Source organism: Anomaloglossus baeobatrachus, chromosome 4, assembly GCF_048569485.1.
Source record: "Anomaloglossus baeobatrachus isolate aAnoBae1 chromosome 4, aAnoBae1.hap1, whole genome shotgun sequence".
NCBI classification, from domain to species: Eukaryota; Metazoa; Chordata; class Amphibia; order Anura; family Aromobatidae; genus Anomaloglossus; species Anomaloglossus baeobatrachus.
Window position 1 is genome coordinate 558,574,352 of NC_134356.1, and position 144,179 is coordinate 558,718,530.

General features: G+C 44.8%; 3 protein-coding genes across 5 annotated transcripts in view; 1 reads left to right on the forward strand and 2 right to left on the reverse strand.

Annotated features, from left to right (window-relative positions):
* Positions 1 to 12,354: 12,354 nt before the first annotated feature.
* On the reverse strand, positions 12,355 to 62,828 carry LOC142304019 (protein FAM169B-like). Its single transcript, XM_075345983.1, has 8 exons — positions 62,756 to 62,828; positions 35,966 to 36,102; positions 27,455 to 27,554; positions 27,010 to 27,095; positions 25,247 to 25,424; positions 17,844 to 18,023; positions 17,408 to 17,532; positions 12,355 to 14,368 (listed from the first exon to the last, which is right to left on the reverse strand). Exons 1-8 carry the CDS (start codon positions 62,799 to 62,801, stop codon positions 14,168 to 14,170), a joined length of 1,053 nt encoding a protein of 350 aa, XP_075202098.1. The 5' UTR covers positions 62,802 to 62,828; the 3' UTR covers positions 12,355 to 14,167.
* Positions 59,059 to 97,649, forward strand: PGPEP1L (pyroglutamyl-peptidase I like). 2 transcript variants are annotated; one of them, XM_075345985.1, is made up of 6 exons: positions 59,059 to 59,151; positions 86,693 to 86,777; positions 88,129 to 88,181; positions 90,065 to 90,181; positions 92,167 to 92,393; positions 97,185 to 97,649. In XM_075345985.1, the coding sequence occupies exons 2-6, from the start codon at positions 86,735 to 86,737 to the stop codon at positions 97,351 to 97,353; spliced, it is 609 nt and encodes a 202-aa protein (XP_075202100.1). In that variant the 5' UTR covers positions 59,059 to 59,151; positions 86,693 to 86,734; the 3' UTR covers positions 97,354 to 97,649. The 2 variants fall into 2 exon arrangements, with proteins under 2 accessions (XP_075202100.1, XP_075202099.1); XM_075345984.1 differs by lacking the exon at positions 59,059 to 59,151 and adding an exon at positions 62,821 to 62,915.
* A 5,198-nt stretch (positions 97,650 to 102,847) lies between these two features.
* The window catches only part of IGF1R (insulin like growth factor 1 receptor), a 209,270-nt gene continuing 167,938 nt past the window's right edge, over positions 102,848 to 144,179 (reverse strand). For both annotated transcript variants that reach the window (XM_075345987.1, XM_075345986.1), the window contains exons 14-21: positions 144,045 to 144,150; positions 134,529 to 134,599; positions 130,059 to 130,288; positions 129,858 to 129,968; positions 126,962 to 127,121; positions 123,881 to 124,010; positions 123,577 to 123,711; positions 102,848 to 114,803 (exon numbers count right to left, since the gene is read on the reverse strand). In XM_075345987.1, the coding sequence (XP_075202102.1) occupies positions 114,437 to 114,803; positions 123,577 to 123,711; positions 123,881 to 124,010; positions 126,962 to 127,121; positions 129,858 to 129,968; positions 130,059 to 130,288; positions 134,529 to 134,599; positions 144,045 to 144,150 (1,310 nt within the window). In that variant the 3' untranslated portion in view covers positions 102,848 to 114,436. The remainder of the gene's footprint in view (positions 114,804 to 123,576; positions 123,712 to 123,880; positions 124,011 to 126,961; positions 127,122 to 129,857; positions 129,969 to 130,058; positions 130,289 to 134,528; positions 134,600 to 144,044; positions 144,151 to 144,179) is intronic.

Sequence of the window (144,179 nt, forward strand, 5' to 3'; positions counted from 1 at the left end):
GCATTCCCGTCGCCTTGCACCTCTATTTTCCCGTCAACCTTGGTTTTTCTCACCACTCTCTCGCGGGACTGGAGCACTACAGGAGCTTTCGGGTCAGGTCACTGCCAACTTACGCCCATGCTTGCCGGAGTCGTGGGCGGGATTCCCTTTCGCGCCTTTTTCACCACTATTGTGGTGCAGTCAATTTTTACACCAAAATGAAGGCGGTTTCACAAGAAATACACAGTCCATAAGGCGCACGTCACCCGGTATAAACGGGTCTAGTACAATCCTGTTCGTGATGCCAGGTAAGCTGACTACTAGGATGATTAGCGCTGACAATGACGTCAACAGTATAGCTATCCCGATTCTCTCTATGCTGGAACACACTTTGAATAGTGTATGGGAGAAGGTGGTGGTCCCAGTGGAAGAGGAGGAAGCAGAGGAGGATGCAGAAGGGTGACCAATATCTGTAAATTCCGGACTGTTGTAGCACAGGCGGGTGGCATGGGAGGGTGGAGTACAGCGCTCAAGTTGTGCTCTTGGTACCATAGAAACTGTTAGTGAAGGTGCAGGAGCCAAGGAGGACAAGGAGGAAGAGGTGATGGGAACGCAACAGTCAGGAGATGAAGAATATATTGATCCCCTCTCTGTTGTCCGTGGTTGGTGGGAGGGGACGGAGGAAGCAAGCTTGAATGTTAACCACTCACACTCCATGGACTTGGACCTCATGGAAGCTCCAGACACATGAGTACGTTCTTGCTGCACTATCTGCAACATGATTCCTGAATTGTTAGGATTAGAACTAGTGCTGAATACTGGGTTGCTACTCTGTTAGATCCACGGTACAAGAGTACATTTTTCCAAATGCTCCACTACTTGGAAAGGGACGCGCACATGCTGAAGTATCAAAACCAACTTGTACACAATATTAAGAGTAGTTGTCTCCTAGACAGTAATGAGGCACACAGTGTGCATCACTGGTCTAGACTTCCAACCCTGGGAACGTCGAGTCATCATTGCAGGATCATTAGCAGCAGCGGTTTAGGTGGCGCATCACGTGCACCAGTAGAACAGAGTACAAGTCTGACACATAGTGAACTACTGGAGATGATGAAGCAAGAGTATCTAGAGCTCAGTATTGATGCCAGACAGCCTAAATTTCATCAAGATGAACAAGTCATGGATCTCTAATGACTTTTCCTCCCCAGTCGCAGACAGTGAAGACTAGGCGATGGTGTAGTCTTCAGTATGCTGCATTGAACTCACATTTTTGCAGTCTGTGACACCTTTGTCATGGCTTGTGTGGCTGCTGATGTTACTAACAAGTGCTTTGGTGGCACAAAATGACATTTTTGTGTACTCACCGTAAAATGTCTTCCTTGGAGCCTTTCATTGGGGGACACAGACAGTGGGTATTATGATGTCTCCAGGGGAGGCGTGACACTAGATTTGAAAGTGTTAGCTCCTCCTCCCACAGCATATACCCTAGCTAGGCAGGAAACTTGCTCAGTTTAGTGTAAAAGCAGTAGGAGAAGGACAACCAAAACCACAAGGGTGGGAGCTGTGTCCCCCAATGAAAGGCTCCAAGGAAGACATTTTACGGTGAGTACACAAAAATGTAATTTCCTTTCTCGCCTTTTCATTGGGGGACACAGACAGTGGGACGTCCCAAAGCAGTCCCTGGGTGGGAACTGAACTATTAACAGTGTATAACATCAGACTAAGGGGTACTTTGCACGCAGAGACATTGCAAGCCGATGCTGCGATGCCGAGCGCGATAGTCCCCGCCCCCGTCGCAGCTGTGATATCCTTGTGATAGCTGCTGTAGCGAACATTATCGCTACGGAAGCTTCACATGGACTCACCTGTCCTAGGACGTCGCTCTGGCCAGCGACCCGCCTCCTTATTAAGGGGGCGGGTCGTGCGGCGTCACAGCGACGTCACACGGCAGGCAGCCAATAGGAGCGGAGGGGCGGAGATGAGCGGGATGTAAACATCCCGCCCACCTCCTTCCTTCCGCATATCCTACGAAAGCCGCAGTGACGCCGGTAGATGTTCCTCGCTCCTGCGACTTCACACACAGCGATGTGTGCTGCCGCAGGAGCGAGGAACAACATCGGACCGTCGCGTCAGCGTAATTATGGATTACGCCGACGCTGCACCGATGATACGATTACGACGCTTTTGCGCTCGTTAATCGTATCATCGAACCTTTACACACTACGATGTCGCATGCGATGCCGGAAGTACGTCATTTTCAATTTGAACCCACCGACATCGCACCTGCGATGTCGTAGTGTGCAAAGCCCGCCTTAGAGCTGACTAACAACTGCAACTGCAGTGAACACATATCAAAACACTGTAAAAAAAAAACGAGCAGTGGCCACTTATAAATGGGCCACTGCCGCCTGAATGACTTGTCTTCCAAGAGCAGCATCCGCGGAGGCATGCGTATGCACTCTGTAGAATTTTGTAAACGTGTGCACACTGGACCAGGTAGCGGCCTTGCAAAGTTGGGCAGCCGAAGCCTGATGGCGGATAGCCCAGGAAGCACCCACTGCTTACGTAGAGTGGGCCCGCACAGATTGAGGGGGAACAAAACCTCGTGCTTTGTATACCTCACAGATGTCAGTCCTGATCTATCGAGAAATCGTGGATTTAGAAACCTGGTTGCCCTTTTTGTGTCCTTCTGAGAGGACGAAGAGGGCATCAGACTTGCGCAACGGCGCTGTTCTGGAGATGTAGATCCGCAGAGCCCTGACGAGATCTAGAGTGTGAAGGGCTTTTTCAAAGGAGTGGACTGGGACCGGGCAGAATGACGGCAACACAATGTCCTCGTTTAAGTGGAAAGAAGATACGTCCTTCGGAAGAAAGGCTGGGGAAGGCCGAAGGACCACCTTATCATGATGGAATATCAGGTAAGGTGAGCGACAGGAAAGGGCTGCCAGTTCGGACACTCGCCTGATAGAGGTAATAGCGACTAAAAAGGCAACTTTCCAAGACAGTCGTTGAAGAGAGATTTCTCTCAGAGGTCCGAAAGGAGGAAGCTGAAGAGCTCCAAGAATCAGATTCAGATCTCAGGGATCTAAGGGGTGGCGATAAGGAGGGACCAAATGCGCTACCCCTTGAAGAAAGGTACGGGCCTGAGGGCGAGAAGCCAGCTGCTTCTGGAAAAAAATTGACAAGGCAGAAACTTGTCCTTTAAGGGTACTGAGAGCTAGTCCTGAGTCCAGACCGTCTTGCAGAAAGGCAAGAACATTAGGGATTGAAAAGGTAAGGGGCAACTGATTATGACGGTCACACCAGGTAAGATAGGTCTTCCAGGTCCTGTGATAAATACTGGCGGAGGAGGGCTTCCGAGCATTAAGCATGGTATGAACTACCCTAGAAGAAAGACTCGACTTCAATCAATCAATGATTCAAGCGCCACGCCGTCAAATGCAGCTGTGCTGTATTCTGGTGGAATATTGGACCTTGCGACAGAAGATCCATTCCGAAGGGATGTGTAACGGCGGGAGCGGAGGGATTGGGCGGCCTGGATCAGGGAAGACCTCTTGTCTTCTGGAAGAAAAACACGGGACTGAGCCGTGTCTATCAGCATACCTAAAAAGGTGATGCACTGATGAGGAATGAGGGATGACTTGTTTAAGTTGATAAGCCACCCTAGCCTTGACAGTGTGTCTAGGCAAATCTGCACGCTTTCTAAGCAAACTTGAAGAGAGCTCCCCTTGACAAGTAGCTCGTCCAAATAGGGAACGACCAGGACGTCTCTGGGGTGTAAAATGGACATGACGACCGCCATGACCTTTGTGAAGACCCAAGGCGCAGTGGCCAGTCCAAAGGGGAGGGCCCTGAATTGGAAATGACGGTGTCCTACGGCAAAACGAAGTAACCGTTGATGAGATACACATATGGGAATGTGTAAATAAGCATCTTGAATGTCTATGGAAGCTAGGAATTCTCCCGTTTCCATGGCAGCTAGTACTGCTCTCAACGATTCCATTCGGAAGGTCCGAATCCATACGCGGATCTGTTCAGCCTTCTGAGCTCCAAGATAGGGTGGATAGAGCCATCTTTTTTGGGAACGACAAAAAGGTTTGAATAGAAACCTTTGCCGCGCTGTTCCAGGGGCACTGGAATGATAACGTTTGCTTTCTGTAAGGAGGCTATGGCCTGAAATAAGGCCTGGCTTTGCGTTTTGGACTTTGGAAGACGAGAACGCAGAAACCTGTTGGCCAGGAGGGAATGGAAATCGATCTTGTAACCTGATGTGACGATTTCTTGAACCCAAGCATCGTGAGTGTGGTCTAGCCAGATATCCCGAAAAAGCAGAAGCCGCCCTCCAACAGGAGTCGGATCTGAGGGATACCTGGCGTCATGCTGAGGGGGCCTGTACAGGGCGAGGTCCCTTAGGTTTAGATTGATTGGCGTGGGAACGCCAGGAAGAGCCCCTTGTGGGACCGAATCCTCGATCTGAGCGTTGGGACGATCCTTGTGCTGATGGATTTTGGGGAGCGGGCCGAAAGGACTGCCTGCGCCAAGAAGATTTTTTAAAATTCCTGGATACAGGCCACTTTTGTGGTAGAATGGTACTTTTACCACCCGTCGTCTCAGATATGAGTTTGTCCAGGGATTCTCCAAACAGATGAAGGCCATGGAAGGGGAGTGTGGACAGGGATTTCTTGGAGGCACTGTCCACATTCCATATCTTTAGCCACAGGACTCTGCGCGCAAAGACAGCATTGGCTGCCGTTAGGGCTGACAAACTAGCTGCATCTAGGGAACCGTGAAGAAAATAATTAGAGGCTAGAGAGAACAAATCAAGGATCTCAAAAGCCTCCGGAGGAATATTACAAGAGCGAAGCATCCTGCGCAGGTTCCTACTCCACACAACCACAGCTCTCGCGACCCATGTCAAGGCAAACAGGGGGCGAAGAGAGGAGCCCGAGGCCTGGAAAATAGATTTGACCGCAGCATCAACTGCGCGGTCGGACGAGTCCTTGAGAGACGCGTTGTCTGAAAGAGACATAACCGTGTGTTTAGCCAGCCTGGATACTGGCAAATCCACAGGGGGGGGTACTGACCAGTTCTTAACCATTTCAGATGGAAAGGAGTAAGCGAATGAAGTGAAAGGTTTTTTATTAAACCTTCTATCAGGGTGATCCCACCATTTAGATATGATTTGACGAAAAACCGGATCCTGGGCAAAGGACTTAGGAGGCTTCTTGGTCTGCTTGATTGCCGACTGAGAAGTTGGGTGCGGAGGCTGATCAGAAATCCACAGAGAGTGATTGACAGCCGAAATTAGTGTGTCTTTTATATGCCTAGACTCAGAAGGGACATCTGAATCAGAGTCAGAGTCTTGGGAATCGTGACTACTAAAAGTCACGGAGCCTGGGTCAAACTGATCATTGTCTGAGTCGGATGAGGCGTAGCGGTCGCAATGGCACCTTTTGGAAATAGCCTTTTTACGTTCTGGGGAAGAGAGACCAGACGAAGCAGGCGGGCTCCTCTGAGGGAGCTGAGCCGGGGGGAGGCTGTGGGAGCCTGTGGAACGCTGGGATATCTGAGCGGCAAGGTCATCTAACCTTTTAGACATTAGAAGAGCCCATGCAGGAATAACGTCATCAGACGGGGGTGCCTGCAGGCAGAGCCAGTATATACCGCTAATAGCTGATATACACCGCTAGCCAGCAGGCACACACCGCTAGAGAGACAGCGATATACCGCTGTGCAGAGCGGTATATAGCGCTGTAGAAGTGCAGAGCAAAGGAGGCGATCTCACCCGTGTCTGCTCCCCACGTGAAAAATGGTGTCCAGCATTCCTGGCAGCATGGAGGGGAGAGACGGCCCCCGGATGCTGATTTGCTGACTAAGGGAGCGGCTTCCAGAGCAGTGAGAGGGGCGTTGCTAGACTGCAGGCCAACGCCGGGGGCTAAATTAATGAGTCTCCCCGGGATCACGGCCTGCATCGCCCCACCGGCGCCTTATTAGGCGGCGGTTTGGATGCAGGGGACAGAGAATTCGTCGTCTCCCTACCTGCTCCTGGCTCCGTCTAAAGACGCGTCGGTCCGGGGATGCGGGGATCTCAGGGACGCATCTTCGGCTCAAGGCTGAAGCAGGTCCTCGGCTCTGCTTAGCCCTCTGGAGCTACCTTGGTGTGAGGTGCTTCCAGGGAGCCTGGAGGGGTACGCAGACCCGACCACTTGGGCGCGCGGGAAGACTGACGGCATGTGCACGCCAGGTTTCCTCTGCCCATAAGCGGGGGGGAACGAGGGGGGCAGGCACCCTGGTATTGCCCCATAATCAAAAATAGGAAAAAACAAAATAAAAAATAAGCTGGCCTGGGGCTCAGGCCAGACATGTCAACCTCCCTGCTGACACTAGAAAAAAAACTGAGCTAGTTTCCTGCCTAGCTAGGGTTTATGCTCTGGGAGGAGGAGCTAACACTTTTTCAAATCTAGTGTCACGCCTCCCCTGGAGACATCATAATACCCACTGTCTGTGTCCCCCAATGAAAAGGCGAGAAAGGAAGATCAATCGGTGTGTCAACTGCTGTTACCTATACAATTGATCTTTGTGAGTATATATATATATATATATATATATACACACAGTCATATGAAAAAGTTTGGGCACCCCCATTAATGTTAACCTTTTTCCTTTATAACAATTTGGGTTTTTGCAACAGCTATTTCAGTTTCATATATCTAATAACTGATGGACTGAGTAATATTTCTGGATTGAAATGAGGTTTATTGTACTAACAGAAAATGTGCAATCCGCATTTAAACAAAATTTGACCGGTGCAAAAGTATAGACACCTCAACATAAAAGTGACATTAATATTTTGTAGATCCTCCTTTTGCAAAAATAACAGCCTCTAGTCGCTTCCTGTAGCTTTTAATGAGTTTCTGGATCCTGGATGAAGGTATATTTGACCATTCCTGTTTACAAAACAATTCCAGTTCAGTTAAATTTGATGGTCGCCGAGCATGGACAGCATGCTTCGAATCATCCCACAGATTTTCAATGATATTCAGGTCTGGGGACTGGGATGGCCATTCCAGAATATTGTAATTGTTCCTCTGCATGAATGCTTGAGTAGATTTGGAGCGGTGTTTTGGATCATTGTCTTGCTGAAATATCCATCCCCTGTGTAACTTCAACTTCGTCACTGATTCTTGCACATTATTGTCAATAATCTGCCGATACTGAGTTGAATCCATGCAACCCTCAACTTTAACATGATTCCCGCTGCTGGCATTGGCCACACAGCCCCAAAGCATGATGGAACCTCAACAAAATTTTACTGTGGGTAGCAAGTGCTTTTCTTGGAATGCCGTGTTTTTTTGCCTCCATGTATAACGCCTTTTTGTATGACCAAACAACTCAATCTTTGTTTCATCAGTCCAAAGGACCTTCTTCCAAAATGTAACTGGCTTGTCCAAATGTGCTTTTGCATACCTCAGGCGACTCTGTTTGTGGCGTGCTTGCAGAAACGGCTTCTTTCGCATCACTCTCCCATACAGCTTTTCCTTGTGCAAAGTGCACTGAATTGTTGACCGATGCACATTGACACCATCTGCAGCAAGATGAAGCTGCAGGTCTTTGGAGGTGGTCTGTGGATTGTCCTTGACTGTTCTCACCATTCGTCTTCTCTGCCTTTCTGATATTTTTCTTGGCCTGCCACTTCTGGGCTTAACAAGAACTGTACCTGTGTTCTTCCATTTCCTTACTATGTTCCTCACAGTGGAAACTGACAGTTTAAATCTCTGAGACAACTTTTAGTATCCTTCCCCTGAACAACTATGTTGAATAATCTTTGTTTTCAGATCATTTGAGAGTTGTTTTGAGGAGCCCATGATGCCACTCTTCATAGGACATTCAAATAGGAGAACTACTTGCAAGTGGCCACCTTAAATACCTTTTCTCATGATTGGATACACCTGCCTATGAAGTTCAAAGCTCAATGAGGTTACAAAACCAATCTAGTGCTTTAGTAAGTCAGTAAAAAGTAGTTAGGAGTGTTCAAATCAAGAAATTGATAAGGGTGCCCATACTTTTGCACCGGTCAAATTTTGTTTAAATGCGAATTGCACATTTTCTGTTAGTACAATAAACCTCATTTCAATCCAGAAATATTACTGAGTCCATCAGTTATTAGATATATGAAACTGAAATAGCTGTTGCAAAAACCCAAAATTGTTATAAAGAAAAAAGGTTAACACTAATAGGGGTGCCCAAACTTTTTCATATGACTGTATATATATATATATATATATATATATATAATACATCCGCAGTGCATAATATTCCTCCTATTTCTCCTCCTCTTGCTTCATCCTGAGTCATGACAAGCCAAATTTTTTGGAAATGTGGAGACTCCAATTTGAGTCCCCAAGTTGTATGTAGTGGCAGGAGTCTCAGAGCACCAGGCCTACACCTGTCACTCATCCACATCAATATTTATGTTAATTGTCTAGGAAGCTAATGGCTGTGCCACAACAGTGTAGATCAGAGGTCTCAAACACGTGGCCTGCGGGCCGCATGCGTCCCCTGAGGCTGCTTTTTGCAAACCCCGTGACGATCGCAGCTCTATGCCAGGAGCTGGTGCCAGCAGGCAGGGTTTTGTAGTATAGTTGAATCATTTGCGGTGCCGCGCAGAGGAGCTGTCTGCACTACACCAATGGATGACGCAGCCAATCAGATGCAAGGAGGTGATGTCACCTCCTTGCATTTGATTGGCCGGCGGCAGCCATTAGTATAGTGCTCAGAACTCCTCTGAGCGGCACCGCAAATGATTCAACTGTACTATAAAACCCTGCCTGCCGGCGCTGGCTCCCGGCATAGAGCTGCGATCGTCAGCCGCAAACAGCAGGTATGTGCCCACGGTCCTGACTGCGGGGCCGCGAGTCTCCTATGCAGGAGACTACAGGAGACCGCAGCTGCTCATACCCACTATCAGGGTTCGGGCAGCTGCGGTCTCCTCGCTGTATTCTTAGTACGGAGGATACTTGCGACCCTGAAAGCCGCACCGCAGGTCAGTGTTTGCTGTAGAAATCCCATCCACTCTGCTTGTACTGTACAACCCAGCGCTCTGGACGCAGCTGAAACACGCAACATCCAAAACACTGCAAACACTGATCAGCACGCAGCCTTGTGGGAACAGGAAAGGTGAGAAGAATTATTTTTTTTTGCGTTTGTGAAGAGCGGCATAATAGGGGACAAGGATGAGGGCACAAGGATTGACAGAATACTGCAAGGATGGGCACAATACTACAAGGATGAGCAGAATATTAAAAGGATGGGCAGAATATTGCAAGGATGGGCACAATACTACAAGGATGAGCAGAATATTAAAAGGATGGGCAGAATATTATAAGGATGGGCAGAATATTGCAAGGATGGGCAGAATATTGCAAGGATGGGCAGAATATTGCAAGGATGGGCAGAATATTGCAAGGATGGGCAGAATATTGCAAGGATGGGCAGAATATTGCAAGGATGGGCTGAATATTGCAAGGATGGGCAGAATATTGCATAGATGGGCAGAATATTGCATAGATGGGCAGAATATTGCATAGATGGGCAGAATATTGCATAGATGGGCAGAATATTGCATAGATGGGCAGAATACTGCAAGGATGGGCAGAGTACTGCAAGGATGGGCAGAGTACTGCAAGGATGGGCAGAGTACTGCAAGGATGGGCAGAGTACTGCAAGGATGGGCAGAGTACTGCAAGGATGGGCAGAGTACTGCAAGAATGGGCAGAGTACTGCAAGGATGGGCAGAGTACTGCAAGGATGGGCAGAGTACTGCAAGGATGGGCAGAGTACTGCAAGGATGGGCAGGGTACTGCAAGGATGGGCAGAATATTACAAGGATGGGCAGAATATTACAAGGATGGGCAGAATACTACAAGGATGGGCACAATACTAAAAGGATGGGCACAATACTAAAAGGATGGGCACAATACTAAAAGGATGGGCACAATACTACAGGGCACAAAGATGAGCAAAATACTACAGGGCACAAATATGGACAATACTACAAGGATGGGCACAATACTACAGGGCACAAGGATGCGAGACATTACTACAGAGTACAAGGATGGGCACATTACTCAGGGTACAAAGAAGGGGCACATTAGTATAGGGCACAAGGATGGGAAACATTACTACAGGAGACAAGATGGGGGCATTACTACAGAGGACAAGGATGGGGGACATTACTACAGGGCACACGGATGGGGACATTGCTACAGTATGGGGGACATAACTACAGGACACAAGGATGTGCATATTATACATTACTCCAGGATGGGGGACATTACTACAGGATGTTGGCTAAGATAACTGCATGATTGTCAGGGCCGGGAGGACTGCTAGGCCCAGGAGGTGGATCCACTGGACCATGCACCCCACCAGGAGGGCTGGGTACACGGTAGCCAGAGCACAGGCGTGGCAGGGACAGGTATAATCAGGTCACCAGGGTCACGGAGTTCTTTAGGACAGTAAAGGAAACAGGCACAGCTACCAGGGAGCAAAGACAAGAAGTCTACAGGACACAGCACCAGGGGGCCTGAGCACCTAGCTCATAAGACTATGCTACAAGACACGTTGATCAGGCCCCGCCCATATGGCAAGGCCAGTCTTATATACCCAGCACAGCCTCATGTCATTTCCTGCTGCAGGTGTGCTGGGCCTATAAGACCAGGAGAGTGGGCACGGCCCGGTCCTATACAGAAACATGTGGCTAAGACTCAGAGTCAGACTCATAAGACCAGGAGCACGAGCGGGAGCGGCAGCCATGACCGGTGGACACGTGGACTGTGCCAGTGGTTAAGGAGCGGTGCCGGGATGGTGCGACCGGATCAGTGGGTAAGGATTGGTGCAGGGACACCGGGAGCGTGACAATGATGCTGCCAATTGTAAAACAATAGAAGAAGGGGAAAAAATGTAAAAAAAATATTCAAAATAAAGCATGACTTTTTTGCCATTAAAAAGGCACAGGTTTGTTATAATCAAGCCAAAAAATGTTCAAAATAGTGATCCAAAAGGTGTATAGAAAAAAAACATGGAATCATTAAAAATGTTACTTTGTCCTGCAAAGAATGCGGCCCCCCTCAATTTTTTTTTCTATGTGCAGCCCATTCCCTCAGCTGAGTTTGAGACCCCTGGTGTAGATGCACTGTAAATCAGTTTGAGCTGTTTTGGCAGCTTTTGGGCTTTAAATTCAATGGTGTTCGAATACGTTCGTTGAATGTTTGGCAAACACAGGTGAAGCCGGTGAACACGAACTGAATTGAATCTTGTGAGGTTCTCTTATCTCTAGAAATGACATCAGCGGAAGTCACTAAATCTCCGGCAGGAGCAGTCTATGACGACTCTGTGCCTGTATAGATTGGTGTCAGGCAGAACAGGCAGGTAGTAATCAACTACTTGCCTGTTAGTGTTTAGGCACTTTGTATAAAAATAAAAAAATCCCTGATAACCTTTTTAAATGGAAACATACAGGAAACCTCAACTTATATCCAACATATTTTTCAGTAATATCACAAACATATTTTAAGAGGGTCCCACTAACTGTGTGATAGGCTAATTCTATGGTGAACAGGGTAAAATTTGGCTTGTTTCTGGTCTTTCCTGTTATTTTGATAAAGTGTATTCTGTCATTTCACCACTAGAGGTCAGCATGCATTCACAATAAGGCTGGAATCATCCCACTTCTCTGTATCATGGTCTGAGTGCAGACCGCAATGAACATCCTGGCCCGAACCTGACAGCCTCATATATGCAGATGTGTGAATTCAGCCAAATGATAATAGTCAGAGCATAAGTAATCTGGGTGATTTTAATACTTTATTAGCAGGTTCCTATCCACCCATAAATTGGAGATTTTTTTTTATCTCAAAGAGGCATTTGGGTAGATAGGGACCCAACATAAGAGATACGCCTTGGCGTTGGGTTCACATAAAACTGGCCTTTTTTATATGCAAAGTAACTCAATTTTTATATGTATTTCTTAGCAGTTAGCATGTTCATATTCCTATATTCATTGTTAACGTATCTTAGCATTTCAGAGTGCAACTATCTCTTTATTTGTTATAACATATCACATGTTCAGTATGAACCTATTCACACTTTGTGTGAGGAAGTGCCATCAGTCTTTTTACTTATTTTAATCTGTTATGTATCCAAACAATTAACCTGCACATATAGGGTTAATCTGCAGGCTAATAGTGTTTCAATGCAGTCTGGCCATCTCCAGCTGCCATTAGTCTCCAACAACAAAGGTGACAATTATGACAACAGGACGACGTTTCTGTATAAAATGAGCTACTAAAATGAACACACAGCATTGTGTGAGAGCGTTAAAGGTTTATTGTTACTATGATTGCAAGAGAAAAATCCGCACACTATAAATCTGACCATTAAGAAGGCAATCATGTGAAATTAAATTATGTACAAAAAAATCAATACAAATTATAGTGCAATATATTAGAGTGTAGCAGCATCCCACAGTGAGCCCAAGGTATACAAACCACGCAAGGCACACACAGGCTGTATCAGATCTCACTTTTCTAATGTAACTTGTAATGCTAAATCTACTAATCTGAATGTTTTCTACAGCTAAGCTCCCCAGAAAGATGACCTCATAGGGGTACTTTGCACACTACAATATCACAGGTGCGATGTCGGTGGGGTCCAATCGAAAGTGACGCTCATCCGGCGTCGCTCTCGACATCGGAGTATGTGAATCCTTTTTACTACGATTAACGAGCGCAAAAGCGTTGAAATCGTATGATCGGTGTAGCGTCGGTCATTTCCATAATTTTGGAAGAACCGATGTCACTCCTCGTTCCTGCGGCAGCACACATCGCTGTGTGTGAAGCCGCAGGAGCGAGGAACATCGCCTTAACTGCGTCCCGGCTGCAATGAGGAAGGAAGGAGGTGGCCGCACGACCCCCCCCTTAGGAAGGAGGCGGTTCGCCGGCCAGAGCGACGCAGGGCAGGTAAGTGCATATGAAGCTGCCATAGCGATAATGTTCGCTACGGCAGCTATCACAAGAGATCGCAGCTGCGACGGGGCGGGGACTATCGTGCTCGGCATCGCTATCATCGGCTTGCGATGTCGTAGTGTGCAAAGTACCCCTTAGTGTATTTAGCAGTTATATGTAAATCTACTGCAATTATCTCATTACTGCAAACAATGCATTATTTAAATAACATTTCTTTTAAAAAGTTTAAAACACAAAATGAATCCTTAATATAAAAATATAGTTTTCCTCTTATATCAAGTCTACAGTTCTATTCAGCTATTTTTCTTTAAAAGCCGAGTAAAAATCAATGTAGCAGCATGTAGAAGCTTATCACTCAGCTTTCCAAGAGCCCTGAGTGACATATCTGTGTGATTATGCCACTAAAAGGCGATGTAGATTTCAATGCATAATTATACTATATATATAATTTATTGGGGATTTTTTACATTTCATATAACAGGAAATGTGATAGAATACAAAATAACCATCCCTGTCTCTCCAGCTCCGGTGCTATGGTGGCCCCATAGCTCGTCACATTTCCTGCTATTTGTCATTCAGGATTCTGGATAAACTGGTTAAAATCTTAAGTAGACTGCAATAGTAACTATGATTTTAATAACCTAGCAGTAGAAAAGGACTTAAGATCAATTCTCTCATACTGGGTTATTTTCACCTAAATAGACTTGATCCAAGTGTCTGTAATTGTCTCCTGCATTATATATTAAAATAAAAGGCACAGTTAATGCACAATTTCAGTAGTCCTCCATCTACACTTTTTCATTTATATACCACATACCAGTGGATGTGTGCAAAAAAAATCAGACGGTGACTCCCTGCAGCAACGCAATGCTAACCATAGATGGCAGCAATAATTTAGCTTTAGTTTTGCATTAAAAACACCTGTCTGGTTTCCTGTGGTTTCCCTCTATATTGTATCCTAAGTAATGTACCGTTTGTAATCAGAGTTCATGCATAGGAATTATTCTCCAGTGCAATGTAAACCATGGCTTATTTCACTCTTCACTGCATATCAATACATCATATAGTGTGCCTGAATTCAGACTGGCCGGTTATAATTCATTATTCACCCTCTGTCCAGCTAAAAAGATGGACTTCGTACAAAGTGAACCGCAGGGTCATCAGCATATTTTCCTTTGCTTTGATTCGTAGACGCTCTCTACTTGAGTCTTCCTCTTCTTGCCGAGATGCTGAGTTGAGTATCCAGTGTTCCGGTCATCCTCACAGACTGTATTTCCTCTGTCACGTTCCCTCCGGCTCTCTGGTATGGAAATCTCTGTTTCTGCGGGCTCAGATAATGTCTTTGCAAGACGATTCTCTCTCTACAATAAGAAGCAGAATGGAGAATTTACCCGAATTTCCCATGTCAGCATTTAACCACATCCAGGGCAGAAAAACTGCAGCCTCCGTGGATCTTTAAAGGAACTGAACTGTCTGCTTCCAACGACAAGAGTCTGTGAGCAGAATATAAGCAGCTTTTGGTCTTTATGATGGCAATTTACATCTCAGCGTTATAATATGCAGGTAATAGAGTTGATATCAACCATAACTGTACATCTCCATCTCACTGGCGGACACAGACAGAACAGGGCCTCGTACAAGAACAATATATGGAAGAGTTCATCAAAATGCATAATTCCTTCTGCTTTGGAAGTAGAAGTGGGCCCCCAACCCCTCGGACCCTTGTGTGGCCGCACAGGCTGCACCAATGATATGTCCACCCCTGTCTCCATTGACACATTGTGCCAGTTTCACACCCATGAAAAAACTGACCGTGTTCGGATGACATTGCACAGCCGTACCGCTGCATCTTCGGACCTGAGCTTACTGCTTCATACAGTAGGTATAGAGGAGGAAGGGATCTCAGGTCAGTCGGGCCTGGTACCGTGATCTAAGTATGTTCAGTGTTTCACAGACGTGTGAAACTGGCGGCAAGCAATGTTCAGATGAGCGCATAAATAATCCAAACAAAAGGTACTATGCATTATGTGTTTTTTTTTCCTCACATGGGGCACTCAGTCCATGTGCTTGCTATCTAGAGTTGAGCAAGTACCTAACTATTCGTACTCGCTATACTCATAACCAGTACTGTCTAATACTCATGTATGAATTCTGAATAGCATGTGCAATGCAAGTCAATGGGGGAAAACTCGCAAAGTTAAAATAACCCGAATGCCATACTATTCGTGCAAGTAGCGAATAGTGCAGAATTCAGGTTACTCGTTACATTGCGAGTTTTCCCCATTGACTTGCACTGGTCATGCTATTCGGAATGAATACGCGAGTATTAATTAGACAGTACTCGTTATGAGTATAGCGAGTACGAATAGTTAAATACTCGCTCAACTCTAGTGCTATCCTTTCTGCAGATGGACAGAAAAGGGATGAAAACTAGCCTCATCTGAACAAGGCTTTATGCAGGATCGTAAACATCAAATATTCTGAAATGGTTGCAATTTGAATTCTATGTCATGTATTTGTGCAGCACTGTCGGGCTGGAGGTTGAACTGTAAAAGTGTTTCTTTATGAGATTACTGACAGTGAATCCAGAAATATGACCTGCACCCATTTTCATTTCACATTACATTCAGGATGAACTTGTCTATTAAACTTAGTTCTATTTATTATCTTCGTACTAAGCCACAAACATACAAATTCAGAACTTGTATACTTGTAAGAATAAGCATTAGGTCTATGGCACGCAACAATTTTGCCTTTGAGTAATGGTATCCTGCTCCATCGATTACTACTTATTTGTGGTGACTGCAATGACTGTATCATTTACTGTGGTCAGAGAAACACTACACTTTCGGGAAATTAAAATACATTTTCCATAATATATTTTCAATAAATAAAATTGTTAATATTATGGGAAATCCCTCTTTCCTGTCAAGCATTTAGATCTGGAAAAACGAATATGCATTTTTAGTTATAGTTAGATTATAGTTAGATTCTGAGAAAAATGCAAAAAAGTGGCAGAAGATAAAATTATTACACTTTTCTCAAATATTTGTAATTAGCAAATCAGATGATTTCCATCAGTATTAAATGGACAAAATGTTTTATTTTCACTTTACCAGACTGAGCACTGAATCTGGGGGGATTGTTTTTTTTCTGGGAAAACCAAGTATGGGGGGAGATAGGGTATGACACTATACAGCATCTGAATTTCACAGTTTTGTTAGTGGTCCATAGAATATAGTCGGTAAATTACTTCACATATGCATCTCACTGGGCAGCTATTCAGTAAAACACAAATAAGTTGATCATTTTTCTTGCCTCTACTGTCAGTAGCCTGAACTTTATTGCATATAGAATTTTTCTATATTTTAATTAGATATATTTTGAGCTCTGCACAAATGTTTTTGTCTACCTCTGCCTGTTTCTTTTCCCTGCTCTGCAATTGTTATCCTCCTCCCTTCTCCATAAAGCATAATGGGGATGCCACATGACACCTGCAGTCAGCCTTGTCAGAGCAACATGTATTTGAGCTGGTTTTTCTTTCTGATAAGTGGAAAAGCAAGTAGATTTCTCTAATAAGTTATCACAGAAATATTCTTATATTTGCCAGTACTATTGATTTTTGCAAAAATTGTTGAGCTCCATTATCATCAGAATTGACTACAAGCCAACAATGAAACCTTTAGACTTCTTGAGAAGATTTTTACAAGTCTCTCAGTGTTTAGGCCCCCAAAACTGTCACCGGCAGATAAAATGCATAAAGTGTGTATTTCCAAAGGCCGCTTTCTACTTAAGATCATTTGTAAGGGCTCTTTCACACTGCGTTTTCTCCCACATTCAGTGGTCCCGCAAAACGGGATTCGTATGTATGCACCAACGGGGGCCATTAATTATAATGCTGCACACGGATTCACCGTGTGGTCTGTTGTGCACCATTTTGGGGCATTTATACCTACTGGAGGTGACCACCTAGACAAAGTAGACTTGGTCTGGGTTTCCGGCTCTAGTAGGCGTTTACACTTGGAAATGGTGCACAAGAGAGTAAACAGTGACTACATACATGTGCACCATTATTACTAATGGCCCCGTCAATGCATACATCCGAATCCCGTTTTGTGTGGGGTTCAGACGTAAGCCCCAAAAGGACCCCTTAATGGGGGACAAAACACAATGTGAAAGGGCCCTAAGATTTCCAATACAGACAGTGGTGGCCAAATGGTTTAAAAAAATATATTCATGTTGCACGCTTATGTAAACACATGGGTCTTATGTGTGATTTTTAAAGGATGGTGAGATAGCCGAAGACTTTTCAACAGCAACAATTTTGAAATTTTAGCTTCAGATTCCTATACAGTTCATGCCTTGCGATCTTTAGATTACAATACCATCTAAAAACTTACCACTGGGGTCTCACCAAGCAGAATCTGGAACCATATATTAGTGCGCTGGCTCCAGTCCCCTGGAGGATCCACTTCCCAAAGACGATCTTGTTCCTTGTGGTTGTCTGCTAGAAATCTGCCACAGACTAAGAATAGAAGAACATTATGCTAGACCCATTTGTGAGGAGCCATGATAAAGTATGACCTGACTGCATAAGAATACAGATGTAATTTTTTTAAATAAAATGTTAATACATTTTGATCATGTTGTGGCATTAGATTCATTAATATTCGTGGGAATACCCAAACAAGAGTGTAGTTATGACCCCTTACATACGTAGAGAACCAATGATCAAGAGTTTCATATTCCCTTAGCTAAAGAAATTATATTTTTGCACAATGAGTGTGCAGTATCCAACCAAGAAAATATCATGTTCCTACATTAGGATTTTCTTACCATGATACATTTCTGGAGAAATGGGAGAGCTGACACCCAAGGCAACTTCTTGTACAAAAGTCTGACAAAAGTCTTGCAGCATCGCAATCCCAAAACCATGCCGCCGCCATTTCTGACGTACATAAATGGTGTCCAGAACTGGTAGCACGTAACACTCACTGCTCCGGTCACACAGGCTGCCTGGTTCACAAGAAATCCATTAGCACGAAAAGAAATTTTGGGAATTCTTGAATTAACATGTTACTGAACAGCGCACTGGACATAAAGACTATACATGTGTAGTAGGTAGTCGAGCCCCTGTAACGGAAATATTGGTATTGTCTTGTATTTTATGTTTGTGTGATAAAGCAATGCGAATGTATGTATAAATTATAAGTAACAGCTAGACAGGTTTAACATGAGGTAGAGTTTAGAATGTATTTTTTGATAAGAAATGTTGCCGTCTAGTGGCTCTATTAGGTAATGCAAATGTCAGACACAATAAGGTTGTAGCTATGATTTTTAGATAAGATAGCGTTAATAATAGTGAGAGGAGGGGGTAGATAATTGAAAGCCATTTTAGGGTTGAGAGGCAGAGTGGGTTTGAACAGGAACAGGAGAGGACATGGGTGTAGGTGCGAGGGCCAACTCTACAGCTCCGGAACCTACGGCTCACCGCGGCAGGCTCAATTAAGCCATCTGGGGTGGAATGGACAAGGAGTGGGAAATGGGACAAGGAGACGGTTCCAGAGTACCAAGGACTATATCAGAACGGTGAGGGAAGCTGAAAAAGAATATCAGGCAGTGGCCGCTATACCCATATTGGGAAGCTTAGGTAAAGAGAAAAAGAGTATGTCCCCCAATTCCCCAATTAGAGTGAAAGAATGTCAGTTACCATGTCTGCCATGAAGGTGTTAAGAACAAGAATAACGAGTATGGTTAAGAAATCCCTTGTGTGGTTCCTTTACAGCGGTCTCTGCTTCTGAGAGCAGGAAGGTGAATGGAAGTGAGTGCCAAGCACCACACACAGAGATGTACCCACACACAAGGATCCCTAAGAATAGGGGTGCAGTGACCGAGCTGCCCGGCGCTGCCTTCCCACACATGGTGCACACAGAGTCCCTATAGTCACATATTACTCGGTCGTAGGAGCTGTGTGCACCCCAATGACTGCACCTAAATTGGAACTAACGTAAAAAGGAATTTGTCACCAGATTTTTGCTACCTCATATGAACACAATATAATGCAGGAAAAGAGATCCTTATTCCAACAGTGTATCACTTAAAGGGGTTGTCCGGAACTTTAACATTGAGGACCTATCATTATGGTCATCAATTTCTGATTGGTGGGGATGTTGACATCCCTCACACCTGCCGATCAGCTGTTCTCGATGCCATCGCTAGCCTTAACTACTCAGTTTCAGAGCTATACAGCAAAGCTCTACCAACTGTATATTGGCCACAGCTGGATACTGCATATCCGTCCCCTATTCAAATTGCACCCTCACCAATCAGATTAGGTCATCGATGTTAGCGTCCCAAACAAACCCTTTACTGGATGCAGTAGTTGTGACAGAGTTTTTAGATGTAGCAGATATCAGAAAGCTAACCTCGCCCAAACCACAGCTTTCTATGTGCACTGTATATTGACAGTGAGCTATTACTCAGTGCTGGGGGTGTGGTTGGACCAGGATTCACGCAGACACCTACTTTGGCAATGATAATTTCCTGCCAATAAAACACTCATTATATTGAAACTACAACACATAAGTAACATATCCCTTAAATCAGTGTCTCAACCCCTACCTCATGATGTCCTCAGATTCCTTTGAAGACACTTGATATTTGTCAAAGGTTAAACAATTGATTATTACCGGCAGATTTTCAACATCCTGGAGAACTGGTCTTGTGGATACTCAGCTCCTCCTAATCCATATAGCTAGTGGGTTTGGTAGTATATCACAAAGACCTGCCTGAAGCAGCTGGCAAAAGCCAATAGGTGATGGGTGTTCTGCTTTAAAGGGTCTAATCCTGATGACCTTTAATTGGTGATGATCCACTGCTGATTTTGGAACAGTGTTTCATTTTTCTTTCGTACTCCTCCTCTCCAAAGTTATGCCACCTGGCAATAAAAATGCACATTTTCCCCTCACCTAACTAGGCATTTAACACATACCTTTTCTGTGGAAATGGCCATGTTTTGATTAGCCAATGGCAGAGAAAAAAACAAAGACCCACAGAGAAGCTTTATATTACAGTTAGGTCCAGAAATATTTGGACAGTGACACAATTTTCGCGAGTTGGGCTCTGCATGCCACCACATTGGATTTGAAATGAAACCTCTACAACAGAATTCAAGTGCAGATTGTAACGTTTAATTTGAAGGTTTGAACAAAAATATCTGATAGAAATTGTAGGAATTGTACATATTTCTTTACAAACACTCCACATTTTAGGAGGTCAAAAGTAATTGGACAAATAAACCAAACCCAAACAAAATATTTTTATTTTCAATATTTTGTTGCGAATCCTTTGGAGGCAATCACTGCCTTAAGTCTGGAACCCATGGACATCACCAAACGCTGGGTTTCCTCCTTCTTAATGCTTTGCCAGGCCTTTACAGCCGCAGCCTTCAGGTCTTGCTTGTTTGTGGGTCTTTCCGTCTTAAGTCTGAATTTGAGCAAATGAAATGCATGCTCAATTGGGTTAAGATCTGGTGATTGACTTGGCCATTGCAGAATGTTCCACTTTTTTGCACTCATGAACTCCTGGGTAGCTTTGGCTGTATGCTTGGGGTCATTGTCCATCTGTACTATGAAGCGCTGTCCGATCAACTTTGCGCCATTTGGCTGAATCTGGGCTGAAAGTATATCCTGGTACACTTCAGAATTCATCCGGCTACTCTTGTCTGCTGTTATGTCATCAATAAACACAAGTGACCGAGTGCCATTGAAAGCCATGCATGCCCATGCCATCACGTTGCCTCCACCATGTTTTACAGAGGATGTGGTGTGCCTTGGATCATGTGCCGTTCCCTTTCTTCTCCAAACTTTTTTCTTCCCATCATTCTGGTACAGGTTGATCTTTGTCTCATCTGTCCATAGAATACTTTTCCAGAACTGAGCTGGCTTCATGAGGTGTTTTTCAGCAAATTTAACTCTGGCCTGTCTATTTTTGGAATTGATGAATGGTTTGCATCTAGATGTGAACCCTTTGTATTTACTTTCATGGAGTCTTCTCTTTACTGTTGACTTAGAGACAGATACACCTACTTCACTGAGTGTTCTGGACTTCAGTTGATGTTGTGAACGGGTTCTTCTTCACCAAAGAAAGTATGCGGCGATCATCCACCACTGTTGTCATCCGTGGACGCCCAGGCCTTTTTGAGTTCCCAAGCTCACCAGTCAATTCCTTTTTTCTCAGAATGTACCCGACTGTTGATTTTGCTACTCCAAGCATGTATGCTATCTCTCTGATGGATTTTTTCTTTTTTTTCAGCCTCAGGATGTTCTGCTTTACCTCAATTGAGAGTTCCTTAGACCGCATGTTGTCTGGTCACATCAACAACTTCCAAATGCAAAACCACACACCTGTAATCAACCCCAGACCGTTTAACTACTTCACTGATTACAGGTTAACGAGGGAGACGCCTTCAGAGTTAATTGCAACCCTTAGAGTCCCTTGTCCAATTACTTTTGGTCCCTTGAAAAAGAGGAGGCTATGCATTACAGAGCTATGATTCCTAAACCCTTTCTCCGATTTGGATGTGAAAACTCTCATATTGCAGCTGGGAGTGTGCACTTTCAGCCCATATTATATATATAATTGTATTTCTGAACATGTTTTTTGTAAACAGCTAAAATAACAAAACTTGTGTCACTGTCCAAATATTTCTGGCCCTGACTGTATATGCCCGGTTGATCAAAGAGAAAATTTGCACCATTAGTCTTGGGGGGTTATAACTTTTTAACTCAGGGGCACAGAAAAAAAAGAACTGTTAAAGAATCATTAGAATAAGGGCAATTGGACAAGGCACTCAGATTAAAACAAAAAATCCAATGAAAGATCATCTTTGTATGTTTTCATGATGATTTCATTGGTTGTCTACTGGAGTGATGGGCTCCACCAATACCCAAAAGTATGATAATAATTTGAAGGGAACCCAATGTGTGCATGACATAGGAAGATTAGACTGTAAGCATGAGAAAATACTAAGAACTAATACAATTTGTGTACAGATATGCAGAATATGTAGGTGCTAAATTAATAAAGACATAAAAATAGAGAGAAATAAAAACATCTAGTAAAATAAACCTTGCAGTACAACGACCCTTATCAATACAAGCTTCCGTATTAATGTGCATATAACAGGCATGTGTAATTGTACTAGAATGCATGTTCACACTAGTACAAGTTCTGTGACTGTGTAAATCTGATTACACATATTTGATGAAAGTTAAGGATAGGGTTAATTGTGATGTATCTGGCTAGCAGGTCATGTTCTCTATGGTTGAACAAGTCAGCAGACTGAGTATATTGTCAAAACACACAGTGGATATTGTCACTTCGGTCTGATGAGACAGTCAACAGGAGGTAATTATTTCTGCTGCTTTAATGCTGGCCTTGGCACTAGGGAGGCCAGAGGAGACCTCGCTGCCAAAAAATGACCCTGTTTGTTAAAAACACTGACACCACCAAGAAAGAATGCAGCACAGGCAGCTCACAAACAATGTTCTGCAAGCTGACATCTCACTCCAGGCTCAGGGTAAACATGTCATTACCGGACAACAGGGGTCACTTAAGCATCATTAAGTCCTGGCACTGCTAAATCCCGTCCATTGGCTCAAGGAAAAGATGAGAATTTCTTCCCTTACAGTATTTGTAAATTACTGCAATATAGAAATCAACATACTGTCTCACATACGCAAACAGAATTTGCTGTCCATGGCATGTTTCTGGTGGAGTTTTCCAACTTAATGAGTAAAATGGAGCAAAAATATTTTATTCCAAAGACTCAATTCAATGCATGTTCCCTATAAAATGGCGTTGACGTTTGCATGTTTTAGGCCAGATTCAGAAATGGTGCCTCAGATTGGGGTGTTTAAATCCCCATATTTACGTCACGGGAAAACACACGATATATAAGCGTAATCCTGATTATCTAATTTGTAGCATGCTCATTATGTTGCAGAAAACTGAATGTCAAACACCGAAGAATTTCAAACAGCACATTTCATCTTTTGCGTCCTGCGTCATTCACACACAGGCCTCCATTGTGCTTATGCGCATGCGCACTTTGATCTGCCCGGCTGAGGGCAGCGCAAGGTACTGTAGTGCGCAGGCGCGAACGGTGTTTGACTTTTCCTCGTGCCTGCCCATTACAGTAGCTTGCGCTGCCCTCAGCAGTGCAGATCAAAGTGCGCATGCGCAGGAGTGCAATGGTGGCATCTATGTGGATGACGCAGGACACTTCATGTACACGGGGCTGGGAAGGAGGATGGCAACTGCACAAGATGGAGGAGGAACCGGACCGAGAGCAGCACCACCCATTGGACCAGACCATCCCCTAGGTGAGTATAATAAAGATGTTTTTTATGTCATACAGACTGGCCTGGGCTCTTAGACAGCATTCTGGAAAGCTGTATATAAGGGCTCACTGGTGGTGGCCGCAGCTCATAAGGGAAACACCTGGTGACAGGTTCTCTTTAATGAAGTTCTGTTATTACTAGTGATGAGAGAACCAAACTGTAAAGTTCGGCATCCGTACTGAACAGCAGGTGTTCGGGTCCCAGACCCGGACACAGACGTCTCAGGGAAGTCTGTTACAGTTTTGGTTCGGCCACCTGGATAATAAAAAAAAAGAAACAAACAAAAGTGTTAAAGCAAGAGAATATGTTTACCGAGCCTCCTGCGCGGCTGTAACACTACTTCCAAGTCCGCTCATCAGTCCTCATACATATTCACTGGCTCTGATTGGCTGCTGGTAAACCATGCCCCCACCGTCTCTAATAGCACCTGTGATTGGTTGGAATTACAGGCGCTGTCTGCACTTTCTCTTTTTTTTGATACACAGCCAAGATAAGCCCATGGCTGGAGGTGGCAGCCTGTAGCTGTGGCTTTATCTATGCTGATATCACTTAGGGGGGACCATATGCCATTGCTTACATTTATTTATTTTACACTTCACTATAAGCACACAGACAGCGCCTGTGATTCCAACCAATCACAGGCGCTGTTAGACAGGGTGGGGGTGTGGTCTACGAGCAGCCAATCAGAGCCACTAGTGGGAGGGGAAAGCAGTGAATATGTATGAGGACTGATGATCGGACCCCTAAGTAGCATTACAACCGCATGGTAGGCTTGGTAAGTATATTCTCCTGCTTTAACCCTATTATTTTACAGGTAATGTTCAGCTTCCCATAGGCTTATATGGGGATCGGTGTCCGGGCAGATGTTCGGCTTCAAGTCTGCACCCGAATTGGACTTTTTTTTTTTTTTTTTTAAATCCGGCTGGACCCACCGGACGCGAACATCTGGGGGTTTACTCATCTCTAGTCATTACAGTAGCATCAGTCTAACAGTGTGTATGGTAGGAGCATACTAAAAATTGAAGGGAAAAAAATTGCCTTACAGATACAGTGACTGGTGACCGGGCTGCATCTCCACTGTGCCCGTAACTCAACCGACAATGATGATAGCTAAGAAGGGTAACGAAACATACTGCGTATAGGGATCTAAGAGCACTGTTAAGTTTTACTTTTCACCAGAAGTCTGCCTTAATACCCAGGCAATTTTCATGTTGCCTATTTAGGTCTCCCATCCTTCTGTTCTAGAATAGCATGACTGCTGCAGCCAATCGCTATGGCCACTCATCATCTCTACAGCAGCTGATCACACCAGAAGAGGAAAATAGCAGAGACCACGGCCAGGGTCTGCGAAGGAGCAGCAGCGCATCAACAGGTGAATATATGCTATTTTCTTTATTTTAGCACACATATGCCATTTGACAAGTTAAATAAAAGGGCAGAATACCCCTTTAAATGAACAAAAAAACCAACTAGTAAACTGTTAAGTCAGCTGAGGGGAAACGGTTAGGGATTTATGAAATAAGAGATGCAGTTTATGTCATTGACAAATATTAATTTTCATTTCCTTAAGACAATTAAAACCATATGACAATTAGCAACCAGAGTCTGCAGCACAATGTCATCGATGCATTGAAAACGTGGTTCCAATTTCATATTGTTATGAGAAAACCAGAAAACTCTTCTTCCTTTCTCCTTGTAAGATTACACTTGGTTTTTAACCTTATATTAACAGTAACAGCTAACAGAAATACAAAATTGTAACTGAATATTCACAATACTTCTCATTTGATTGCAAGGACAATAAAATACAGATAGAGTGACATTTTGGGCATTCACCTTTGTTTTTGTACGTGTAGAATGCCACAGCCTCTCCGCGGTGCCAGTATATCTTGGCCAGCTCCCCTGCAGAGTGTGGAAGGAAGCAAACCCCATTCTCTGAATCGCCGCCCTCCACAAAGCCACACACCAGGCAGTTCAGAACAAAGAGGGCAATCCTTTCTCCACATGTCTGAACCTGAGGAATGACAAACTTGATTACTCAAGGGAAGTACCAATTCTCAAAGAATCACAAACTGCTGACAAGATCACTTCTCAGTCCGGCTACATGAGTAATAAAGAGATCGATCTGTGCTTCAGGCCCCGAAAACTGTGACATGATGCGAGAAAAATAACATTAGGAAAACCTAATCTGTCACGGTGAGTCCCAGCCGGACCGAGGGCAAAGCGGCTGCAAAGCTCAGAAATAATAAAGATAATATTATTGGAAATCTACCGTTTTCCTGCACCGACGGTTCAGCCTCACCGAGACATATACTTACATTTAAAGGGAAGCAAAATTATGTTACACTGTAAACATATTTACTGTGTTTTTCCAAAAATAAGCCCAAACAGGAATTTTCAGCATTTTCGGCGTAAGGCTTAAATATAAGCCCTAGCCCGATAATGAGCCCTAATCATGGTTCAATAATGAAGTGTCCATGCAGTTAAAAAGTTAAAGAAGACTGCAGGACACTTCATCATAGAAAGCGGACACCCCCAAAGAGAGAAGACAGAGGACCCCGCAACCATACTCATCAAATGTCAAACGGGAAGACCTGCAGTGGAGCGCACATCCATACACATCAGATCGCACACACACATGCACACACACACACACACCAGATCACACACACATTCATCAGATCGCACACATTCATCAGATCACACACACATCAGATCACTCACAGAATCACACAACAGGTCGCACACACACACACTCACCACATTGGATGATACTGATTGTTTCTCGCCGGTAGAGAATCCTGGGGAGCAGTGTGCTGGAACGTATACAGGGCCTGCATTTCATCACAGGTTCTCACACTCCACTGCACTGCGTCCCATCTTCCTCTGCTGGCCGGAAGCAATAAGTCTCGCCAGATGTGGTGAGTGTGTGATTGCGTGTGCGACCTGATGTGTGTATGAGTATGAGTGATCTGATGTATGTGAGTGTGTCAGACAAATGCAGGGGATGGTAGCATGGAGCATACGCCGGAGGACCTGGGAGCCACACAGATGTCCGGGGTCTGGTAAGTATGATTCTCCTTGGAAGGGGGGTTTGCTTTTGGGGGGGGTAAACATACCCCCTCCAACCGTGTTTCCCCAAAAATAAGACCTACCTGAAAAAAAGCCCTAGCACTTTTTTCAGAGCAAAAAAAGTATAAGACAGTGTCTTATTTTTGGAAAAACACAGTATGTTTAACAAAGCTTTACTTGAGAATAAGTATACTTGTAGTTCCAAAAGCCATTGGTTATGCAAGAAAATAATTAAAAAATAAATTAGTTGCTCAATCCACTATGGATGGTCCGGCGGCCCATCCCTCCTTCAATATGGCTGCTCAGTGCCTTCATTAATTAACAGTAATATCTTTCCTTGTGCCAGCAATGCAGTGTCAACCCCTGTCCCTCTTGTACACATTTATCTGTATGGTCAGCATAGAACATCATATTTCCCTTCAATGGCCATTACAGAGAGAATGTCTGACCAGCTGATCACTGCAGAGCTGAATGGAGTTATCTATAATAAGAAAAGACCATTCAATTTAAAAAAAAATATCACTCACCCTTTTCAGACCTTGTTGGAATGGATCGCATGACTGTAAGACGTCATCTACACCCCACCACTTGTCATTCATATACACAGCTAGAACTGAGATGACACACAAATAAAGCGTATTAAAAATAATAAAAACATCCAACAAAGGCAGGAAAATATAATAGAATTGAGCCCGTCTGCTGATAATATAGCGGTATTACTGGTAAGCACACTGTCAGGCTCTACACGGCAATAGCCTAAGATACCACGTGGATCATCCTGTAATGCGCATCCTGTGAGGACACAGGATCAGTGACGCCGGATCTACTGATCTGACTCCTATACAACACTCAGATCAGCGTTCAGTACATTAATTCATGGTTTAATCACCTAATGTCACCATCTGACGTCTCCGATATACGTATGGACCTAAAGGCCGTTATCCACACTTAATAGCCAAAACTATTTCACACCTGAGTCTCTTTTCTTTGGGTTTACTAAGAGCAGCATTTTCTGAGAATCCTCATCACGGAACAAAGGTGCATGGAGAACACAGTTTCCATCTACTTTTATCTGCAAAAGGAACAGTATTTAATGAATCTGTTAAGGGTCCAAATATTACAAGAGATGTTTATCCAGATGCTCAGTTTTCAGGTGAAATATGTAGTAATCTCTCCTAAGGAGTTTCTTCTTGTAAAGACGTACGGTACCTGGTGATGGGAATCTTACAGGCAAATGAGCCTAAACCAGATTTCTTCTCTTCTCAATGGCCAGAGATCAGGCTTACAATAATAATTCAGAGATAATATGCTTTTGTCATTAAGATTAACCTTCCTTTTAAAAGGTATTGATAGTGAAGGCATCCCCTGCTCACAGGATATACATGCGTCTTCCACAAGCTCATACATGTCATGTAATAGTTTCAAGTAATTTTTTTATTTTTTTTTTTTACACAATTTCCACTGTTTACAACATTTCTTAACAAGGTAAGTAACTCTTTAAAGGTAACTTTTCAATAGATCCATGGTGCCTGAACCACACGCAGCATGAATCAGAGCGTGGATGTGCAATTGTCGCCCAGTATGTTAATTCTGAAACAATGCAATGATGCAATGAGTCCAGATCTACACTGAACAAAAATATAATTGCAACAATTTTATTTTTGCTCCCTTTTTCATGAGCACATAACCACAGTTAACGTACAAAAAGGAGAGATCCTTAAAAGTCAGACTTTTTACATAGTCACTATATGCCTCCAAAAAAACTCACCAGGCTATCCTCAAACACGAAGGGATATTACAGATGCAGAAGATGTATAGCATATCCATTTATGCAATGTTTAGCGTTTTCAGAAGATCAGTAAAAAAAGAAAATTTAAATACCAGGTCACTAATTGCTGAACAAAAGGACTAATGTACACTGAACAAATATATATATACAGTGCTGGCCAAAAGTATTGGCACCCCTGCAATTCTGTCAGATAATACTCAGTTTCTTCTTGAAAATGATTGCAATCATGAATTCTTTGGTATTATTATCTTCATTTATTTTGCTTGCAATGAAAAAACACAAAAGAGAATGAAACAAAAATCAAATCATTGATCATTTCACACAAAACTCCAAAAATGGGCCAAACAAAAGTATTGGCACCCTTAGCCTAATACTTGGTTGCACAACCTTTAGCCAAAATAACTGTGAACAACCGCTTCCGGTAACCATCAATGAGTTTCTTACAATGCTCTGCTGGAATTTTAGACCATTCTTCTTTGGCAAACTGCTCCAGGTCCCTGAGATTTGAAGGGTGCCTTCTCCAAACTGCCATTTTGAGATCTCTCCACAGGTGCTCTATGGGATTCAGTTCTGGACTCATTGCTGGCCACTTTAGTAGTCTCCAGTGCTTTCTATCAAACCATATTCTAGTGCTTTTTGAAGTGTGTTTTGGGTCATTGTCCTGCTGGAAGACCCATGACCTCTGAGGAAGACCCAGCTTTCTCACATTGGGCCCTACATTATGCTGCAAAATTTGTTGGTAGTCTTCAGATTTCATAATGCCATGCACACGGTCAAGCAGTCCAGTACCAGAGGCAGCAAAGCAACCCCAAAACATCAGGGAACCTCCACCATGTTTGACTGTAGGGACCGTGTTCTTTTCTTTGAATGCCTCTTTTTTTTCCCTGTAAACTCTATGTTGATGGCTTTTCCCCAAAAAGCTCTACTTTTGTCTCATCTGACCAGAGAACATTCTTCCAAAACGTTTTAGGCTTTCTCAGGTACGTTTTGGCAAACTCCAGCCTGGCTTTTTTATGTCTCGGGGTAAGAAGTGTGGATACCTACCATACAGTCCCTTTTCATTCAGACGCCGACGGATAGTACGGGTTGACACTGTTGTAACCTCGGACTGCAGGGCAGCTTGAACTTGTTTGGATGTTTGTCGAGGTTCTTTATCCACCATCCGCACAATCTTGCATTGAAATCTCTCGTCAATTTTTCTTTTCCTTCCACATCTAGGGAGGTTAGCCACAGTGCCATGGGCTTTAAACTTTTTGATGACACTGCGCACCGTAGACACAGGAATTTTCAGGTCTTTGGAGATGGACTTATAGCCTTGAGATTGCTCATGCTTCTTCACAATTTGGATTCTCAAGTCCTCAGACAGTTCTTTGGTCTTCTTTCTTTTCTCCATGCTCAATGTGGTACACACAAGGACACAGGACAGAGGTTGAGTCAACTTTAATCCATGTCAACTGGTTGCAAGTGTGATTTAGTTATTGCCAACACCTGTTAGGTGCCACAGGTAAGTTACAGGTGCTGTTAATTACACAAATTAGAGAAGCATCACATGATTATTCAAACAGTGCCAATACTTTTTTCTACCCACTTTTTTATGTTTGGTGTGGAATTATATCCAGTTTGGCTTTATGACAATTTGTATTTATTTTTTTTTTCATTGAAGACAAATTAAATGAAGATAATAATACCAAAGAATTTGTGATTACAATCATTTTCAAGAATAAACTGAGTATTATCTGACAGAATTGCACGGGTGCCAATACTTTTGGCCAGCACTGTATATATATATATATATATATATATATATATATATATATATATATATATATATGTCGCTGGTGAAAGCACCCGCCCCCGTCGTTTGTGCGTCACCGGCAAATCACTGCCCGTGGCGCACAATATCGTTAGGAGCCCGTCACACGGGACTTACCTGCCTAGTGACATCGCTGTTGCCTGTGTTCGTTCGGCGTCAGAGCGGCGTCACTAAGCGGCCGCCCAATAGAAGCGGAGGGGCGGAGATGAGCGGCCGTAACATCCCGCCCACCTCCTTCCTTACGTATTGCCGACGGCCGCAGGTAAGCTGTAGTTCGTCGTTCACGAGGTGTCACACATAGCGATGTGTGCTGCCTCGGGAACGACGAACAACCTGCGTCCTCAACAATCAACGATTTTTTAAAAAGGAACGACGTGTCAACGATGGACGATTAGGTGAGTAATTTCCATCGTTAACGGTCGCTCGTTGGTGTTACACGCAACGACGTCGCTAAGGATGCCGGATGTGCGTCACGGAATCCGTGACCCCGGCGATATATCGTTACGTTACGATACGTCGTTGCGTGTAACGGGGCCTTAAGAGTCAAGTTTTTTTATGTACACTAAAAAAACTTTTTCTCTCGACCATTGTTCACAAATTTGTCTAAATCTGTGTTAGATTACCAAAATAATCCATCCAGCATGATTATTGCACAGGTGTGCCTTAGGCTGGCCACAATAAAAGGCTAATCTAAAGTTTTACTGTATTGAAGGTGCTGGGGAGGGTCAGAAAACCAGTCAGTATCTGGTGTGACCACCATTTGCCTCACGCAGTGCAACACATCTCCTTCACATACAGTTTATCAGGCTTATCTCAGCAAAGGAGAAGAGCTCACTAACACAGATTTAGACATTTTTGTGCACAATACTTGAGAGAACAAAGCCTTTTGTGTACAAAAGTTTTAAATTTTAGTTTAGTTTAATTGTAGTTTGAGTTCAGCTCATGGAAAATGGGAGCAAAAACAAAAGTGTTGCATTTATAATTCTATTCAGTGTAAATCCCATTGAACACTTGTGGAGAGATCTTCAAATTGCTGTTGAGAGAAGGCACCTTCAGATATGAGAGACCTGGAGCAGTTTGCCAAAGAAGAGTGATCCAAAATTCCAGCAGAGAGGTGTAAGAAGCTTGTTGACGGTTATAGGAAGCGATTGATGCTCGCAGCTATTTATTATAAAGGGCGTGGTACCAAATATTAAATTCAGGGTGCCAACAAATTTGTCTGGCTCAATTTGGGGGTTTTGTGCAAAATTACCGTATTTTTCGCTTTATAAGACGCACCTGATTATAAGACGCACCCCCAAATTTGGTGAAGGAAAAGAGATTTTTTTTCTTTTTTAATGTTAAATGGGGTCCGTCTTATAATACCAATGTCCGTCTAACAAGTCATATAGGGTATATGTCCCTCATAGCCTCCCCATCCTAAAATTAGCCCCCTTAACCTGGATATGGCCCCCTTAGATTGAATATAGCCCCCTTGTGCTGGCACACATCCCCAGTGATGCCACATGTCCCCCATTGCTGGCACACGTCCCCTATTGCTGGCACACGTCCCTTTATTGCTGGCACATGTCTCTTATTGATGGCACACGTCCCCTATTTATGGCACAAGTCCCCCTGTGCTGCCCATGGCCCCCTATGAATGGCACACGTCCCCCTGTTCTGCCCATGGCCCCCTATGGGAGGAGCACGTCCCCCTGTGCTGCCCATGGTCCCCTATGGATGGCACACGGCCCCCTGTGCTGCCCATGGCCCCCTATGGATGGGACACGTCCCCATGTGCTGCCCATGGTCCCCTATGGATGGGACATGTCCCCCTGTGCTGCCCATGGCCCCCTATGGATGGCACACGTCCCCCTGTTCTGCCCATGGCCCCCTATGGATGGCACACGTCCCCCTGTGTTTGATATGGCCCCACATGCTGTTGCCCATAGCAAAATAAAAAACTCTTTACTTATCTTCTCCAGCGCTGTAATCCCGGTGTCTTCCTCCGTGCTGCTGAGCTCCTGCACTTCCTGGTTCTCGGTGTCGGTCATGTGATCGGCACAGCAGATTGACATCATCTCTGCGTGCCTGATCACAGCGGCAGCAGGGAGACCGGGGAGACACACTGGATGAGGTAAGTAAAGAGTTTTTTATTTTACTATGGGCAGCAGCAATGGGGGCCAAATCTAACACGGGGGGGGGATGTGCTATTAAAGGGGGGCGCAGGCACATATAATATGCGCCGCTCCCCGAGCCCATCACCGCAGTGCGGTTTCAGCACCATGGTGATGTACAGCAGCAGTGCATATTATATGAGCGGGAGCAGGAGATCTCCCGCTGCCTCCTGCAGCCTTCACCAGCCTGCCTCAGCCGCCAGCACCGCTCCCTGGGCCCTGCAGTATATAATCCGTATATTCGGATTATAAGACGCACCCCCTACTTTCTCCCAAAATGTGGGGGAACAAAAGTGCATCTTATAAAGCGAAAAATACGGTATGTCCAATGCGCCTTATTTCCTCAGGTTTTTTTTTCTCCTATACACACAAAGGAAATAAACATGTGTATGTATAACAAAATATGTGTAATTGCAAGAATTTTCTTTCTAGGAGAAATAGTTCATTTTCTGGAACATCACTTTCGTCCATGACTGTACCTGGTTGCAATCGATAAGCAATGATTCATGTTGTCCGAACCACTTAATGACTGGTTTCCTTTAAGAGATTGTCCTACTTTGGACCTTATTTGTTTTTTTACTGCTGTTTTTTTTAAAATCCCCACAACCAGAAAACCATGAAAGATGACATTTTTCATGGCATCATTTTGGCCATATTTTAACATAACATTTAACTCATAACATTTATTATTATCCACGACATACCTTTTATAAGAGCTTTCTTTTTGCTGGACATCTTGCATCTATATTGTTATTGTTATATATTGTTATCACTTTGACATACCTTTGACATTTTGTTTACCCCCTTCTTCTGTACCTCTTGGGTGCTGTTGTCAGTATTGCCAAATCTAAGTAGCTAAACCGCTGAGATGAGAGTTGATTTCAATCCCGGGTACTGCAGTAGGGTGCCAACTGTATGTTACAGCTGACATCCACTGCCTATACCATGGACCCAGCTCCTGAGCTTTCACCATTACCAGTAGCATAAATGTATGGCACAATGAGGGATTAAAAGGACTAACCTCAGGCAATCCCAGTAGAGAAGGAATTGTTTTTTCTGCATGGCCCTCCACTTTATTAATAGTGATTAATGTTGGGGCAGTTGGGCATGACAGGTAAATGACTGCCAGTTGGTCACTAAAATTTTATTTCACAGGTACACTCTAGGTGAGGTGTATAGCAGTGGTTTTTAAATTAAAAGTGCCATTGTGTAACTGACTTTTAACACTAGAAGTCCCAGGAATTTCGAGCTCCGTAGGGTTTCAATGGTAGACTCCATAGGGTTTCAATGGTAGAAATGTTAAATGACCCCTCTCTGGGAGTTTTAGTGTTAAAGGGAATCTGTCAGCAGGTTTTTGCTATGTAAGCTGAGGACAGCATGCTGTAAGGGATAAAAAAAAAAGCAATTTTGCCTCTCTTATCTGTGTGTGCTATTGTTTCCTTTAACTAATGCCTTTATTATGCTTTGATTAACATTTTTAGGTCTAGTTGGCATGTGTAGGGAGTGTGACACGCCCCCCTGCTTTGATTGACACCTCAGAGTCAATGCACAATTTCTATTGAAAGCCTGGTGTGGGCAGGAACAGATCTCTGGGCTCAGCTACATGCTTAAAACTCAATTTTTTGATTAAGTGAGAACGGCTGCACCTAATAATCTAAGTGATACACAGTTGGATTGAGAATTGCCTTACGTACAGTATGTTGCTGTCAGATGAGGTAGCAAAAACCTGCTGACAGATTTCCTTTAAGGCTTTTCTTTTCAGTGTTTATGGTCCCCAAAAATGATATCACACTGCCATGCCTTACACTTAGAACTATTTTTGTTTTTTCTTCCTAAACATCAATTTCCATTCTTGTTGCAAAAAGAAAAACACAAGAAGGGAGAACTGATCCTGATAACCCTACAGGACACATGCTGAATTTGCAACAATTTTTTTCATTTTAGTAGCTAACAATACACAATATAGCAACTACATTTGCACCATTTTACTGAAACCATAGTTTATGAGATCTCTACTTAGAAAAATCACTGCGAAAGGAACTATCACAACTGAGCCTTAAATTCCCCTGGAGGTCCGCAAACTACACTGATATATACAAATAGTGTAATTCATGGGTCAGAATAGCTAAAAAGCCATACTAAATGCACAATTACAAATCATGGGTGGAGATGTGATACTGCTTATGCACCAGGGATGAAGAGTTTGCAGCTACACCTGTGCGCTCAGTATGGTAGTACACCATCATAAAAGAGTGTAAAACTCCTTAATTAAAGCAAGCTGCCCAAGCATTACATAGATTGTATTATTGTAGAGTATCTGGGAATCACACAATCTTACTGTATCTGTAGACAGGAACACTTTCTTTCCATGTTATGGAATGACAACCCCTGCTCTGTGTTTTCAGCAAAAGTCAGTGGAGGGCGCTCAGAGAAAATACAAGGATGGCCGAAACCTCTATGCTCGAAGTATGCAAAACAGCTGAGGATTCATAAGAATTTCTGCTCAGTTTAGGAAGAGCCTCTCGGCTGAAGGAGGTGAATATAGTTGAGGCATTGAAAATATGTGAGGGACGTGGGGGGACTCTAAAACAGGGAAGCGAAAAAAAAATACTAGGTTCAATTGGGGTCTCTGCCTGTAGATGTAGAGCGCAGGACAGTTTGGGTGGGCCTTTTACTGGCAAACATGTTATTTTAGGGTTGCACAACTGGAAATTAGGTACACAGATCAGTAAGAGAAACAACATAAAAATGCAGGCAAGAAAGTTCAGGCTGAAAGCCATAGTTAGTTACGTATGAAGGGAAATTACGAAGACCATTGGTTGGCATGATAGTCCTGAGGGCTCGCTCCCACTTGTGTATAAAATGGATGAGTGTAATGCGAGAATAAAATCGCGCTGCACTCACACCAATGTTATTCAATGAGGCAGTTTTCATCTTAGGGTACGTCCACATGATCAGTGTTCAGTGTTTTGAACACTGCATGCTTCAGCTGCATCCAAAATGCTCCATTGTACAGTACAAGCACAGTGGATGGGATTTCTAGAAATCCCGAGCCCACTGTGCTTGTTTTTCCAGCAGCAAGCACAGACCTGTGGTGCGACTTTCCAAGCTGCAGCACGTCAGTTGTTTGCTGCGGAGTCGGAAGTGTCCTCCATAGGGAGAACACAAGCGAGAGACCGCAGTGCCCCGAACCTTGATCGTGGGCACGAGCAGCTGCGGTCTCCTGCAGAGGAATCTCGCGACCCCACAGTTCAGGACCCGCTGAGTCCAGGATGCAGCGACTCCTGATCGTGTGCACGTATCCTAAGAGTTTTTCCTCAGCTGTAATCTGGTCGGGTATAAAAATTATACGGCAGCATATATTGGACGAAACTCGTCAATGCAAATCTATGAGTGCGTAAAAACTGGACGCCACACAGACCGTCTAAATGCCGTCTGTTGTTTTTACAGATACATTACCGTTCTATAGCAAAGAACACTGTAAATGGTCCTGTAAATAATTGTAGAATAATATCTAAAGAAAAAAAACAGATTGCATACGGATGCTAGGTAAGAAAAAAATCACACACTCGCATACAGAATACCAAACGATTTCACTCGCCCCACTTTTCTGCATGACAAAGGTACTGATTTTTTTTATACGCAAGTGTAAACAAGCCCTTAAACCAGTATGTTGGCTCCATTCTAGTCCACTTACTTCATACACTTATTCTACACACACATACCGTGTCTCCATCTGGACAGGAGAAGAGTTCAGCAGAGGGTCCATGATGTCGTCTAATATGCAGGTAGTGCTGGGTTGAGCTCTCCAAGACGCCTCGCAAGTCTGACCACGTGACATTGTCAATGGGGGAGCAGCGTTCTGCAAAACGACATCGGGTGTGAGTTACAGAACAACGATCAGTCTCGTGAGCCTTTTTAGAACAAGGCGTTTCTGGAGGAAAAGCAGTGATCCTGAGAAATGCAAAGTAAAAAGATTGTGAACCTTTAGAGAAGGTTAAATAGCAATTATCTATGAAAAGGTTCAGAGGGACAAGAGATGAGAAGTCCCCTGCAGGAAACTAGATGAGTAATAGCAATACACAGGTAATGTAATCATAAGAGCATGTTCACACAGATTTACATTATTGATAAGTCTTGATAGACATTGTAAAAACTACAAGATTTCTAGTTTTCATTTTTTATGAAATATGTGATATGGAAAAACAAATCATTGCCAAAAATAATATATTTAATGACAAAAACCTGATTTAAACAATTGGTAACATTCCAATAACAAGAACCCTTTAAGATCCTCATACTAAAAGTCATGCAAACGTCCGTAAACTTTGGTCCGAGCACAGACGCTACATGGATCTCCAAACCCGAACTCGACAGCCTAATATATGCCAATAAGACTGTCAAGCTGAGGTTGGGAAACCGCAGTTTCTCACTTTCGGTCCGTGCTCCGGCAGAGTTTCACAGACCCTTATATTTAGATCAATCCAAAAGAACAAGTTATGTTGAGGTTTTTTGGTTATAAGTTATTTCACTTGTTTTTGCAGCGCCATTAATTTTCATAGAACGTTACAGATCACAATCTCTGTCCCCATGTGAAATCCCAAAGTTTCATAATTTCAAACATAATAAAATAGTGGTGCTGTATTAAAATGGTATATGAGAACATCGAATAACATTGTAGAAATACACATCCATACTCCAGGTAGTTCAATCTATCAGACCGCACCCAGTTAACGGTAAGTAACTGAACAATACAGTGTTACCTGAAACTAGAATAACTGCTGATCTTCGATGAGATGGCACCACGTCCCCACACCCCGATGTGTTTCGCCCTGCTTCTTCAGGGATATCGGGGTGAGGTAATGTTATAGGGTTATAAATGGTAGCAGACCAATAGGAGGAGAGCTTTTTCTGACGTCAGCCACACTGGGTGGTTGGAGTTCAGCAAGAACATCAGAGGTAAAAATTACTTCCACTTAGCATATGGTGGAGTGTTTGCCGTCAAATCACACCCTGGGGGGCTGCTGATAAAGACGTCGTGATCAATATGCCGCCAGAGCAGAAGCCAAAGATGGTCCGCTCAAAACGCATGCGCATTCATGGTATGTGATGCTGAGAAGGGCAAAATACCATTTAGTTTTATCGTACAGGGATCAATTAAATTGCAATCAATATTCGATAGGGGACAAGTAAGGATACATACAATAAATAAAAAATCATGAGGACTAAAAGAGTAAAACACATAGTGATAAGTAAATTAATTATTAGGTGTAAAAAATATTAAGTCAAGCAAAGTTAAAAAAAAATATATACGGTAAATATGGATGAATAAGAAATAGTAAATAGGTACGGATTGTACATGAAGAAAACAAAATATAACTAGCTATATAATAAAAAGGCGGACAAAAAGAGAGGTTTAATAGAATGATGATAACATGATAACACTAGAGTTACACGTATATTAGGTCGACACCTTTTCTGAAAATCTTAACTCTATTTTATCCCTATTTCTCAATAAACATTCTTTCATGGTATTTTTTTTTTTTGCTATATTCACGTCTTCAGCCCTGTTCTCTCTATGGCTGGGTTCATATGTTTATACATATGAACGTTTTTGCGGCTGGATGTAAATATGAACTCACCAGTTTTCTGACAGAAGGCGAGATCTTGCAAATTCGGGTGGAGATAAAGCAACGTACTTTAAAGAATTGTAAAAGTTGTTATTTTACATTAAGGGTTAAGGTAAAGTAATAAATGCATGTGATATCTGGATGCAAATGACAGTAACTGCACCGGGGATACCATATAACCACAAGGAGGGTAAATTTAGAAGCGCAGACCTCTGCAAAGGGAATTCTGGGCATTACTGAGTCCATCTTAAACAGACAAGAACTGGTAAACAACCCCCCTCCTCCCTTTCTCCATCCAGCCGAGCCAAGACTGGAGGGTCTCGCTAGGATATCAGCTTCCTTCCATTTGTTTCTGTGGAATTCGGCTCCACTGTAAGGAGAGCGTTTATATAGAAAAATAGAAATAAGATAACCCGGTTAGGTGGGTTATTGAAAACACGTTCTATAGGACTAAGGCCACGTGGACACAGAGTATTTGGCGAGTTTCTTTTACCTCAGCATTTGTAAGCCGAAACTAGAGAACAATCAGAGGAAAAGTATAATAGAAACACGTCACCACTTCTGTATTTATTACCTACTCCTAGTTTGGTGTTACAAATACTGAGGTAAAAAACTCACCAAATACGCAACATGTGCACGTGGTCTTAAGGAATTATCCAGTTACTTTAGTTCCCAATTCAGACACTCTGGTGGTTTGTAGATTTTTTTGTGTTAGACCACGTGCACACGTTGAGTATTTGGTGAGTTTTTTACCTCAGTATTTGTAGCCAAAACCAGAAGTGGAAGAATCAGAGGAAAAGTATAATAGAGAAGTGTCACCACTTCTGTATTTCTTATCCACTCCTGGTTTTGGCTTACAAATACTGAGGTAAAAAACTCACCAAATACTCAATGTGTGCACTTGGTCTCAGTTATTTTATGCACACTGCCACAGGGAAGCATACAATGCCATGTGACGGTGGGTACCGAGTAACAGATATCACTGGCATCTGGGATTGAAAAAAAAACAACAAAATCATTAACTAGAATTAAAAAAACTTTCCCAGCATAAGTCATGCCGAGGTTACAATCAGGGATCGTGTGTCAGACGGTTTCTATTACAATGTATGAAAGCCTGACGAACATTTAGTAACTCGCAGCTTTATCTATACGTCTAGCCACTTGTATATGGAATTCATTTAGCAGCAAACTGTTCTAATTAAAAATGTACAGTATGTTTTAATATTCTGACATCTTGGCAATGCCAAAACATGATCTAATAAAATTAGTAACATGCCATACTGCCACACAATTGTACCCATTTTCTGGCATATGAAGACAGCAGTTATATGTGTATAAATAAGAGATTATTGAAGTCGTGTACACACAGGCATTTATGTATCTTCATGGGGTCACATATACAATCTGAAGGGCTGACATTATTAAACTCAAAGACTATGTTCATTGAATTTTATTGATTATTTTTTTTTTTTAAGCAAAACCTGCTTTTTATGCAGTAATGAATCTGCTTCCAAAAATCAGGATTTTCTGTGTTTTTTGCTGCATTTTTGGGTGCAGATTAGATGTCATTTGCCTACAGGACGTGTGTAAAGCAGGCTTTACACGCTGCGACATCGCTAGCAATTGCTAGCGATGTCGAGCGCGATAGCACCCGCCCCCGTCGTACGGCCGATATGTGGTGATCGCTGCCGTAGCGAACAGTATTGCTACGGCAGCGTCACACGCACATACCTGCTCTGCGACGTCACTCTGGCCGGCAAACGCCTCCTTTCTAAGGGGGCGGGACGTGCGGCATCACACGGCATCCGTCCAATAGAAGCGGAGGGGCGGAGATGAGCGCGACGTAAACATCCCGCCCACCTCCTTCCTTCCGCATTGCCGGTGGAGGCAGGTAAGGAGATGTTTGTCGCTCCTGCGGTGTCACACACAGCGATGTGTGCTGCCGCAGGAACGAGGAACAACATCGCTAAAAAGCAGAAAACGATTTTTTATTTCAGGACGACCTCTCCGCGGCAAATCATTTTGCCCTCTTTTGCGATCGTTTCAGATCGCTCTTAAGTTTTACACACTGCGATATCGTTAATGACGAGGGATGTGCGTCACAAACACCGTGACCCCGACGATAATTCATTAACGATATCATAGCATGTAAAGCCCGCTTTAGGCTGTGTTCACACTTTGTGTTTTTGCTTCCTTTTACAGTTTCATCTAAAGCTATGAGATTTTAGAAACCTCATGCACAATTGTTTTTTTTTTCTTTTCCTGACTGAATTTGAGAACTGCAGCATTTTCTAAATGTGCAGCATCTCGATTCTTGCAGTGTTTTTTTTAAGCATGGAGAGCCATGAGGAAATGCAAAACTGACGCAAAAAAAGCACAACCGTGCATTTTTGCTGAGGTTTACGTGAATAAAACTAACATTAATAAGCATGTGCTGTAAACAAATAACGGATATAATCCACAGAAAAAAAACAGCAGCAAAAAAAAGAAAAAAAATACTGCAAAGTGGTATGTGAACATAGCTTACAAGACAAAGTTAGTTTTATTCACCAAAAATGGTTGCGTTTTTTTTGCCCCTTCTCATTGCTTTTTATGTGTGAAAAAGCACTGCAAAAACTATATAAAATGTGTTATTATGTAGAGTATTTCCTGCCAACACTCTGCTTTGTGTGACAGAAAAGTCTGCAGTAAATACTCAGTGTGCACATAGCTCTACAGCTCTATGTGAGGGGATTTTACCCAAAGATTTGTAGTAGATATGGAGATTCCACAAGTAAAAGGCGCAAATAATCCTCACAACGATATCAATAAAGTTGTCAAAGCCATTCGCTAAGCAATATAAAAAAACAACACAGCTTTATTTAACCGCCCTTTTATCGACCGCTGATATGCATAAAAACGGTGGCCGTTAAGGGGCCTTACAGTGATTGGGAATAAGTAAAATAATAAAATTAGAATAAGTAAAATGGGTGACAACTTTACATGACAGCTGACACTCGCGGGCATTGTCCCCGACTAGTTATGGAACCTATTGGGGCTGTTTAACCCCTTGAAAATCCTGACAGTGGTATTTAAAAAGTTAAAAGGTGTTAAAAGACCAGATTGCCTCTCGCAGTCATAATCACGAGTGCTGATCGTTGCTATGGTACTTTTAAGTCATCTGATGACCCCAGGGTACGGTGGCCTGTTAGATCCTGCTATAAGCAGGGTCTAATAGGCACAGTCAGTGAGACACTGACAGATCTCAGGCACTATTCACAAGAGTACTACAATACATCGTGTGTCAGACGGTTTCTATTACAATGTATGAAAGCCTGACGAACATTTAGTAACTCGCAGCTTTATCTATACGTCTAGCCACTTGTATATGGAATTCATTTACCAGCAAACTGTTCTAATTAAAAATGTACAGTATGTTTTAATATTCTGACATCTTGGCAATGCCAAAACATGATCTAATAAAATTAGTAACATGCCATACTGCCACACAATTGTACCCATTTTCTGGCATATGAAGACAGCAGTTATATGTGTATAAATAAGAGACTAGTAAAGTTGCTATAAGCAGGGTCTAACAGGCACAGTCAGTGAGACACTGACAGATCTCAGGCACTATGTAAAAGAGTACAATACATGAGACCATTGATCAAACTAAAAAATATTCATGTCCCACAGTGGGACTAAGTGATAAAGCAAAAAAGTTAAAATATCTAAAAAAGTAAAAAAATAAATTATGAAAACCACAGACAAATCAAGAAAACCTGTTTTGCCACTAGAAAAGGAGTCTTTGTGCTAAAACAAAAATAAACAAAATAAAAGTACACATAATTGGTACTGCTGAGTCTGGAATGACCTGAACTATAAAATGATCATGTTATTTATTCCCTATGGCCAATACTGTAAAAAAATAATAATAAACAATACAGAAAAATGTTGTTTTTTTTATCATACTGACATACCAAAAATTTTATAAAAAGCGAACAAAAAGTCATAAGTAAAAAATTTTAAAAATTATAGAAATGAAAATGGAAAACTGTCTTGCAAAAAACAACCCCTAATATGGCTCATTCGACAAAAAAAATAATAAGATACAGCTCTCAGAATATTGCGATACAAAAACAAATACAATTTGATAAAAAATTTGTTTTTAGTGTAAAAAAGTAGCAAAGCTGAAAAAAAGAGATAGAAGTTTGTCCTCGCTTTGTAACCATACTGACCCAAACAATAAATTGTTCTTATCACTTTTACCGCATGGTTAACCGCACAAAAAATATCACAAAGAAATAACTAAATTGCTGTTTTTTTATTCATTTTGCATCTGAAAAATCTGAATAAAAAATGAAATGATCAAAAAAATGTTGTATATCCTGACACTGTACTGAAAAAAAATTAAACTCATCGCACAAAAATAAGCCTTCATACAGCTTTGTTCGGCTCTCAGAATATGGAGACAAAAACTATTGTAAAACAGACTTTTTTACTGTGTGATAGCAGCAAAACATTAAAAAGACAATATAAATCTGGTATTGTTGTAACACTGACCCGAAGAATATAGTCGTCTTATCACTTACACTGTACGGTAAACCGCGCTAAAATAAACATAAGTACTATTCCCATACTGCTGTCTATTTGATCATTCCTTCTCTCAAAATCTGAATGAAGCCTTGGTTTACATTCATCCTGTATTTTCCGCTGAGCACATACAGTATAAATTGAAACAGCAATCCTCGTTCGAGGGAGGCCACTTGATAATCAGTTAGAAAAGCAATTCAAGAAGGCTAAAATATAACTTTTATTCCTAATATATTAAAAACCACTATTAGGTGATAAGTAACCAAAAGCTCCTTAGTATTCTGACAGCTCAGATGATACCATATACTGAGAAAATATGGTGACTAAGGAGCCTAAAGATATAACAAAATAAACAAAAAAAAACACAACAAACACAAATAATAATTGAGTAGATTATTAAACTCAAGGGGACAGTTGTCCACGTAATGAGTACTAAAAAAAATAATCAAAAAAATTCAATATAACAAATAAAGATATTATACACTGGTCCTCAGTGGAGTAACTGGCAGTATATATACAGATAATTCAGATGAGAGTAAAAGTGAAACGATCTCACCCATATCAGGTAGCTTGGGGTGCATCAGGGTTTCCTCTGTGTGGGTCCTTCCGTTTTCATGTTACTACTGACCCTACACATCCCTAGGGAAACTCACTTTACCTGGCACCCACAAGCTTCTGCCCTAACAAGGGCAGACCACAGCTCACCCTCACTTAATACCCCTATACTGTTCCTAGCCTTGTCCTTACAAATTTAAGGCTAAAACAACATTTTAGCGGACAAAAAAAATGTAATTTTCGTTTTCACATCCAGATTTTAAGAAGTTCTTTGAAGAACCTATAGTTTTAAAATGCTCACTGCACCCCTACCTAAATGAATTTGATGGTGGGTCTAGTTTCCAAAATGGGGTCACTTGTGGGGAGGTTTCTGTTGTTTAGGCACCATAGGGCTCTGCAAATGCAACATGGTGCCCGGAATCTACAGTATTTCAGACAAATTTGTATTCCAAAATCCAAATAGTCTTCCTTCTCTTCTGAGCCTTGCAGTTTGCCCAAACCGAGGTTTTTGACTACATGTAGGGTATCAGCACACTCAGAAGAAACTCCATTTTTTGTACTATCCCTTGTAAAAGTGAAAAAATTGATGCTAAAGCAACATTTTCAAGGAAAAATTTAATTTTATTTTCATTACATTTTGCATTCATTCCTGTGTAGCACTTGGGGTTCAAAATTTAGCCTGACAGTTTAGAAGTTTTTGAGGGATGTGGTTTTTAACATAGTTTACGGATATAAAAATTGAAAGTTTGAAAATTGCAACATTTTCACCAAAATTCAGATATTTTCACAAATAAATGCAAAAAGTATTGACCTAAACTTACCACTAACATAAAATATAAAGTGTCATTGAAAAAGAAAAAGAAAAAACAATCTCAGAATCACTGGGATTCATTGAAGCATTGCAGACTTATTACCAACAATGGTCAGATTTCCAAAGTTTGGAATGGTCACTAAAATCAAAATTAGCTTCGTCACTAAGGAGTTAATAAATATGGGGTAAAAATACGCAATTAAAAACACAATGAAAAAAAAGCAAGTAACCTAATAGGTGCAGAAAATCTGGAACATTAAAAAAAGTCACCAAATATTCCTCAGGGAGCGTAGCCTAAAGGGGGCTATACACGCAGCGATATCGCTGGTGAAAGCACCAGCCCCCGACGTTTGTGCGTCACGGGCAAATCGCTGCCCGTGGCACACAATATTGTTAGGAGCCGTCACACGGACTTACCTGCCTTTCTAAGGGGGCGGTTCGCGCGGCGTCACAGCAGCGTCACTAAGCGGCCGCCCAATAAAAGCGGAGGGGCGGAGATGAGCCGCCGTAACATCCCGCCCACCTCCTTCCTTCCTTATTGCCGGTGGCCGCAGGTAAGCTGTAGTTCGTCGGTCCCGAGGTGTCACACATAGCGATGTGTGCTGCCTCGGGAATGATGAACAACCTGCGTCCTCAACAATCAACGATTTTTTGAAAATGAACGACGTATCAACAATGGACGATTTGGTATTTTCCATCGTTAACGGCCGCTCGTTGGTGTCACACGCAACGACGACGCTAACGATGCCGGATGTTCGTCACGGAATCCGTGACCCCGGCGATATATCGTTAGATACGTTGTTGCGTGTAACGGGGCCTTTAGGCTCTGCGCCCATGATGAGTTTTTGGCAAGTTTTTCACACTGCATACTTTCACTTCATCAAAAATGCAATATCCTACAGTTCCAGAAAAGTGGTTGAGATTCACAGAAAATTCATGGCCACTGAGTGGTTGTTTTTTTTTGTGCAGCGTAAACTGACCATTTTAAATCTGCAACATGTCAACTTCTCTTGTACGCTGAGTTTTATGTGCAGATTCTCCCCATAAAATTGCATTAGATGTGCAGAATATGCAGGTAAAAAAATGCATGTGCATTTTTTTTAGTGTGTTTCCATTGCAGAAACGCACTAAAAATGCATCTAATGCACCCATGACTGTATCAATAAAGCTTTGTGAACGCCAAATACCAGGATGTATCAAATACAAAACTACTTTATTTAAAGCATAAAAAAATCAAAAACAGACAAAAAAAGTAAAGTAAAAAAAGTAATAACGCATGTAACTCAATTTACATAATAGGTGAAAAAATTCTGCAACATCAAAAACTGATTGTGGTATGTAGTCTACTATAAAAGTAAATGGTAAAAATTTTTGATGATTGGTTAAAGGGAACCTGTCAGATGCAATATGTACCCAGAACCACGGGCAGTTCTGGGTGCATATTGATGATCCCTGCCTAAAGGCTTCTTTACATGCGTCGATTTCATGTGCGATCGCACCTGCCCCCATCGTTTGTGCGGCACGGGCAATTTGTTGTCCATGTTGCACAAAGTGAGTAACCCCCGTCACACGCACTTACCTCCCGAACGACCTCGCTGTGGGCGGCGAACATCCTCTTCCTCAAAAGGGAGGGACGTTCGGCGTCACAGCGACGTCACACAGCGGCCGGTCAATAGAAGCGGAGGGGCGGAGATGAGCGGGACGTAAACATCCCGCCCACCTCCTTCCTTCCGTATTGCCGGCGGGACGCAGGTAAGCTGCAGTTCATCGTTCCCGAGGTGTCACACGGAGCGATGTGTGCTGCCTCGGGAACAATGAACAACCGGACGTTCGATTTTTTTTAAAATGAGCGACGTGTCAACGAGCAACGATAAGGTGAGTATTTTTGCTCGTTCACAGTCGCTCATTTGTGTTACACGCTACGATATGTCAAACGAGGCCGGATGTGCGTCACTAACGACGTGACCCCGGTGACATATCGTTAGATATATCGTAGCATGTAAAGAGGCCTTAACTGTCCCTGCATCTAGTAGCATAGATAAAAAGATCTTTAGAAAAAGTATTTCTAAAGATCCTTTATGATATGCTAATGAGGCCAGGGACTTGTTGCAAGGGAGTTAGTTCCCTTGGCTAGTCAGCTCCTTAGCATGTAAGCACACCCTTGTGGGCGTGCTAACATGCTAATGAATGCGCAGTGTCAGAGCCATGGTCACTCACCTCTGCGCTGCCACCATAACTGACGCTGGACTTTGGCTCAGTGTGCATGATCAGAAGGCCATGCACACTATGAAGCAAAGTATACACGTCCTGGCTTCAAACTGGTGTAGTGTGCATGACTGTATGTCCAGGGACTTCTGATTATTTGCACTGAGCTGAAAACCAGCAGTGACAGCAGAGATGAGAGTGACCATACCTCTGATGCTGCGCATTCATTAGCATGTTAGCACGCCCACGCCCTTTATCTAAGCTACTATAGGCTGGAACATGCTACTAGATACAGGGACGGTGAGGCAGGGATTAGCAAAATGCACCCAGAACTGCTCATGGTACTGGGTGCATACAGGACTTGACAGGTTCCCTTTAATAGCACCTAACACAGAAAAAGCACACTTGCATACATGATGCGTCCCTTTATTTCTGGTAGTGCTCTCCACCCACTCATTCACCGATGGCCGCTGTGTATCTGCTTACACATCGCTCGTCAGTCAGTGGTGAGGGGGCAGATGCATAATGTGCCATGTTTGTATTTTGATGTCATAGGTGACACATTTCTCAGCAGCTGTCAAGAGTCTGAGCCAAAATTAGGGCTCATTCACATGTCTGTATCATGTCTCTGCGCATGAGCTGTATATTTAGATCTTGTCACTGGCAATAAATATGTGATCCTACATGGCGCTGTAATACACTCGTGTGACACTTCATGTCTACGAAACTTAAATGTAATGTTATGTAGCCAACACATGACTACCCAAAGTGACCCTGCATGGATTAGCTACAAACCACCAAAGATAATTTAAAAGAATAATTTTTATTGAAGAAATATTAAATAGGTATACACAAGTACATATTCTAATGCTCTAATAAGGAGGAAAGAGATACAGGGTAAACATAAATCACATCTATGGTAATTCAGATAATAATCCCATATATCCATGAATTCAGGCATTATTCCTAAGAAATTCTTTGATGGTTTAATGATGAAATATTGAAAAATGAAATTTTATTTGCTCCCAAAGATTCGCAAGGACTCTGTGGACCCACCAGGACGTTCCATTGTTTCTGGCATGGGAGGGCTTTGTGATTCAGTATAAAAGAATATCAACCATTAACTGAAACCACTCCTATGTCAGAGACACTCTGAATGTACTCAGCAAAACTGATCGAATCTTTCTTTAAACCAATATGATCTTTATTAGGCCTAAGACACACGGCATGAAAATCGGCGTGAGTGGAATGCGATAAAACATCACATTCCACTCGGATCAATATTACTCTATGTGACAGCACCGATGAGCGATTATTTTCTCAGACCTAATCGGACCGAGAAAACAATCGCAGCATGCTGTGGGTGGAATGCGATCCTCTTTCTCTCGCACCCATTCAAGCATATGGGATGAGAGAAACATCACACTGTACTCGCATTACACCGGTGTAATGCGAGTGCAGAGCGAGAATGGCAATAGCCGGCAACGGAGGAGAGAGGGAGATAAATCCCTCCCTCTCCTACTCAGCGCCGGCCCTCCCCTCCTCAGCGCCGGCCCGCTCACCACAGCTGTGGTCCGATCGCACTGTACCGCCCCCACGTCAGCGGCCGAGCCGCTTGAATCCGGAGCCGCGGTGGCTCGAGGGGTCTCCGGATCCGGGGGGTCCGCGCGGAACGGACACTCGAATTAAAAGAAGAGAGGGGGAAGTATGTACAGGGGGGATTTGGAAAGTTCGTGACGCCACCCACGGTGCGTGGTAAGATGGTGTACCACCGCTGCTGTTGGTGAGGTGGAGCCCGGTGGTGGTGGTATAGCAGCAAAGTGTTTAACCCCTCTGTGGGTAGGGGGTTTGTGCCCCGGGGCCCGTTGGGATGTTGGAGATGGAAGTGCCGTTGAGGTAGAGAAAAAGGGGGCATTTCAGTGTACTCACTCAATCCAGGAATAATAACACCGACAGCTTGTAAACCAGAATTCTGAGCACCACTGCAGCTTGGATGGAGCACGCTGGGATCCATGCCCTTGGTGTTGCTGTTAATCTGTGGCCTTTTTCCCGTGGCACCTTTTCTCAAGTTGGACCCTCAAATTTGGAACTTTTCAGGTCCCGCTCACCCGTATGGCTAACGGAGTGAGCTTGCTCTCAGGGTTTACATGTAGGATTTCTTTGGACTGTATTTGGGAAAGTCCTATCCCATCGGTGCGCTAGTACCACGATTTTGGAGCGGGTTGGGGATGAATCTTGAAGTCTTCACCCCCGTCGGGTGAATTACCAGGACGCATGAAGCTACTTCCCGGCCTAGGGTCCACGTACCCCGTTGTGCCCTGACCCCTGCCCGGTGATAGCTCAAGGCCGCCGGCTGCCCTCCTTGGCAGACCGTGCTCCTTGACACCGTCCCGAGACCGGGGTTCCGGCTCCTACCAGGCCCAGACCAACGTCTGCCACCTAGTAACTCCAGGAGCCCTGCTCCGAACCAGTGCCCTCTCCCTCTCAGAGGGTCACTTTCACACCACCTCCTCCTTCCACTCCTGTTTCACTTCTCTCACCTTCCCCTACGAACCACACATCTGGGCGGCCCTATTCCCTTCATGCCCCCCCAATGAAGTGTCTGATGGGTTCCGTATAAAGTGTTTCTAGGGTTTTGATTGGCTAAGCTGTTAGGAACACCAAAGGACCAGGATCCGTAAGCAAGGAGGATGCGGATACTGTGCAGAAGGGCAGATTGCACAATACCCTGTGACGACCTGATAGGCCAGGGTGTCACATTCCCCCTTGGTTATACATAGCTCATGCCCGAGCTACAGGACACCAGAGGTTTATTTTTGTTTTTGAACTGTAGAGAAAAATAACATTTTAACATTATGCATTTTTATTAACAGGTCCCATCCCTCACAGGGGAGGCACTTCACTTAAACGTTACTAAAATTACTAAGAGTTTGTCGCCCGACGGTGGGACGCTACCGGTTCCTATGGTAACGGAGGCTCAACCTACTCCGCTGCAGCCCCTTCCTGTGATAGTCCAGTCCCAACGTCGCTGCCAGCGTGAGTCGAGTGTCATGCGAGGATCACAGTAGTCCCCGTGTGGCCCCGGCCTTACAATGGACATAGAGTCAGTTAACACATTTAGAAAATATGAAGATGGCTCAGAACAGTTCATTTTTCACTGGAGATAACCAACTGGGATGGCCATTTATGTGAATTTATATTAGAGTTGTTGGATTTTGTCTGTACACACATTTTTTTCGTTTATAAGGACTGATTTTATTTGCAGAGACCGGTCACTGCCATGTGCACAGCGTGTGCCCTGCCATCCACAAATCTGTTTCTAGATTTTTGGGAGAGGCAGATTTTCCAAGGGCGGGGCACATGCCTCTGCCAATGTATAGTGCTCCTTTCAGTATGTAGATTATGTCCTAATGATTTGACAGGGTACAGAAATTCAATTAATGGAATTTATGCAAATTCTTAACGACTATCCTTTCAATCTTAGAGTATCTTATAAATGGCATAGAATCAAAATTGTTTTTTTTTTGGACATACAATTGGATGTTGAGGAAGATGGATTAATATGGACTGATCTACATCACAAGGAGATATCTGTCATTTCCTTGCTCCATGCCTCATCAGCTCATATATCCTCTGTTAGCCATCCCAGTTGGCCAATTTCTAAGGACATAAAGTATTTGTTCCACTGACAGGTTTGAACAACAAGCAAGCTATTCTCAAAAACAGGTTTAGGTCGGGAATACAGTGGTTGATGCATTAAAAATGGTTACAGAAGAGCAAAAGCCTAAAGGCGATCAACAGTAGATAATAACCAGACCATATTTATATCTACTTCTACTTTTCATTGGGACAATGTCTGTAGAATTTTAGCAAAGCATTGATTTTGTATTAAAAATGGATAATGTATTGGCTGCTTATCTACCAAAGAACTCGAGAATGCAACCAAGGAGTACAAATTTAGAAGACCACCTGTTAAGAAGCCATTATGTTGCCAGATTTATATGCCATTCAAAACTAAAGGACCCAAGCGAGGCTGTTACCCCCGTGGTACTAATGTATCGAGATCAACATCATTCTCATCTAATGAAATAATAAAGTATAACGTTAATGAATACATCTACACATGTATACAATGCAACATGTCCTGTTCTAAAACTGATATTGGTTTACGTTCACGTGAATTGGAATAAGTATAAGGGAGCATGTCAGAGATATTCTGGCAGCAAAGGATGTGACAAACGTTCGTAATTGAAAACTATACCGAGACATTTTAAGCCTTTCATGGCTGTGATCCTCAAGGATTAAAAATATGAGTTATTGACAGAATCTACCGTGGCATCAGAGGAGGCGACAAGATATTAGCCTAATATGAATGTCGGTGGATCGTGATAAGTTGCCGACAGGCCTAAATGAAAAGCTCACCTTTGTCCCGTTTCTCTAAGGCTACTTTCACACATCCGGTTTGAGCCGTGCGGCTCAATCCGGCTGTGAAACCTATGCAACGGATGCGGCGAAAACACGGCATCCTTTGCATAAGTTTTTACATGCGACCGGTCCGTTTTTTTTTCCGGTTGCGGCATGCTACTGAGCATGCGCAGTGGAAGAAACCGCATGCGGCGGCCGGATGCGTTTTTTTCCGCATCACGCCGCATCTGGCGTCCATAGGCATGCATTGAAAAAAGCGCAGCAGCGGCCGGATGCGGCGCGATGCATTTTTTTTGCCGGAGCAAAAAACGTTGCAGGCAACGTTCCATCCGGCTGCGGCATCGGCTAAATCTTCCGCATGCGGCAAAAACCGGACCGAACGCAAGCCCATGCGGCACAATACAGCACTAATGTAAGTCTATGCAAAAAAAAAACGCAACCGGCGGCAAAAAAAACGGTTGCGGTTTTTCTGTAGAGCGTCGTATTGTGCCGCAGAGCAAAAAAACGGATGTGTGAAAGTAGCCTAAGGCTTTCCTTGTTCTTCTCTTCGTTTGTACATACAATGCCTTGCAAAAGTATTCCCCCCACCCTCACCTTGGCATTTTTTTGTATTTTGCTACTTCACAACCTGGAATTTCACTGTTGTTTTTTTTTTTGAGGGTATGCATCAGTTCATGCTAAACATATGCCTACAACTATCAACATTTGTTTTTCATTTTATTGTGAAGCAAATATGACAAAATAACCAAAAACATCAGTGTGCATAACTATTCACCCCCATAAAGTCAGTACTTTGTAGAGCCACCTTTTACAGCAATTACAACTGCAAGTCACTTTTGATAAATCCCTAGGAGCTTTCTACATCTTACCAAGTGGAGTTTTTGCACATTTCTTAAAGCAAAATTCCTCCAGCTCCTTCAAGTTAGATGGTTTCCTCTGGTGAACAGCAATCTTCAAGTCTGACCACAAATTCCCAATTGGATTAAGGTCTGGGCTTGGACTAGGCTACTCCAATACATTAACATGTTTCTCTTTAAACCCCTCGAGTGTTGCTTTAGGCCGCTTTCAGACTTGTGTTGAACGGCATCCGTTGCTATCCGCCGCCTTGAGGAATTACGGTAACCGTTGCAGGAAACCGTTTTCTTCTTCATAGACTTCTATTAGCTACGGATAGCAATGGATGGCCTTGCGTTGCATCCGTCAGCCGACGCTGCGTTGCATCCGCCTGGCTGATGGAACGCTGCATGTAGCGTTTTTCTGCGCTTGGTGGAGTGTCAAAAAAACGCAACCTGCAGGATTCCGTCGGTGTCTGTTGTTTTTATAATGGACACCTATGGTGCTACCTGCGCATGCTCAGATGTGTAAAGTCAAGGAAAAAAAACTATAACGGATTGCGTTATTTTGTACAATCCGTTGCGCCACTATATGCAATGCATCCATTGCATCCGTCACACAACGCAATGCAACGGATGCCGCTCAACGCAAGTGTGAAAGCGGCCTTAGCAGTATGCTTTGGGTCATTGTCTTGTTGGAAGGTGAATCTCCGTCCCAGTCTCAAATCACTGACAAACTGAAACAGGTTTGCTCCAGAATATTCCTGTATTTCTCACCAACCATCTTCCCCTCAACTCGGATAGTTTTCCCTGTCGCCGAAAAACATCCCCACAGCATGATGCTGCCACCACCATGTTTCACTGTGGGGATCGTGTTCTTGGGGTGATGAACTGTGTTGGTTTGGCACCAGACATAGAATTTACTTTGGTGGCAAAAAAGTGCAATTTTGGTATCATGTGACCCTTGTACCCTGCTCCATACATTTAGGGAGTCTCCCACATCTTTTGGCAAAATCAAAATGAGCCTTCCAGTATCTGTCTGTAAATAAAGGCTTTTTTTCTGGCCACTCTTCTAATAAGCCCAGCTGTATGGAGTGTACGACTTATTGTGGCCGTATGGACAGATACTTCTGTCTCTGCTTGGGAACTCTGCAGCTCTTTCAGGGTTACCTTTGGTCTCTGTGCTCCCTCTCTGAGTAATGATTTACTCAGCCTGGGTAGTGTATAACTATTAAAACTTAGCTTTCAATTAATCGGTTAAAAAAGCCATATTAAAAACACACGCAACATGAAAGACAGACAAAAATATCACTCAATAGAGCTGTTTTTCAGTATAACACAAACGCCAATACCTATGGGATAAACAATAATCACTCATCAAAATTGAAATGACAGTGGGTCTATAATTAGGTTTGGCAAGTCCACTGCCCAAATTAGAAAATGAACAATGGAAAATTGGAACAATCTCATCGGTATACAGGCATTGTGTAGACGTCCCATATGAAGGCATCCGTTCCTTTAAATTCAGGAAAATGAGGGGTGCTAGTAATGATGCCACACAATAACCTCTCGACGGACCACCATGCTGAAGAGGTTCCCTGAAAGATGCTACCCACGCGTTTCATCTAATGCTCATCAGGGGAGTTAGGGAATTCAGCCAGTCAGGCAATATGATGGCAATGGCTGCACCTGCAGCATTCATGCAAGGGACTGGCTGAATTTCCTTCCTCCCCTGATGAGCATTAGACGAAACGCATAGGTAGCGTCTTTCAGGGAACCTCTTCAGCATGGTGCTCCGTCAAGAAGGTATTGTGACGCATTCATCACTAGCCCCCCTCATTTTCCTGAATTTAAAGGGATGGATCCCTTCACAAGGGACATCTACACAATGCCTGTATACCAGACCTGGGCAAGGGGCGGCCCGCGGGCCACATCCGGCCCGCCTGCTCTCTGTGACCGGCCCGCCCGTCTTCAGCCGGTGCAGTGGAGCCGGGCTGCAGCGTGCCGAGCAAGGAGAGATCCTGTGCAGGTCCGCACTCCGCACAGTCAGTGCAGGCAGCGGAACGCAGGAGTCTTTCCTCTGTTCCCTGCCGGCACTAATTGTCAGTGACACACGCGCGCGCTCTGACGTTGTCAGTGCTGCGCTGCGTGTGTCATTTCAAAAGTTCCCGCCGGGCAGGAGAAGGAGCAGCACAGCAGACGGAATAATTCATCCTGCACTGTAGGACCTGCGATGATGTCACGCCCATGTGACTGTGTGGGAGGAGACACAGGATGCCGGGCAGAAAGCAAGATACAGAATCCTGAAGGAGATGTGGACACATGATGACTGGTAATAAGAAAAGAGGGGACATGAGGGGGAGGGGGGCTGCAGGGTGAGTGCATATGAGGGAAGATGGAGCTGCAGGGTGAGTGCATATGTGTGAACATGGAGCTGCAGGGTGAGTGCATATGTGTGAACATGGAGCTGCAGGGTGAGTGGCATATGTGTGAACATGGAGCTGCAGGGTGAGTGCATATGTGGGAAGATGGAGTTGCAGGGTGATTGGCATATGTGGGAACATGGAGCTGCAGGGTGAGTGCATATGTGGGAACATGGAGCTGCAGGGTGAGTGCATATGTGTGAACATGGAGCTGCAGGGTGAGTGCATATGTGGGAAGATGGAGTTGCAGGGTGATTGGCATATGTGGGAACATGGAGCTGCAGGGTGAGTGCATATGTGTGAACATGGAGCTGCAGGGTGAGTGCATATGTGTGAACATGGAGCTGCAGGGTGAGTGGCATATGTGTGAACATGGAGCTGCAGGGTGAGTGCATATGTGTGAACATGGAGCTGCAGGGTGAGTGCATATGTGTGAACATGGAGCTGCAGGGTGAGTGCATATGTGGGAACATGGAGCTGCAGGGTGAGTGCATATGTGTGAACATGGAGCTGCGGGGTGAGTGCATATGTGTGAACATGGAGCTGCAGGGTGAGTGCATATGTGTGAACATGGAGCTGCAGGGTGAGTGCATATGTGTGAACATGGAGCTGCAGGGTGAGTGCATATGTGGGAACATGGAGCTGCAGGGTGAGTGGCATATGTGTGAACATGGAGCTGCAGGGTGAGTGCATATGTGTGAACATGGAGCTGCAGGGTGAGTGCATATGTGTGAACATGGAGCTGCAGGGTGAGTGCATATGTGTGAACATGGAGCTGCAGGGTGAGTGCATATGTGTGAACATGGAGCTGCAGGGTGAGTGCATATGTGTGAACATGGAGCTGCAGGGTGAGTGCATATGTGTGAACATGGAGCTGCAGGGTGAGTGCATATGTGTGAACATGGAGCTGCAGGGTGAGTGCATATGTGTGAACATGGAGCTGCAGGGTGAGTGCATATGTGGGAACATGGAGCTGCAGGGTGAGTGCATATGTGGGAACATGGAGCTGCAGGGTGAGTGCATATGTGGGAACATGGAGCTGCAGGGTGAGTGCATATGTGGGAACATGGAGCTGCAGGGTGAGTGCATATGTGGGAAGATGGAGCTGCAGGGTGAGTGGCATATGTGGGAACATGGAGCTGCAGGGTGAGTGGCATATGTGGGAAGATGGAGCTGCAGGGTGAGTGCATATGTGGGAACATGGAGCTGCAGGGTGAGTGGCATATGTGGGAAGATGGAGCTGCAGGGTGAGTGGCATATGTGGGAACATGGAGCTGCAGGGTGAGTGGCATATGTGGGAAGATGGAGCTGCAGGGTGAGTGCATATGTGGGAACATGGAGCTGCAGGGTGAGTGCATATGTGGGAAGATGGAGCTGCAGGGTGAGTGGCATATGTGGGAACATGGAGCTGCAGGGTGAGTGGCATATGTGGGAACATGGAGCTGCAGGGTGAGTGCATATGTGGGAACATGGAGCTGCAGGGTGAGTGCATATGTGGGAACATGGAGCTGCAGGGTGAGTGGCATATGAGGGAAGATGGAGTTGCAGGGTGAGTGGCATATGAGGGAAGATGGAGTTGCAGGGTGAGTGGCATATGTGGGAACATGGAGCTGCAGGGTGAGTGCATATGTGGGAACATGGAGCTGCAGGGTGAGTGGCATATGTGGGAAGATGGAGTTGCAGGGTGAGTGGCATATGTGGGAAGATGGAGTTGCAGGGTGAGTGGCATATGTGGGAAGATGGAGCTGCAGGGTGAGTGGCATATGAGGGAAGATGGAGCTGCAGGGTGAGTGGCATATGAGGGAAGATGGAGTTGCAGGGTGAGTGGCATATGAGGGAAGATGGAGTTGCAGGGTGAGTGGCATATGAGGGAAGATGGAGTTGCAGGGTGAGTGGCATATGAGGGAAGATGGAGTTGCAGGGTGAGTGGCATATGAGGGAAGATGGAGCTGCAGGGTGAGTGGCATATGTGGGAAGATGGAGCTGCAGGGTGAGTGGCATATGTGGGAAGATGGAGCTGCAGGGTGAGTGGCATATGTGGGAAGATGGAGCTGCAGGGTGAGTGGCATATGTGGGAAGATGGAGCTGCAGGGTGAGTGGCATATGTGGGAAGATGGAGCTGCAGGGTGAGTGGCATATGTGGGAACATGGAGCTGCAGGGTGAGTGCATATGTGTGAACATGGAGCTGCAGGGTGAGTGCATATGTGGGAACATGGAGCTGCAGGGTGAGTGGCATATGTGTGAACATGGAGCTGCAGGGTGAGTGCATATGTGGGAACATGGAGCTGCAGGGTGAGTGCATATGTGGGAACATGGAGCTGCAGGGTAATTGGCATATGTGGGAACATGGAGCTGCAGGGTGAGTGCATATGTGGGAACATGGAGCTGCAGGGTGAGTGCATATGTGGGAACATGGAGCTGCAGGGTGAGTGCATATGTGGGAACATGGAGCTGCAGGGTGAGTGCATATGTGGGAACATGGAGCTGCAGGGTGAGTGGCATATGTGGGAACATGGAGCTGCAGGGTGAGTGGCATATGTGGGAAGATGGAGTTGCAGGGTGAGTGGCATATGTGGGAAGATGGAGCTGCAGGGTGAGTGGCATATGTGGGAAGATGGAGTTGCAGGGTGAGTGGCATATGAGGGAAGATGGAGTTGCAGGGTGAGTGGCATATGAGGGAAGATGGAGTTGCAGGGTGAGTGGCATATGTGGGAACATGGAGCTGCAGGGTGAGTGCATATGTGGGAAGATGGAGCTGCAGGGTGAGTGGCATATGTGGGAAGATGGAGTTGCAGGGTGAGTGGCATATGTGGGAACATGGAGCTGCAGGGTGAGTGCATATGTGGGAACATGGAGCTGCAGGGTGAGTGGCATATGTGGGAAGATGGAGTTGCAGGGTGAGTGGCATATGTGGGAAGATGGAGTTGCAGGGTGAGTGGCATATGTGGGAAGATGGAGTTGCAGGGTGAGTGGCATATGTGGGAAGATGGAGCTGCAGGGTGAGTGGCATATGAGGGAAGATGGAGCTGCAGGGTGAGTGGCATATGAGGGAAGATGGAGTTGCAGGGTGAGTGGCATATGAGGGAAGATGGAGTTGCAGGGTGAGTGGCATATGAGGGAAGATGGAGTTGCAGGGTGAGTGGCATATGAGGGAAGATGGAGCTGCAGGGTGAGTGGCATATGTGGGAAGATGGAGCTGCAGGGTGAGTGGCATATGTGGGAAGATGGAGCTGCAGGGTGAGTGGCATATGTGGGAAGATGGAGCTGCAGGGTGAGTGGCATATGTGGGAAGATGGAGCTGCAGGGTGAGTGGCATATGAGGGAAGATGGAGTTGCAGGGTGAGTGGCATATGAGAGCTGCAAACTGACAGAAGGATGTGAAGGGGTGCAGAGTGTTTGAGAGGGGTAAGTTGGGGTACAGGCAGGGTGAAATATGTGGGCAGGGTGTGTGACATACGGGGGTGTAGTGTGTGTGATATGGGGGTGCAGGCTGTATGGGGAGCAGGGTGTGTGACATATGGGGGTGTAGTATAATACAGGTGTACTATATAGAGGTGTAGTATATTACAGGTGTGCTATATGGAGGGGTAGTATATTACAGGTGTACTATATGGAGGTGTAGTATATTACAGGTGTGCTATATGGAGGGGTAGTATATTACAGGTGTGCTATATGGAGGGGTAGTATATTACAGGTGTACTATATGGAGGTGTAGTATATTACAGGTGTGCTATATGGAGGGGTAGTATATTACAGGTGTACTATATGGAGGTGCAGTATATTACAGGTGTGCTATATGGAGGTGTATATTACAGGTGTATATAGGGGTGTAGTGATGTAGTATATTACAGGTGTATATAGGGGTGTAGTGATGTAGTATATTACAGGTGTACTATATGGAGTTGTAGTATATTACAGGTGTGCTATATGGGGGTGTACTATATTACAGGTGTAGTATATGGGGTGTAGTGATGTAGTATATTACAGGTGTGCTATATGGAGGTGTAGTATATTACAGGTGTAGTATAGGGGTGTAGTGATGTAGTATATTACAGGTGTGCTATATGGAGGTGTAGTATATTACAGGTGTAGTATAGGGGTGTAGTGATGTAGTATATTACAGGTGTAGTATAGGGGTGTAGTGATGTAGTATATTACAGGTGTGCTATATGGAGGTGTAGTATATTACAGGTGTGCTATATGGAGGTGTAGTATATTACAGGTGTGCTATATGGAGGTGTAGTATATTACAGGTGTGCTATATGGAGGTGTAGTATATTACAGGTGTAGTATATGGGGTGTAGTGATGTAGTATATTACAGGTGTATATAGGGGTGTAGTGATGTAGTATATTACAGGTGTACTATATGGAGTTGTAGTATATTACAGGTGTGCTATATGGGGGTGTACTATATTACAGGTGTAGTATATGGGGTGTAGTGATGTAGTATATTACAGGTGTAGTATATAGGGGTGTAATGATGTATATCGGAGGTGTATTATATAGTGGTGTAGTATAATACAGGTGTATATGGGGGTGTAGTATATTACAGGTATATGGAGGGAGTGTAGTATAATACAGGTGTATATGGGGGGTGTAGTATATAGGGGTGTAGTGGTGTAGTTTATTACAGGTGTAGTATAAGGAGGGGGTGTAGTGATGTAATATATTGGGTAGAACCGAGTTAATTATATTAGTCCGGCCCTCTAAACCAATCCCAATTTCTCATGCGGCCCCATGGGAAAATTAATTGCCCACCCCTGCTGTATACCAATGAGATTGTTCCAATTTTCCATTGTTCATTTTACTAATTTGGGCAGTGGACTTGCCAAACCTAATTATAGACCCACTGTCATTTCAATTATTGTTTATCCCATAGGTATTGGCGTTTGTGTTATACTGAATAACAGCTTTATTGAGTGATATTTTTGTCTGTCTTTCAGGTTGTGTGTGTTTTTAATATGGCTTTTTTAACCGATTAATTAAAAGCTAAGTTTTATTAGTTGTACACTACCCAGGCTGAGTAAATTGTTGTTTCTTTTGGTGGTGATAGTAGTTAGAGTGCAGTCCGTATTGAATACTCTCTGATTAATGCCCTCCTTGCCCGAGCTGAGAGCTTTAGTGGGCGGCCATCTCTCAACAGCTGAGTTCTGGTACCATGCTCTTTCCATTGGACAATAATATATTTAAGAAAATATGTGGTTTCTCTGCGCTGCCGTGAAAAACAGGGCAAATGAGTCCAAGGGAGGGTAAAATGGTTTATATGTATGTGTTTCAAGGCAATCCTGCCTCCTCCTCAGGATTAACCATTGTTTACTCATTTACCCGGTTTTCCACTACAGTGCAGAGGAACCGCATATTCTCTTATATATCTTCAACTTGGTGTTGGACACCCGTGGATCTACAGCAACCTGTTCATGCACATCAGTGGTTGTGACACACACTACCACCCCAGGTGAGGAGGCACCCCCATTTCCCTCACCCCTTGCTTTCAGTTAAAACATTATTGCGCTTTTTTTCCACCTTAGTTCTCTCCCATTTGATGATAATGGATTTTATAGTGCTCCGGGAGATCATCAACTTTGTCTCTGATCTGTTTGGAGATCTCCTTGGTCTTCATGGTGTTTGGTTAGCGGTGCCACTTGCTTAATGGTGTGGCAGCCTTTATGGCCTTTCAGGTGTGTATATAATACTGACACCTTTCACTAAGGCGGGCTTCACATCAGCGTTATTCTGCCGCAATGCCAATACAGTTCAATGGAATCGCGGCAAGATAAGCTCACGTGACCTTATCTTGCCGCGATTCCACTGTATTGAACTGTACCGCATCTCTGACGGATCCGGCATAGCGGCAGAATAACGCTGATGTGCGCGCAGCCTAAGGTGAACTTCCTTTCACTAAGCATGCGACTCATAAAGGTAATTGCTTGCACCAGAATTTTTTAGGGGCCTCATAACAAAAGGGGTGCTAATATGCACATGGTAATTTTTATTTATTTTATCCAAATAACTTAATTTTTGCCTATATTTTTCTCACTTCACTTCCCTAAGTTAGACTATTTAGTGCTGATGCATCACACACAAGTTGGATTACAAAAATACTTACAACACAGGTTATAATGTAACAAAATAGGTAAAAAGCCAAGTTTGGGAAGGGTCGGCGGTTATACTTTCGCAAGGCAGTACTGTATTTACATTCTCTGCTATTTTGGATTCTAAAGCCTGCTTTACATGTTACGATTCTGCATACGATATCGTATGCGATTTGCAACGCCCCCATCATATGTGCGGCACGTTCAATTTGTTGAACGTGCCACACAAACGATTAACCCTTGTGACACGTACTTACCCGTCCATACGATCTCGATGTGGGCGGCGAACATCCACTTCCTGGAGTGGGAGAGACGTTCGGCGTCACATCGACGTCACGCGGCAGGCGGCCAATAGAAGCGGAGGGGCGGAGATGAGCGGGACGTAAACATCCCGCCCACCTCCTTCCTTCCACATTGCTGGCCGGGAGCCGCAGGACGCAGGTAAGATCTGTTCATCGTTCCCGTGGTGTCACACACTGCGATGTGCGCTACCCCGGGTACGATGAACAACCTGACGTTCAATTCATGAGGAATGAACGGCGTGCGTGCGATGAACGTTTTACCGTTCATTCACAATCGCATGTAGCTGTTACACACTACAATGTACCTTACGATGCCGCATGTGCGTCACTTACGACGTGACCCCGCCGACACATCGTAAGATATATTGTAGTGTGTAAAGTGGGCTTAACTTTTCAAGCCTGGATAAATTGGCAATTCTGAAATATCATGAACAATCTTATATGTACGGGAGAGGGGGTGGGGAAGGTGCTGGCATTTTTTTCTATCTGTGCTAGCGAATGTGTTATGGATGCACGTTCTCTGTTTGGGCCATATTAATACCGTATTTTTCGGACTATAAGACGCACTTTTTTCCCTCCAAATGTTGGGGGAAAGTGGGGGGTGCGTCTTATAGTCTGAATGTAGGGCATGGCTGCGGGGAATGAGGGTGCTGCGGTGGAGCGGGCAATCGGTGGCATGAGCAGGCTGTAGCAGCGCCTGCTGTGACCACGTGAGCCTGCTCATTTAATATGCACACCCATCATCTCTCAGTGCTAAAGCCGGGTGCTGACAGGTGGGCGGGATGTTATGCGGGGGATGTGCGCATAATAAACAGGCGGCCCGCGCGATCGCCCCTGGCAACTACAGCCTGGAGTGATCATGTGCGGCTATATTCACTGCCCCCCCGTGCATCATCATCAGTGCTGGGGGCAGTGAATAAGTATACTCACCCGTCACCGTTGAATGCAGCATCGCGATGTCCTCCTGTCTGCCAGCCGCAGACAGACTTGTGACTCCTCTTCGCACTGTGCACTTTATTGTTGGAGCCAGGAACGAAAAGAATCCGACTAGACTGTTTCCGCTGCACTCAATGCAAGTGTATTGAGTGAGGCCGCACCCATCTAGTCGGATTCTGGCTGGGAGTCTGTATATCGTATACTTGTGGCCACGTGACCGCCGTTCCCAGCTGTGACACCAGAGAATCCTCATAGCACACAGTGCGAGCGATGTAAGGATTCACAATCTGCAAACACACAGAGGGACTGCAGACTTGTCATTGTAGACAGGACGACCACTTTAAATGTGCATTGTGTCAGTATATGCTGTGGATTTTCATTGTAGATTTCACCATTTGCAACATCTAAAATCAGAATCCCCAGCAGGTCGGCCACAAAAAACGGATTTTTATTTTGTAGCTGAAAACACGTCACTTGTGGACGACTGCCGGATTCCTGGCGTCTTGTCGGGCATCACACGGCCACATTCATTCCTATTAGGCTAGGTTCACATTTCCGTTGTTTCAAATGTTTAAATGCATCAGCGACGGATCCGTCGTTTTTATGATGGCAACTGACGCAACAGATGTGTTTTTCACAGGATTCAGTTCACAGGAATCCTGTGAAAAAACTGACCCGCCGCGTCCGTTACATCCGCTGTGCGTACTTTTTTTACGGATCCGTCGTGATCCTTTTGTGTTTGGGATAGCCCAGTGGGTGTGCCAAACATGCTGGGCATGCTCAGTAGAGCATGACGGAAGCCAGCGCTTGATTCCGTCGTAAGACGGATTACGACGGAATCCAGCACCATAGACATCCATTACAAGCTTGACGGATGGCGACGGATTCCTGCGCAGTGCGTTAATTTTGACGGCCCAAAAAAACCTGTTACATTCTGCGTTGTTTCCGCCCGGCGGTCAGTCCAAAGACGACTGATGCGCCGCGCAGCGGATGCAACGCAAGGTAATCAGTCGCAATCCGCCACGAATACAAGTCTATGGGACACAACAGAATCCGCCAAACACATTCCGTTGTTTACCAGAGCCGCGGATTGTGACTGATACAAATTGACGGAAGTGTGAACCTAGCCTTATACAGTAGCGCACTGGAGCCCCAGTCAGTCCGTGTTGTCTAGTCTCAGCGGTGCACAGCCCCCTACCCAAAAGAACTGCTACTGAAAAGATAGGGAGATTTATAATAGAGGAAATGAAATGCAGACTGGCCAGCCATAGAAAATAACAAGGCAAATATTGAAGGAGCCTGTAAAACGGGGCTGGAAAAGGTTTCCGTTCACTGATGACAAGCAGAGATCTTAGAAGTAGAGCAATTAGGAATTCTTGCAGCAAGCTTCATTATTCCTTTATTTACCAGGAGAACTATAAACCCCAGCAGTAATAACATTCCTCCATCTCTACCAATGCTGAGCAGTATAGCGGCCGTGCTAAACAGTGACTGCTAGGAGCCTGCACCAGCCTACACTTCCCAGCATGCCCTCACGGCCGGGGAGAGGCTGTTTTGCAATAGCTGCAGAGCCGCAGGCTGGAGAGTGCAGCTCTATGGAGAATATAACAGACCCAGTGATTGTGCTGCACAACCGTGCGCTGTCTGTACTACAAGTGCCGGCAGGAGACACAGCCATAGGCCTGATAGCCGTGCAGCCGGAGCGCTCCCCGCCGTCCCCTCACTGTACCTCCTGCCCGGAGAGCTCTGTCCCTCGTCATACTCGGCTGCTCCATAACATCCTGCGGCCCCGCCCCCGGGATCCGCCCTCGCCCCGCCCCCCTCAGCAGCTGCTGCCATAGGCTGACCCCTGGTGAGGAGACTGCGCAGTACGCGGCCTGCAATGAGAGGTACGGGGGGAGCGAGGAGGGCACGCAGGGGCTCCAGAGAGCAACAGCCCCCTCTCTGTGCGCACAGCCGTGCCTGCTGGTGGTTGTAGTCAGCACAGCGGGCGGCTCCACAGCGGGCGGCTCCACAGCGGGCGGCTCCACAGCGGGCGGCTCCACAGCGGGCGGCTCCACAGCGGGCGCTCCTCTAACGGCACAATTTGCATTGTTTTTCTTTTTCCCTGTAGCTGCTGTCCCCATCATCCCCTCCCCCTCTGCGGGCCCCGGGCACAGTCCAGGCTGCACATACTGTAGCACGTGCCTAGAACTATGGCGGCGAGCACATGGCGCTTTTTTTCGGGTATCACCAACGAAAAATGACGATACAAGTTTGTGACTGTGACGAAGAGGACAAAGGGTTAAAGGGTCAGGTCCAATATGCACCCAGGACCACGAGCAGTTCTGGGTGCATATTGCTAATTCCTGCCTAACCGTCCCTGTATACACTAGCATAGCTAAAGAGATCTTTATAAAGTATTTCTAAAGATCTTTTATCGTATGCTAATGAGCGCAGGGACTAGTCCCCTGGGCGATCCCCGGCCAGTCGCCTCCATTAGCATGTTAGTACGTCATCTCACCTCTGCCGCTATCGCGTCCCATGCTGGATTTCGGCTCAGTGCGCAAAACCCCAGAGTTTGGGTCATGTGCACTACTTCTGTTTGAAGCCAGGACTCGTACACCCAGCATCATAGTACGCATGACCGGAACTCCGGGGTCATGTACACTGAGCCGAAATCCAGCAGCATCGGACGCAATGGCGGTGGAGCAGTGAGTGTGACGTAGTGATGTCAGTCGTGAACGATCCGACACAAAGATCCGTCTCCCTGCTGTGACCGACAGGAGCCAGATCACCAGTGAGAGCCACTAAAAACGCCACAAGGCTCCTTTCACTGCTGAAACCCCGCCCACCTGCAACTAAACTCTGCCTACTCAACAATCTAATTGGTCGCTTGTAAGTGGGTTGGCGGGGTTTTGGCGGCATTGCTATAATCTTAGATATGTGTTCACCAGGGGTGAACACATATCTAATAAGGAGCCGAGAACGATCTGAATGATCCGGCTCTTTTTGGTGAGCGCAGCCATGGGAAATGGATCACCAAAAAGAGCCGGACTGCCCATCACTAGTGTGACACTGCACATTCATTAGCATGTTAGCACACCCACAGTAGTGTACTTGCATGCTAATGAGGGGCGACTAGCCAGGGAACTAACGCCCAGGGGACTAGTCCCTGGCCTCATTAGCATACAATATAAGATCTTCAGAAATACTTTTCTGAAGATCTCTTTATCTATGCTAGTGTATACAGGGACAGTTAGGCAGGGATTAGCAATATGTACACAGAACTGGCCGTGGCTCTGGCTGCATATTGGACCTGTCAGGTCCTGTATGTACTCAAAACCACAAGCATTTCTGGGTGTATATTGCTAATCCCTGCCTAACCGTCCCTGTATACACAAGCATAGATTAAGAGATCTTCAGAAAAGTATTTCTAAAGATCCTTTATGATGTGGTAATGAGCGGGAAGACTAGTCACAAGGGTGTTAGTCCGTTGTCACCGCCTCGGACGCATTTCCAGTCATGCGCACTAGACCTCTATGAAGCCAGGACGTGTACACCTGGTTTTATACTACGCATGACCAGAAGTGTTGGGACTTTTGATCATGCTCATGACCCTAAGGTTGGCTTTTGCGGTGACAACAGACACAAGTACGCACATCACTGCTGGGCAATGGTTATTGAATAGCATGTTAGCACGCCCCTGTGGGCATACTGCCATGCTAAGAGGACAGAATGAGCGCACAAACTAACGACCTTGTGACTAGTGCCTGCGCTCATTAGCATATCATAAAGCATCTTTGGAAATACATTTTCAAAAGATCTCTTTATCTATGCTAGTGTATACAGGGACGGTTAGGCAGGGATTAGCAATATACACCCAGAACTGCTCGTGGCTCTTGGTGCATATTGCACCTGACAGGTTCCCTTTAACATTACACAGTATCGACGTGCTGTACATCGTTTTCAGTTCTAAGCTCCGTACACGGCACGTTTCATGGATGCGTTCAAGGTTTGTCAGTAAGGATGTGTTCACATGGGTCTACTAAAAAAGAAAAGGCGCTAAGAAAATGATCAAAAGAGTGTTCCTATTAATTTGTATGTGACAATGACTTGCAGCTCATATGGTCAGGCTTTCAAAGACACCAAGGGCCCAATTCTTTAATGGAGACTGGGCATTTCTGAAAGCAGCGATACCAAATATGTGTATTTCTATTTATTTTTTGTTTTACTTTTTTTACATAGGTTGAAAAAAGACCTAGGTCCATGTAATTCAACCTTCCTCCACCAATTCTACATTTTGTCCCTAAATCATTTATAACGAACAATGTTGTGTACTGAGGAAATCATCCAGCCCTTTTATAAAAGCTGTTATAGTATCTGCCATTACTACCTCTTGTGGTAGGGCATTCCACAGTCTGACTGTCCCCCAACTCTTGTGGTTCACCTCACTGTGTGTCAGCAGACGTTTAAATACAAATGCATCTCAGTAAATTAGAATATTGTCAAAAAGTTAATTTATTTCAGTAATTCAATACAAAAAGGGAAACGCATATATTATATAGTTATTAAACACAGTGATTTATTTCAAGTTTTTCTTTCTGTTAATGTTGATGATTGTGGCTTACAGCCAATGAAAACCCAAAAGTCATTATCTCAGAAAATTAGAATAGTTACCACAAAACACTTGCAAAGGCTTCCTAAGTGTTTAAAATGGTTCCTTAGTCTGGTTCAGTAGGCTACACAATCATGGGGAAGACTGCTGACTTGACAGATGTCCAGAAAACAGTCATTGACACACTCCACAAGGAGGGTAAGCCACAAATGGTCATTGCTATAGAAGCTGGCTGTTCATAGAGTGCTGTATACAAGCATATTACAACCCCTGGCAAAAATTATGGAATCACCTGGCTCTGAGGATGTTCATTCAGTTGTTTACTTTTGTTTAAAAAAAAAAAAAAAAAAAAAAGCAGATCACAGACATGGCACCAAACTAAAGTCATTTCAAATGGCAACTTTCTGGCTTTAAGAAACACTTAAAAAAAAAATCATGAAAACATAATGTGCTAGCCAATAACTGTTAGTTTTCAAGACCAAACCGGGGGAAAAATTATGGAATCACTCAATTATGAGGAAAAAATTATGGAATCACCCTGTAAATTTTCATTCCCCAAACTAACACCTGCATCAAGTAAGATCTGCTTGTTAGTCTGCATCTAAAAAGGAGTGATCACACCTTTGCGAGCTGTTGCACCAAGTGGACTGAAATGAATCATGGCTCCAACACAAGAGATGTCAATTGAAACAAAGGAGAGGATTATCAAACTCTTAAAAGAGGATAAATCATACAATGTTGCAAAAGATGTTGGTTGTTCACAGTCAGGTGTGTCTAAAATCTGGACCAAATACAAATAAATTGGGAAGGTTGTTAAAGGCAAACATACTGGTAGACCAAGGAAGACATCAAAGCGTCAAGACAGGAAACTTAAAGCAATATGTCTCCAAAACAGGAAATGCACAACAAAACAAATGAGGAACGAATGGGAGGAAACTGGAGTCAATGTCTGTGACCGAACTGTAAGAAACCGCCTAAAGGAAATGGGATTTACATACAGAAAAGCTAAACAATAAAAGATGACTGCCTGAAGAGACCATGTAAATTTCCACAGTCATTGATGATATGAGGCTGCATGTCAGGTAAAGGCACTGGGGAGATTGCTGTCATTAGCTCTTAAATAAATGCTCAAGTTTACATTGAAATTTTGGACACTTTTCTTATTTCATCAATTGAAAGGATGTTTGGGGATGATGAAATCATTTATCAAGATGATAATGCATCCTGCCATAGAGCAAAAACTGTGAAAACATTCCTTGAAAGGAGACACATAAGGTCAATGGCATGGCCTGTAAATAGTCCGGATCTCAATCCAATTGAAAATCGTTGGTGGAAGTTGAAGAAAATGGTCCATGACAAGGCTCCAACCTGCAAAGCTGATCTGGCAACAGCAATCAGAGAAAGTTGGAGCCAGATTGATGATGAGTACGGTTTGTCACTCATTAAGTCCATGCCTCAGAGACTGCAAGCTGTTATTGAAGCCAGAGGTGGTGCAACAAAATACTAGGGATGTATTGGAGTGTTTTCATGATTCCATATTTTTTTTCCTCATAATTGAGTGACTCCATAATTTTTCCCCATGTTTGGTCTTGAAAAGTAACCGTTACTGGCTAGCACATTTTCATGATTTTTTTTTTTTTTTTTTTTTTTTTTTTTTAGTATTTCTTAAAGCCAGAAAGTTGACATTTAAAATTACCTTAGTTTTGTGCCATGTCTGTGATCTGCTTTTTTTAAACAAAAGTAAACAACTGAATGAACATCTTCAGAGCCAGTTGATTCCATCATTTTTGCCAGGGGTTGTACTAGAAAGTTGAGTGGAAGGAAAAAGTGTGGTAGAAAAAGGTGCACAAGCAACCGGGATAACCACAGCCTTGATAGGATTGTTAAGAAAAGGCCATTCAAAAACTTTGAGGAGATTCAGAAGGAATGGACTGCTGCTGGAGTCAGTGCTTCAAGAGCCACCACACACAGACATGTCCAGGACATGGGCTACAAGTGTCATATTCCTTGTGTCAAACCAATCATGAGCAATAGACAATGCCAGAAGCGGCTTACCTGGGTCAAGGAGAAAAAGAACTGGACTGTTGCTCAGTGATCTAAGGTGTTGTTTTCAGATGAAAGTAAATTTTGCATTTCATTTGGAAATCAAAGTCCCAAAGTCTGGAGGAAGAGTTGAGAGGCCACAATCCAAGCTGCTTGAGGTCTAGTGTGAAGTTTCCGCAATCAGTGATGGTTTGAGGAGCCATGTCGTCTGCTGGTATATGCTGTGTTTTATCAAGACCAAAGTCAGCGCAGCCTTCTACCAGGAAATTTTAGAGCACTTCATGCTTCGCTCTGCCAACAAACTTTTTGGAGATGGAAATTTCATTTTCCAGCAGGACTTGGCACCTGTCCACACTGCCAAAAGTGCCAAAACCTGGTTTAATAATCACAGTATCACTGTGCTTGATTGGCCAGCAAACTCACCTGACCTAAATACCATAGAGAATCTATGGGGTATTGTCAAGAGGAAGATGAGAGCCACCAGACCCAACAATGCAGACGAGCTGAAGGCTGCTATCCAAGCAACCTGGGCTTCCAGAACACCTCAGCAGTGCCACAGGCTGATCGCCTCCATGCCACAACGCATTGATGCAGTAATTCATGCAAAAGGAGCCCCAACCAAGTATTGAGGCAGTTACTGTACAGACTTTTCAGTTGGCGCCAACATTTTTGAGTTTAAAAACATTTTTTCCAGGACCACATGACAGCACCACAGGAGTTGCTTCCTCCGCCCTCTACAGGGACAGGAACACAAGAGGTTAAAAACCCCTCTCCCTCCCAACCTCTCCAATGTTTTTCCTGTGCCTGTACAGGACGGACGTAGGAACTTACCGGGATGTACGGGGTCCAGGTGGATCGGGGGGGTGCTCTGCTCTCTCTCCTTCCAGCCTGTCAAGACGCCCCAGGCCGACACCTCGCAGCGCGGGGTCCCTCGGCCGCGCCGGTCGAGCAGGAGCTCCCGGCGCCTGCCGCTTCCCTCCGGGGTGAGGGCTCTTGGCCTCCTGCCTCCAGCCACACGATGCTTCCGGGCACGGAGTGGAGAACGCCGACGCATACGCAGACGCTGCACTTCCGGTTTCCGGGCGGCCGAAAATTTGGCGCGAAATTCAACTCGGGAGTTGGAGGGCAGGATGATGACCGGGCACATTCACTCAGGTAAATTAAAACCTGGAAGGGTATTGGGGGAGTACATTGTTTTTCGTTAGGCTCTGCACTCCAGCACTGCCTGTGATGGATGAGAAAGAAAGTTCAGACACTAAAGCCCCTAAGGATGCCCAGGTCTCTGTAAGTGTCAGCCCTTCAGGGTTTCATTGCCCTGTAAGCCAGGAGACTTGTCTGAGCCTTGTTCTTTTTTGCAGGGTGGAGGTTCTTCTGTGGGTTCTGGCACCATCCCCAAAAAGAAATGTACCACTAAAGTTAAACGTTGTGCGGTGTGTGATGTTAAACTCCCTGACACCTGTGTTAAGAAGCTCTGCGAGACCTGTATTGCGAAACTGATCTCTGAGGAGCAGACTACCCTCCTGTCGGACATGAGGTCCATGATACGGGAGGAGGTTCAGGCTGTGGTTACAAGCCACGTCCCCCCACCAGAGCCCCCGGCACCTCCTAAACAAAAGCGTCCCCGCCATCTGTTAGAGTCCTCAGAGGAAGATGAGATGTCCAGGAACTCCGACTCCCCAGGGGAAGATGAGGTCCTGGGTCCCTTGCCAGAGGAGGAGCGACGTTACTTGTTTTCCGCAAGCGACACGGATGAGTTACTCCGTGCCGTACGGAGAACTATGATGGTGGAGGATACAGAAAAGCCGCGGACCATACAGGATGAAATGTTTGGGGGACTCCGGTCTCGGCGCCATAGGGTCTTTCCAGTAAATCACCATGTGCGTGCTGTGATCCTGGACGAGTGGGAGGAGGCGGAGAAAAGATTGCTTGTTCCCAGGGACTTCAAAGCCAGACTGCCGTTTGAACCCGACGACATCAAGGAATGGGAGGATGTTCCCAAAATTGATGTTCCCGTAGCGAAAGTCGCACGAAAGACGTCAATCCCGTTTGAGGACTCCTCGGGTCTCCGGGACCCCATGGATAGGAAGGCTGATGGCCTTCTTAAAAAAGCTTGGGAGGCTTCTGCAGCCACCATTAAGGCCAACATTGCCGCTACTTCCGTAGCTCGGTCTATGTCCCGTTGGTTGTCGGACCTGGAAACTCAGGTTCGGGATAACGTCCCTAGAGACGCCATCTTGGAATCTCTTCCTCTGCTGAAGCTGGCAACCGGATTCATGGCAGATGCTTCCGCTGAGTCTGTGCGGTTTTCTGCCAGGAATTGAGGCCCTTACTAATTCTGCCCGCAGGGCCATATGGTTGAAAACCTGGTCTGGTGACGGAGCGTCCAAAAATAAGCTGTGCTCCATTCCCTTTTCGGGTGCCCGGGTGTTCGGTACTGCTCTAGATGATATTCTAGAAAAAGCTTCCGATTTAAAAAGGGCGGTTTCCCGGAGGTTAGACCTCCACGTTCCCTTCCCTCCCGGAGGTTTCGTCCCGCTAGGCAGGACTATAAGGGTAGGGGTAAGACGGGCAGGTGGGGTTTCCATAAGGGCGGCCCAGATAGGCAACCCCACTTCGAACTCCGAAGAAAGCAGGATAGGTCCTGACGCCATTATCGGGGGGAGGCTCAGCAAGTTTTTGGGCGACTGGCAAAAGATAATGTCCAATTCATGGGTCCTGCGAGTGGTGGGGGAGGGTCTACGGATAGAATTTTCGGGGACCCCCCCCTACCAGATTCCTCCTGACGCAACCACAGTCGCAGTCCCTTGCCGACTGCCTATGGTCGGATGTGGATGCCTTACTACACACCGGAGCAGTCCTCCCGGTTCCGATCTCAGAACAGTTCCAGGGCCACTATTCTTCCCTATTCTCTGTTCCCAAGCCCTCCGGAGAATTCTGGACGATCATAAATTTAAAGCCCCTCAATCGGTGGGTCCGGTACAAAAGATTCCGGATGGAATCAATCAAATCCACCATCCCTCTTCTCAACGCGCATTCCGTCATGGCCACGGTAGATCTGAAAAACGCATACTACCACATAGCCATTCACCCACACTACCAGAAATACCTGAGATTTGCGTTAGAGAGGAACGGAGTAATGTATCATTTCCAGTTCCGGTGCCTTCCATTCGGGCTCTTCTGCTCCCAGGGTGTTCACGAAGATAATGACGGAAGTTGTAGCGCACCTGCGAAGATCCGACGTGTCCATCGTCCCTTACCTGGACGACCTTCTGCTGTTGGCGGATTCCCCGGAGGAGCTCTCCCGGTCAATCACCACCACCTTGGCTCTCCTAACGTCCCTTGGCTGGATCATAAACGTTCAGAAGTCCAATCTCAGGGCGGAGACGAGAAAGGTGTTTTTGGGCATTCTTCTGGACTCCGATGCGCCAACATCCTTTTTGCCGTCTTAAAAAATAGTAGACATCAGGTCGAAAATTCGGAGCTTCGGCCGAAAGAACCAGTGCTCCGTCAGAGAGGCCATGAGCATCCTGGGCATGATGACTTCCTGCATCCAATGTGTTCGCTGGAGTCAGTTTCACTCCAGGCCACTCCAAAAGCTGATCCTGTCTTACACTGTAGGGTCCCACTGGTCCCTACATTGCAAGATTTCCCTGACCCCTCAGGTCATTCAAGGTCTCAGATGGTGGATGTGCAAGAAAAATCTTCAATTGGGTGTTCTGTGGGACTGTTCGCCATCTGTCACGCTCACAACCGATGCAAGTCAGACGGGCTGGGGCGCCCATGTGAACTCCCTTTACTTTCAAGGCAAGTGGCCCCTGGAGGTGTCGACCCAGTCATCCAATTTCAGGGAGCTACAAGCGGTCTGGCAGGCTCTGCAGGTGGCTCCTCCCTTATTCCACGGTCGTCATGTTCGGGTCCTCTTGGACAATGTTACGACGGTAGCCTTCCTTCATCATCAAGGGGGCTCTCGCCACCCACCCCTGCAGGCTCTGGCATCGCGGATCTTTCAGTGGCCAGAACGCATGGTTCTCTCCATCTCGGCTGTCCATCTCAGGGGCTCGAACAACCATCTCGCAGACTTCCTGAGCAGGCGCACGATCGACCCCTCGGAATGCGAGCTGAAGGACAGTGTCTTTCAGGATCTAGTCAAACGATGGGGAAAACCTCAGGTGGATTTGTTCGCGTCCAGAACCAATGCCAAGCTGAAAATCTTCTTTTCTCTGAATCCCCGGGATGCTCCTGTTGCGATCGACGCCATGGCCCAGCCATGGTCCGTGGGACTGGTGTACGCTTTTCCACCCCTGCCGTTGCTCCCCAGAGTACTCCGGAAGATTCAACAGGACGGCACTCATGTGATTCTCATAGCCCCGTTTTGGCCCAAACGGAGCTGGTTCTGTTTACTCAGAAACCTGTCAGTTGCAGATCCGGTCCTCCTTCCCCGGACGGGCGATCTCCTCAGCCAGGGTCCAGTGCTTCACCCGGACCTGGATCACCTTCAGCTGTCGGCCTGGATCTTGAAGGGAGGTTCCTGAGACGAAAAGGCTTGTCGCTTGATGTCATCTCTACACTCCAGGGAAGTCGTAAGCAGATTACCCGGACCACCTACGGGAAGATCTGGAAGAAGTTCTGCTCTTTTTTGGGTGAAGAACCTGCTGACAGTTCTCGGCCTAATATTCTGAAACTCTTGGATTTCCTACAACTGGGATTCCGCAAGGGTCTTACGCCTAGCACTTTGAAGGTCCAAATATCAGCACTCAGCGTCTTTGACATGCCACTGGCGTCCAATCCCTGGATTGCCAGATTCGTGAAGGGGATTCAGCGCCTTCGCCCTACAATTCGGCCCACAGTGCCTCCCTGGGATCTGACCTTGGTGCTCAATGGCCTTTGTGATTCTCCTTTTGAGCCCTTGTCTACCATTTCGATGGAACATTTGTCCTTCAAGACGGTGTTTTTAGTGGCCATCACCACGGCTAAGCGGATTGGTGAATTACAGGCTTTGTCTATCAGGGAGCCGTATCTTCAGGTTCTGGATGACAGAATTGTGCTGAAACTTGATCCGACGTTTCGCCCCAAGGTGGTCTCCTCTGCTAACCTAGAACAGGAAGTAGTTTTGCCATCCTTCTGACACAACTACACGAACCAAAAGGAACAACGGCTGCATTCCTTGGATGTGAAGCGAACAGTGCTGAGCTATTTGGAGGTCACCCGGAACTGGAGATTGGACTCCACCTTATTCCTTCAGTTTAGGGGGAAAAATCGAGGCAAATCGGCATCTAAGGCTGTCCTGTCTCGATAGGTTGAGGATATTGTGGACCTAACCCATCAATTGGCGGGAAAGACCCCGCCTAATCATCTTAGAGCCCACTCCACTAGATCACTATCTACCACTTGGGCAGAAAGGGCGGGGGCTTCGCTAGACCAGATTTGCAAAACTGCCACTTGGTCAGGTCCCAATACTTTTTGTAGACACTACAAGTTGGATATTCTGTCCTCCCACCAGACCTCGTTTGGTAGGAAGGTGCTCCAGGCAGTAGTCCCCCCCCCCCCCCCCTTAAGGATAAATTAATTTGGTATTCTCCTGTGGTGCTGTCATGTGGTCCTGGAAAATAGGAATTACTACCTACCGGTAATGATGTTTCCAGGATCCATCATGACAGCATGACACACTGTGTGTGCATTTACATTGTATGTAGCTCAAGCATGAATAAACGTGGTGTTGTACCCATCCTGGTGTGGTACTTGAAAAGCCACTGGAGAGGTTGGGAGGGGGAGGGTTTTTTAACCTCTTGTGTTCCTGTCCCTGTAGAGGGCGGATCCATCATGTGGTGCTGTCATGATGGATCCTGGAAACATCATTACCGGTAGGTAGTAATTCCTATTTTCACTTGGTCTTATAATATTCAAATTTTCTGAGATGACATTTGGGTTGTCATTGACTGTAAGCCATAATCATCAACATTAACAGAAATAAACACTTGAAATAGATCACTCTGTGTAATGTCTCTATATAATACACCGTATTTTTCGTTTTATAAGACGCAGCGGATCATAAGACGCACCTCAAATTCAGAACGAAAAAGGTGAAAAAATTAAAAATGGGGTCCATCTGTAATCTGGTGGTGTCTTACCGGAGGGGGCAGTAGCGTTGGTGGAGGAGTCACAGGAGGCAGGGGCGCTGGGTGTCTCAAACTGTAGGCTGTGCTGGGGCTGTGGCAGAAGCTGAGGCTGCTGTGCTGGGGCAGCTTCTGCGGCTGTGCGCGGTGAGGGCTTCAAAGAAATGGCGCCCAGAGTCAGCGCAGATTGAGCTCTAGGCTCAATGGCAAGCTGAGATGTCATCTGCGCAAGCGCCACCTCTGGGCGCCATTTTCCTGAAGTTCCCTGGAGGGAGATCAGTGGGCCAGAGGTGGCGCCTGCGCAGATGAGCGCTTGAGCCGAGAGCTCCATCTGCACACGCACCGACTCCGGGCGGTATTATTTGAAGTCACCGCTAGACCTGCAGCGCCAGTCCAAATACAAGTAAGGCTCAGCGTCACCGAGAGGCAGGTGCTCGGAAGCAAAAGTGTATACTGATGAGAGAATTCCAGAACAATGACAACGCCAAACAAAGGAAAGAGACTGTAATTATGCTAAGTTGTTTTTATTGTTGAAAAATGTTTTTCAAAAGTGCTGTACATAGAATCGTCCACAACAAAATCGACGTTTCGGCCTACTGGCCTTCGTCAGACTGAACTTATCTAATATTGGCAGTTTAGAGCAAAACTTCAAATGAAGGGAACTGTAATACAAGGTAGGCCTTATGGAATAGTTCAGTATATGACATGGAAGAACATAACATATATGAAGGATAATATTAAAGTCCCACCAATTGGCTCTGGGATTCTAAAGGACAGTGGACTCTGCCAGTATGTATCCTATTGTTGATGGTGGATGGATAAGATAAGGGAGCACCTAATGTGCAAGGGGTGAAATCCGTTCCCACTAAATGGCTTCAATAATGGAATGAGAGTATGTAACATGCGCCTATTTTCACAAAAATATCGTCAGTTATTAAGGTGTATTACGTTAGAATTCTGGCGTAAACACGTTTGTGAATTCCTCCTCCTTTTTTTCCCCTTAGAGCAGTGTTCCCCCAACTCCAGTCCTCAAGAGCCACCAATGATGCATGTTTTCAGGATTTCCTTATTACACAGGTGTTGGAATCATCATCTTTGCAATAGTAAGGAAATCCTGAAATGTGCGCCGTTGGTGGCTCTTGAAGACTGAATTTGGGGAACCCTGCCTTAGTGTATGGGTTCAGATCGGCTCTCTTTATGGTAACCCACTCTTTCTTCCGGGACTCTGTGACCTGTGTTCAGAGTATGGACTTTAGCAGGTGTGACTAAGGTCTACCACCTTTTTTTTTTTGTCCACTGAGGGTGTCCTTGTTGCAGGACTGTTATGGTCTACTCCAATCTGAGATTATTCACTCTCCTTAGATAAATCACTTTGCCTCATCTCTTAATTTCTTCTGCCTCCAAGCTCCCTCACATTAACATTATTTGACCAGTGATGTAGATCCTGTCCTCATCCCCTTGCTCTATTCTAACTTTATTTCATCCCGCCTCTGGTACACATCCATTTGTACCTCCAGTGTCAGCCTGTACTGCCCTTTTGGTCCCATAATTGTTTGAGGACCTCTCCCAGTATAGATGACTTTCTCCACGTTTGAAGGACCTGAGCAAAGGTAAAAAAACTAAAATCAGAACATTTTATTTCTCAAATAGATATATGATCATTTAAACGTCTTGCTTCCCTGCCGATGCTATCTCACGTTTTTATTGTCCGAGCTTTCCTGGAAATTAAGCAGGCAATTGCCCATGGCTGGAAGAGCAATTACTTCCCATTAACATTCAAGAGACATCTGTCTTAGTATATGGTGAATGAAAAACGTCTGTTTTAGACCAACAAGATACATTATAGTGAATGTGGTTGTGCTGAATCTCATATGCACAGTTATCTGCTTAAGGCTATGTGCGCACGTAGCGTTCTGCCCTGCAGAAATTTCTGCAGCGATTTGAACAGCACACGTGCGCTTCAAATCGCTGCAGAAAGAGTCCATAATGAAAAAAAAAAAGCAGATTCCATGCGCTCTGGCTGCAACCCCTCCCATAGACAGAGCGGGCGCTGCATGCAGAGCGCAGGAAAGAAGTGACATCTCACTTCTTAGAACACGCGCTTCGGGCAGCAGCCGAAGCGCTGCGCTCTAATACGCCACGTGCGCACGTCTCCTGCATAATCTTCATAGATTATGCTGGGGACGTAGGACGCATGCAGTTACGCTGCGGTGCAGATCGCAGCGTAACTGCATGTAAATACGCAATGTGTGCACATAGCCTAAGTCTGTCTCCTTTTTCATTTTTTTTTGTGCTCACCCTGTCCGATAGATCCCACCCTTCCACCACTCCCCCTCCCCCCCCCCCCCCAATTTTTCCCTCTTTCTCATATCTTTATTCTAACAGTTCCAATGGGATCTTCATATAGCCAGTGTAAAAGGAGAAACTTTGTTTTTCTTTCTCCATTATTGGTAAAAGTCTGTTCCAATACTGTTTTAAAATTCCAATTGGCTGTTCATATATTGATATTTTGACCAACTTAAAGGGAACCTGTCACCAGATTTGTCCCTTTTATAAAATGCATCCACCACCAGTGAGCCCTTATATACAAGTAATTCACCATAGAAGAAAAAGTGGCTCCACTCCAAGATCCGTGAAAAGGATTTATTAATACAAAAAGGTGTGCATAAAAAAGGCAGTGGCAGAACTGGGTGCAAGCTTCCCCAGGACGGCCGTTTCGCACTAACCATGGGCTTTTACGGGTCCCTTTTCACAGATCTTGGAGTGGAGCCACTTTGTTTTGTGAATTGCTTGCTGGACATCTGCCTCCCTTGAAGTGTGCCCCTCTGAGCATGTTTGCTTGTTGGATCTGGAGCAGCTTTCCTCTGGCCACCCAACTATGAAAGGTAAACCCTCGTAGTGCAGGATCAATTCTTTGTTTTACTGAGCCCTTATATACAGCGTTCTAAAATACTGTATATAAGAGCCCAGTCCGCTCTGTATAACATAAAAAACATCTATTATACTCACCTGCAGGGCGGTCCAGTCTGAAGGGCATCGCTAGTCTAGCTCCGGCTCCTCCTCTCTTCCTTCTATCACTTTTCTCCTTCCCTGCTTTGTGTGGTTGATGCATCCTACATCATCCACACAGAGGCCTCCATTGCGCTCCTATGCCAGCACACTTCTCTCTATCCTGCTGAGGGCAGAGCAAAGAATTGTATTGCACATTCATGGGTGGTCTTCAACCTTTCCCTGCGCTTGCGCATTACTGTTCTTTGCTCTGCACGCAGCAGGATAGAGAAAAATGCGCAGGAGCGCAATGGAGGCCTCTGTATGGATGACATAGAACACGGCACCCATAGAAAGCAAGAACGAGGCTGACGATCGCAAGAAGATAGAAGGCGCTGGACCAAGATCAGCGACGCCCGTTGTACCCAACCAGCCCGCAGGTGAGTATAGTCAAAGCTGGCTCTTTACCTTATACGAGGTACAGAGCGACCTGGGCACTTATATACAGTATTCTAGAATACTGTATATAGGCTGACTGGTGATGGCTGCAGCTTATTAGGGACAAATCTGCGGACCGGTTAATCCTTCTGCTCTTTCTGACAATCACCATTGGTTCAAAATAGAAAAAAAAAAAAAGAATAGTTAAATAGTTAAAAAAAAAAAAAAAACCCCAACAAACAGTTTAGATGTTCATAATTATATTTATTCCTTATTATAAGCGCTGTAAAATTAAAAATTACAGAAATGCAGTTTTTTCTGACACCGTAAAAACTCAACAGGTTTGTTTTGTTTTTTTTTTTTTTCCATCATTTCACCTCACAATTTTGTTTTAAAATACATTATATACAAAATTATATGGTGACATTCAAAACCAAAACTCATCCAGCAAAAAAATAAGGCTTTTTTTTGTAAAAAAAAGAAAAAAAAATATGTAGAAGTCCCACCAAGGACAACATCTACAAGAAGTTTGTATGTTCTCCCCTTGTTTTCATGGGTTTCTTCCCACACTCCAAAGACATAGTGATAGGGAATTTAGATTGTGAGCTTCATTGGGGACACTGATGATGTCTGTAAAGCGCTGTGGAACTAATGGTCCTAGAAAATGAAGTTATAAGCCTTTTGAATGGGTCCATGCAAAAACAGGTAGTCAGTTTATCACCAGGATGGCTGCGATTTGTCTTTCTACTACTCTTCCAGGTACTAGCAGTCCTGATGCATGGATTCCACATTTATTCATATGTTGTATATACTGAGGCTTTATACTGCTCCTTATTCAGGTCTGAGGAAATAGGTTATGTACTAAGTACTCAGATCTTTGTATTAACATTGAACAGAAGAGAAGGATTCAGTGTGACTTCTGCGCAGGTTCACTTATTCAGGATCTGTATTTCTCATCTCTAAAGGGCCATTTATACGTTGCGACATCGCTAACGAGATATCGTCGGGGTCACGTCGTTAGTGACACACATCCGGCGCCGTTAGCGACATCGCAGCGTGTGACACCAAGGAGCGATGTTCAACAATGGCAAAAACGTCAAAAATTGTGGATCGTTGACACGTCGCACCTTTACCAAATATCGTTGGTGGGGCTTGCCGCTGGTTGTTCCTCGTTTCTGCGGTATCACACATCGCTATGTGTGACACCGCAGGAGCAACAATCATCTCCTTACCTGTGTCCACCGGCAATAAGGAAGGAAGGAGGTGGCCGCTCATCTCCGCCCCTCCTCTGCTATTGGACGCCGCCCCCTTAGAAAGGAGGCGGATCGCCGGCCAGAGTGACGTCGCAGGGAAGGTAAGTCCATGTGACGGGTGTAAGCGATGTTGTGCGCCACGGGCAGCAATTTGCCCATGACGCACAACCGACGGGGGCGGGTACGCTCACTAGCGATATCAATGCCGATATCGCAGCGTGTAAAGTACCCTTAAGTTTCACCAGGAGAAACAGATGGCAGAATACCTATCCTATGTTGCAGAAGACAACACCGTAATATACAAGGCTTCCCTCATTTTCTAAACTGGGGATCACTAGGAGGTTTTGAGGGGGGGTTTTCTTGTAGTTTTCTTTTAAAAAAAGGAGAGATCATCAGATTCCTGTAACGTAAACTAAGCCTGAGAAATATTGTCCGAGCATCTTTATTACTTGACAGCATTCAAACAAATGCAAAATATTACCGACGTGTCTAGTAGCATCTAATCTCCGTTACAGTCATTGGTGTGGAATCTCTAGGACTTGGAATGTCTTCAATGTGACAAACACTTACACATGATAAATAGGATCCAGTGTACATGTAATTCAATCACCATTATGTAGAGATCACTGGGCACAACTCACTGTCACCTCACCATGTGTTATCAGTAGTATTCCATCACACCAGGTAAATAAATGAAGCCTCAACAGGATGACTCTGAAGTGTTTGCGAAATTGGACATGCAGCCCCCATGTAGAGGAAGGCTTTACTAATCTAATTAAGCGAAACATTGGCTATGCTGATTAAGTTTGTCATACACATTAAATGTACTGTATAATTGGTCGAACTGTCAATTTCAGCGAGGCTAACTAACCGTAATGTGCTTGAGGGCTTCCTCACTCTCCCCTTATGGCAGAGGTCAGAATAATAAAGACTGGGTTGTTTTTTTTTTTTTAACTGTCTATTCTCATGAATAAGACACGAGGGTAGTGGGTTTTCTCCCCTTTTCATGATGAGCATGATGCATTCTCAGCAAATCTGTGGTGGGGGGAATGAATTGAGAGACATATACAAGCTGCCTCCGAACAAGCATTCTACTGTCATCTCTAATCTAAGTGGGTAAAGCTATGTATACTCTCATATTCAAGTCACTTACATTATATTTCGCAGCGCTTTAGACATAATCTTCACTTTCCCCAGTAGGACTCACAATCTAAGTTTATCTAAGTATATCTTTGAAGAGTGGCACCAAATCGGACTACAGTGGCATGCAGACGTTTGGGCACGTCTTTTTACATAGTTACCGTGTTTTTCCAAAAATAAGACCTCCCCCAAAAATAAGCCCTAGCAGGGATTTTCAGCATTTTCGGAGAAAGGCTTAAATATAAGCCCTCCCCCGAAAATAAGCCCTAGTCCCGGATCAATAATGAAGTGTCCGTGCAGCTAAAAAAGTTACAGATCCTGCAGGACACTTCATTATACACAGTGGCACCCGGCAATCACACACACCAGACGCCGAGCAGCAGGACCTGCAGTGATCGCACACCCGCACACATCAGCTCACACACACCAGATCTCACACACAAACATCGGATCGCACACACAGTCAGATAGCACACATAATCAGATCGCACACACAAACATCGGATCACACGCAAACATCAGATCGCACACACACACACATCGGATCGCACACATATCGGATCGCATACACACTCACCTCATCCAGTGACACCGATCTCTTCTCGCCGGGAGAATCCTGAGAGGCAGTGCAGTGCAGCGCGACGAACAGGACCTGCGGCCAGACACGTGACTTGCTCTCATTCCCTGCTGCCGTAAGTGCTGGGTGTGTGTGTGTGTGTCTGCGATCGGCTGTGTGTGTCTGCGATCGGCTGTGTGTGTCTGCGATCGGCTGTGTGTGTCTGCGATCGGCTGTGTTTGTCTGCGATCGGCTGTGTCTGCGATCGGCTGTGTTTGTCTGCGATCGGCTGTGTCTGCGATCGGCTGTGTGTGTCTGCGATCGGATGTGTGTATCTGATCGGCTGTGTGTGCCTGCGATAGGATGTGTGTATCTCTGATGGCTGTGTGTGCCTGCAATCTGCTGTGTGTGTGTGCCTGTGATCTGCTGTGTGTGCCTGCGATCTGCTGTGTGTGATCTGCTGTGTGTGTGTGTGTGAGATCTGCTGTGTGTGAGATCTGCTGTGTGTGAGATCTGCTGTGTGTGAGATCTGCTGTGTGTGAGATCTGCTGTGTGTGTGTCTTGGATCTTCGGTGTGTGTCAGCGTGTCAACTAGCAGCAGGGTAGGACGGCGTGCAGCACTGACCGGAGATCACCGGAGGACCTGGGAACCACGCAGACGTCCTGGTCTGGTGAGTATGAGTCTCCTGGGAAGTGAGGGGGTCTGCTTTTTTGGGGGGCAAACTTATCCCCAACCATGTTTCTCCAAGAATAAGACCTCCTCCAAAAATAAGCCCTAGTGCTTTTTTGGGGGGCAAAAAAAATATAAGACTGTCTTATTTTTAGAAAAACACGGTACATAGGTTGAAAAATGACCTAAGTCCATGTAGTTCAACCTTCCTCCACCAGTTCTACATTTTGTCCAGAAGTCACTTATAACCAACAATGTTATGTGTACTGAGGAAATCATCCAGCCCTTTTGTAAAAGCTGTTATAGTGTCTGCCATTACTACCTCTTGTGCTGGCCATTCCACAGTCTCACTGCTCTAACTGTAAAGAACCCTTTCCTATTTAGCTGCCGAAATCACTTTTCTTCCATTCGCAGTGTATGCCCCCTGGTCCTTAGTACTGTCTTTGGAAAAAATAAGTCATGTGCCAGTCCTTTATATTGACCACACATGTATTTATACCTATACAGTGGCATGCAAAAGTTTGAGCACCCCTGGTCAAGTTTACTGATATTCTGAACAATTAAGCAAGTTGAAGATGAAATTATCTGTAAAAGCCATAAAGTTAAGGATAATACATATCCTCTGCATTTTAGACAAAATATATATATATTTTTTACATTTTTAAACTCACAACAAAAAATAAAGTTGGCCAATGCAAAATATTGGGTACCCTGCATGGTTAGTACGCTGCAGCACCCCCTTTGGCAAGTATCAAAGCTTGTAAATGTTTTTTTGTAGACAGCCAAGAGTCTTTCAATTCTTGTTTGAGGGATTTTCATGCTTTCTTCCTTGGAAAAGTCTTCTTGTTCTGTAAGATTCCTGGGTCCTCTTGCATGCACTGCTCTCTTGCGATCTAGCCACAGATTTTCAATGATGTAAAGATCAGGGGACTGTGAGGGCCATTGTAAAACCTTCAGCTTGTACCTTTTGACATAGGCTAATGTGGATTTTGAATTGTGTTTAGGATCCTTATCCATATGTAGAAGTCATTCTCTTTTCAACTTCAGCTTTTTTACAGATGGTGTTATGTTTGCTTGAAGAATTTGTTAAACTTTAATTGAATCCATTCTTCCCTCTACCCGTGAAATGTTCCCAGTGCCATTAGATAGAACACAACCCAAAGCATGATTAATCCACCCCCATGCTTAATGGTTGGCGAGATGTTCTTGTCATGACATTCTGTCTCCTTTTTTTCCCCAAACATTTGGTTTTATCATTGTGGCCAAGGAGTTCTATTTTAACCTCATCAGTTAACATGACTTGGTTCCAAAATACATCAGTCTTGTTTAGATGTTATTTTGCATACTTCTGATGCTAAATTTTATGGTTAGGACGCAGGAGAGGTTTTCTTCAGATGACGCTTCCATGAAGGCCATTTTTCTGTAGGTGTCTCTGAACAGTAGAACAATGTACAACAACTCCAGAGTCGGCAAAATCTTCCTGAAGGACTTTTGCAGTGAAGTGAAGGTTCTGATTTGCCACTCTAGCAATCCTACGAGCAGCTCTCACAGAAATTTTGCTTGGTTTTCCAGACCTTATCTTGACCTCCACTGTTTCTGTAAGTGCCATTTCTGAATTACTTTTCGAATTGAGGAAAAGGCAACTTGAAAACGCTTTGCTATTTTCTTCTAGGTTTCTTCTGCTTTGTGGGCTTCACCATTTTGATTTTCAGAGTGCTAGGCAGCTGCTTTGAAAAACCCATGGCTGTTTTATTTGCACAAGGTTAGAGGAAGCTGGCTTTTAATAAAGCTGTGAAATTTGCATCACCTGCCCTTTCCTAACAGGCTAATTAAGGTCTGAAATGATAGTCAAAGTTATCTGAGCACACAAATCTCCAAGGGTGTTCAAACTTTTGCATTGGCCCATTTTCATTTTTGTAGTTTTTAAAATGTTAAAGATTAAACTTTTTTTTTTTTTTTTGTTCTTACCTAAAATATAAAGGAAATGTGTAATCTTTAACTTTATACCTTTTTACAGATCATTTAATTTTCAACTTGATTAACTGTTCACAATAACCCTAATTTTGACCAGTGGTGCTCAAACTTCTGCATAGCACTGTAAATGAGATCTCCTCTGAGACGTCTTTTTTTTCTAAGCTAAACATATATAACTTTTTCAACCTCTCATCATATGTGAGGCCATCCATTCCTTGTAGTAGTCTAGTTAGCCACCTTTGAACTGATTCTAACTTCTGTATGTCCTTCTTAAAATGTGGAGCCCAAAACTGGATCCCATATTCCAGATGTGGCCTTAGAAGTTATTTATAAAGGGGTAACAATACATTGGGATCCCGGGATCTAATCTTTCTCTCTTTTTATACACCCGAAAATCGTGTTTGCTTTAGCAGCTGCTGCTTGACATTGAGTGCTGCTGCTCAGCTTATTTGTAATGAGAATACCCAAGTCCTTCTCCTGTTCTGTAGTCCCGAGTTTACTTCCATTTAATGTATAGGCAGGTATAGGATTACTCTGTCCTAGGTGCATTACTTTACATTTATTAACATTAAATCTCATTTGCCAAGTATCTGCCCATTCTGACATCTTATCCAGATCTTTTTTGTAATATTGTACTATCAAGGTCAGTTTTTAATATCCTACACAGTTTGGTGTCATCATCAAAGACTGACACTTTTCTATCAATCCCATCCACAAGGTCATTAATAAAGAGATTAAAAAGAATCGGTCCTAGCACAGATCCCTGCGGCACCCCACTGCTGACTATAGCACATTTAGAGAATGTACCATTTATGACTACTCTTTGTTTCCTATCTTTTAGCCAATTCCTTACCCAGTTGCATATAGTTTCCCCTAGTCCTTGCTTCTGGAGTTTTAAGAAGATTACAAAGCTTTTTCAAGTTGGCCTTTTACTCAGTTCGAAAGGTAGTTAAGAAATGGCAGTTACCAGGAACCGTGGACGGCAAGATAACGCCTGGAAGACCAAGCAAAATTGCTGTGAGAGCTGTTCGTATGATTGCTAGACAGGCAAATCAGAACTCCCTGTGTGACTGCAAAAGAACTTCATGAAGATTTAGCAGTCTCTGGAGTTGCCATACATTGTTCTACTGTTCAGAGACACCTGCGCAAATCTGGCCTTCATGGAAGAGTCATCAGAAGAAAGTCTTTCCTGCAGCCTCCCCATAAAATTCAACATCAGAAGTATGCAAAAGAACATCTAAACAAGCCTCATGCATTTTGCAAATGAGTACTGTTGACCGATGAGGTTAAAATAGTACTCTTTGGCTACAATAATCAAAGGTATGTGTGGAGAAAAGAGACTGAATTTCAGGACATCTCGTCAACCATTAAAGAGGTGGTTACATAGTGACCACATCGATGTAAAGCTGAGACAGAAGGATTTTTCTAAATGCCTTCTGTTGCCCATTCTGCCTGTGTGTGGCGCTATCGCTGTCCGCTCATCCCCATCACATGACCTGGGCTGCAGTGATGTCCGGTGACGTCACGTCAACTTCCGGAATAGGAAGTTGACCTGTCATCACTGAGGTGGGCCCAGTCTCCTTGAGTGACTGGGCTGTGGGCGGAGTTTCACCGCACATCACAGCCCAGCATCACTCGTGCTTGCGGCGCTCTGCGGTGAAGGAGAGAGTGCACGAGATTCATTGCACGTGTCAGCGCAGTAACTCCCCCTAGCCCAGTCACTCATGGAGACATGCCCTCCTCGGTGATTCCGGGTCATCTTACAATTCCGGAAGTTGTTGGGACATCAACGGACAGCAGAGGTCACTGCAGCCAGGGTCACGTGATGGGGTGAGCGGACAGTTATAGCGCCACTCACAGGCAGACTGGACAACAAAAGATATTTAGAAAAATACTTCTTTCTCAGCTTTACATTGATGTGGCGAATATGCTTTGTAGTGGACCATCCCTTTTTAATATGGGGTTGGATCAATCATGCTTTAGTGTTGTGTTGCAGCCAATGGCACAGGGAACATTTCATGGGTAGAGAGAAGAATGGATTAAATGAAATTTAAACCAATTATTGATGAAAACATAACACCATCTGTAAAGAAAAAAAGCTGAAGTTGAGAAGAGGATGGCTTCTACAAATGGATAATGATACTAAACAAATGTCAAAATCCACAATAATCTATCTTAAAAGGCGAAAGCTGAAGGTTTTACAATGGCCCTCACAGTCCCCTGATCTGAACATCATTGAAAATCTGTGGCTAGACCTCAAAAGAGCAGTGCATGCAAGACGAGCCAGGAATCTCACAGACTGGGTGAAAATCTCTCAAACAAGAATTGAAAAACTCTTGTCTGGCTACAGAACGTGTTTACAAGCTGTGATACTTGCCAAAGGGGTTGCTACTAGGTACATACCATGCAGGGTGCCCAAACTTTTGCATCCACCCATTTTGCTTTTTTGTTAATGGTAAAATGTAAAAGATGTATGTATGTATGTATGTACAGTGGTACCTTGCTTAACGAGAACAATCCGTTCTGGGACTGTGCTTGTTAATCAAGGTACTCGTTCAGCAGAGCAAGATTTCCCATAGGAAATCATTGCAATGCTGACTATCCATTCCACAACTTCTAAAATGTCCCATCCTGGTCCCCTGTTCTATCATTCCACACATGCACAAACACACATAAACACACACAAACACACACAAACACGCAAGCACACACACATTATATGCTCACCTTACCTTCCATTCCATCGCCGGTCTGCTGGGACTTGCTGTTCTCTGGTACGGGGCCGGGCTGTGTAACGCGTTACCATAATGACGAGGCAGGAAGTTCCCGGCCAGAGCGCTGACGTCAAAGGCAGAGCCGCTTGCCTCTGATTGGCCAGCGCTCTGCCTTTCATTAGCGGTGACAGGAAGTTCCTCCCTCGTCGCTATGGATGCAGAGACACAGCGTGGACTGTAGCGCAGCGGCGCACTACAGCACCCAGGAGGCCGGCGATGAAACGAAAGGTAAACATATTATGTGATATTATATGCTCACCTTACCTTCCGTTCCATCGCCGGCCTCCTGGGTCTTGTAGTTCGCGGCGAGGACGTCGCGATGTACCCGGGAACTACAAGAACCATGAGCCCGGCGGTGGAACGGAAGGTAATGTGAGCATAATACTGTATGTGTGTGTTTGTGCGTACATGTGTGTGTTTGTGTGGACTGCAAGTGCGGGTCAGAGTGTGGTGGATGGACAAAACCGGAAGTGTGTGCGGTGAGAATTTCGCTCGTCCAGCAAAGCTTTCTCGTAAAGCGGGTTACAAATTTACAGAAAGCTTTGCTTGTTAAGCGAAATTCTCGTTAAGAGGGTTACTCGTTAAGCGAGGTACCACTTTTTGTATGTATATATGTGTATGCATGTATGTATATATGTGTATGTGTGTATATGTGTATATATAATTATATATAATATTTTTATTTTTTTTTGGGAGGGGCCTAAAATACAAAATAAATGTCATCAGAGATCATTTAATCTTCAACTTACTTAACTGTTCACAATAACTGTAATTTTGACGAGGGGTACCCACACTTTTGCATGCCATTTGTACCTGTAGGAAACTCGGGGAGAACTTGCAAACTCATTGCAGACGTTGTCCTTGGTGGGATTTAAACCCAGGACCCCAGTGCCAGAAGACTACAGTGGTAAACACAGCCACCGTGCTGGCCATGTGCACATTTTGGTTGTATTGCGGCTGCAATGTGTTTTCTTTGTTGAGGTTTTCTGACTTTGCAGGAGAAGGGCCAAGATAATTCAAAACCACAGAAAAATATAAAAACAAAAAAACTTGTGAACACAGATTTATTGTAAGGCTCTTATTTACTTTCCTGATACTAAATATCAATTTTATCTTGCAGTATCTGACATTTTGTGAAGAGCAAGAAGACTGTGATTAGCTCATGGCTTCCAATTCAAATACTCCTAACCTCATAGTTGTCACTGGTAAGTCACCGGGAAAAAGATGAAATCTAGTGGATGAGCCAGCAGTAATATTTTCCACTATAGATTTATGCTTTAGTCCTACTTAGAATCCATGTTCTTCCAAGGGCACAGATGCTTATCACTTTTTATGTTTGAGGCAGGCACTATACAGTGTGTCCACCCATATCCTGTCTACCGCCATTAACTTGAGAACGGAGGGAGCTATAGGCATAGAAGTGGTGTCTAGGTATAGTAAAGTAGCCATGCGCTACGCAATGAAACCACCTATAGCGCCACCTGGTGGAAAACAACAAAGTTAGCATTTTTATCTCGAAAACGGAACGAGATAGAGAAAAAAAGTGAATTACAAAGTTGTAGGGCATCATCAATTCAATACGAATCGACACCTTGTATACAGAAAAGCTATGATTAGAACATGTAAAACTCACATGGCTGCAAACGTGAAGCAATCCCTCATGGAGACCTTCCTACAAGTCATTGGGTATGGTGACTGCATGGAGTGGCCTCCACGCTCACCTGACCTGACCCCATTGGACTTTTCTGTGAAGTCACATCAAACAGCAGGTGCATGCGACCCCTCCACCAAAATTGCAGGACCTACGATGACGTATCACAGATGCTTGTGCAAACCTGTCGCCTATTGTATTGCACAATGTGCAGCAAGATACAGTATGCTGTCCAGAGTCCAGATGTGCATTGCAGCTGACGGTGGCCACTTTGAGCATCAAAGTTAAATGAGCGCCATATGCGTGACCAGCATTCAATGTTTGGGGGGGGGTTTCATATCATAGCATCTCTGTATGCAAGGTGTCGATTCGTATTGAATTGATGATGCCCTACAAGTTTGTAATTCACTTTTATTCTCTCTCGTTCCGTTTTCGAGATAAAAATGCTAACTCCGTTGTTTTCCACCAGGTGGCGCTATAGGTGGTTTCATTGCGTAGCACATGGCTACTTTACTATACCTAGACACCACTTCTATGCCTATAGCTGCCACCATTCTCAAGTTAATGGCGGTGGACAAGATATGGGTGGACACACTGTATAAAGCTCCAGCGCCACACATCCATATCACATAGAAATAGTGGCTGCAGCTTCAGAGTCCAACTGTTTATTATAAATTATTTTTTCACAACTTTTCTAACTTCTTGAGTTAATATTGAAGCATCAAGATGTTAACTTAGAACTTTTGTGGTCATGTGTAGAATGGAAGAGAACATTTCTCTGGCCTATAATAAGGGGTGGACGACACGTCTTGCTCATTTAGACCAGATCTACACATGCTAGGAAATAGATAAGTTGATCTGCATTTTTTGTCAACAACGTGTTTTGTGTATTTTTTATTGCATAGGGTTTGGTCCATACAGAAATCATGTTATCAACTCAAGTTGGGAAGCAGTGAAGGTAATCTCCTAGGTAAATGTTTAGAAATTGATTCGATGTATGCCGGCTTGACATTTAAGCTCTCTTCACACGTGTTTTTGCTGTTTTTTTTTTCTGCAGCAAAACCTGGTCTCTTGGCAGTAAATAAAAAAAAGCTGTTTTTTTGGTATGTCATTTATCTACAGTAGATGTTTTGAATTTAGCTTCATTCACCACAAAATCTGCAAAAAAAAGCAGCTGCATTTTTGCACTTATTTTCTTCGATGGAGAAAAAAAGCAACAAAAACACTGAAAGAATTGACATGCTGCTTCTTTAAAAAACAAACAAACAAAAACAAAACAAAACACAGCAGTTTCCCAAAGCAAGTGTGTCTGTGTGTGCATTAGATTTCTGAAATCTCATAGCTTTTGCTGGTACTGTAAAAAGCAGCTTTTTATTTGCATAAAACTCGTGAAAGAACGCCGCAAAAATAAAACCAGCGTGTGAACATAGTCTGAAGGGGATGTCCATGTTTATCATGAAAGCCTACAGCAGAAGTGTCACTCGTTTTCCCCGAGGCCCATATCAAAATTATGGTTGCCTTCAAGGGGCCGCTTGTAATTATAAGGGCTTGTGCAGATCTCCATGCAACACAGTACGAGCAAGGACTGCAATGCACAAACTAGACAGGGGCTGTAAGAAGGCTGTCCCTGGGTACTAGAGCTATGAGACAGCTGTCCTTTTGTAGTAGAACTATACAATAGCTGTCCCCAGGCTGTAGGGTTGGGGCGCCGTCCCCAGGCACTAGGGCTTGAGGGGGCACTCTGTCCCCGGGCACTAGGGCTTGAGGGGGCACTCTGTCCCCGGGCACTAGGGCTTGGGGGGGCACTATGTCCCCGGGCACTAGGGCTTGGGGGGGCACTCTGTCCCCGGGCACTAGGGCTTGGGGGGGCACTCTGTCCCCGGGCACTAGGGCTTGGGGGGGGCACTCTGTCCCCGGGCACTAGGGCTTGGGGGGGGCACTCTGTCCCCGGGCACTAGGGCTTGGGGGGGGCACTCTGTCCCCGGGCACTAGGGCTTGGGGGGGGCACTCTGTCCCCGGGCACTAGGGCTTGGGGGGGGCACTCTGTCCCCGGGCACTAGGGCTTGGGGGGGGCACTCTGTCCCCGGGCACTAGGGCTTGGGGGGGGCACTCTGTCCCCGGGCACTAGGGCTTGGGGGGGCACTCTGTCCCCGGGCACTAGGGCTTGGGGGGGCACTCTGTCCCCGGGCACTAGGGCTTGGGGGGGCACTCTGTCCCCGGGCACTAGGGCTTGGGGGGGGCACTCTGTCCCCGGGCTATAATTGCAACCTCAAGCTTTCCCTCCTCAGAATCGAACGCCCCCAAACTCCCACCACAGGAATCTTCCACTATTATAGACCCCCCCAAGTCCCACCACAGGCATGCCCCCCCACCCCCGAGATCATACACTTCTCAAAATCCCACCACAGGCGTCCACCCAATCATCGCACACTCCACAATCCCCACAACAGGTCTACCATGTGCGCTTTTCACCTGTCAAATCTCTGAAATTCTATAGGAAAAAAAAAGTCTGCACATAAAAGCTTAGCGTATACGCAAGAGGAATTGATTAACAGGTTACGGATTTGAAACACACAAAGCAGCTCTGCTTAGACGGAGTATAAAAGAAGCGCAGTGGGCATGAGATTGATATAAATCCTATGCACTTTGCTGCAACTGTAAATTGATGTTTTTTTGAATATACAGTGTGAAAACTTCATAGTCAGCTGACAATCTTAGTCAAATAGCTCATTATAATGCACAATTCCACCTGATTTGGAGGTAGAAGCTGCACAAGTTGTATCATATGCCTGCCCCAATAAAATATTTTGTGTATTGTAGTTCATCATTATCTTGTTGCAGGAATTGGAAAAAATTGGTATTGACGACAATGTTGAACTTAAGATCCTGCAGCTTCCTGTACACTATAGTGAGGTGGAAAAGAAGATCAAATGGATTTGGACAGAGTTGCAACCACAGGTTAGTTTGTCACATTCACTATGTTAGCACAGCACTCAGTGGGGCAAATTTATCTCTGAAGACTGGCACTAAGGCTGGAGTCACACTTGCATATAACTCCCACGAGTGCGATGTGAGAAAATCTGGCCTTGCACTCGGCCCCATGTAAGACAATGCTGCAGGTCAGATCTGCGAGTTTTTCCTCAGCCCTAAACTGACTGAGGAAAAATATCGCAGCATACTATGATTGTCTGCAAGAGTGGTGTCACTCGCACCCATTCAAGTGTATGGGTGCGAGAGAAACTTCAGACTGCACTTGGAAGTTATCCAAGTGCAGTGCAATATACGCACAGGCTGACAATGGAGGAGATACAGGGATTAACCCCTCCTTCGCAACTGTGACCCGATCGCAAGATCGGGTCACAGTCGCATGACACTCAGACCACGCTCGCAGCACAGCCTGAGCCGGGGGTAATTATCATATCGCATCTGTTGCTCTCGCACATACGCTAATGTGACTCCAGCCTAAGTGAGCTGACCAGTTTAACAATACAGTTCGCTTATGTTGAGCGAGGCAGACGACATCTAGTTGGAATGAGAATGGAATTATGCAAATCACATACTTATAGTCACAGGACTGGCCACTTTCGCCGCCAGCACCGGAGAATCCTGACAGCGTGAGGTGCGCACACTGAGGATTCACGAGCTTCCAGTTAGAGTAACTACAGACTTTTAGCAGAAGACCAGACAAACTCTTTAAGCTCTGCTTTTTCCACTGAATACGCTCTCATTGCTGCAATGTGTATCTAATAGGTCTACAACTTCATGGTCTAGACACATTTGTAAATTTGCCTCATTTTCTTAATAAATGATAATAGATATTTTTCATCATCAAATTTATTTTCTTACAAAAGTTATGTAGTTTGTCCCGCAGTGAAGTTATGTCACAATTAATAAGGCTATTTGCATACAGGCCCCCATTGTCACGCTAGGTACAGGGGAGTACCAACAGAGCAGTGGAAGGGTAAGGGAAACCCTGTGGCTAGGGAAAGGAAAGATGGTAACCCCTGACCAAACCTACTGCTGGTCCCTGGGGTCCCTCACCACCCTAGATAGGTTCCGCACCTATGCGCCGAGCTGGATACCTGACCCTAGGTATCCCTAGTGCTGGGCCCTAAATAGTGAACAGATGGGATGAGCTCTTTGTTAACCCCACTAAACACTATAGACGACACTAGGAGCACACACGGGGAAAAATGCATGAACTACTTCTCTACAGATCACACAGGTAGAAGTTCAGCAAAGTTTTCAGCAATGATACTACAGAGGAGTACAAGCCACCTGCTTGCAGCCAAGGCTTGAATGAACTGAAAAATATCACCAACACCAGTCCAAGGAAGGAAAGGGTATTTAAGCACCAAGATAATACTGGTGGGTGGAAGGCGAGCTCCTGCTGGGTCCAAAAAGGGGGAGAGATGAATCCAGCAGGAAAGCTACCTACACCAACCAGCATGAACAATGGAAAGTCAGGGAGCATTCTGTTCAGCCAAATGCTTTGACCTTCTATAGCCAGAAACTACTCGACTGCCAGTCACCCATTCATCAGAAATCTGTCGTAAAACACTTTGAGTGTTAAATTTGAACAACTTTTGGCATAACATGTTTACACCCCTCGTTTAAAGGCGGGGGATTAACAGACATTTTGTTAATGCATGAGCCAAACATGTAATTTTCTTTTTAGAGGAATACAGTTCAGGGAGAATTGCTATTGTTTCCTGTAAAATTGGACTTGGGTTGGGTTTTTTCATTTAAATTTCTCACCTCCAATTATATAAGGGATCAACAGTACAGTGAAACCTTTCATATTACCACTAATGACAGTCATAGGTAACCGTTGTAAGACTATGACATGTTTTTGTTCTATTTCATGCCCCAATGAGACTTCTAAACAACCTGCTTTTGATGGTGTTCATTTCCTGTTATTCTTTGCTGGCAAAATCTACCAGCTGTCTGTGCATGTTGGAATGTCTGCTTCATCCAAAGCAATTGCCCTAGAGCAATGCGGAAGAAACAAAGGCTACATGGAGGGAGACCTCAGCGGCGCTCACCCACAAGGAAGCTGCTGTTTGCTGGAAGGACCGGAAAGAATAGAGTCTGCCGTTAATATGAAAAGCGTCTGCGAAAACATATCATGGCCAGGGGTTGATGTTATCCATTCCAGAGATGCTGGGAGGTAAAAAAAAAAACAACAAAAAAACAGATCTATGCTTTGGCTATGTCTGGAAAAAGCAGAATAGTAACAGTAATAGCTAGGATTAAATGTTTTTATAACTAAAACTATACATAAACTACACAAAGGTTTGTCTGGGACAGTTGTCATCTTGCACCACAATACCAAATGCTAAAAGGATGAAACTGGCAGAGTAGTACTTTATCAATGGCTTTTGCTTAAAGAACACAAGCCTGCAGGATTTTCCCATATAAAGTAAATAGAGTGCCATACTGGCGTTAGCATGGTGAGTCAAATCATAGCTTCAGTTTAGAGATTGCATGTTTGATTGCAGAAAAAAAACACTCAAAAGGTCTAGAAATGAGTGCATTGCTTGATGGACGTGTGCAGCGGGGCAGGCCTTTATGGGTTGGGTTGTGTATATTCCTCCTCCTGGTTTGCCTCCTTTTCTTTATGTAAATTTCATGCTGCGCCACTGCGTATTGTTATTGTGATGTTGTCTTCATTAAAATGGCGATGGATGTACTGTGATGTTTTTTTTTTTTTAAATCACTGTGCAGACGAATGTTAACCACATCAGCACCTGCACAGATTGATTTTTTTTTTTCTCCATTTGTTCACATGGCTTTGCCGATCAGTCGTTTCCACAGTGGCTTCAATAACATGACACCGGAGATCGCTGTACACGTATGCGCTGACTCCGGTGCCATTTTAATGAAGACATCACAGTAGCAATGTGCATGCGCTGCCAACATTAGCAATGATGCCACGGCGTGAAATTTAAATAAAGAAAAGGGGGCAAGGCAGGAGGAGGAATATATACAGGAGACCCGACCCACAAAGGCCCGCCACACTATACATGCCCATTAAGCAATGCACTAATTTCTGGACCTTTTTAAGACCTTTTTTTTTCGGCAGTCAAACATCCAATCTGGAAACTGAAGGTATGATTTGACTCACTATGCTAGCGGTAGTATGGCACTGTCTTTACTTTATATGGGAAAATCTTGTTGGATGGTTCCCTTTAACTTTAATGATGTCAGAATATTTTGTAGACACATACCTGCAGAGCTCGTCCACCACAAATACCTTCCTTTAGGGTATGTGCGCACTAGGCGTTTTTTTCACGCTGCATTTTTGTGTTTTTGTCTCAAAAAACGCACCCGCGGCAAAAACGCATGCGTTTTTGCCGCGATTTGGTGCGTTTTTTGCTGCGTTTTTGCTCACTGCGTTTTTAATCAGTGCACAATGCCATTAAAGATTGTTGATGAAAAAAAAAAAAGGTCTGATGTCATTTCCTTCTTCAAAATGTTCATTGTATGCAGGAGAGCAGACAGCAGCTGCAGAACTACAAGGCTCAGCATCCTCCATTCACTAGTGTATGCAGGAGAGCAGACAGCAGCTGCAGAACTACAAGGCTCAGCATCCTCCATCCAGGACTGTATGCAGTTTTTTGCCCAAAAAGAAAAAAAAAATGACATGAGCTTCGCCATATTTTTGTATGCTTGCCGGGTACAGCAGGCAGGTACGGGCTGCCCCCAACCCCCAGCTGCCTATTTGTACCCGGCTGGGAACCAAAAATATAGAGAAGCCCTTTTTTTTTTTTTTTTAATTATTTCATGAATTTCATGAAATAATTAAAAAAAAAAAAAATGACGTGGGCTTCGCCTAATTTTTGAGTCCAGCAGGGTACAACTAGGCAGCTGGGGATTGGAATCCACAGTGCAGGGTGCCCATGCTTTCTGGGCACCCCCACTGCGAATTGCAGTCCGCAGCCACCCCAGAAAATGGCGCTTTCATAGAAGCGCCATCTTCTGGCGCTGTATCCAACTCTTCCAGCTGCCCTGAAGCCGGGTGGCTAGCTAGGTAATAATGGAGTTAGGGCTAGCTGTATATTATCAGCTAGCCCTAAGCCCGAAATTCATGGTGTCACGCCAATATTAGACATGGCCACCATGAATTTCTAGTAAAGATAAAAAAAAACACAACACACAGAAAAATATTTTTATTAGAAATAAAACACAACACAATTAGTGACTCCATCTTTATTGAATTAAAGAACCCCCCTCCGCAGTAATCCTGGGTCAGGGTCCCGCGCCGTCCATCCGGATCCAATATCATCTGATTGGTTTGCTGGAAGGCAAAGCGATCTGATGATGTGTCAGGATCAAGTGCCTGAATCACATCACACATCAGCTGATTGTATAAAAGCCGATTATACAATCAGCTGATGCATCAGTGCAAAAAAAAAAAATAATACTCACTTATGTGCTGTGCTGATTACCGGCAGCTCCTGCAGCGATCGATTGGACAGGAGTCTGATCCCGTCCGATCGCTGCAGGAGCTGCCGGTAATCAGCTGATGAAGTCCCTTGACGGCAGGATCAGCTGATAGCCGGCCGGGCGCGAAAAAGCCGGCGAGACTACGATCAGCTGATGCGTCAGGTGACTGCATCAGGTGATCCACCGCCAGGTCCTGCAAGCAAGGTCCTGCCCCGGGGAGACTGCACACAGCCAGAGCGGCGGTACCGGGAGGAGATGGGAGCCGGCATGGCACCGGGACCCTGCAGACAGGTGAGTATATATGACATTTTTTTTTTTTCTACTGTTCACTTTGGTTTTCGACGCTGCCTCCACCTCCCGCCCAGACATGGCGCCGCACGGAGCTGACATGCACAGGACGGGAGGTGGACGCAGCGGTGACGGTACCGGGAGGATTCCTGGTTCTGTGTTTACCAACAGAAGGAATCCTCTTCCTGTACACGTCACTGTAGTACCCACCCCTTGCGTTTATAGCTGCGTTTTTAGTCATAGAAACGTGGCTATATGCGTTTTTCATTGCGTTTTTAACATCTCATTGAATTCAATGAGTGAAAAACGCAGAAATAATTGACATGCTGCATTTTTGTGGTCACCACAAAAACGCAGCTAAAAAAACCCGCTGTGTGCGGACAGCACTTATGAAAACCCATTGACATTGCTGGGGAAGCAATGTCACTGCGTTTTCAGCACAAAAACGCCGCTAAAAACGCGGCAAAAACGCCTAGTGCGCACATACCCTTATTATGCCCTGAGCTGTCTTGCCACTAATCACTGACCATACTCTGGGGGGCCATGGCATATATACAGCTTATTCCCACTATTAAAGGAGGGAGTAATATCCCTGAGCACACATAATGTGTTCCCTGGTGCCTTTTGTGTAGAAGATTAAGGTAGTTGTGGAAAAATGCTGCCAAGTAAGAACGCATTTAAAGAAATAAACTATTAATATATTTTTCTTAATTAACAAAATGCAAAGTGAATGAACAAAAGAGAAAATTAATTGACTGCCCTTTCTCTTCCAAACAGCATCAAGGCAGCAATTCTAGGTACATTCACACAGTGTTTGAAGTCACTTGGCAGGGAGGTTGTTCTAAACATCTTGGGCAGTCCTTCTGTCTCTTCATGTAATCCCACACAGACTTGATGTTGAGACCAGGGCTCTGTATGTGCCATATGTTCACTTCCAAGACTTTTTGTTCTTAATGCTGAAAATTTGTTTTTAAGGATATTGGTTGCATGTTTGGAGTTGTTGTCTTGCTCCTGCTAGAGCTATTCAGAGGTTTTCCTGATGGAATTGTATTATGGATAAAATTCTAGACCCTTAGAAGCGCTACTCTAAGCCCGAAATGGCAGCCGTCGTCCTCGCTTCCCTCTGCCTTGTATTTTTTGTGTGAAATAAAGGACAGGGTTTTTTTTCCCTCCTCTCTACATATTTGACATTGTATTATGGATAAATATCTGCCTGTACTTCTCAGTATTAAGGACACCATTAATCCTGGCCAAGTCACCCACTCTATTTGATGAAACTCAGCCCCAAACTTGCATCAAATCTCCACCTTACCTCAGTCACCTGCAGACACTCATTATTTTACCTCTCTCCAGCCTTTCATCTAAGAAACTGCTTCCGATTACAGCCAAATATTTCACATTTTGACTCATCAGTCCAGAGCACCTGCTACTGTTTTTCTGCACCTGCATTCCTATGTTTTCAGTTGCTTGGCCTTGTTTAATTTGAAGATTAGGCTTTTTGGAAGCAATTCTTCCACGAAGACCACTTTTGGCCATCTTTATCTGAACAGTAGGTGATGTAGCTGGGTCTCTCTGGTTGCTGCTAGTTCAGAGCTGAGCACACTGCTGGACACCTTCTGATTTTGATGGGAAGCAAACATGAGGCGTGTTATCTGCAGCACGACGTTTTCTTTGGCTGACCACTGCATCACACAGTCCTCAATCCTGCCTAATTGTAAGAGTTTCCTTAATGTGCATATCCTGTAACATGTAACAAAAACAATAAGTCCTAGTAGCAATGGTACGGCGTCCAAAGAGCCCTGATGTCAATATCATCCAGTCTGTGTGAGATTACATGAAGATACCAAAGATTTTTTGCAAGCCTACATCCACTGAGGATCTGTGGTAAGTTTTCCATGTTGTTTGGAACAACCTGTAGAGTGCTTTCAAAAATTGATTGCATGCAAGTGTACCAAGAACTGATGCTATTACAAAGTTAAGGAGAACCTATTACCAAATGTTCCATGTTGTACTGGACACAATGTAATAGTGGCTGCAGAGTAGAATAAAACTTTTGCTGTTTGCTGGCCATGGACTACTGGCATAGCCGCTAGACCAGGAACCTGTGAATTAATTCATTTCTAATCTAAAATATATGTACCGTACTTCACTCTTGTAGACCATTTTTAATATGAAATTTAGGACTAATTCTAAAGACTATTTACTAATGTGTGTGTCTTTATAGGTACCTCTGTGACTATTGCTACTATAACTCCCTGTACTGTGGATCAGGAAAAGCCGTGTTTATTCATGTGCCAGCATTAAGCGAAGACATAACAGCAGAACTACTGGGAAATGCATTGAAAATAATTATCCAAGAGACACTGAGACAACTAAACCACTTATGTGAATGATAAACTATCCCAGCATACTCGGTCATCATATTCTACAAATGCAGTTAGAAATTCTGAAGAAAAAAAATAAATTGTATAATTTATACAAAAGGAATACAGGTTCTGTTTCTCAAACAAAAATAGTTCTTTAAATACTAAAACTTGCCTTAAAATGTAGAGGGCCAAATGGGTTCATCCCACTGATTAAAGGGAACCTGTCACCAGTTTTTTGGTGTATAAGCTGCGGCCACCACCCCCGGCGGCCACTGTGAGAACATAAAAAACACTTTATAATACTTACCTAACAGTTGCTCTGCGGTGGAATAGGGCCTAATGGGCGTCTTCGTTGTGCGGTGTGGGCTCCTCCCCTTTCAGCCATCTTTGTTCTCTTTCTGAAGCCTGTGTGTATGATGCGTGTACGTCATACACACTTGCCGGTCCTGCGCAGGCGCACTACAATAATTTGATCTGCCCTGCTCAAGACCGGAATGCCGGCGAGCGTGTAGGACATCAGACCTGTCATGCACCGTGGCTAGAGAAGGAAAGCAAAGATAGCCGAAAGAGCCGGCACCGGACAACGGAGACGCCCATTAGGCCCTATTCCACCGCAGCGACCTTCAGGTAAGTATTATAAAGTGTTTTTTATGTTGTCACAGAGGCCTGGGCTCTTATATACAGCATGTTAGAATGGTGGTGGCCGCAGCTTATAGTCCAAAAAAGTGGTGACAGGTTCCCTTTAAATAAATAAATAAATAAATAAAAAATTTTATATTTATATATATATATATATATATATATATATATATATATATATTATGTATGTGTGTGTGTATATATAAAAAAATAAAATTGTAGAAAATCACATCTAATATTGGTTAAATAAAGACCTGTAATGCCTTATTCACATGTCAGTCCATGTCGGCAAACCCTTTATATTCTATAGAGTTGTTCACATGTCAGTTCTTTTGTGTTTATAATTAAAAATAGAGATGTCTTACACTTTGCCATTTTGCAGAAAGAACTCACTCAAGTTAATGTTTCAGTGAAAAATTAGAGATCACACTGATAGCATTCATGTACTGGCAGTTTTCATTTTTACTGCTTGCTGGAAAAGGCTTTAGAAACCTCTGTACCAGGGGTGGGCAATTAATTTTCCCAAGGGGCTACATGAGCGACCATGACAGGTGTATGGGGTCAAACCAATAGGCTAAAATTAATTCTGCTCAATATTAACATTTTATATTATTTATTGTATCTATTAATATTGAACAGAATTAGTATGCTGACACCCCCCCCCTATATACAGTGAGCACAAACAGCACCCTTTATACAGTATGAGCCCCCATGTACACCCCTGTATATATTGAGCCTCCACATAGCCTCTCATATACATTTGAGCCCCCAAATAGTCCCTATATACATTATGAGCTCTACTTAGCCTCATATGTAGAGCATAAGCTCCCAATAGCCTATATACATTTGTGACCCCTCCCCCACATAGCCCGCTATATACAGGATGAGCCCCCACACAGCCTCCTACATCATACAAATCCCATACACATGGTAAGAAGGGGACAACAAACCGCACATGCTAACCTAACTCCCCGGTGCTCAGCACCAGTCTCTGGAGCACTTACCCTCTGCACAGCACATGTGATGTCATCGTGTCACAGACTGCTGGAAGACAGAGGCAGCGGCCCCTCCTCCACCAATGTGTTCACTGCTGTATCATGCTGGTGGGTAGCAGCAGACAGGTGGCCGGGGAGGGCAGGGTGCAGCCCGCGATCAACTGTTTTCAGCCCTTTGGTTCTCACACACTTTGCCCAGCCCTGCTCTATACAAATGTTTTACGTTTGAGAAAAAACAATGACACCTTGATGGTAAAATGGTTACAGGGACCAGACTGGATAAATGAAAAAGGATCATGGCACACAGACAAATGGTTTAGATTATTTTATTTTTTGCAAACAAATGTGTGAATAAATCCTAGGATAAACTAGTCTAACGAACTCAAGTGGTTAAATATTATCATCATCTAGTGACAGAAACTGCCTCCTTAGTTGTTTCCTTAGGCTGGAGTCGCACGAAAAAACGGTCCCATTCTCATCCAGGAGAGTAGGATGATTTTTCCTCACTTGCAGTCCGTGTGCAATCCTTTTTTTTTTTTTTTCCTCAGCAACTAGTATTCATTTACAGGACCATTTAGTGTTTTCTGTTACATAATAATTTTGGATCTATAAAAACTGACGTCACTAGGATGGTCCGTGTGCTGTCAGGTTTTTTTTTTTTTTTTTTCTTCCTCACATCCATTGAGTTGTGTTGGTGAGTCTTGCACGACTTTAGCATCCACTTGCAGCATTCTGAAACTTTTTTTTTCATCCAGAATCTGGATGAGAAGAAAAAAAAAATGTCCAACTCAGTGACTAACATTAGTCGGGGTGCAACACGATATTTTTTTCACATTGCACTAGTGCAAGTCATACACTTGAGCGAGGCTTTAGACCAGGGGTGGGGAACCTCCGTATGCGGCCCCCGATGCCTTTTTATGCGGACATTATGGGCACATTCCGAGGAACTGCAGTACTCCGGGGGCAGCTGCGGTCTTGTTGGCCGCCGGCCCCTTAAATCACAATCGGTGATGCGCATATCATTAGCTCCTCACCCTGCTGGTCTGTGCCAGCCTGCTGAGGACGTACTTTGTGGACGGGGTAAGCGTGAGTGCGCTGTGCTCCCGTCCCACAGCAGAAGAAACATCAGGTTTACCAGTCTCCCTTTTGTAGATGCCTCCCGCTGCTGTGAATCTCCTGCGTTGCTGTGTGACTTTTGCCTCAGACAGTGCTGTGAGCCTCCTGCTAGTGTGTACCCCCCTAATACTGTGAACGCCCACCAGTGCTTTATGCCATCCCCCCAGTGCGGTCTATGTCCCCCGATCCTGTTCATGCTCCTCTAGTGCTGTCAGTGTCCAGCAGTACTGTCTGAGCGCCAACCCCTCCTGTGATGTGTATGTCGCCAATCCCCTCCTGTGATGTATATATGCCCCCAGTCCCTCCTGTAACGTGCATATATATCCTCAGCCCATCCTGTGTACTGTATATATTGCCCCAACCCCTTTTGTGATGTATATATTCCCCCAGCCTCTCCTGTGATGTATGTGCTTCCAGTGTCTCCTATGTGATGTGTATGATTTTCCAATCTGCTGCCTGCGCTCCAGAGACAAACTTAGAAAAGCAGTTGTGAGAAGTAACATTATCAATATCACAGCCACACCAAAGAGAAGCAGCTCCAGCAACCACAATAGGAGTGTAGGGCAGAGTTAATGGTTTGACAAAATATATTAGATTAATTTTAAAGCTGATAGTTTTGTGCGGTCCCCCGAAGGTTGGTAGAAATTTCCAAATGGCCCCCGGCAGAAAAAAGGTTCCCCACCCCTGCCTTAGACAGATAAGCTCACTGGTACTGTCATACATGGAGGCTATAGGCTCCAAAATGACATCATTTGTGCAAGGACTTGAGCATTGGTGGAGGTCTTTGTGGGTTGGGTCTCCTGTAATCATGCCTCCCCTCTGCCTTGACTCTTTTGATTTATTTAAATTTCATGCCACCATTATTGTAGTGTGTTAGTGCATGAGACCTTCAAGTAAAAATGAGATGTGGGACAATCAAAGAAAAAAAAATTGATCTCAGTGGGACTAAGTGAAAAAGTTAAAACGGGGGGGAAAAAAAAAAGCCAACAAAAATCATGTAAACCCATTTCACCCCTAACACTGATCAAAATTAGAGAACACTTTCAAATACCTGCAAGTAATTGGTGTTAGTTAAGGAAATTAACAAATGGGGTGTTGTTCCAAAATGACTGAAAACCTCCAGCAGCAGGTTGTCCAGATGAAGGCCAAAGGGTTGATTTTATCACCTATAGCAGAATTTCACTTTTTTTCCCCCCTATTTCACCACATTTTTTTTTTGCTTTCCATTATATTATATATGATATGATAAAATGAATGGGGTCATTCAAAAGTACAGCTCATCTTGCCTTTTCATTTATTTCCTATGCTCACACGGTAGCATTGGGAAATATTTCATCAACTTGTCACTAAGATGGTGTCTGAGTCAGCGCCTGCGCATAGCGCTGTCTCCAACGCCATGTTATCGAAGACTTTCTCCTACGTGTCTGATGCTGTTGCTAAGGGCAGCTTGATTCCAAGCGTCCCGTCTACTGTGTGTGGTGAGCTGCTGCTGCTATATGGCTCCTCTTCCTTATGACTGTGCTCACTCCTGCGGTCTTTAAGAGGGAAAGGATGCACGGGTACATGCGCCGCCCTCTGCAACAGCATAGGAATCATGAGGAAACAGTCTTCAATAAGATGATGGTGGAGATAGCGCTATGCGCAGATGCTGACTCGAACACCATCTCAGTGAAGCGATTAAATTCTTGCGAATGCTACTGCACATGCGCTGGACATAATAGAAAGGACAGCGACTGGGGGATAAAGGCCAGCATACAGGGGCAGATGAAGAACGCAAAACCCAACACAGTCTTGCCCCGATCCGGTTTTCAGTAGCACACTGCAAACTCCACCTTCCCGCTTGCTCAGTGCACTCTTTATGATTGACTGCAGACTTGCAGCATGGCTACACTGCTGGCTTGAGCTGTGCACTCTGCAATTTGCAAATTGTGTCAGGTTTGTCTCTGCAGAATCAGATGAGCACAGGTGCACTGAATCTGGCTAAATTCACCCAGCTTCAGAACAGCACTTTCAAGCTCTATAGGAAAGAGCCTGAAAGTGCTCTACTCCTTATCAAGGAGATCTGCCCCTGCTCAGACTGCAAAGCTGACCGTTAAGGCTGCTTTCACACAACAGTTTTTTTTGCCATCAGGCACAATCCGGCAAAAACATACAAAACCGGATCCAGCGTCTGTTGCTGCCGGATCCGTTTTTTTCCCCCATAGACTTTCATTAGCGCGGATTGTGCCACATGGCCTTGAGTTTCATCCGGTTTTTGTCTACTTGTCCGGCGGACGGATGAAACGTTGAAGTGAACGTTTGTGTCCGGCAAAAAAAAAAATAAAAATGGATCGCGCCGGATCTGGCGTGTTTTATAATGGAAGCCTATGGACACCGGATCTGGCGCAATGCGGCAAAAACCGGATCCGCCACCGGATCAGTTTTTTTGCACTCAGCATGCTCAGTATCACACCGGATCTGTCAAAAACCGGAAGGAACTGATTGAAAAAAACTGATGCAACTGACCCGGTTTTTCGCCGGATCCGTTGCATCAGTTTTTTCGCCGGATCGTGCCTGATGCCAAAAAAATGATGTGTGAAAGCAGCCTTACCTAGACAAACAGCAGAAAATAAAAATTAAAATTCCTTCCATAATAAGTTACATTTTACAAACACTTTGTAATTTTACACACATTAACTGTTAAGAACCCCTTTGACGGTTTGTTTTTGGATGGAAAATGTTGAAAAATGTAGACATACAAAACAAAGTAGTAAATGAGACAAAAAATGCATACAGATTTATTTTATTTAACTTAACTCTTTTGTAGTACTGTAACTACTAGAAAAAAAGCAGAGTAAGAGAAACTAAACTGCCTTAGGTTCAGCCATTCAAAATAGACAAAAGTTTCTTTTTTTTCCAATAATGTAAAGAATTTAGATTATATAGCCAGAACAGGAATAAATTCTTACAACAGAATATACAAAAACATTTTGAAAATTTTTTCTTATCTACTGATTCATTTAATATAAACACAGGAATATTTTATGAATAATTTACACACAGCATGTAATTTTTATGTAACAAATTGAACGGTTTTTTTTTTTCACTTTTTTGTTTTGATTTTTCTTAAACAAGAACATTTGGAAAAAATGTTTTAATCCATTTATATTATTTTTTTTTATTAGCAATGCATCAATTCCATAGTTTGTTGTTTTTTTGTTTGTTTGTTTCCAGAGGTAGTGATCATCTCTGGCCAGTACTTTTATTTCTGAAGCCTTACTGGATTGAAAAGCAGAAAAACTGAAAATATCTGACAACCATAACTAAACCCTACTGAAGCAGATGAAACCCAAGTTGGCATCAAATTCATTTCCACATTTTTATAGGATCTTTCCTCGGCTAGATGTAAGGTTTGCGCCAATTACCAATCCAAACAATAAAAGTCTTAACAAATTAGCCAATAGATGCCTAAATATTTTCAGAAAATCTCCAAATTCTGCTGCCATCCAGTACAGGTTGGTATATCCATTGCGTTAACTGTAGTATACAGTAAAAGTGAAATGACCAGTATAGCTCTTCCTGATGTATTCCAATGAAACTAGAGGGTTGTGTTAAAATCAAAAAGGTATAATAGGTCTTCAATGATAAAGTGGAGCAGAGGATACAGAACTGTTCACTTTTAACAATTAGTATTTAACAAAAGAGTTAATTGTCGCTTTTTGGCATTTCATAAAGCTCAGAAACCAAAGACATTGTAGTGTATTTATGCAGATATACATTATGTACAGACTGGGACAGAAACAAACAAGGAGCTATAAAAGCAGGTAACAGGAATACACATTCAATAATCTTGTCACTGTAGTAATGCAGCAAGACAAACAGGAGTGTTATCTGTAAACCAGAATCTTAAATATTCTACCCGTAATCTATTGGACCTGGTAGTCCCGTTGAAAGACGCTAGTCAATAAATAGTGAGTAATGCAAGACCATTTCAGAACGACAAAGTATGAACTAGTGTGCATGGACTTGGAGTTTGGCACTAGTGTATGGGGGTGGGTCTTCGATAAGTGCGAGATAAATCTGTTCATGTGGAGAAGCAGCATTGCCAACCACTCCATTGTATGTAGTAAGGCCCAAATCAGAAGTGAACGGTGCTCTCCTTAGCCTGGCTGGGGAACTGCACGCCATACCTAATCCTGTATTTATATGTAGATGCTGGCTGCTTCCAGGATTGACGTCCCTTAGATATGCAGTTCCACTTGTAATGTTTGATATGTATTATTCTCCTACGTGACCAGTAGCTGCAGAGCCAAGGAATCCACTTTGAGGTTCATTAGTCAACATGTATTGATAATATTTTAGATAATTGTTACTTTGAAAGTATCTTAGATTAGGGGGGATAGGGGGAAAAAAAAAAAAAAAAAAAGTCTTGTTTCACCCCAGAAAAAGTGCCACTTATCCATAGGCTGTGTCTACTGAGGCAGCTCATCCCCACTCATGTTAATAGGAATGAGTGGCAGTATCAGGCTTGGAGGTCAGTTTCTGAAAAACAGCAGCCTTTTTTGGGACTGTTTGCATTCAGTCCCCAGTTAGCTCATATTTTGACAACAGCTGTACAACCACCTACCAGAACCACCATTGCCCGATGTGCAAAACAGGCAAGGTAGTACCCCGATCCATTCATTTTGACTGGAGAACCGCTAAAGTTCATTTTTGTCCCAATGTAAAGTAGGGAATATTAGCCAATACCTTAAAGAAATTGGCAAAGAGGCTCACATCCAGTTAAGTTCTTGTTATTTATGTCATTTGCCTAGAAAAACAAAGTTAAATTCACCATTTAATGCATTTTACAAAATAATAAACTGGTATGTTATAAGTGTTGTAATACTATAGCAATTCTGTATAATCGTGTGTAATGCTCCATCCTCATGTCGGAGTATCCAAGGACGTTCCTGATTGGGGGAATATAAGTGCCTTAGAGTAGAACGCTGGACAACAACATGGAGCAACAGGGTCACAAAACATAAAAAAAGAAAAGATCAGTTCTGTATCTCCTGCTCCTCAGTCACCTGAATGTATAAGGTGTATCAGTTTGGGATCGATAATCACAACATTGGATGGATGCTACATATTACCTTATGCTTTGCCAAATGGCCTACCATTCAGATTTTACTTCCTTAAAGAGTTGTTCTCATCACTACTTCTCAGCCTCCCAAATTCCAACCTGGATTGACTGTTCAGGCCAGAGGGTGCTGGTCCAAACTCTGCAATCTCTGTTGCTTTAAGTAGAGGCAGATTAAAGTTGGCCAGAACCAGCAAAACGTCAGCTTCAGAGCTGTGCTTACAAGCTTGATTGAAAACTGTTATACGTGCTGTGCGCTATGCCCAGGAAACCAGCCAAAGATTACTGTCTGCAGCAGTGGCCGGTAACCTAAGCAACAAGCAGTAAACAAAATTAAAAATCCCCCCATTCTTGAGGACAGAGATGATTTATAACACGCTTGTTTTTACAAGCACCTTGCGATTTTACCCATTTATGTTGAGAAAACCCCTTTAAGGCCTGTGTGTTATACCTCAGGCCTCTGATATATGGGTGACTTCTAGTATTACACCCAAGCTATGACCAATTGCCTTTTTTTTAGTAACTCAATTATACTCTATGGATGAGCTGTGCTTATAAGATCACTGGCCAGCTATAGAGTAGATTCTAAGAATGGAGGATTGGTCCCTGGTGATCTTGGTAGTGTGATCTTGCTACTAGAAATTGCCCATTCATCTTATGCTTTGTACAGACGGACACGTCGTTCGGTCAGTTTGTGCTACAATATTTCATGTACTCAAGCAGCTGAACAAGTCTCGCAGGCATCGATCGAATGACTATCAGAAATGAGTAAAGCTTTGCTATAAACTGTCTACCTCACTTGTGGCCACATAAAAGGCACAAGGACCTACATTACTATGGAGAATATATTCTTGAATGCCACCTGACTTGTCAAGATAATGCTAGGTGACAAATCAATGAAAGAAGAAAATTCAATCCTATAAGGCCTTACCTGCAAGTGGCTATTGTAATATGGCCTTAAAACAATGGCAAGAGCTTTGATGATAAAATCGCTATTGAGCCATTTACCGACCTAGGTAGAAATAGAAGCTTAAAGGGCTATCCAATAGATAGTTGATAAATGCTAGAGTCCTGATACTGCAGGCACGGCCCCGAGCTGTTTTCATCAGTGCTGTAGACTTGGAGGCAGATCATACGCTTTAATGCCTCCTAGCTGCAGTGTTGTGGCTGGGGTACATGGGTCTCTCCCATTCTACCAATCCAAGTAAAGGCGTTGTAGAAAGGGTTAACGCCGCACTACCATGCAAGATGAGACAATCTAGGAAACCTTGAAGTGATTTGTGTAACGCGGTTTGGAGATTCCATCTCCTTCAGACACAATTGTCACTGTCTGAAAGATGGAATCTCCGAAACACGTTAAATAACTTTTCAAGGTTTCTTGGATTGTCTCCTCTTGCATGGCAGTGCAGCATTGACCCTTTCTACAACACCTTTACTTGGATACATGTGGGGCTGTGGCAGTCGTGATATTATGCAGTCTTAAGTGGTTGTGACTCTCACAAACCCTTAAGGTGAGCATCACCAGTGGTGTTCTCACGTTGTCTACTCGGGTAAGGCTATGTGCCCACGCTAGAATGTCCCTGCGGATTTTTTTTGCCTGAAAATCCGCGACTTTCGCGGCAAATCCGCACCCGCGGATTTACCGCGGATTTGCCGCGGATTTTGATGCGGATTTCATTTTTTTTTCCCCCATTCAAAACCAAAAATCCGGACCAAATCTGCACCAAACAATTGACATGCTGCAGATTTTTCCGGATCAAAATCCGCGGCAAATCCGCAGCGGAAAAATCCGCAGCATGGGCACAGCATTTCCAAAATGCCATTGAAATGGCTTGGAAGTGCTGCTGCTGCAGATTTTCGGGAAATCCGCGGCAAAATCCGCGCAAAATCCGCAGCGTGGGCACATAGCCTAAGACCCTACTTTTGCACTTTGTCTTCCAGCCTTTTAATTCTACCAATCTAATATTTATCACCTGTCCGGTGCATAGATGATGAATGCATCATGCTGGAATACCCTTTAAACATCCATTATTTGAGCTATTCCCAAGTGATTCACTAATAGACTTGAAGGCCCTGACTCATGAAGATTGGCGTTTTGCACACCAGTCTTGATGAATAATGTGCTGGAGCAAAATGCACTAAATTCATTAAAGAGGCTCGTGCCACCACAAGAAATGTACTCCAGTCAACGACTGCAGCACATGTCTGTTGTAAATTTACACCACTTCTGTAGCAAACTATGGTGCATTTTTGGACAGGTTCAGCCATGCTCCTTACCAGCAAAGCCCCATCCACTATTCAAAAAGTAGGCAAAGCTGGCCAGGACTAAAATGCCAAATGTCTTAACATTTCTGATTTCTACCAAATTTTGCCAGAAAACTGGCTACAACTGTGATGAATCAGAGCCGTACTGTTTTAGCCTCAGGAATATAAAACAATCCTCTTACAATGGTCTAAAATCCTCCAATGCATATCAAATACCAAGTATTTGGAAGTGATGTATTCTACAGAAACAAAAAAATACTGAAAGGCAGCACTTTGAAACTTGGAATTTTCCGTATAAATTCAGTATGTATGACATTTTGCCTGACGTATTATCAAAAAGACTTGTCCCAACAGCACTGGGAGCAATCAAAGTACAGGGGATGATAAGATTGTAGTAAGACCAAGCAAGATCAAATCCATCTGGTTGCTAGGGTTTACTTTTCTCTACCAGGATCAAAGGGTGAATTCTTCTATTAACACTGTATTAGGGAATGGCAGTTTTGTAAAGTACCTCCATAGGTGGCATACCTTCACTGACTGTCACCTCTAAGCAAGTTCCTCTCTGCTTTTGGGGATCAAGATCCCTACTGGCCATAAGGAAGTGACAATAACTGTACAAGAGAGGGGTACACCCAGACCCCATCATATACCATATCCCAATATACCTCCCTGAATTTGGAGAGAACATTTTCTGATGAAGCCATTTTGTGAAAGCAATTTTCTAAGATACATCCAATGGTAAAGACAATTTGCCTTGTTTTTCTTTAACATAACCCTCATAGTTTATTGAGAACTGAGGAAACGGTTTAGCAGTATGTGCGACAGAGTGAGAGGGGGGTGAGGCAATCGCCATGTCAAGAGGTCGCCACCATGCCGAGGAGGTGCACATCCTTGTGAAATAATACGCAAAAACCCTTAGACATTAAGGAAATCAAACCACATCAAACTTCAGTACAGTAAAATATTACCCCTCAGTAATAAAACTGGGCAAATGCCCTTTACTGCCCGTACAGTCTGAGCCCAAACAATATCCGATTAGAAACCAATTGCATTCTGAGTATTGCTTAATCTTGGGATGCCAATGTATTCTTCTTTGCCCCTACCAGCTGATAATATGAGTAACTTGCATAGAAGATTCCCAGCTGTAAGGCCTTACCTAGAAAAGCAGCATAATGTTCTACCAAAATGCCAAAAAGCTGGAGAACCAAAGGTTGCCCTGTCTTGCTGCAGAAGCCAAAAGGAGGAAAGTACAAGGTTAAACTCCAAGTATTTCCTACCTGTATTGTAAGATAATGATGTAGCTATAAAGTAAAACATTGTGGGAAAACATAAGGCTGGCTGCATACATGTGGTTTAGCGTTTCAGGTACCATTTTCAAAACTGGCAATGGATTTCAAAAGGGACGACAAGGACAGCATTCTCCTTTGATACATACTTGGCATCTGTTCCGGGTTTTCCAAGTTCAAACCATGACTGGACCACAAGTGTATGAGCTTGGCCTTGAATCTTAAAGGCTACCTGACCTTCTGCAATAAGGTTGGCTTCTAGTAAGCAGACAGCAGCATATTGGTTAGGCACAGAACCTCGATTCTACCATAGGAGGCCTATCGAGATGATATATGCAGACCATAATGAGTGAATGCTGTATACCATCATGCCTACGTGAGCCTCACTGAATCGCTTGTCGGCTATGGTCTATATATTTCCTTCAATGTCCCAAGCTAGAAACATGACGTTTACTTACAAAAAGTGGACAACCTTTGAATCTCCAGTAATTCAGCATCACGGTGTTTTTGTTTCAGCTACAGCCGGAGAGGTGAATATTCATCACTTTGACTAAAGAGATGGCTCTTTTGCCTACGAAATCAGCATCCACATAAAAGGCCAGACGTCATGACCGATGGTTCAATTATGTACGATTAAAACAGCACATCGCTCAATAGCACTTCAAAATCCCAGCGCACCAGAACACCTCCCCCGAAATTAGAATGGCAGATCACCTCTCCCACCTCTCTGTAACAGCATTTTGTGGCTTGAGTAGTGTATGAGGTTACCGGTTTTATGGTTTATTGTCAACTGCTGAGAAATGTGAGATGTACTTTTTTTTCCATTTTTATATATATGTTTATATATAGATATTTACACATATAAAAAATAAAGAGTGAGGTAGATAAATGTTTGGGAAAAATATTGAAAACTGTCCCCTGTCATTTACAAAGAAAAAAAAACAAAACACTATCTCAATACATAAGAATATGTTGGGGCATTTTTTACAGTGACCAAAACCAAGGAGAACAATAAATTAGAAAACGAAAAAAAATTAAAAAGAAATCCTACATAGAATACTTTCTTAGATTTAGGGGCTGCAGAGTAAGGACAATATACAAGATGAGATAAGATTCAGCAGGAGAAGATGAAGCGTTCCTACAGACATTCAGAGTTACAGAAGGGAAAAACGTCTCCACCAGAAACAAATATTGGTGGGGTTACTAAAAACAAAGGGGACAACCAAATCTGCTGCAAGCCATAGAAACTAATGGTGTTATTCTATCCTCCATGTGTACCGCTAATTTGAAAATACCTAGGCTAAAATATTAGGGAGATGCATTAGATTCCCAAATTACTCCAGGAACAGCCAAGAGACATGCCATCCCATATGTATGACCATAGAGCTCAAGCTACAGATGGCCAAGTGAGCATCGACAGATAAGGGTACGCTCACATGAGAGTATGACTTGGACGAGTGCAATGCGATAAAATCTCATATTGCACTCAGACCAATGTTCTTCAATAAGGGAGAGATCAGATGGCCAGATTTTTTCTCATCCAGATTCTGGATGAACAAAAGTCACAATATGCTGCGATTTTCAGCAAGAGACGTGTCACTCGCACCTATACAAGTCTATGGGTGCGAGAGAAACAGTGGACTGCACTCGGATGACATCTGAGTGTGGTGCGATGATCGCATCAGCTGACAATGGAAGAGAGAGATTAATCCCTCCCTCTCCTCCACAGCTGTGATCTGATCACAGGATTGGATCACAGTTGCACGACACTTGGCTCAAACTGGCAGCTCTGTGGGAGCCGAGGGTCATTAGCATATCGCATCAGATACCACACGATCGTGTGACTCCAGCCTAAGTCACAGACTATCTGCTCTGCTGACAATATATTAGGACATTTTTCATAGTATGATTGCCTATAGACTGACAGCTAATTGGCTGTCCCTGCTAGGACAAGGCATTATTTTACAGAATCTTTTATAATGACATCCCCTAGTACCTTAGCCGCAGACTAAGACTAAAGATAACTTACAAATGTTATAGGTTATTATGGGGCAGAATAGATTATTTCACTGCGGGAGATGTGCAGAATCCATGCTACCAACTTTTCAGATTATTCTAGGCTCAGTCTTGAACTAGCTTCCTATATTTAGGAAAAGTCCCTTTCAGCATATGAGATGTCACAAGCTCTGCAGTATATCACTCACTCCATTTTCTGGATGCGAAGAGGCATCACTGTCGGCCCCTTGGCAATCCAGAGGCTGAAGGAGCTGCATGGCGCAGTATCCCCGTTTCACTAGACCGGGATCACTCTGAGTCTGGATGTTTGACCACCAGCAATCAGAAAGTGATGGCACAGACTCTTTGAAGGGTTACTCCAAAGTAAGGAAAAGATCCATCGTTAAAATAGGGAATAATATACTGATTAGTCCAAATTTAGGGACGCGAACCAATCCCAAAAATGGGCTCTGCAGGAACCCATCTGAATGGGGCAGAAGTTTTGCATGCACAACCTCCACTCTGTTCATTCTCTAGGAGACTGGCAGATAGCTGGATGCTTTACGTGACCATCTCCAGCAGCCTCAGAGAATAAATGAAGCGGAGGTCCACAGCTCTATTCACAGTGTCCTAGTCTCGAGATCAGAGCAGGACCTCACTATGGGACCCCAGCGAACAGGACGCCATCCCATATATTCCATGGAAAACAGAGAACTTCCTTACTTGGCGCAATCCCTTTCATAGCACCAATAGTAGTAGATCTAGCAGATTACGTCTTATGGATGCAGCACGTTTGCACCATATATCATACAATGCTTGAAAGATTGGTATTTTGGTCTAAATGTTGACTTAAGGTACCGTCACACATAACGAGATCGCTAGCGAGATCGCAGCTGAGTCACGGTTTCTGTGACGCAGTAGCGATCCCGTTAACGATCTCGTTATGTGTGACACCTACCAGCGATCAAGCCCCTGCTGTGAGATCTCTAATCGTTGCAGAATGGTCCAGGCCATTTTCTTCAAAGGCGATGTCCTGCTGGGCAGGACACATCGCTGTGTTTGACACTGTGCGACAGGGTCACAGTGACTGCTGAGATCATTATACAGGTCGCTACTGCAACCTGTATTGTTCCTGCATCACTGGTAAGATCTGACTGTGTGACATCTCACCTGCGACCTCCCAGCGACTTACCAGCGATCCCTATCAGGTCGCATCGTTTTCGGGATCGCTGGTAAGTCGTTGTGTGTGACTGGGCCTTTAGGTCAAGTCTTTAAGTGCAGTAAGTGGCAATGCAAATAAATATGGCTGATTGAGCGTTAACATACGACCAAATCTGCTCTCAGCACAATCTTATCTCAATTTACCCTTTAACAGGATAATATATACATCTGTACATTTAATTACAGATATGCACAGACATAATGGTAGTATTGTATTTTGTTGCATAAGACATGAATTCGCTAAACAGAACATTACATAACCGCAATCGGCGTCCTCACAGCTTAGACTGTAGTTATATTGTCGAAACGTCGAGTGTAGGAGGTTTACCTTAAACCTAAGCGGACGATGCACTGAACAGCGTGCGGGTACAGTACCAGCTCACTAGGTGGATATGTTGCAGTACAATGCAGTAAATATAGAATTTCATGCATTGCTCAGTCTGTGATTTCTTTGGTGCACCACTACAATACCGCTGCAGTCAGTCAGTACGGTGTGATCTGGAGAAATAAAGGCGATGAGCATGCAGAAAGTGAGTGAGCACTAGAAGATATATCCAGCCCATAGCATATATTGGATAAAATATGATATTTGGATGCAGCCATCATTGTAAATGCATTGCCTGGGATTCTGCTGTTAGATTCAAGGTGGGCTTACTGCGCTTGAAGACCGTGACAGCCGGCATGGAATCAAATTAGATTAAAAGAATTTGGTCTGGGTATCAGATACAGGTTGTTTTTGGGATTGAAGGTTTTTCTAGCAAAAAAAAAAATAGCTCCCAAAGTGTAAAATTGCGGAATCTAACCATTCACACAGATTCACAAAAGACGGGAAATCTGGAACCTGACCAGTGACGTGCCCTAGGCACTGACAACCGGAGGTGCAAGGACAAGGAGGATTTAGTAAAGATGAGACTGTATGATCATCACTTTTTGTTCACCTGAGTTTTTTGTTTGACGCATTGCATTATGACAGAATGGTCGCTGTGAGGAGATAGAGGGGCACAGGACAATAGTTATACACTGTATCATAAGACACTTGTTTTGCCCCTTTGCCCTTCCGTAGACACTTAGTTAACGCCTGTAGAAAACCATTCAAGAAAAAAAGAAAAAAAATCCACAAAAAGGCATTAAACAAACATGAATAATACTACAAGTTCATCTGTGGGGGGTGCACAATGTGAGGGGCAGGGGTGTTATGTGTAGGAGTGGTGCAGAATAATGCAACCGTCCAAAATCTCCCATCCTAGTAAATGGAAGTCTCTAGCAAGGTGTGAATAGGTGTGTGCCCTGTGAAGAGAAGCGGATTGATAGGAACATGAGGAGATGGAAGAGTAGACCTGAAGGTGCATTTTTTTTTTAAGTTTTTTTTTTTTCTATCATAGATTAAATACACAAAAAGATAAAGAAAAAATAGCAGCCTTTTTTCTGTACAGACATAGATGAATATCTGAACCATAAAAAAGTTATAAAAGGGACACAAAATGTGTATGTAAATGACGCTATGACCTCACATGTAACTGTAAGGATCTTCTAGAAAGTTGTTGCAAGAAAGAAAATCCTACTCATCCCCCCTCCCCCACCAAAAAAAATAAAAAATTAATAGTATATACGTATGAGGTGCAAGAAGTTATGTTAGAGATGTGGAGAATCCTGGGGTTTGCAGGAAAAGTCTAAAACGTTTCCAAGACAAACCGTGACCTCAAAATACCATTTAAGATGGCCTAAAATCTGTAGTGTACCAGGATACACATCCTTCAGTCAAATGTCATCACTGTACCCTCCATCATCTTCTGGAAAGCAGTCTTCCCACTTTACGGTAACCCCCCTCCCCGTCTCCATCGTCCTGTGACGTGTTGTGATATTTTGCCAGTTTTTTCCAGAATGTATTACATTACATATATGTATATATTTACAGGATTATTCCACTTCCCACCTCATCACACACAAAAACAATTAAAAAAAAAAATAAACTAATAAAATAAAATGCTTAATTTAGCTAGCAAGTTCCCCATTAGACAAAAAAAAAAGTATTAAAGTGTGCATGGGTTTGTGATATGAAAAGAGACTTCATACATCCGCACTGTCCATGCTGTAACAAAAAAAAATCTATTTGGCAAAGACTGTCAGAATTAAATAAACTTCTGGGTTGCATTATTCTTTAACTTTACTAGTCTGTTTTATAATGGGCCAAAGGTAAAAAATAGTTTCTTTTCTTTGCTCTGGCCCAAAACGTGATGGAAAAGAAGTGCTTTCATCCTTGTTGTGTGAGAGCAGGTACAGGCTTACCGTGAAACAGTTTGAGGGGGCACTGGCCTGACGTACCATGTCCTCCAAGTACACCAGTGCCAACTTGGTAGGCGTCTGAAGCCCAACCAGAAGAGAAAGTGGATTAGTGTTTGCACGGATACGGAGGAAACTTCCCACGTGTTAAGTCTTTGATGCACACGAGGGGCTATACTTCTACAAAGGGTTCGTCAGACCTCAAACCCGGATCAGCAGGCTGAGGATTGAGGGAGAGGTAGCGCCCTCTCGTTTTTGCGCCCCCCATTCATGTGTGCGTATGGTTGCCGCTCATCAAAGCTTGCCCTTAAGACAACTACACCTGGGCCATTCTCGGCTTTGTGTCCTACGAGATGCTCAGATGTCTGTAAGGTACATGATGGATCCAATGGAATGCTCTCCATGTTCTCTGCCTCCAGGTCCAGCTCCTCTGTATCGGGAGGTTTGTTCTCCTCACTATAAAAGAATGACACCTCTCTGAACGCTGGATCAAGCTCATCCTTAATGCTGCTGATTATTTCCAGGAACGAGGGTCTCATCTTAGGATTGTATTGCCAGCACATGCGCATCAACTCAAACCTAGAACAAAAAGGTAAAATAAACACATTGATTAAGGATTAAAGGAACACAAATACCAGAAAAAAATAAAAATGAATAAAATAAACTTTTTGTATCAGACTATAATTAAAACTAGAACGATATAATTAAGTCTTCTCCCTCTTCCTCCTGTTTTGTGTCTTGTAGGACAACTGTCTGTAAGAAAACTGGTTTCAACAGGAGCGTCCCCTCTATCCCATTTACAGTAAGACGCATTGATGCCCCCAAATCAGCTGTTAAAGGGAACCTGTCACCAGATTTGGTGACTATAAGCTGTGGCCCCCACCACTGAGCGCTTCTATACAGCATTCCAGAATCTATATATATAATTGCCTTATTCTGTCTGTCATGCTCCAAAATTGTGTCACCGTGACATGTCCTTACGGTGACACAAAGCTGATTGGCCGCTGGGCTCGCCATGGCCCCGCCCCCCCACACGGATTGGCCTCTCGCCCCGGCTCTCTGCAGGCCCCGCCCCCCTCACGCAATGCACGCTCGCTCTGGCCCAACTGACACGGAGCTCCGATTCCCAGGTGAGTACACACACATCACATCAGATCACACTCACTCTCACACACACCTCACACATCACAACATGCTGGGATATCGCTTGCTTCTACACCGGCTCCGTCAGGATCCCGGCAGCGCCAGACATAACCTTGCGATGCTGGGATCTTGACGGAGGCCGTGAAAGCTGGTAACCATTATACACATCGGGTAACTAAGGTCCCTTAGTTACCCGATGTGTATCATAGTTACCAGTGTACACCGGCTCACACTCACTCTCACACACACCTCACACACACATCACATCGCATCCACACATCAAGGTCCTGCAGCTGCGGAACATACACACACATAACAGCACACACACACACACATACACACACACACAAATCAGATCACACTCACACACACCTCACACATCACATCGCATCCACATACTCACAGCATCCTGGGATATCGCTTGCTTCTCGGCGGCGATACTGTGCTGTTGTGAGCTTCCAGGACCTGCCGGGGGATCACATGGCCAGAAGCATGTGATATCCCCGGATGTTGTGAGTATCAGCGCGTATGTGCAATATCGTCAGTGTGTGTGTCTTTGTGTGTGAGTGTATGCGATCGGGTGTGTGTGAGTGGATGCGATCGGGTGTGTGTGAGTGGATGCGATCGGGTGTGTGAGAGTGGATGCGATCGGGTGTGTGTGAGTGGATGCGATCGGGTGTGTGTGAGTGGATGCGATCGGGTGTGTGTGAGTGGATGCGATCGGGTGTGTGAGTGTCGGCAGAGGAGCACGGCGTGCTGGAGGAGGCTGGGACCAGAGAGGCTGATCATGGGGAAGGCTGGGAGGAGAGAGGCTGATGCTGGGGGAGGCTGGGAGGGGTAGGGGGAGGCTGGGACGAGGGAGGCTGATGCTGGTGGAGGCTGATGCTTGGGGAGGCTGATGCTGGGGGAGGCTGGAAGGAGAGAGGCTAATGCTGGTGGAGGCTGATGCTTGGGGAGGCTGATGCTGGGGGAGACTGGGAGGGGAAGGCTGATGCTGAGGGAGGCTGGGAGGAAGGAGGCTGGGAGGAGAGAGGCTGATCCTGGGGAAGGCTGGGAACGGGAGGCTGATGCTGAGGGAGGCTGGAAGGAGAGAGGCTGATGCTGGGGGAGGCTGGAAGGAGAGAGGCTGATGCTGGTGGAGGCTGATGCTTGGGGAGGCTGATGCTGGGGGAGACTGGGAGCGGAAGGCTGATGCTGAGGGAGGCTGGGAGGATGAGGCTGGGAAGAAGGAGGCTGGAAGGAGAGAGGCTAATGCTGGTGGAGGCTGATGCTTGGGGAGGCTGATGCTGGGGGAGACTGGGAGGGGAAGGCTGATGCTGAGGGAGGCTGGGAGGAAGGAGGCTGGGAGGAGAGAGGCTGATCCTGGGGAAGGCTGGGAACGGGAGGCTGATGCTGAGGGAGGCTGGAAGGAGAGAGGCTGATGCTGGGGGAGGCTGGAAGGAGAGAGGCTGATGCTGGTGGAGGCTGATGCTTGGGGAGGCTGATGCTGGGGGAGACTGGGAGCGGAAGGCTGATGCTGAGGGAGGCTGGGAGGATGAGGCTGGGAAGAAGGAGGCTGGGAGGAGAGAGGCTGATCCTGAGGAAGGCTGGGAAGAGGAGGCTGATGCTGAGGGAGGCTGGAAGGAGAGAGGCTGATGCTGGGAGAGGCTGGAAGGAGAGAGGCTGAGGCTGGGAGGAGAGAGGCTGATGCTGGGGAAGGCTGATGCTGAGGGAGGCTGGGAGGGGAAAGCTGATGCTGGGGAAGGCTGGGAGGATGGAGGCTGGGAGGAGAGACGCTGATCCTGGGGAAGGCTGGGAGAGGGAGGCTGATGCTGGAGGAGGCTAGAAGGAGAGAGGCTGATGCTGGCGGAGGCTGATGCTGGGGGAGGCTGGAAGGAGAGAGGCTGATGCTGGTGGAGGCTGATGCTTAGGGAGGCTGGGAGGAGGGAGGCTGGGAGAGGTAGGCTGAGAGAAGAGAGGCTGATGCACACACACACGCGCACTGCACAACACACCACACACACACACACACACACACACACACACTGGGAACCACAAACAACTGCCCTACACAGACACCCACACACACAGACAACGCTGCACACACACAACACCCAACACACAAACACCGCGGCACACACAAATATACGCACATACCGCACAACACACACATTGCACAAAACATACCTCCCCCCAAAACACACCACACACACACAAACCGCGCAACACACACACAACGCTACAGACACACAGCGCTCCACAAACAACGCAACACACGCAACAAACACACATACAACACCGCTCTCACCCCCCGTCACACCCAGACAACACCCAGAACATGTACAGCGCCCTACACAAACACTTGGTAACTACACACAACAACATACATACATACATACATATACATACATATACATATACATATACATACATACATACATACATACATACATACATACATACATACATACATACATACATACATATATATATATATATATATATATATATATATATATATATATATATATATATATATATATATATATATATATAACAAAAATCATACATGAACTACACAATACGTAAATTCTAGAATACCCGATGCGTAGAATCGGGCCACCTTCTAGTACTGTATATAAGAGCCCAGGCCACTGTGTACAATGTAATAAACACTTTTATAATACTTAGGGGGCGGACCGGTCCAACGGGTGTCACTGCTCTCCGGTCCAGCGCCTCCTCTCTGCTACGATCTCCGTCCTCCTCCTACCCAGCCTAGTATAGATGGCGTGTCTACGTCATCCACGCAGACAGACATTGCGGTCCTGCGCAGGCGCACTTTGATATGTCCTGATGAGGGCAGATCAAAGTACTGTAATGCCCAGGCACGAGGAAAGGTTAAAGACGCTCGTGCACGCGCACTACAACACTCTGATCTGTTCTGAGCAGGGCAAATCATAGTGCACCTGCGCAGGACCTCAATGTCGGCTAGTGTGGATAAAGTCGGACGCGTTATGTACACGGGGCTCAAAAAGGAGGACTGAGATTGCAGCAGAAAAGAGGCGCCGACCGCAGAGCAGCGACACCCATTGGACCGGAGTATTATAAAAGTGTTTTTTTTACGTTGTACACAGTGGCCTGGATTCTTATAGACACCGTATTCTAGAATGCTGTATGTAGGAGCTCAGTCGTGGTGGCCACAGCTTATAGTCACCAAATCTGGTCACAGGTTCCCGTTAACCATATGAAAGTTGGATAGAGTAGAGAAAAAAAAACAAAACAAAGTGGGTGCAAATTCATCTCCGGTTTACTCAGATTATTCATTCCTATGTCTGCTTTTGGTTTTATGTGGCAACAAATTTTACAAACAGAACCTAATCATTTCCCCAATCCCGCACTGATCTAGAGCAGAAGCTTCAGCACTTACACTGGTCTTTGTCTGCTTTGTAACCACTGCAGTCAATCCGTGAACCAGACAGTTACAAGCTGTATGACTGGCATTTAGCCCCATAGTTTGGAGAGATTTTATGTGTTTTTTTTTATTAAGTCAAAGGTCATAGTTATAAGTTGAGACACTTTTTCACACTCTCTCGAACAAGGAACCTGCCCATGTGAAGGATCTGGGTCGTCCAGCGTTAAACAAGGAACTAATTTGAATGGTCAGTGTGTAGGAGTCTATTTTCCCCGGTAGAGATGCAGGGATATAGACAGCATGTTATAACTGAGCGCCGGGGTGCCTAGTAAGGATGCTCTCTGCCTTTATGCTGTGCTAGTGCATGTACTAGTCCGATTGAGGGCCGAAGTCTGGGCACTCACCAGATCAACGTGCAGGACTTTATGTGCAATGATTGACAGCTGTCAATCAAGGAGGAGGTGTGGATGAGACCCGAAGGAGAACAGCAGGCACAACTTTGGTCAAAACCATCCTGCAAGCCTGCTCTGGGCATTGCATTCAGGAAGGTAAAGGGGCTCACACTCATTTTGGCATATGAAGTACGTTTTTATACAATTTTGCATCATGCCGTTGGTATGAAAGAGTGAATCAAAGTTACAAGTTTCCCTGACCACTATTATAGCAAGAGTCTGCTTCATAAATTAAGGGGGGAAGGGGGGGGGGGAAGGGGGGGGGGCGGACGAGTGCTGGGCTAGGTCTTACGTCTCTTCCCTAAGGCTAGATTCACCCAAGCAATAGCTTTTGGTGCAGAACACAACAGTGTTTTGAGCCAAAGCAATGAGTCAATCCTCAAAAATTTTCAATCCCTTTCATATATAAAATATTGTACACTACATTGTATACAGAGGAAAGCACTTCCTTTATAGAACAAGCCCATAAAATATATTTGAGATTATAATTTAATTTTATACTTCATACTATTAATCATTATAGCAATGTTAGACTTCAAAACCTGACTTTAGGGGATTCCTTTAGTAAATGTCAACCAAAGTTACGATGAAGGGTGCCTCTTCTAATCGCACTCTCGTAAAAACAGGATCTCTCTCGCACCCTTGTGGCCCTTCACATGGGGTCCATGCTGGGGATTCAGGTCTGTGCTCAGAAGCCAGAAGCCAGACGTGCACACAGAGCCTTGTCACTTGACGCTCGCGGAGCCATTCCGGACTGACCATGCTTCTAGCTTTGCCATAAATGGAAAGCTTTTTAATCCCCCTCTTCCCCTCCCGTGTGGATTTAATACCTTGTTTACTGATTCTCAAGGAGGAGCGGCCCTGAGCACCGAGGAGAGGAATCATGTGCTCACCAGAGCCCCATTTGGATGATGGATAGCATTCAACCTCTGATATGTTTACAGAAAGGAGATGAACTGAACAGTGAGTGCCACGTGGGGCAGATCCGCCACAACCAGGGCAGTTATCAGCCCAATACTTATCACACTGCACCCATTCTACAGAAAATGGCAAGGGCAAGAGCAGACAAGCTGATTGTGCAGTCAGAGATTGCCAGGGGGCCGCAACCTTAAGAAAAATAATAGCATTTCCTACAGCTTACTACATGGCAAGTACATAACCAAGTTCATAGCAACTGGTTTACACTGGCGCAGCAATGGGAGCCATGACACGAGGTGCGCCGTGTCCCCCTCTGGTCAACGTAGGCATTAGATGACACAAGGCTCATTTGCAGTATTGGCAAAAGGGGCTGGTTATAGTTTCAATCCCCATTACATTCAATCATTGACCATTTTGTTAATAAATCTATAAGGCGCTATATGAATATCAGATCTTCTGATCAGGATGCCGCGCCACAACCCACCACCGCTGACGTACTTTACTCTCGTTTTCTTGGTGCGTTTCCATCACAAGCAAAGCAGAACAAATCTGACAATTTCGGCAAACTATGTTGTGTGTGTAGATGCACAGACTCCCCCCCCCCCACCCCCCGTGGAAAAACACGGATTACAGAAGCGGCTATGACACATTCCCCTCTCCCCATTTACAACACCTTAGATCTGTAAATTAAGCATGCATATATAAGGGTCTGAGGAGCGAGCAGCAGGCTGACCATTATATGGCCACGGAGATATCAAAAAGGAGCAGGAATCTGCACAGTTTCTTGAGCTGACTAGCCACAGACGGCAACAACAAAGCTATGATTAATAAATCTATGATTCATAACGAAGAAGTGATAAGATAAGGGACTAATGTCCCCGGCAGCAGAATAAAGCGTAGCTAGGTTTTATGAGAATCCCCTAAAGGACAAGTTATAAAGGCTTCCCCGTCTCTGGCCCCTGTGGAAACGTCCCATGATACTCATCTTTCAATCGCAGTGAGCACAAAACAAATAAACATGTTTTGCAGGCGGCTCACACAGCTCTGATAGTGCGAGATCACTGGAGCTGTGCTAAATGCCCTGTCAGAGGACAGAAACCGAAACATTCACTTACAGTCTGCACAGACTAACATCCACCATCAAGACTTCCATGTTACTGAAGAGCAGGGGTGTCAAACTATCACCGATGGCCACATCAGCATTATGGCTGCCTTCAAAGGGCTGCTTGTCCCCGGTTAGTAGCCCTACTATCTGTGGACAGCTCTCGTATAGCCCTACTACTCAGGGACAGATCTCTTGTAGCCCCTCGCCAGTTTGTGCATTGCAGTCCATGCTCGTACCTTGTTGCATGGAGATCTGCATGAGCCCTGGGTAGCAGGGCAATGCGACAGCCGTCCCCTGGTAGCAGGGCAATGTGACAGCCATCCTCCGGGTAGAAGGCTGGGCTGAGGGCGCTGCCCACCGCTTGGCTGGGCTGAGGGCGCTGCCCACCGCTTGGCTGGGCTGAGGGCGCTGTTCCGGAACAGTTCAAGATAGACTGCTCACCATGCTAAGTATTCGATGCATCTGCTCTAAATATGATACCAGGTCTCTGTACTTATGACACTGCTTTGTTAAGTGCCTGCTGACTGCGTCCCCTTGATTTTAAAGATGGCACCGGGTTTTTGTGTGTGCCTGTCACCCCTAAGATTCACAGATGGCACCAGCCCCCTTTTGCCGACTCCACTCCTCTGTTAAGCGCTGGCTATGTAGATGTAAAAAGCAGCCAGTACATAGTACATAGTTGGCGCCAGCTCAGGAGCGAGGGCCATTTTGGATTTTATGTTTCAGCGCACATCTCTACACTGCTGTTTTATAGAAACTTACAAGCAATGAACATAGAAGGACTGGCTCTCCATAGAGTGCAAAGCTGATTCTTCTATGTACTGACCTCATGGAAAACACAAAATTATGTGGTGGTGGGCTGCTATTGGCCAGTGGGCCTGGAGTCTGACACCCCTGCTGTAGAGGATCATCAGAAATGAGCCAGAGCACAAATAAAGCAAATCACCCTCCAAATAGATTACACTAGATCTGTAGAATATGTGAATACACATACATGCACCACAAGGAGGTATTGCAGTTTGCCTCTGTCCACACCTGCGTTTTGCAATTCCTTTTCTATGTCACATTGAATTCATGTGAAGGACGGATCCATTACATACAGCACTGGAAGGATCCCATATATTACTATATACCCATCTTGTTTATGTTATGGTGTCAATCACTTTGCTTAAAAAAAACAAACAAAAAAAAGCACAGCAGAATTCACCATAAAACGGACAGAGTATCAGTTTCAAAACACAGGTGTGAACAGAGCCTTTGTGCTATTCATTGGCGGTATCAGACGTGACAACACCTGCCCACCCAGCTCCCCATGCGGAAGTGAACATATCCAGAATGCCCCTTAAACAACAGCATGGTCTACCTTACATTCCAGAGGTGAAAATGCTGAAATTAAGCTATGATATGGCAAAGAGGACGTAAAGTTTTGTTGTCTTTTTTTACAAAAAGCAATATAGTAGAGATTCTAAAGGGAAGCAAAGCATAAATGCATCCTCTGCTCTATTTCCCATTAAAAGTGCATGTAAAAAGACTGAACTGTGTGGCCGGCTTGATATGCTGAAATATGGAATGCGAGTGGGAAATGCCAAAATCATGCGTTATATAAGCAGTACATTTGTATAATCTTGCAGAAAAAAATGCAATGAAGATTAAGCATTACTGAAGGTTTCTTATGTATAGTTGGCGCCCCCAGAGGGCAATACATTGTATAAAGAACAGGTCCAACACCTCCAAGCACAGCAGCTGCGGAACAAACATTTGTGCCCCCGTCCCCCCCGCACACAATGTACGAATACTATTAAAGCCATGAAGAGATCATACTAGAAGAAATTCCTAGATAAACCACAAACTCTCTCATCTGACCTGTCCAAGACTATGACATTTTCTGCATCAAATTTGGACCTATGGGCAAAATAACGCATGCCTTTTTGGTGCATTTTTGTGCCATGCATTTTTCTTAATGAAGTCAATGGGTGGAAAGACTAAAACAACGCAGGCAAAAACGTACCAAGAATTGACATGCTGCAGATTATTTTCTGCACCAAATCTGCAAGAAATAAAAAAAAAAAAAAAAAAAAAAAGAAGCCACATGCGCACAGCACTTCACTTCAATGGTCATTGATTATGGCATAAAGATGGACATGTAGATTGTCAAAATCAGCATAAAAAAAAGCATCAAAAACGCACCATGCACACAGCATAAAAGGTGCATAGCTTTTCAGTACAGAGTTATTAGGTTTTAAGTACATAATACTGGATAACCCCCTTAATACATATAATGCAGCTAGACTGCAGAAAGCCCATTGTAACAGCTGGAAATGAAGATAAATAGGGGCGACATACAGCATATCTGGGCAATTATCTGGCTTCTCCAGGAGACCTCCTTCCATGACGAAGCGGAGAACCTGCTCATTGGACATGCCGTGGTATGGCTGTTCAGCCAGTGTAGCTATCTCCCATAGCACTACACCAAACGACCTACAGATATGGAAGAGGAAGAAAAGAAAGGTTACATAAAAAGAAATGTCCCAATGCTAGTCCTTACTCCGATTTTTGTTTTGTTTGTTTTTTTTCCCACCATTGATTTCATGATTTCTCATTAACACAAGCTACAAAAAATAAACACGCAATCAATGCTACTAATTACCAGACATCAGAGTGAGTGGTGAAGACTCCATCCTTGAGAGACTCTGGGGACATCCAGCGCACGGGAAGGAGACCTTTTCCTCCTTTTCGATAATAATCTGTCTCATAAATGTCTCGGGTCATGCCAAAATCTGGAGCAAAAAATATAATGATTAAAGTGAACAAATATATCTTAGGGATCTTTTGGTTGTAACAGAAATACTGAGCAGAAATAACAATATGGCTCCATTCTAGAGGGCTTCGAAGTATTTGGTAGTGATCGTCTGTGTCCAAGCAATTTCTAATAGAGACATAACTAGAGGGGGGAGGGGTGCCGTTGGGCCACTTCTGCCATGAGGCACAATTAGCATCTCACCGTATGTGGTGGTCTGCAATGTCCCCTAGTGGTGGCATTTTGCCACTCTCTAAGGGTGGGATCTGGCCATTCTCTGAACCGATTGTTAAACCAACAGCCAGTTTGGTGAACCTGTACAACACGTATCCCACGTATTTGGCATTCAATTGTACGCTTTCAGCCAGCACTTTATGGGTCGAGGTCATGTGCACCCAGCAATCATGCTGCTCAAGTCATTTTTGGCTACAGACAAGGCAGAGACAGTGGGAAGATAAGTGCTCCGAGGATCCAAAGAAGCAAGGACGTTTCACTGGAAGGGAATGTGTGAGGGTGTGGGGAGTTTAGGCAGTAGTGTTAGAGGAATAGTACGGGTTGGAAAGATGGAAGGGTCACTATATGGACTGAGCACTGGGGGGGGTGTATTGGGAGGAGGACATAGTGTGAGGGAACAATAAGAAGAGGGGGGTTCATTGTGAAATGGAGGCAGAGTTGGGAGGGGGCACTGAAGAGTGGGACAGTGTAGCAGTTATAGCTAGGAGCTTACAGCGTGATGGCTATAGCTAAACAAATGAATAAATGAGGACAGCGTTGTGGATATAGTTAAGGGTGGACAGCATGGTGGTTATAGTTTAGAGGGGGGATGGTGTGAAGCAATATTTTATTGGAGAGGACAATGTGGAGGCCATGCATCATAAGAGGGACATCCTGTGCAGAGAGCGCAGTGAAGGGCAATTATTCATTCAGGGGAATAGCATGGGCAGATATTTGTATTTAGCAATATTCTAATGACTTATATTTAAGGGCCCCATATCGAGAGCTGCTGCAAAAGACTGGAGAAGAGGGAAGTCTGCAGAGGCGAGATGTGGATATTATATATCAGTGCACAGTTTCTTTGTGGACAGACTGCAGAGATCATATCAATTACAGCTGCAGCCAATCACTGGACTCAGCGGTAATGTTGAGGTAGTCAACCCAAAATAAGGCCAAGCCTAGTGATTAGGTGAAGTGCTCATGTGAGCTGTTGTCATAAGGTCAACACCGCAGCATGTCAACAAAGACCAGAGCAACAATGCAGAGGCAGCGCTTCATCTGCAGAGGAAGGAGAAGTAGAACAGAGTTTTTAAGTCTAAAGTATAAACAAAAGAATCTTGTAAATCTGTTCATATGAAGTTTTTCAACTCTGGTTACCATATACTGTATGTCAGAACGGATTGGTTAAATGAGTTTTTCAGACAACAGCAAATGTCCGGCAAGAACTGTAGCATGCCAGGTCTAACTGTATAATATACTGTCAGGATTCAGCGATCATCACATGACCACTCATGCAATTTTCATGCTTATAGTCATGTGCCAAACAGCTAATCTTCCTGCTTCTCCTGAGGAAGAAAGGGCTGCAGTTATTGCATCTGAGCAGTCACCAAACAACTATGCAAACCACAGCCAGAGCTTAGAAGTGGCAGCAGCATCTTGGACTGAGCCCCGGCGTGCACCTCCACGCTGCAATTCACGGGCGAAAGCAAAGCTCTGACAGTCATACCCATACAAATGTCACTGGCCACTGGAGCTATGCTAGACGCAAACTTCCTGTTTCAGGACATCCACACATGTTATAATGCATAGACTGGCTCAGACACGGGCTTTTGATTTGACACAATTAATGGGCATGTGCAAAGGTCACTGAACAGAGGGAGCACCTACATGATATTGTGTTATCAGCTGTGTATGGAGGGGTTACCTTGTAATTCTGCCTCTGATGGCAATGTGCCTGCTGAAAACGCAATCTACAAACACGCTGCAATGCACTGTATGCTCTGACTAGTTACTATTATAGCCAGCGTTAAAGGGGTATTCCCATCTCCAAGATCCTATCCCAATATGTAACAGGTTTGATTATATTAGCCAATATCTCCAATTAGAAATGTAGTTTAGTTCCCCTGATTCACTGTCGCTCACCTCATGTACAGGGCATTGTAGGACCTTAGGTATTCATGGTTAGAACCCACTAGCAACTGTCACTATATATGTGATCATAACCATGGACACCTCAGGTCCTGCAATGCCCTGCACATAGGGTAAGCGATGCAGTGAATCAGAAGAACTATACTACATTTCTAATTGGAGGGATTTGCTAATATTATTATTACACCTGTTACATATTAGGATAGGATCTTGGAGATGGGAATAACCCTTTAACGTTGGCTAAGTGACAATGAATCAGAAGAACTATACTACATTTCTAGTTAGAGGTATTATATTTCCTATTATTACTACTACACCTACTACATATTAGGATAGAATCTTAGAGATGGGAATACCCCTTTAACTTTCTTAGTGACTGGACCAGACAGGCTAGCCTTGACTCTTCAATGTTCATACGTTACCTTTTGGCATCCGTGATCTTGTTGCGCTACCAGGAATCACATTTATTAGGTACAAACCCCCTGTAAACCAGTAATACCCCACAAGCCTTGCTGTTTAGCCTTCACAATCTGGCCCGTGTACAAGTCACACAGATCCCCACGAGTGGACATTTTTTTTTTCCAAGAACTGATGTTTCACTGGCTCCCAAATATATTCACCTTGATAGGTGCCATGACACCAAGATACTCAATGTTATTCACTACATGTGTCAGTGGTTTGATGTCATGGCTGATGGTGCACATATATCAATCTTATAAAACCACATACAGTACAAGTATCTCTGTCTAGCACTACATGTGTTTGAGCAACATGGTGATCCAGATTTACCTCCGATTTTGACTGTGAAATCTTCTGCCACCATACAGTTTCTGGCTGCGAGGTCTCTGTGAACAAATTTATTTGCATTGAGATACGCCATCCCATCTGCAATCTCTCCTGCCATCTGAATCATCTTCTTCAATGAAGGGGGAGGCTGCCCAGGGTTACTCTGAAAAGAGATCCAAGAGATGGTCAGGTGTAATGTTATGTGCAGACATAGTGATCGGGTCTGCACATAACGCTTTAGGAAATAGTCAAGACTAATTCCATGATGACTTCCCCATGATTAAGCAATAGCGAAACTGTCGTTGGGGGTCATTCCTTTGTATTCCTTCATCTGAGACTGCACTCAGCACTTTAGATAGGTATGTGTTGATTTTTGGAATACTTGGCATTCCTTTTTGGAATCTGTGTGCCACTTTGGTTTGATTCTTTGCCCGGCATAGCCTCCTGGCACCCGGAAACAGGATTCCTATTACAGCCAGTACATATACATACCTGTCCTATATGAATTGATATCTGGTGACTTGTTATTAGCTTATTGTGCTGCTCCACAATTGTGTCCACCACATCCTTGAATTTTTATATGCACATTCTTGTAATTTGTATGATAATTTTCGGAACTACTTTTTTCTACTTACTTAATAAAAAAAAATTATTCTTAATGTATTAAAAAAAACAAAAACAAAAAAAAACAAAAACAAACACTTTTCTCCTTGTTTTTGCTATTACCCCTGAGTGGACTCATGAAGTGCCCTCATTTTGGGTAACACTCGTTACCTTTCTGGCCATCTATTTCCATTATGTGCCGTATGGAGTTCTGTTTGTTAATAGTGATCGGGTCTGTGGACACAACACACACAACGCTTTAGGAAATAGTCAAGACTAATAGAAACTTAATTGACTGTCAATGATGAGCAGAAGAAAAGTAAAGAGATGCGAGCGACAAGACGCAAATATGCCTCCCGACTTTTGGAAGTTAACCATTTTCTGACACCCATAAACGCCTAAAACACAGTGCCAGCGACAGCATCCATCCGATCTATTATACTTGGCTCCAGATATATGGCCTTAGACCGTAATAGTAATAAGGCTTGAAGCATTGTTGAAATGGAGGGAAGCTCATAAATCCACATGCGTACTTTTCAAGGTAAAAGTCAGGGCACATAATGTTCTCGCCTGTCTGCCTCCACCAAGTATCACTGTGGAAACACAGTATGCTGGGAGCTAAGCTGGACAGATCTGCTTATTATATTGGTACCGCTCCCCCTCAATCTTAAAGTAGAACCCTGGGCGTATTCCATACAGATCCCCATGTACCTATACATGCATGCTCATACATAAACAGGAGAATTCAGAGCAGAGTTCTTATCTAATCCGTTATACATAATAAACGCCCTAAACCTGATGAAACATAATAAGCAGAAAGAAGTCAGCAGGAGGCAATATAATAATTACTACAGCCATATTCACACAGCTCTGTTTTACAGCAGCCTGTGCTCTGAACGTATAACATAGGAATTTAGAGCTCTGGTGATGGCGGGGTCACAAACAAATTACAGTTCTTGGAATTTAGAAGGGGCTCTATAGGGCACTGGAATGCAGATAGGCGGCTTCAGTCCTGCTAATATGGCCCTGTAACCTTCCCATAATGGTACCTGGCACTGGGATGATTTATTGTCTGGGAATAGGTGACAAAGGAATGTGGAGAATGAGCTGGGGGTTAGCGCTAAATGAGCCAAGTCCTATATATACAGGTTAGAAGAACCAACAACGGGACTTGAGGGGGTTTCCAGACCTATTTAATGCATATCAAATCAAACTTCAAGGGTAAATATATAGTCAGCTTTGCTGAGCATATTGGTCTCAGTCTCCTCTTCAGGCTCAAATTGCTTATTTCCCAATCACTCAGACAATGTAATATAAAACCAGCTCCCCCATCAGTCTGCTTTTTGGAGTATACAAGAAAACCCATGAAAACACAAAGCGAACCTACAAACGGGCTGCACATGCTGACCGGGGTCAAAACCTGTAGGCTCCGCTGCGAACCACAGATTGTTGTATGTATGTATAAAAATACACACAATGTGGATTAAAGAATTGGAACAAACTACAATAATTATATCAGTCCTATTCCCATGAGTGTATAACCTTCTTTACTAAAGAAGGGCTCGTTTAAAGAACTCCTCGATACCAGCGCCATCCTGTAATAGGACGGCACTATCGTAGCAAGTCAGTTCATGATATTTCTTACCTCCAATATATTCCACAATCAACCTTGAGTGATATTAATAAAATGAGGAAGATTTTAGGAACTAAAGCAACTCAGCCACAAACTGGCAGCCTAGAAAGTAAAAGAGCGTAGTCGCCAAGTGCGCAGCGTAAAAGTCACCAACGCTCTGCTGACTCAGTAAGTGCAGAGATTCAAACCTCCTCTAGCACTAACATCTGCAACAAGCTATGTGCTAGGAACCTCATGGGTTTCCAAGGGCCAAGCAGTTATATGCAGCCTAACATCACCAAGCACAATGTGAAGTGTCAGATGGAGTGGTATAAAGCAGTCGCTGAACTCTGGAGCAGCAGAAAAGGGTTCTGTGGACTTCTGTGGAATTCTGGAACAAGATGCCATGCGGAGTGTTTCTCGTGTTTAGGAGTCTTGCACAAGACCATAATTTACAGAATTACAGAGCCATAATAAAGCACTTCTTGACGTTTATGTTCATTATCCCTCTTTACAAATCCGATTCCATGTGACGGTATACATTTTTTTCAGACATGTTGCACGTACAGAGAATTCTGTATGAACTCTGCCATGTTAAGAAGCCCTAAAATCTACAAAGCATGCCAATATAAAACATTACAGTCGCGGTCACTGTAATTGACTCATCTCTGGCCTTCTACTGACCTCTGCGTCCGGTCTTAAAGATCTCAAATAACTTTTGAGGTCTCCTCGAGTCATTAATTCCATGATGACGAGGGTTGGTTGACCTTGAGAAACGACACCTAACAAACGTACCTAATAAAAAAAAATACAAGTAGCAAAGTATAAGTAATTAGTGCGGTTTGGCAGATCACATGATATACAGAAAAGATGGCGTCCACTTACCACATGGTGACAATTAAATTCCTTCATCACCGAAGCCTCATTTAGGAACTCTATCCTTTCCCGCATACTGGCTGCCTCGTTCACAGTTTTTATCGCCACTCTGGTTTCGGCTTCATCTTTCACCACACCTTTAGCAATACCTTCATAGACCATTCCAAACGATCCCTGTCCCAGCTCGCGGTTCATCGTTATCTTCTCCCGCGGCACCTCCCACTCATCGGGCACATACACTGATGGCAGAAACCACCATAGTAAGTCATAAATCAGTGGACACAGGAGAGGATTATATCTTAAAAACAGTTCGGCAGGAAATATATGGTAGTGTGACCAAAGATCACTACATCCTACTGCTAATCACAGCAGAGTGAAAGAGAATGGGGTCACAAAAATGGAACCCACAAAGTCCGATAAAGTCACCAGAACTGGTTGACTATACAGCAATTCCCTTGTCGCGGTTCTGGTACTATGTTGGATGTACCGTGACCCTGTGCTGTGATATAGAATAGGTCATCAACGTTAGATCGGCTGGTGTCCAACACCCCGCACCCCTGCTGATCAGCCATTACAGGTGCATGCGGCAGCAGCAGACAGTCCAAAATGGTACAAAGCTGCTCAGTCTTCTGATAGTGACCATGGCTGGGTACTGCACATCCACCTCAGCATTAAGAACAGATCGGCATGGGTGCGGGGTGTCAGACCCTGGCCGATGTGAGATTGATGACCCATCCTAAGGATAAGCCATCAATCTAAAAAGTAGCGGACAACCCCTTTAAATTGTTCATGTAAAAAAAAACATATGGATGGACAAAATGGACGTAAAAAACGGACACATGGATGGCATACGGATGAAAACTCTGCTTTTTTTTCTGGATGTAAAACGGACAAGTTTTCATACACTTGTGTGAACCCGGCCTTATGCTTGAGGCAAGTAAAGATGGAAAGCGCAAAATAGAATTGGATATGGACGCCACAAATGACCCGACAAGGAATGTGGATCCATAGGTAGACGGCAATCTAACCACAGACTATCTACAGACTGCAGGTATAGCATGGCCTCTGTGGTTAGCATGGCTGATCTGCATCTCTGGGGTCCTGACCTTGCACAACATTCACATTGATTATGTACGTACTCGCTATGTCTTCGAGCCCTCGAGATTGCTCACAGAATATAAAGAAACATACAGCAGCTGTAATGGGGCATCTGTAAACCTGTGTATGTGTGCATATCAGTGAAGATTAGATTGCAAGCACAGCTAAGCAATATGATGCTGCCATCATAAGCAACAAAAAGAAATTATTACTAGGTGGCAGATCTACTTTAAGCGTGTGAGCCAATGTAAAAAGTACCGTTTTCACCATACAAGACGTCTGGAGTCAAAAGGAAGCTGTGGCAATAATACATTTGCTTTCTGGGAAGAGGCGGAAGGATACAAAGTGCCAATTCTGACCCTTCCAAACCCAGAAGATTTAAGGGGATATGACAGAGGGAGGAGAGTAAATTCTTTAACGGATTAAAGTGCCCTGGGGCTTAGAGAAACCAAAAACCCAGGTGGAAAGTAATTATGGGATAAGGAGGAAAAAAACATTTTTAGAATACATTTTGTGGATAATTAATATACACGCAGACTGCTTCAGGGCCTGGTACATCTGCTGTGACGTCTGGCTAGAAAAACAGCCCCAACCCTGCAGAAGAAGGGCGGCTCTAACAATGCTGTGAATGTGTATGCCTCCACACGGCTGCATCCGGATGCTTCATTATTTGGCCTCCTCTGCTGATGTGTCAGAGCAGAAGATCCACACAACAAAAGCGAGACAGCCGCACATTAGGCTTCAAATAATGTATATAAAACATAGGAGCTAGTCATTATGAGACTTACTAAGAGGAAGATTGGTCTAATGGAAGTTTAGTAGATGAGAACAAGGGGAGTAGCACCAAAAATGTGGGCCCTAAAGTGAGTAAAAGCTATCTAGAATTGGCTATAGTTTCTTTTAAAGGGAATTTGTCAGCAGATTTTTGCTATGTAATCTGAGATCCTGATACCAGTTATGTGTCACTTACTAGGCTCTGTGTTTTTTTTTTTTTTTTTTTATAAAAATCAGTGATTAAATCAGCAAATGATCACTACATGACTGTGTCTTGTGCCTCCCAGCCCCACTACTGGTTAGCAGCTGTCAATCAGCGGTGTGGGCGGGTTATACAGAGCTCAGCATTCTGAGCACCGCTACAACTGCAGCAGGGAAAATTGATTGTATGAAATGGATTGCCTGCAGACCAGCAAGTGACATCATTGGAATCAGGGTCTCTGCCCCTATATTATGTTGCTCTCAGATCAGGTAGTTTAGCAGAACATTTTATTCAAGAGGCTTGCCACATTTAGCCCTGAGAGAGGGTCGCGAGCCACATTCAGCCCTGAGAGAGGGTCGCGAGCCACATTCAGCCCTGAGAGAGGGTCGCGAGCCACATTTAGCCCTGAGAGAGGGTCGCGAGCCACATTCAGCCCTGAGAGAGGGTCTCGAGCCACATTTAGCCCTGAGAGAGGGTCGGGAGCCACATTTAGCCCTGAGAGAGGGTCGCGAGCCACATTCAGCCCTGAGAGAGGGTCGCGAGCCACATTCAGCCCTGAGAGAGGGTCGCGAGCCACATTCAGCCCCTAGAGGAGGGTCGCAAGCCACATTCAGCCCCTAGAGGGGGGTCGCAAGCCACATTCAGCCCCTAGAGGGGGGTCACAACCCATATTCAGCCCTCAGAGACGGTCGCGAGCCATATCCAGCTCCCACCCCCCTCACAGTAGTGACACCCGAAAGTCCTATTTAATGATATAATGACAGCCAATGCCTTTCCACAGAAATCACGATGAGGCAGTATACAGAGATCTAGGGGTTCCTTCTTTACCCCCATCCAGATCTGCTCTTTTCTGTTTTGCTTCTCACAAAAGTCACAATCTAAAGACGCTCTTCATAGCTAAATTGCTAGGCGTAGTGTTAAGGCACCAAGGAGGCAGAAAGCCATGAACCACATATCATGGGCCCCCAAGCCACATGTGGCTCCTGAGCTACAGGTTGGGGAACCCTGCTGTAAAGCATGCCACCTTTTAAAGAACATAAAAATAAGCGCTAAATAAAAAGTGCCATATATCTGGAACAGTATGGCGAACTTATGAAAAAATAAATATAATACTTAGGAGCAGTAGGAAAATGACATGAGCAAAACTGGACACTTGACTTGGTGACAGGTCCTCTAACTTTCTTGATTACTGGGTGAAGCAATGCAAATGTAGATGAATCAAGTCAATGACCTGGTTAATAATCCATTTAGAATTCATAGGCAGGCAAGACTTAGAGGGAACCAGTCACCAGATTTGAGGCCTATAAGCTGTGGCCACCACCAGTGGGCTCTAATATACAGCATTTTAACCAGCACTTTATAATACTCACCTAGGGGGTCGCTACGGTGCAGACCGGTCAAATAGGTGGCGCTGTTCTATACGACTGGAGCCTCCTCTTTCAGCCATCTTGGGGTGCCTCCTCCTGAAACCGGTGTGCATGACACGTCCTATGTTATACACACTCACCGGCACTGAGGTCCTGCGCAGGCGCACTTTGATCTGCCCTGCTCAGGGCAGATCAAAAGTATTGTAGTGTGCCTGCGCAGGACCTCAATAGTGGCCTGTGTGCATCACGTAGGACGCGTCATGCACGCCAGCTTGAGGAGAAGGAGGCCCAAGATGGCCAAAAGAGGCGGCGCCGGTCCCGGAGAACACCGCTACCCATTTGACAAGTCTGTACCGGAGCGACCCCCTAGGTGAGTATTATAAAGTGTTTTTTTTATGTTCTGCACAGCGGCCTGGGCTCTTATATAGAGCATGTTAGAATGCTGTATATAAAAGAGCCCATTAGTGGTGGCCACAGCTTATAGGCCCCAAATCTAGTGACTGGTTCCCTTTAAAAAATAACAGCATCGGGGCCCTACATCTGCTGGCCATTAGGCTGCTTCTTGGATTATGCAGTGGGTGGTTCACCTGTTAGGACACAACGAGTGTCCTGGGACAAGTAGGAATCCATTGTTAAGCATTTGTAATAGATCCTTTATTTATTGGCTATTAGGCACATGCATTGTGGCCATGACACCGGCACAAAACAGGTATAGAGTATTCTAGGTGAAGGGCTGAGGTCGTGACCTGTGACATCCAGCACATATTGCGGTTTACAACTGCTAAATATTTTAGTATTGGTGAATCTCCAAGGTGAAGGGAGGAGGGCGTCTCACGTCTAAACTTGCTCAGTTAATAAAACAAAGCTTTGGAATTTCCTTTCTGTCAGTCAAAAACAAAGGAGCGGAGGCAACGTATATATCTATATGTACTAAGCGATGTAAACAGGCTGCAGGCAGTGCACAAGGTATTGCTCTAACGTGCGGCCGAGGCTAGGGATTACGTGTTGTGGGTAACATAGGGGAACGAGTTCACTTACTTTCTGCTGCACTGAAGTACTCCGGGTTCACAGAGGCGTATAACACTCCATTTCCCAGACGCTCACTGTTCCTGCAGGGAAGAAAAAGTATGGAGGAAATCAAGGCTGGTCTAAAAAGCATTTTTGCAATAGAGCTTTATTAAAAACATTTGACTGTTTGGCTTCTACAGACTTTGTGTATCACGAGACATGGAATGTAAAATGAGTTAACAGTAAATCAGTCAGTGAGCTTGTCTTAGGCTAAGTGCGCATGTTGCGTATTTGCATGCAGGTACGCTGCGATCTGCAACGTAACTGCATGCGTCCTGCGTCCCCAGCATAATCTATGAAGATTATGCAGGAGACATGCGCACGTGGCGTATTAGAGCGCAGCGTTTCGGCTGCTGCCCGAAGCGCGCGTTCTAAGAAGTGACATGTCGCTTCTTTCCTGCGCACTGCATGCAGCCCCTGCTCTGTCTATGGGAGGGGCTGCACTCAGAGCGCATGATATCGGCTTTTTTTTTCATTACGGACTCTTTCTGCAGCGATTTGAAGCGCACGGGACAAACGCTACGTGCGCACATAGCCTTACAGCTCATATAGCGCGCTCCTGTCTCCTGTATGATCTTCTAAGCGGATTTATGAGTTGGGGTTATAAGGACAGGGAAATAATTCACAAGGTTCCTTTGTATAATAAAGTCTTATTTTTGGAGGCCAAGGTGGCGAGTTTACCAAAGCCCAAGTGTTGAGTCTATTAGTTTAGGGAGCATGGGGGGGGGTATATAGACATTAATGATATCGGTCATTCACGATTGGTCTTGCTCCATAATTCTGAGGCAAGATGCTAAGTATCAATAAGTATCAGTAAAAAGTGGCCTTTTCACATAAGCAAGAATAAAGAAGAAAATGAAGGGAATTTTGTTTACTTACCGTAAATTCCTTTTCTTCTAGCTCCAATTGGGAGACCCAGACAATTGGGTGTATAGCTTCTGCCTCCGGAGGCCACACAAAGTATTACACTTAAAAGTGTAAAGCCCCTCCCCTTCTGCCTATACACCCCCCGTGCCTCACGGGCTCCTCAGTTTTGGTGCAAAAGCAAGAAGGAGGAAAAGTTATAAATTGGTTTAAAGTAAATTCAATCTGAAGAAATTTCGGAGAACTGAAACCATTCAACATGAACAACATGTGTCACAAAGAACAACAGCCCGAAGGGAACAGGGGCGGGTGCTGGGTCTCCCAATTGGAGCTAGAAGGAATTTACGGTAAGTAAACAAAATTCCCTTCTTCTTTGTCGCTCCATTGGGAGACCCAGACAATTGGGACGTCCAAAAGCAGTCCCTGGGTGGGTAAAGTAAAACCTCGTAATAGAGCCGTAAAACGGCCCCTTCCTACAGGTGGGCAACCGCCGCCTGAAGGACTCGCCTACCTAGGCTGGCATCTGCCGAAGCATAGGTATGCACCTGATAGTGTTTCGTGAAAGTGTGCAGGCTCGACCAGGTAGCTGCCTGACACACCTGCTGAGCCGTAGCCTGGTGCCGCAAAGCCCAGGACGCACCCACGGCTCTGGTAGAATGGGCCCTCAGCCCTGAGGGAACCGGAAGCCCAGAAGATCGGTAAGCTTCGAGAATTGGTTCCTTGATCCACCGAGCCAGGGTTGATTTGGAAGCCTGTGACCCTTTACGCTGGCCAGCGACAAGGACAAAGAGTGCATCCGAGCGGCGCAGGGGCGCCGTACGAGAAATGTAGAGTCTGAGTTCTCTCACCAGATCTAACAAGTGCAAATCCCTTTCACATTGGTGAACTGGATGAGGACAAAAAGAGGGTGAGGAGATATCCTGATTGAGATGAAAGGGGGATACCACCTTAGGGAGAAATTCCGGAACCGGACGCAGAACCACCTTGTCCTGGTGAAACACCAGGAAAGGGGCTTTGCATGACAGTGCTGCTAGCTCAGACACTCTCCGAAGTGATGTGACTGCTACTAGGAAGGCCACTTTCTGCGAAAGGCGTGAGAGAGAAATATCCCTCATTGGCTCGAAAGGTGGTTTCTGAAGAGCCATCAGCACCCTGTTCAGATCCCAGGGTTCTAACGGCCGCTTGTAAGGAGGGACTATGTGACAAACCCCCTGCAGGAACGTGCGTACCTGTGGAAGTCTGGCTAGGCGCTTCTGAAAAAACACAGAGAGCGCTGAGACTTGTCCCTTAAGGGAGCCGAGCGACAAACCTTTTTCCAATCCGGATTGAAGGAAGGAAAGAAAAGTGGGCAAGGCAAATGGCCAGGGAGAAAAACCCCGATCAGAGCACCAAGATAAGAATATCCTCCACGTCCTGTGGTAGATCTTGGCGGACGTTGGTTTCCTAGCCTGTCTCATAGTGGCAATGACCTCTTGAGATAACCCTGAAGACGCTAGGATCCAGGACTCAATGGCCACACAGTCAGGTTGAGGGCCGCAGAATTCAGATGGAAAAACGGCCCTTGAGACAGCAAGTCTGGTCGGTCTGGTAGTGCCCACGGTTGGCCCACCGTGAGATGCCACAGATCCGGGTACCACGACCTCCTCGGCCAGTCTGGAGCGACGAGGATGGCGCGGCGGCAGTCGGACCTGATCTTGCGTAACACTCTGGGCAACAGTGCCAGAGGAGGAAACACATAAGGGAGTTGAAACTGCGACCAATCCTGAACTAAAGCGTCTGCCGCCAGAGCTCTGTGATCTTGAGACCGTGCCATGAATGTCGGGACCTTGTTGTTGTGCCGGGACGCCATTAGGTCGACGTCCGGCATCCCCCAGCGGCAACAGATCTCCTGAAACACGTCCGGGTGAAGGGACCATTCCCCTGCGTCCATGCCCTGGCGACTGAGAAAGTCTGCTTCCCAGTTTTCTACGCCCGGGATGTGAACTGCGGATATGGTGGAGGCTGTGGCTTCCACCCATAGCAGAATCCGCCGGACTTCCTGGAAGGCTTGCCGACTGCGTGTTCCGCCTTGGTGGTTGATGTATGCCACCGCTGTGGAGTTGTCCGACTGAATTCGGATCTGCTTGCCTTCCAGCCACGGCTGGAACACCTTTAGGGCAAGATACACTGCCCTTATCTCCAGAACATTGATCTGAAGGGAGGACTCTGGCTGAGTCCAAGTACCCTGAGCCCTGTGGTGGAGAAAGACCGCTCCCCACCCTGACAGGCTCGCGTCCGTCGTGACCACAGCCCAGGATGGGGGCAGGAAGGATTTCCCCTTCGACAGAGAAGTGGGAAGAAGCCACCACTGAAGGGAAGCCTTGGCTGCCCGAGAAAGGGAGACGTTCCTGTCGAGGGACGTCGACTTCCTGTCCCATTTGCGGAGAATGTCCCATTGAAGTGGACGCAGGTGAAACTGCGCAAACGGAACTGCCTCCATTGCTGCTACCATCTTCCCTAGGAAGTGCATGAGGTGCCTCAAGGGGTGTGACTGGCCTTGAAGGAGAGATTGCACCCCCGTCTGTAGTGAACGCTGTTTGTCCAGCGGAAGCTTCACTATCGCTGAGAGAGTATGAAACTCCATGCCAAGATATGTCAGTGATTGGGCCGGTGTCAGATTTGACTTTGGAAAATTGATGATCCACCCGAAACTCTGGAAAGTCTCCAGAGCAATGTTCAGGCTGTGTTGGCATGCCACTTGAGAGGGTGCCTTGACAAGCAGATCGTCTAAGTAAGGGATCACCGAGTGTCCCTGAGAGTGCAGAACTGCTACTACTGTTGCCATGACCTTGGTGAAGACCCGTGGGGCTGTCGCCAGGCCGAAAGGCAGTGCCACGAACTGAAGGTGTTCGTCCCCTATGGCGAAACGCAGGAAGCGCTGATGCTCTGGAGCAATCGGTACGTGGAGATAAGCATCTTTGATGTCGATTGATGCTAGGAAATTTCCTTGGGACATTGAGGCGATGACGGAGCGGAGGGATTCCATCCGGAACCGCCTGGTTTTTACGTGTTTGTTGAGCAGTTTTAGGTCCAGAACAGGACGGAAGGATCCGTCCTTTTTTGGCACCACGAACAAGTTGGAGTAAAAACCGTGACCCTGTTGCTGAAAGGGAACAGGGATCACCACTCCTTCTGCCTTCAGAGTGTACACCGCCTGAAGAAGAGCATCGGCTCGCTCGGGGGGCGGAGATGTTCTGAAGAATCGAGTCGGAGGACGAGAGCTGAACTCTATCCTGTAACCGTGAGACAGAATGTCTCTCACCCAACGGTCTTTTACCTGTGGCAGCCAGGCGTCGCAAAAGCGGGAAAGCCTGCCACCGACCGAGGATGCGGTGTGAGGAGGCCGAAAGTCATGAGGAGGCCGCTTTGGGAGCGGTTCCTCCGGCGGTCTTTTTAGGACGTGACTTAGACCGCCATGAATCGGAGTTCCTCTGATCCTTCTGAGGCCTTTTGGACGAGGAGAATTGAGACCTGCCCGCGGACCGAAAGGACCGAAACCTCGATTGTACCTTCCGTGGTTGAGGTCTGTTTGGTTTGGACTGGGGTAAGGATGAGTCTTTTCCCTTGGATTGTTTAATGATTTCATCCAATCGCTCACCAAACAGGCGGTCGCCAGAAAATGGCAAACCGGTTAAGAACTTTTTGGAAGCAGAGTCTGCCTTCCATTCACGTAGCCACATGGCCCTGCGGACTGCCACCGAATTGGCGGATGCTACCGCCGTACGGCTCGCAGAGTCCAGGACAGCATTAATGGCGGAGGACGCAAACGCCGACGCCTGAGAGGTTAAGGACACCACTTGCGGAGCAGACGTACGTGTGACTGCATTAATCTGCGCATGACAAGCTGAGATAGCTTGGAGTGCCCATACGGCTGCGAATGCTGGAGCAAAAGATGCGCCGATAGCTTCATAGATGGATTTCAACCAGAGCTCCATCTGTCTGTCAGTGGCATCTTTGAGTGAAGCCCCATCTTCCACTGCAACTATGGATCTAGCCACCAGTCTGGAGACTGGAGGATCCACCTTGGGACACTGAGCCCAGCCCTTGACAACGTCAGGGGGGGAAGGGATAACGTGTATCCTTAAGGCGCTTGGAAAAACGCTTATCTGGACAAGCTCGGTGTTTCTGGACTGCCTCTCTGAAGTCAGAGTGATCCAGAAACGTACTCAATATACGCTTGGGAAACCTGAAACGGAATTTCTCCTGCTGAGAAGCTGACTCCTCAATTGGAGGAGCTGGGGGAGAAATATCCAACACCTGATTGATGGTTGCTATAAGGTCATTCACTATGGCGTCACCTTCAGGTGTATCTAGGTTGAGAGCGGCCTCAGGATCAGAATCCTGATCTGCTACCTCCGCTTCATCATCCAGAGAGTCCTCCTGCTGAGACCCTGAACAGTGTGATGAAGTCGAGGGGATTTCCCAGCGAGCCCGCTTAGGTGGCCTGGGACTGCGGTCCGTGTCAGAGACCTCACCCTGGGACCCATGAGTCACCCCAGGAGCACTTTGCTGCTCCAACTGAGGGGGGCCTGGGGTCAATGATTCAACAGTGCCCGGGGCCTGAGTCACCGGTCTGGACTGCAAGGCTTCTAGTATCTTAGCAGACCATTTATCCATACTCTCAGACAGTTTGTCAGCAAATACTGCAAACTCCGTCCCTGTCACCTGGACAGTGATAGCAGGTGGTTCCACCTGGGCCACCAGTAGCAGAGGCTCCGGCTGAGTAAGTGCCACAGGGGCCGAGCATTGCACACAATGAGGGTCGGTGGAACCTGCCGGTAGTATAGCCGCACATGAGGTACAGGTTGCAAAGTAAGCCTGTGCTTTGGCACCCTTGCTTTTTGCGGACGACATGCTGTTGTCTCCTCTGAGTACAATCCAGGAGGGTATATAGACAAAAATCAACAGTGCGACCGTACAGTGTAAATGTACAGCATATAAGCATATATATATATGTACACTTCGGCACTCAGTGGGGCCAGCACCACAGGTGCTGCTTACCGACCGCTCAAAGCGGTTGTGTGATCACCAGATTCCCTGCCTGGGCCTCCCAGAGCCGTGTTGTCTCTCCTCTCCAGCGTCAGAAGTGCTGACAGGAATGGCTGCCGGCGTTCTGTGGGGAGGAGGGGGCCGTGGGCGTGCCCTAGAAAGTGCAGGAATCTGATGCCCCACTGTGCTGAGTGAGGGGGGAGGAGGATACAAAGTATGCTCCAGCCCTCAGCGCTGACGTCCTGTGCAGCGTCCCGCCCTTCCCCTGACTGGCAGGCCTGGGGGCGGGAATATGCGATACTAGGCCGCAAAAGCCGGGGACTAAAGTTATAAGCGCGGTCGGCGCGGTAGTCCCCGGCGCACTAACACACCCAGCAGTGCTGCAGTGTGTATGGCACGAGCGCTCCATGCGCGGTCCCCCACGGGGACACAGAGTACCTCACAGTAGCAGGGCCTTGTCCCTGACGATACCCAGCTCCTGTCCAGCAGATTCCCCAGGGGCTGCGGAGGGAGCACGGTCCCAGTGCCTGGAGACCGATTAGGATCCCACTTCACCCAGAGCCCTGAGGGATGGGGAAGGAAAACAGCATGTGGCTCCTGCCTATGTACCCGCAATGGGTACCTCAACCTTAACAACACCGCCGACCAGAGTGGGGTGAGAAGGGAGCATGCTGGGGGCCCTGTTATGGGCCCTCTTTTCTTCCATCCGACATAGTCAGCAGCTGCTGCTGACTAAGATGTGGAGCTATGCGTGGATGTCAGCCTCCTTCGCACAAAGCATAAAAACTGAGGAGCCCGTGAGGCACGGGGGGTGTATAGGAAGAAGGGGAGGGGCTTTACACTTTTAAGTGTAATACTTTGTGTGGCCTCCGGAGGCAGAAGCTATACACCCAATTGTCTGGGTCTCCCAATGGAGCGACAAAGAAAAATAAAATTACGAGTCTACATCTCAAACTCCCCACAATGCGAAAAATGTGCATTAACAAGCAAAACAGAGGCCCATTTCACAGCGATAAATCACGACACATTTCTCTGTTGGTGACATTCGCTTTCATGTTGGCATTGGTTTATTTCCTCACTTTGATCTTGACAAGAGAAAGCACACAACACTTGTACACCCCGGCATCATCACATAAAACACAGGCAGGTCCAGACGCATCACACTCCTCAGCGGCAGAACAAAGGCCGCCTTAAAGGATAACTACACACAAACATCACTTATCATAAAAGCAGGGCCGGCTGCCCCCCCTCTGCCCACAATCAGACAGAATCGCAGTGTGATGCAAAAAGGCACAAAAACAAAATAATCCCCCAAACCTTATTATTACAAGGAATTTCATTTTAAAGAGCGACACTATTTTCCATGTCAGACTGCATACGTGGACAGGTATGAACACGGGGTCTCAGATCTAAATACCTGGAAGTTCTGGCCATAAACAAGGTCAGTGCTTTGAATTTTTTTAGACCACATTTTAGAGGGAACCTGTCACCAGGTTTTTCCCTTATGTGCTGCGGCCACCACCAGTAAGCTCTTATATACAGTTTTCTGGATGCTGTATATAAGAGCAAAGGCCGCTCTGTATAACATAAAAAACAACTTTATTATACTCACCTTGGGGGGTCCAATAGGCGTCACTGATCTCGGTCCAGCGCGCCTCCTCCATCTTGTGTGATCGCCGTCCTCCTTACCAATCCCATGTGCATGATGCATCCTGTGTCATTCACAGAGAGGCCTCAATTGCGCTTCTGCGCAGGCGCACTTTGATCTGCCCGGCTGAGGACAGATCAAAGTATTGTAGTGCGCATGCATGGGAAGATCAAAGTGCGCATGCGCAGAACTGCAATGGTGGACTCTGCGTGGATGACGTAGGATGTGTCATGCACACGGGGCTGGGCAGGAGGACTGCGATTGCACAAGATAGAGGAGGCACCGGACCAAGAGCAGCGACACCCATTGGACTGGACCACCCCTCAGGTGAGTATTATAAAGGTGCTTTTTATGCTACACAGAGTAGCCTGGGCTCTTATATACAGTATTCTGGAATGCGGTATATAAGGGCTCATTGGTGGAGGCCGCAGCTCATAAGGGAAACACCTGGTGACAGATTCCCTTTAAAACGAAACGAGTGATCTGATTGGGTGCATGCCCTGGTATACATAAAAGAACCAGGGGCAGAGACTTCCAAAAACTGTTTAAGGCCATGTGCGCATGCTGCGTTTTTTATGTTTTTTGCTCTGTTTTTGGGTGCAGTTTTGTGACAAAAACTAACTCTTCCATAAATGTCCAATTAAAGGGATTTCCTCTCCAACAACAACTTTTTCAAATTCTGATGCTAAATTTAAGGGTCTCTTGTATAGCGTCAACAGTCACCAAAACGAATGTTCAGCCAAACATTCATTTCCATACACTGCCCCATATAACAAGACTCTGCGATGAAACAAATGCTTATTTGCCATTGATCACGTTATATGCAGAATACATATCGTTTGTGAGCAGCCCATTCCCTCATGTCGGACGATGCGCTACTAATAAATAGTTTCACCTGACTGATCGCATGTGCGAAACCATCCCAGTAGTTGCAATATGTAGCAGGATATTGAAAAAGTCAGATTAACCTGCTATATTATTATATGGAATTATACAATCCCTTGATGTAATAGTTTTTAGATCTGAGGTTAGATACATGATGTGTTCCAACAGTTTGATGGTTTCTGTATGAGTCCCTGAAAAATAAGACTCAGTTGTGCCCCTGAGGAAGCCATTCATTACCATGAGATGAACAGAGTACAAATGGCCTCTTTTGCGGTGATGTCCTTTTCACAGTGGCACAGGACCATAATACACTGTGCTCCTATTTCCCCTTTAAAATGCTGACTCCACCGCATAAGAGCACAGACATTGGAACTCTGTCTCAATGTAATGACTGGATAAAAATTAAACAAGGGAGCGCATGTGAAAATTCTGGGAGATAGCGGTGAGGAGGAGAAAAGGAATCTGCTCACCTGATGTGGTTGTGCAGCCCTCGCACAACCGCGGTATAAGGCGGGAGTGTGGAGTCAGTAATCTTCTAACCTGTTAGCCCACGATGTCCATCCAGGGAAGCAAATTCCTGAAGAGCTGGTCACATGACAGATCACTGGGCGTCTCTGGTAATCTGACCTCCGTATCAAGCAGCTCTTGCCGTGAACCCACAGGGGGGAAGATTAGCAGTAAAGTATAGAAGCACGGTCTGATAGAGCGCTAAGGAGGCCACAGTATTAGATTAATTTTTTTTAGAGTTTGTTTTCTATCAGCCACAACGCGTTTCGATATACACAATATCTTCATCAGGTGGATATGATATCCACCTGATGAAGATATTGTGTCTATCGAAACGCGTTGTGGCTGATAGAAAACAAACTCTAAAAAAAATTAATCTAATACTGTGGCCTCCTTAGCGCTCTATCAGACCGTGCTTCTATACTTTACTTATCAATGTAATGACTGGCTCCCTCAGGGGCTGGTCTCAATCATCAGGCCTTGAGACAGAAGATTGGAAGCCATCAAACCACTGTCTACTTCAGCCTTACAACCCATCCTCACTCGAGTCTTACCTCTTTTTTGTAACGTAGCAGGCGACAAGAGAGATTATCACAAGCAAAAACACTGTTGTGACCGGTAGAATCACAGCCAGGTGCAAGAGATTGTCATTTTGTATATCTGCACGGAGAAAAAGAAAGTACTGTCAC

Excerpts from the sequence above, each read along its gene's own strand:
- LOC142304019 (XM_075345983.1), bottom strand. The coding sequence starts at position 62,801 with ATGGAGCAGCCGAGTATGACGAGGGACAGAGCTCTCCGGGCAGGAG. Across the intron at positions 27,096-27,454 it reads CCCAAAGAAAAGAGACTCAG|TTCTAGCTGTGTATATGAAT; the intron begins GTGTGAAATAGT and ends GTGTCATCTCAG. Across the intron at positions 14,369-17,407 it reads TGCTTGGTGAGACCCCAGTG|AGAGAGAATCGTCTTGCAAA; the intron begins GTAAGTTTTTAG and ends TTCTTATTGTAG.
- PGPEP1L (XM_075345985.1), top strand. The coding sequence starts at position 86,735 with ATGGCTTCCAATTCAAATACTCCTAACCTCATAGTTGTCACTG. Across the intron at positions 86,778-88,128 it reads TAACCTCATAGTTGTCACTG|GGTTTGGTCCATACAGAAAT; the intron begins GTAAGTCACCGG and ends TTTATTGCATAG. Across the intron at positions 90,182-92,166 it reads GGACAGAGTTGCAACCACAG|CTGTCTGTGCATGTTGGAAT; the intron begins GTTAGTTTGTCA and ends AAAATCTACCAG.